Source organism: Coptis chinensis, chromosome 2 (assembly GCF_015680905.1).
Source record: "Coptis chinensis isolate HL-2020 chromosome 2, ASM1568090v1, whole genome shotgun sequence".
In the NCBI taxonomy this organism is placed as follows: Eukaryota; Viridiplantae; Streptophyta; class Magnoliopsida; order Ranunculales; family Ranunculaceae; genus Coptis; species Coptis chinensis.
This window is the reverse complement of record NC_141457.1, coordinates 102,129,566-102,241,471: the sequence shown is the minus strand read 5'-3', so window position 1 is coordinate 102,241,471 and position 111,906 is coordinate 102,129,566. Positions and strand designations below refer to the sequence as shown.

At 35.6% G+C, this 111,906-nt stretch overlaps 8 protein-coding genes, 5 long non-coding RNA genes, 2 other non-coding genes and 1 pseudogene across 18 annotated transcripts; 5 read left to right on the top strand and 11 right to left on the bottom strand.

Annotated features, from left to right (window-relative positions):
• Window positions 1–3,226: 3,226 nt before the first annotated feature.
• LOC147519777 (uncharacterized) lies at window positions 3,227–3,940 on the bottom strand. Its single transcript, XM_086591325.1, has one exon. The coding sequence runs from the start codon at window positions 3,794–3,796 to the stop codon at window positions 3,404–3,406; it is 393 nt and encodes a 130-aa protein (XP_086447451.1). The 5' UTR covers window positions 3,797–3,940; the 3' UTR covers window positions 3,227–3,403.
• A 14,129-nt stretch (window positions 3,941–18,069) lies between these two features.
• On the bottom strand, window positions 18,070–18,570 carry LOC147519776 (E2F-associated phosphoprotein). The gene has a single exon (XM_086591324.1). The coding sequence runs from the start codon at window positions 18,568–18,570 to the stop codon at window positions 18,133–18,135; it is 438 nt and encodes a 145-aa protein (XP_086447450.1). The 3' UTR covers window positions 18,070–18,132.
• Window positions 18,571–18,643: 73 nt separating this feature from the next.
• Window positions 18,644–18,718, bottom strand: LOC147519775 (small nucleolar RNA SNORD18). The gene has a single exon (XR_015214547.1). It is a non-coding gene; the product is annotated as a small nucleolar RNA SNORD18 (small nucleolar RNA).
• A 60-nt stretch (window positions 18,719–18,778) lies between these two features.
• Window positions 18,779–18,858, bottom strand: LOC147519774 (small nucleolar RNA Z199). Its single transcript, XR_015214646.1, has one exon. It is a non-coding gene; the product is annotated as a small nucleolar RNA Z199 (small nucleolar RNA).
• Window positions 18,859–19,637: 779 nt separating this feature from the next.
• LOC147519773 (naringenin,2-oxoglutarate 3-dioxygenase-like) lies at window positions 19,638–21,996 on the bottom strand. Its single transcript, XM_086594884.1, has 3 exons — window positions 21,590–21,996; window positions 20,317–20,745; window positions 19,638–20,196 (listed from the first exon to the last, which is right to left on the bottom strand). The coding sequence occupies exons 1-3, from the start codon at window positions 21,959–21,961 to the stop codon at window positions 19,852–19,854; spliced, it is 1,146 nt and encodes a 381-aa protein (XP_086451010.1). The 5' UTR covers window positions 21,962–21,996; the 3' UTR covers window positions 19,638–19,851.
• Window positions 21,997–32,946: 10,950 nt separating this feature from the next.
• On the top strand, window positions 32,947–34,640 carry LOC147519772 (uncharacterized). The gene is made up of 3 exons (XR_015214291.1): window positions 32,947–33,460; window positions 33,575–33,694; window positions 34,465–34,640. It is a non-coding gene; the product is annotated as an uncharacterized LOC147519772 (long non-coding RNA).
• Window positions 34,641–44,232: 9,592 nt separating this feature from the next.
• Window positions 44,233–45,355, bottom strand: LOC147519771 (uncharacterized). Of its 2 annotated transcripts, none has more exons than XR_015214290.1 (4): window positions 45,257–45,355; window positions 44,934–45,003; window positions 44,691–44,820; window positions 44,233–44,480 (listed from the first exon to the last, which is right to left on the bottom strand). It is a non-coding gene; the product is annotated as an uncharacterized LOC147519771 (long non-coding RNA). The 2 variants fall into 2 exon arrangements; XR_015214289.1 differs by having other exon boundaries at window positions 44,934–44,982; window positions 45,257–45,348.
• Window positions 45,356–46,193: 838 nt separating this feature from the next.
• LOC147519770 (uncharacterized) lies at window positions 46,194–47,359 on the top strand. Its single transcript, XR_015214288.1, has 3 exons — window positions 46,194–46,320; window positions 46,554–46,590; window positions 47,224–47,359. It is a non-coding gene; the product is annotated as an uncharacterized LOC147519770 (long non-coding RNA).
• Window positions 47,360–56,488: 9,129 nt separating this feature from the next.
• LOC147519769 (naringenin,2-oxoglutarate 3-dioxygenase-like) lies at window positions 56,489–59,494 on the bottom strand. Its single transcript, XM_086591323.1, has 3 exons — window positions 58,929–59,494; window positions 57,160–57,588; window positions 56,489–57,028 (listed from the first exon to the last, which is right to left on the bottom strand). The coding sequence occupies exons 1-3, from the start codon at window positions 59,304–59,306 to the stop codon at window positions 56,684–56,686; spliced, it is 1,152 nt and encodes a 383-aa protein (XP_086447449.1). The 5' UTR covers window positions 59,307–59,494; the 3' UTR covers window positions 56,489–56,683.
• Window positions 59,495–61,403: 1,909 nt separating this feature from the next.
• Window positions 61,404–62,565, bottom strand: LOC147519768 (uncharacterized). The gene is made up of 4 exons (XR_015214285.1): window positions 62,499–62,565; window positions 62,320–62,396; window positions 61,908–62,023; window positions 61,404–61,818 (listed from the first exon to the last, which is right to left on the bottom strand). It is a non-coding gene; the product is annotated as an uncharacterized LOC147519768 (long non-coding RNA).
• A 1,414-nt stretch (window positions 62,566–63,979) lies between these two features.
• Window positions 63,980–64,754, bottom strand: LOC147519767 (uncharacterized). Its single transcript, XR_015214286.1, has 2 exons — window positions 64,052–64,754; window positions 63,980–64,021 (listed from the first exon to the last, which is right to left on the bottom strand). It is a non-coding gene; the product is annotated as an uncharacterized LOC147519767 (long non-coding RNA).
• Window positions 64,755–65,191: 437 nt separating this feature from the next.
• On the bottom strand, window positions 65,192–65,897 carry LOC147519766 (luminal-binding protein 3 pseudogene; annotated as a pseudogene).
• A 4,895-nt stretch (window positions 65,898–70,792) lies between these two features.
• LOC147519765 (Urb2/Npa2 family protein) lies at window positions 70,793–85,136 on the bottom strand. Its single transcript, XM_086591322.1, is given in 14 exon segments — window positions 70,793–71,288; window positions 71,382–71,791; window positions 71,877–72,029; window positions 72,115–72,206; window positions 72,334–72,431; window positions 73,106–73,268; window positions 74,265–74,685; window positions 76,106–77,871; window positions 80,000–80,346; window positions 80,534–81,988; window positions 83,114–83,486; window positions 83,488–84,337; window positions 84,340–84,731; window positions 84,808–85,136. Coding segments are annotated over 12 exon segments (6,270 nt in total). The 5' UTR covers window positions 85,044–85,136; the 3' UTR covers window positions 70,793–71,288; window positions 71,382–71,791; window positions 71,877–71,952.
• An 11,265-nt stretch (window positions 85,137–96,401) lies between these two features.
• A/N-INVB (Plant neutral invertase family protein) lies at window positions 96,402–101,193 on the top strand. 3 transcript variants are annotated; one of them, XM_086591315.1, is made up of 5 exons: window positions 96,402–96,582; window positions 96,923–97,417; window positions 98,778–99,209; window positions 99,876–100,434; window positions 100,721–101,193. In XM_086591315.1, exons 2-5 carry the CDS (start codon window positions 96,983–96,985, stop codon window positions 101,014–101,016), a joined length of 1,722 nt encoding a protein of 573 aa, XP_086447441.1. In that variant the 5' UTR covers window positions 96,402–96,582; window positions 96,923–96,982; the 3' UTR covers window positions 101,017–101,193. The 3 variants fall into 3 exon arrangements, with proteins under 3 accessions (XP_086447441.1, XP_086447442.1, XP_086447443.1); XM_086591316.1 differs by having other exon boundaries at window positions 96,440–96,576; XM_086591317.1 differs by lacking the exon at window positions 96,402–96,582 and having other exon boundaries at window positions 96,645–97,417.
• A 1,649-nt stretch (window positions 101,194–102,842) lies between these two features.
• Window positions 102,843–105,652, top strand: LOC147519763 (uncharacterized). Its single transcript, XM_086591320.1, has 6 exons — window positions 102,843–103,390; window positions 103,454–103,653; window positions 104,279–104,419; window positions 104,499–104,579; window positions 104,982–105,106; window positions 105,362–105,652. The coding sequence occupies exons 1-6, from the start codon at window positions 103,162–103,164 to the stop codon at window positions 105,408–105,410; spliced, it is 825 nt and encodes a 274-aa protein (XP_086447446.1). The 5' UTR covers window positions 102,843–103,161; the 3' UTR covers window positions 105,411–105,652.
• Window positions 105,653–109,212: 3,560 nt separating this feature from the next.
• Window positions 109,213–110,210, top strand: GASA1 (GAST1 protein homolog 1). The gene is made up of 3 exons (XM_086591321.1): window positions 109,213–109,375; window positions 109,619–109,661; window positions 109,778–110,210. Exons 1-3 carry the CDS (start codon window positions 109,280–109,282, stop codon window positions 109,957–109,959), a joined length of 321 nt encoding a protein of 106 aa, XP_086447447.1. The 5' UTR covers window positions 109,213–109,279; the 3' UTR covers window positions 109,960–110,210.
• The last annotated feature ends 1,696 nt before the right edge of the window (window positions 110,211–111,906 follow it).

Below are 111,906 nucleotides of genomic sequence, written 5' to 3'. Positions count from 1 at the left end.
CCCGATTGATGTTATAAATGCAGCACCTTATGCTAGGCAGGTTGGAGCCACTTCGCCTGGAGCAATCTACAGTTTCATATGATTAACCAGTCCCAACATAAGTGGTAGCTAGTTCTTTGTTCTCAAGTTGCGAAATAGATCGTCATTGGGCATTATTACATTACATAACGCCAGGAGTAGAAGATTTAAACTCAAGACTTATTGGTGATTTGGAATACCATTTGCATTTTGCACCTCTTTTAAGTGGGCATGTCGATCTTTGTTTTCAAGTTGAGAAAAAGATAGTGATCGACTGATTGGGCACCTTATTACACTGCATAACTCCAGGATTAGAAGATTTAAACTGAAGACTTATTGGAATACCATTTGCCACCTTAGACCTCTTTTAAGTGGATATGTCGATCGCCACATAAGTCCAAAAAAAAAAGGCTTGGCGGTGGCCTAGGATAGCAACCATGCTCAGATATAGACTTTCGGACCATATCAATTCAATTCACAAATATCACTTCAATTCTTTGGTGCATATATAAACCATTCTTGTACTAACAAGTTCACACACAGACATGGGATGGTTCTTGAGAGACAGAAGAGGTCCAGAATGGAAACAAAGCTGGACATCTCAAACACTTACATCCCTTTCTCTACTACCACTACCCCTTGTCACCGTGTTTGCTATCGTTATATTATTCATGTGGCTTCCCAAGTACATGGATTACAGGACTGAGATGGAGAAGACAGAAAACAACTTCCATATTTTCCTGCTACTACTACCAGTTATAGTGGTCTTAATTGTGAGATGTTTGTCTGACAATTGGAGGCTCCTACGTCTAGACCAAGGTGATTCAAGCCATCAAGATGGGTGTTCGCCCTGGGGTGTCGCCATTTTGCTGGTGCTGCTTTTGGTCATGATCTCTTACCAATCATCCTTTCATTCACGGTGGTTTAAACCCCTTTGGAGGTCATATTAATTATCCAACTCTGGTATGACATGAACTAGAGTAGTATATATAAACCCTACTCATGCATGGAAATTAATGGTAGACAAGTCTGTAGAACAGTGTACAAATGTGCTTTTGTTTTTTGCAGGTTCTATTAATATCAAACTTGTATAGTTGTGCTTTGCTTATATGCAATAAGGTCTACATCAATACATAGCAGTCATCACTCATCACACGGGTACAATAATACTTATACAATAGTTTTCTATTAATTGCCAAATGAGATGTTTCTTAGCCTACTTGTGCTCTTGCTTGTTCACCATCCAATCACTGTAATGTTTTATAATAAAAATATTTAGTGTTCGGTCAGTCTGTTGATGCTATTGTGACTTGTGATTATAGAGCCAGAGGTAGTTTTTCACTTTTTTGTGTCTCATAAAATGTCCCCGCAATAAACACATAAAACAAAGGTGAAACTATGGTAGGTAGGCATGAAAAAACACATGATTATATACGATGTAATACGAATTCAAGTTATCCAGACAACATAATGATGATATCCCCAACTTATTCTAGCTGCAAAGGTTATTCTGCAAAGTTTATATATCTTATGTTCTTAGGATAATACGGGGATTTCGAAAATATTTGGGTTTGCACATTCTTGGACGACAACCTTCATTACTGCGTTGATCTGTATAATACTATAATGTTCCTTCACCCGCTTGCTTTGCAACGTTAATTATTTGAAAGCAATCTGTAGCTATAGCCAAAGGATGAAAAAAAAATGAGTTAACGAGTATTACCCCACCCCCACCCGATGAGCCAATTAGGATTTCTTCCTATTAGATGGGAAATTAGGGGTCTCCCTAAAAAAAAAAAAAAATCAAGAATCCGTGTTTTAATTGGCTCATCTAATAGGGGTAATACGACCCTAGCCCAAAAGAAATTCTGGAAAGGCCCCTTTCATAATGAAAATAAGTAGATATACAATCAAGCCCATTGATCTTATTGAGTGATTCTTCCTGACCACCATAATCCTATCAAAGTTCAAGTAACAAGGAAGTTTTTTGCAGACTGACATGCATTGCGGCAGTCAAATATTTTTGCCCCCTGCCGTTCGGTTTGTGCACTTCATGAGATTTCGTTCATTAAACCAGCAACGGGTGCAGAACACAAACGTCCAAGGTTAAAGCCTTCAATTTGTGCAAATTATTCCGTATTACTAGTGAGATATACTCCCTAACTACAAATGTATTACTCCCACATAAGTTTGTCTCCATATCCGGTGCTTATATTGAGTTTTTCCATATACTTGCAATTTATACCTATCTCCTTGATACATGGATGTAATCCGAAGATTTTATTGGTCCTATGGCCAACGATTTCAACTCCCTCCAGGACTGGACTGCCTTTGAGAATCCTATTGTTGTGCTGTTCGTCCGAAGGATAAAGATATTCAGGATAATCAATATGTGTGACAGATTCAAACTTGTCTTCCAAATCATCTAGTTATAATCTTCAACAACTTCAGCAATTCAGAGCTTTCACCAGTACCTACTGGTTTTAATCTTGCCAATTCCAGAATTCCATGTCCTTTCCAAAACAATTTAAGCCTAGAAATTGATAGCCACCATCGACAAACAGAATAAGCGTGTTTCAAGCAAGCACTTGCCGTCTAGTTTACTAAATATCTTCGGGGAGTCCTCCCATAGTCCCATACATCTTTTGAGTGCTTCTTGAAACTTCTTCCTCGTGCTCACCATTATTTACTTGGGTTTTCGCCTAGACACACTCTATTTCAGAAAGTGTGCTGCCATGATTGATCCGATTGTGCCGTCTCTAATACATTGTGTTTCCTATAATTTATTCCTACAATTCAGGGAGCTCGAGAAAGAAAAGAGAACAGTAGTTATTAGTTTCTTAAAACACACGAGGAATATTTTTAGGTTAAAAAGAGGAAAACAAATACAGTTCAATCAGCACTTTTGTCAAGATAAAGATTATGAGAAATAATTTTGTTTTAAATGTCTATGTATCAATTTTCCCTAAATTTATATATGTGCCAATTCATCTGTGAAACTTGCACAGTATAGTTGTAAGCCTTAACGTTAGTTTTTCAGCTCGGACTGAACAGAGGCTACCCTGAGTTGAAATATGACATTGAAACATGTAAAAGTTAGTACTACTATGGTGGTAAACTATCTTTAACTAACAACCATTCGGCTGTGGATCAACTCATCAAATGAACTTAGTTGGACTAAACAATATATTAGTAATGATGAACTAGATAGATCAAGCCAAACCTTCACGTTAAACTATTTCTATTACAAGCACCTCTGTTAATTACACTTCTCATACATACATGATTATTTTAAGAAATGCATACAACAAAAATTTCAAACCACAATTGAAACACATATACTTTTTACCTTTCTAGTATAATCAAGAAACAACATACTAGTCCTTCAAGCAAACCAGCTATCAAGGAAAGAAGACTGGTATGACACCATGACTAACAAAACAATAATCAACAGCATCACACCCCAAGGAGAAGTACCTTCAGGTGGATGATGATGAGTGGCTCTTTGACGATCATATGGTGATCGGGCAAATAACCAACCTGGGCTATCCATAGAAGACAACCAACGCACCAAGATCAGCAAGACAACTGGAGTAACTTTAAGTACCAAACTGAAATTCTCTTCTGTAGCTTCAACAACAGACTCATAATTGAAGTAATAAGATGTGCCAAGGAATATGAAGATTAGAGCTAAAATTAGAATAACTGGATATGGAAGAGGATTTAGACTAAACACATCAAAGATAGATGAGCTTTGAGTTCTGCTTCCATAGGCCATTAAAGGAGGACTTCTTCTAAAAACGCTTTTAGTACAAGCGACCCAGCAAGTCTGATATCAGTTATGGTCTGATTTGGTAGGTTTAGGTACAAAAATTAACTATTTTGAAGCGCTGGATCTCACTTTCATCCTGTAATTGTTGGTGTCTTGGCGTCCATCAGGATAGCTTACAATCTGTATGGTGAAGCTGACTTGCCTGAAAATTGAGACCACTTAGTTTTTGTTTTACTGGGAACTAAGGACTTTATGCTCTTTATTTGAATTTTGTGCTGCCACCTAGCAATCTAGCATGTTAATTATAGGGCACGATTGCATCCTATTGGGTTTAAAATAATCCCATGGTTTCGGGAGACTAGCATTATCGACCCAAATTGAAGGGTTGTGGTCATAGACTTGCTTGATTTGATGGTCCTTATATAATATTTTTCATTGTCACCTGGAAGTTTATCCTCTACAAGCACTACTAAAATTATTGAATCTTATTTAGCAAATCTGTTGTTTTCGTGCAGGAAATGATTTCACTATGAAAATGTTGAAACTTGAAATGTGATATTTATGAACTTGTCGCATTAGCCTTACAAGTCAGTGGAATGATAACGTGGGGAATTCATGTTTAACCACTTTAGATATGATTTTGTATTGATCGAGTCCACCCCATAAAACTTTATGTTTAATTATACTTAGACTTGGCAATTTTAAGTACCTTTCAATCCCGTTCACTTCAGAACGATTGAAATCAGACACCATTTCATCGATTTTATACAATCTTACATTGTGAGGCTGTGAGCAAAGCACAATGTCATGCTTCTTGTTAAAATGGTGAAAATATTCAAAATGATTAAGATGGACAACAATAAAATTAGAAGCAGACAGGTGCGCCAGACGTGGGCGGTGTAAAAAAGGCCAAGTTAGGCCCAACGCACTGTACTAATTTTTCGTGGAATAGGAAATGAATTTTTATTACCATGAACTGAACTACTACACTAGTCACTAGGCGAACCATACTCTCAAATGGCCTCTCCTGCGGGCGATAGCAGTCTTGTTCTTACTCTTCCCTCTTAATCTCTCTCTCAACTATTTCTCACTGGGTATCTCGTCTCCCTCCATACCCGTTTTTTTAAAGTGATTTTCATACCAATCATTCAAACTATTCTTTAGTAAAAAAACTTTGTGGTCTGCCTACACACATCACCCCCAAATAATGTGAGGCCTGAGGGGGAATCATCTAGTTTAAGGGCCATTTTGACATACCATGGATGCAAAGGTGGAGCGATCTTGCTTAATTCAACTATTTTTGGTAGAAAATGAAGAGTTTGTTTACACAAAAAAAACAAGTGAGATTAGAAAGTCTTAAAACAGACGACCATGGGAATGTGCAGCTCATGGTGATAGGGAAGTGGTATGGTGGCAATCCAATCAACCTAGATGATTTGGGTACAGAACTCCATCAAATATGGCAAACAAGAGGGCAAATCACTATGGAACTCATTACCAGAGAGCACGTCAAGCTTATCTTTGAGAAGCATGAGGGAATCAATCATGTTCTCCAGAATGGTCCCTGGATCATTCATGGACACATTTTGTCTATCATGAAGTGGGTGAGCTTACAAAGCTTGGACTAATACAATTTTGACAAGGTAAATTACTGGGTTCAGATATGGGGATTGCCAAGGGAGCGTATAAATAAAGAGAATGTCAGAATAATTGGAAAGGAACTGGGGAAGTCTCTGAGGAAGATACATCTTGTCCTCTTGAGTTCAACCAACCAATGGCTAGGGTCCGAGTCTTGCTGGATATCAAGGAGAGACTTACTAAGGATTTAACAGTTATGCTTGAAACAGGAACATCTTGCCATATTAAGTTTAAATATGAAAAGTTAGAACTCTTCTGCTATTTCTGTGGGATTATAGGGCATGACCACCATGCTTGCAGGCTGAGAGCCCAACATCGATATGATCTGGTCAAATGTGGAGGGTCAGGTAAGGATGTGAAACCCAACTTCACCAGCATGATGAAGGCAAACAAGTTCTTCCATGGGATAGCATGCACAGAGAAACATATTGTGACTATCTCTGGGCATCCAAGGCATCCTCGGTATAATGAGATCCCAACTCCGGAATTGGCAAGATTTTCAGGTCATGGGAGATCACCGGGGACACGTGGACGACCAGAGAAGGACAAAACAAACATGGCTCCAAGTTTGAGTAGGAATATAGCCGTTGTGACCATTGCAACTGAGATACAATCTGGGGGGCCATCTGTCTCCACAACGGCTAGAAGCACAGAGGGGCACATGGAGATGGGTGAAAAGCTCGGTATCCCTAAGCCCAATGGGTCACAGCACAGAGAGCAACTTGGGCTCAGCCCATCCACATTGGATATAGTTTGGATATCGGGGTCTAGATCTTGTTCTGGAGGAGGCTGTTTAGTTCTGGCCCAAGCCCAGGAGATTTAGGCTGGAGTTTATAATGGATCAGACATTTAGATGGATCGGGTCTCAGAGCTGTCGGGTTCTTGCTTTGGAGGAGGAAGTTCATGTCTGGCCCAAGCCCAGGAAGGTCAGGGTGGAATTCAATTTGGGGTTGATCGACTTTGAGATGGATCGGGTCTCAGAGCCCACATCCTCAGTGATTAGGTTAGGAGAGCTGGAATCCCCAGACATAAACCACCTTGCTCCAACACCTAATCAGATCTATAGGAGAGTCTTGGAAACCCAAACTGAGCTAAGGCTATCTAGGGCAGATGGGAGAATTCAAGATCTGGGAAATGATTCTTTTGACCACACCACCCAATTTCAACATACCAGGCTGGTTAGAAAAGATGGTAAGGCTTACAAGTAGCTGGCAATACGAAACCCCAGACTAGCTAGGAAACACTATAACGGATCTTTTTGTAGATCTACCTCATATACACAAGAACCAGGGGTTTATCATCCCAACCTAAACCAAAAAAACAAAAGAAAGTTTCTTCAACTGAGTATAAACATGACGGGTAAAATCAAAGAAGCAAAAGGAGTTGCTAGGGAGAGGAGTGAGGAACGTGGTCAACAGATCAAAAAAGGCTAAGCTTGATGTAGAAGAAATGAGGAGGAAAGGCAAAGGAGGAACCCTCATCCCAAGGAATGCAAAAATCATTTCAATATCTAGTGAGTCAACTGAGACAGATGGTGGTAGGGAGACAAGAATGATCCCATACAATGGTGAAGGGGTGGACTATGACTTAGATGAGACGGTCTCACAGCCAATGCCTCTGGCTGTAGACGATTCAACTATGAGGCATAATAGGGCTGGAAGAAAGCAATATCAAGGTCAGGGTTCTGGTCCAGCCCCACCTCCAGAAGACAGTGATGATGAAAGTATCTGGGAACACTATGCTCGGTCAGTAGAAAAGAAGATAGATATGGCTTGGTCAAGTGGTTCAGTCAGCACTAACAAAGAAAATGCTCCGTATGCAGAAGCTTCACAAGGGTTCACGGTGACTGTCCTAACACAGTCACCTTCACCCCAATGACGATCTATGTCTGGAATTGTCGGGGTATTGGTTCCACCACAGCGATTCAACATATAAAAGACCAAATGGGGGAGTTGGGCTTTGATATTTTGTGTTTGTCTGAAACAAAGGTGGATGTGAAACGTGTCGAAGTGGTAAGGAAGATGCTTAAGATGGGGGGTTGTTTCTATGTACTGGCTGATGGGTTGAGTGGTGGGTTAGCGATCATGTGGAAAGAAGGAGTGGACCTGAAGTTCTGGGAGCTACCATGAACCAGATAACAGGTAAAATTTCAAATTACTATAATAAAGTTATGTTTTACTTTTCTTTTGTTTATGGTGACCATGTGCGTTATCGTAGAGGTAGGGTTTGGGTTGAGTTAAGGGACATAGCTTGGTGCCTTTTGGGGACTTTAATATTACTCTTGCCCGAAAGTGAAAAGTAGCTTAGCTAAGCTTACTAAGTATATGTTGGAGTTTAACAATCTCATTAATGATCTGGGGTTGGTCGATTTGGGCTTCAAGGGGCCCAAATTCACCTGGAATCAAGGCCCAAAATATCGCCGATATATCTCGGTAAATTGGTACACCGATATCGATATTTCCGACATATATCCACCGAATATTGAACCCTTTTTTTATATATATCTGAATTTCCGATATGAAACTTTATATCACCGATATAATTGATATTTCAGATATAATCGATATATATCGATTGACTTTTTGACCATTTTTTAATATAAATTTGATATTTCCAATATATTTCGATATTATATTTCCGATATTTTAAATAGTTTGGACTGGTCACCAAAAAAATGGATATATCCGATATATATCGGTTTTTGGGTACACCGATATATTCATCGATATCGATATTTTGGGCCTTGCCTGGAATAACCATAGAAACCCTGGAGCTCATGTACTAGAAAGACTTGACCGTGCTATGGCCACCCCCCAATGGCTGACCTGTTTTCCAAATGCTCATGTGAGAACTGTTGCCAATGCTTATTCTGATCACCTGGCTCTACATATTTCTCTAACTAATCCTGAAGATAGATGCCTCAAACCTTTTAGATTCTTTAGCATGTGGTTATCTGATATATCCTGTAAGCCTTGTATTAATGAAGCTTGGAAGTCTGTGTTGCATGATATGCCTGATGAAAATGTTATTAACAAGATGCATGTCACAAAAGATAACCTTAAGTTTTGGAATAAGAATGTCTTTGGGAACATTTTCTAGGATATTAAGAAGACTTAACGTAAGCTGGAAAATGTTCTATCAAAGTCTTTTACCAATGAGAATCATAATAAAGCTAAGGCTCTAAAAGCCACCTTGTTAGAGTGGTATGTGAAGGAAGAATCATATTGGAAACAAAAGTCCACCAACCACTGGATTAAAGAAGGAGCAAAGAATACTAGATATTTCCATCTTTCCACTATCTATAGGAGAAGAAAAACAGGATTGAGAGCATAAAAGACAATGATGGTAACTGGCAGTTGGGGAGAACCAATGTGGGTAAGGCTGTAAATGAGTATTTTGAGCACATTTTTATCTCTGATTGCCCTGATAAAAATAATAATATTTTGGATCTGTTTAAGTCTGTTATTACTGATAGAAAGAATGATGTGCTCATTGTTGTTCCCTCTGCTGATGATATCTGACAAGTGATGAGGAAGATGGGGAAGCTTAAGACTCTTGGGCCTGATGGGTTCCAAGGTATCTTCTATCATGACTGCTGAGATATCATTGGTGAAAGTATTACTGCTTTTGTCCAAGACTTCTTTATATCTAGTAGTCTGAATCCTAGTGTTAATGAAACTTTTATTGCCTTGGTTCCAAAAGTGTCCAACCCTGATCACATGGCCAAGTTCAGACCTATTAGCCTGTGCAATTTCAATTATAAGATCATTGCTAAGATTATGGCTAATAGGCTGAAATGTCACATCAACAAGATTGTTTCCCCTTTCCAAGGAGCCTTTATTAAGGGGAGGAGTATGGAGGATAACATTGGGCTGGCCTGTGACGCTTTTCATAACATGAATCATATGAAATCTAAGTCAAGTGGTTGGATGGCTCTTAAAATGGACATGGAAAAAGCATATGATAGAGTAGAGTGGTCTTTTCTTGATGACATTTTTAAAAACCTAGGGGTTTAGTGCTCCTTGGAGGAATCTGGTTTTGCAATGTCTTACTACTCTATCCTTCAAGGTTCTGCTAAATAGATCCCCTCTCAAGAAAATTATTCCTGAAAGAGGCCTGAGGCAGGGGGATCCTTTGTCACCATACCTTTTTATTATGGTGTCTGAGGCCTTATCTAGATTGCTTGTACAAGCTGAAAATAGGGGAGAGATTCAAGGCATAAATATCATAAGGAACTCTCATACTATTTCTCATTTGTTGTATGCAGATGACCTGATAATTTTTTCAAAAGCTACTCTTGGAGATAGTAGACATCTTAAGACTATCTTACAGGAGTACTGCGAGGCCTCTGGTTAGTTGATTAACTATGACAAATCTAGCATTTTTTTCAGCAGAAATGTTAGATTTAGAGTTAAGTTAAAACAGAAAAAGTTATGGAGAATGAAGTTATTTGATCCTAAGGATAAGTATTTGGGGTGTCCCCATCATGCTATCCAGGAAAAAAACATATGACTTTGATTATCTTGTGGATAGGATCTATGACAAGGTGAAGGGGTGGAAAGCTAAGGTGCTTTCCCAGGCTGGGAGAGCTACCCTCATACAAGCTGTGGCTCAGGCCACCCCCTTATATGTCATGTCTACCTACCTCCTCCCTATATCTACCGGTGACAAGATTGATAAAGCCTGTAGGGATTTCTTTTGGAATGGATCTCAGAAGTCCAATAGTGTCCACACCATTGGGTGGGGGCAGTTGTGTAAACCAAAATAAGTGGGAGGCTTAGGGTTCCGCAAAGCCAGGAATATGAATATTGCTATGCTTGCTAAGCTGCCTTGGAAAGCTGCTACTGACCTAGAGTCTCTATGGACTAAAGTTTTTACCAATATTTACAACAAAAATTGGATTGGGGATGTGCTTAAACCCTCTGGATCTACTTCTTACTTTTGGAAAGGAATACATAAAGTGTTTAACCTTATAAGTGAGGGGCTCATTTGGAACATTGGAAATGGGCTAATCACCTCTGTTCTCCTGGACCCCTTGCTCTGCAAAGATAGCCGACCCATTACCCTACAAGATCTGGGAATTGAGCACCCAGATCTTAAGCTTGCTCATGTAGCTGACTTGTTCCTACCTAGTGGTAATGGGTGGGATGTCCGGGTGGGATGTCCAAATCAGCTGTTTCCATCTCTTGTCAGCAAGCACATACAAGAGGTAGTGGTGAGGCCTATGGGTGCTCAAAAAGATAAGATGGTTTGGTCTGGGGATAAAAAAGGGGTTTTTACTGTGAAGATTGCCTATCACTTCCTAACCCACACAAGTTGGGAGGGGCAGTCCTCTAGTTTCAGCCAAAAAACCATCTCTAGAATTTGGAGGTCAAGTCTTCCAGCTAATATCCAAATGTTCCTATGGAAGGTCTATAAAAGAGGCCTACCCATAGGGGATTTACTCAGGGAAAGAAAGCTACATGGGGACTTTGCATGTCCCTTCTGCTGGAGTACTATGGAATCAGATACACATATCTTCTTTGGTTGTGAGTGGATCAGGAGTGTCTGGTTTGGCTCGGACATTGGCATTTGAATGAAAAATGATAGAAATAACAATATCAGAGATTGGGTGGATCAGTTTATGCTGTGGTGCTTGAGTAAAGAGGAGCATACCAACCAAGCTGGAGTGTACTGCTGTGTGATGCTTTACCAGATATAGGAAGCTCGGAATGAGGCAAAGTTTGAACATAAGATCCCAGCAGAGCAAGCTAGGCTTCTTAGGAAGTGCTCACCCGTCACAGCAAGCTGCTGCAAAGCTTTCAGAGAAGCTCGTCCTAATCCCTTTAACCTTCCTGTTCCAATTAATACGTTAAATACCTTGTTTCCAGTTATCCCCAAAGAAATGTTAGATTTAGAGTTAAGTTAAAACAGAAAAAGTTATGGAGAATGAAGTTATTTGATCCTAAGGATAAGTATTTGGGGTGTCCCCATCATGCTATCCAGGAAAAAAACAGATGACTTTGATTATCTTGTAGATAGGATCTATGACAAGGTGAAGGGGTGGAAAGCTAAGGTGTTTTCCCAGGATGGGAGAGCTACCCTCATACAAGCTGTGGCTCATGCCACCCCCTTATATGCCATGTCTACCTACCTCCTCCCTATATCTACCTGTGACAAGATTGATAAAGCCTGTAGGGATTTCTTCTGGAATGGATCTTAGAAGTCCAATAGTGTCCACACCATTGGGTGGGGGCAGTTGTGTAAACCAAAATAAGTGGGAGGCTTAGGGTTCCGCAAAGCCAGGAATATGAATATTGCTATGCTTGTTAAGCTGCCTTGGAAAGCTGCTACTGACCTAGAGTCTCTATGGACTAAAGTTTTTACCAGTATTTACAACAAAAATTGGATTGGGGATGTGCTTAAACCCTCTGGATCTACTTCTTACTATTGGAAAGGAGTACATAAAGTGTTTAACCTTATAAGTGAGGGGCTCATTTGGAACATTGGAAATGGGCTAATCACCTCTGTTCTCTTAGACCCCTGGATCTGCAAAGATAGCCGACCCATTACCCTACAAGATCTGGGAATTGAGCACCCAGATCTTAAGCTTGCTCATGTAGCTGACTTGTTCATACCTAGTGGTAATGGGTGGGATGTCCGGGTGGGATGTCCAAAGATTAAATCAGCTGTTTCCATCTCTTGTCAGCAAGCACATACAAGAGGTAGTGGTGAGGCCTATGGGTGCTCAAAAAGATAAGATGGTTTGTCTGGGGATAAAAAAGGGGTTTTTACTGTGAAGATTGCCTATCACTTCCTAACCCACACAAGTTGGGAGGGGCAGTCATCTAGTTTCAGCCAAAAAACCATCTCTAGAATTTGGAGGTCAAGTCTTCCAGCTAATATCCAAATGTTCCTATGGAAGGTCTATAAAAGAGGCCTACCCATAGGGGATTTACTCAGGGAAAGAAAGCTACATGGGGACTTTGCATGCCCTTTCTACTGGAGTACCATGGAATCAAATACACATATCTTCTTTGGTTGTGAGTGGATCAGGAGTGTCTGGTTTGGCTCGGACATTGGCATTCGAATGAAAAATGATAGAAATAACAATATCAGAGATTGGGTGGATCAGTTTATGCTGTGGTGCTTGAGTAAAGAGGAGCATACCAACCAAGCTGGAGTGTACTGCTGTGTGATGCTTTACCAGATTTAGGAAGCTCGGAATGAGGCAAAGTTTGAACATAAGATCCCCAGCAGAGCAAGGCTTCTTAGGAAGTGCTCACCCGTCACCCGTCACAGCAAGCTGCTGCAAAGCTTTCAGAGAAGCTCCTCCTAATCCCCTTAACCTTCCTGTTCCAATTAATACGTTAAATATCTTGTTTCCAGTTATCCCCAATAACAGTATTCTGATACACTTTGATGCTGCTTTTCACAGGACCACTAGAGCTGCGAGTGCTGGGTATATGGCATGGAATGATGTTGGTGTCATGGTGAGAGCAGCTGCTAGAAAGTTTTGTGCAACAAGTCCTGAGGAGGCTAAGATGGTAGCTAGTGAAGTGGCAGTTCTGCTGGCGTGTCATCTGGGCAGAGAAAGCTGTGTGATACAAGGAGATTGTGACGAGATAATCCAATCCTATAATGGTGGAGGCTGCAAGTGGAGTTTGAAGGCCATTCATTTTGTTGTAACAAGACTTTGTAGTATTTTAGACTCGGTTAGCTTTAACTGTATTAGTAGGAATGTTAATAGTGATGCTCACCAACTTGCTCAGTGGGCAATGCATCAGGTATCTGTAACAGACCTGCCAAAATGTGTGGTGGAGGAAAACATTGTTCTAATTTGGCTGTAAGTTTCAAACTAATATATGATATGCAAAAAAAAAAAAAAAAACTAGGCGAACCAGGTCGACCAACTCCAAAAAGAAAACTAGGAGGAACAATTACTCTTTGGTTTCAGCCCACCATCACTCTAGTCACCAAATCGTTGAACGAAAGCGGAAGCATGAAAGCGTTTAACTTGGGAAGCTCCCTGTTTTAAACTGTCTTCGGAGCGGCTAAAATATGTACACATAAAAATTATATATATTTGCCAAAAATGAGCTCAAAGTGGATTAGTTAAATAAAACTTAACTACAAAAAGAAGGAAAATGAGTTCTACATATAATGAAAACTAAGTAACTAACACTCATTTTTAAACTTGTGAATGTCGCACATCAATTATGATGGCACTTGCTTATTAGTTGTTACCAAACAAAACTTTATATTTGGGGTAAGGCAATAACCAAAGGGAGCGAGAGCAATAGGGGTACAGGTAGGGTAGGGGACTGTTTGTGTGACTAAGAGCCCACCTATCAAGGTCATTGGACTCCACATTCAGGTCAGTCTAAGACCTCTTCGAATCCCTTATTCAGGATCAGCAATAAAGAAACTCCCTGCCCATAACTTAATTTTATTTTACCATGCTCAAGTACAACATTTTCTTATTAAGGAAAATTGTGTAGTATCTATTATAATAAAACAAAATAGAAAGACAAAGGATAATAGAGATTTTGTGGGGATCTGTGTTCAATCGGAATAGATGTACGCTCTGAATTGTTTTGAAATATTTTTTAGAAAACTTTTAAAGCACATTAATGTGTATAAATACCAATTAAAAGTGGAATAAAAACACAAAATAATTCATAACTATTTAGTTTAATTTGTGAAATGTAAATGTTGTGATAAAAGGTCAAAAATAAAAAATAGCATATGTAAACATTATTAAAGGTTTTGTGGGCTTGGGCCTCTACAAAAATGTTTCAGGCTGTTAATTGATACTTCAAATAATTTTTTTTCAGTTACGTACGTTATTACGTTATTAAACCTGTTGTTCTCAACCCTTCAACTTCTTCTTCTCCGCAAAATAAGCACCCTTGAATAAAGAGAATTAGGTGATGTATTCAATACAATTAAATTTATCCATGTGTCATTTTAAATATTGGGTCTTAATGAAAAAAGGAAAAAATAAGAAAAACAATAAAAGAGCTGCCGATGGTTTTATCTTAATAATCCCCCCTCCCCCGTTTCACACGACCTCCAATAACACCAATGCATAACCATGGCTACGAAACTGAAAAGACTGCTTCATTCATTTCATCATAGATAAAGAGAGGGCCATGATATTCCGTCCAGGCACCAGGTATCAATCATCTTTCTAATTTTTATAGTAACCCTTTAGTTCAAGTCCAATTACTGACGGGGGATTTTATTTATTTTTTGTTTTACTCAACAGGTTACCGTTCTCTACTAATAAATCCCCTCAAGAAGGATTTGGAAAATAAATTTAGTGATTCTTGAGTGAAAGGATTCTGTAAAGGTTAGTTAATGCTTCATTTGTGTCAGGTGATTCTTTTTACAATTCAGTATTATTTTTTTTCACTCAGTTATTTTTGTGTATAAAACGATTTTATTGAGCTCAATTCGTTTAGGAGATTACAACTTGTGTGTTATCTTGAACGATTTACATTTTTCGCACACATGTTGAGAAAACTTAAATCCAAGATTGATTTACACCAAACATGTAATGTAGTTGTTTTCTTACAATTCCATATCATCTAATCAGTTTATTACTCAAATTACTCCTTTTGAGCATTTTGCAGATAAACAAAGTAAAAATTCGCTTCTCAATATGATTTTATTGTTTTTTTATATATATATATATTTTATGTTTGTAATTAGAATATGCTTTATGCCTAATAAAAATTGCCTTTAAGAGGACACCACAACAAATTTAACTCTTAAGAATCAGTTTGCACATATAACTGCTGATCCATTAAGGTGCGTAATGTTGCTTAAACGACCATTGTTCTCTTTTATTTCTCTATTTTAATTTGTTCGTAACATTGTTGTTTTGAGCTATCAATTTGTGGTTTGTACAATACGGAATTGTATGCTCATTATTCGATTGCTAAAGGCCACCATCAACACTACCACATTTTTTTTTATTGGCAAGTATGTTTTTAAACGAGATCAATAATTCATTAATACGGTTGGTATCATCACCAAAATATCTTACCAACCAACTTTGTTACTGCCACATTCATGTAAAACTGTGTTATTACCATAGTTGAGTTGATGAATTCGACTATAACATATGAATTAAATTTCATGTATCGGAATTTACAAGGTGGCACCCCGAAAATTATTTGTGGCTTTTAGGAAATAATAGGGAATAACTCCAATCAAAATGTTCATGAAAACAAACCGGTTCATTTTTTTTTCCAATTGTCTTGATTCATCTTTAAAAAAGTTGAAAAACAAATGTTTTAAAAACAAATGGAAAAAATTAGTTCATCTTGATTTTAGTTTTTTTGATCTTGATGTGGATTGATCTTCTCAGAAGGAACAATTTAGATCTACATTTTTTTTCGGTGGCTACAAAAAGAATAGGAGTCATGGGTGCGTGGAGGCAAATTTGGAGAAGTTAGTATATTTTGTTTGTTAGAAAAATCATTGAAGATGTGATGTTTTTTTGTATATTTTAATCTTATTTCTTTCATTTATTTTTCAAAATTTCTTAGTTACAACCAATAAAATATAACTTAAATGTATCAACAACAACTTATCTTTTATCTTTGCAACTTATCTTTATGCAAAGGGCATTCTTTCATACACTACATGTGTTTGATTCCTTAACTATGGTTAAAAAGGTTATCATTTTAATGGTATGAGATAAATTTTAGCATTCATCTATATTTCTACTTATTCATCTATTGGTTCATGTTTTACTTTCAGGTAATAATAATATTCAATCAAAATAAAATTATTGGTTCATGTATCAGGTATGGTAATAGTTGGGTGTGTGTGTACGTTTTCAAATTTTCATTTTCATTTTTTTTAATCAATAATTATAGCACAATATACATTTTAAAACCAAATGAGGGTTCTTGAGGTTTGTTGCAATTTATAATTCGGATCGGATTGATTTTGAATTTTTCCAAAAAATTTCTTATGGATAAAACTCCCAACCGATTTTATTTTTTTTGATTTTAGGTTTTTCCAGGTTTTTCCGAATAATCATGTGGATGGAATCTTTGTGAATTTTCAAAGAAGGAACTATCAATTATTTTGCTATATTTTTGGAATCAGAAAAACCATGTTGCAAATTTGGTGTAGTTAGTATATTTTCATGTTAGAAAAACACATTGAAGATTCAATGCATATAAGCATAAAATTTTAACTAAAAATCTTTACTTTTATTTTTTCAGATTTTTAATTTTACAACCAATCTTTATACTTAAATGTTGCATAAACAACAACTTATCTTTTATCTTCTTTTTAACTTATTTTATGCAAAGGGCATTTTTGATCTTTACAAAGGGCATTCTTTCATACACTACATGTGTTTGATTCCCAACTGCATAACAAAAAAATATCATTTTTAATATGGTCCTTTGAGTTTTAATTTCTTTTATTCATCTAAAACTAGAAAATCAAATATTAGTTCAAAGATATCAGGTATGGATAATAGTTGGGTGTATATATTTACGCAATTTTCAAATTTTCGGATTTTTAAAATTTTCAAAATCAATCCAATTTTTATAGCAAAATCGGAAAACATTTTAAAACCAAATGAGGACCAATTCGGGAGGTTTTTGAAAAACGAAAAATTGCAAAAAGAGACACCCCTAGTTGTAACAAATTGATCTGTGAAGCTTTGTACATGTAATGTACTAAATCTCTTTTATATTTCATTTTATGACCTCTTAATTGAATTTCATTATTTAAATGTGATATACTCTTTATATATTTTGGGCTCAAAGGGTTTACTCATGGTTGTGTTAATTAAATTGTTTGCTTCTCATTTCCGCATAACATAATGATAATATAATATGAATACCAATTGTTGCAAAGTGCATAGAAAATAATAACGTGATTAAGTTTGCTTCTCAATAGTACCACAATGCCTTTGTGGTTTAGGGCTTTTGGCAAACTTGAGTCTTCTACCAATTCAATATGCATAGAGAACATCAATTAAGTACTATTTGAAATTAAAAATATTAGTGAGACAATAATAAAATGTGTCATCGACAATTTCTCAGCTTGATGTTTCTCGGTTTTTGCATGGGTTACAACATACCGAACTTACAAAATAGACAACAAAAGAAAAGTGACATCCAAACATGTAATTCCAATTCAAAATAATATCACTACAACACAAAAGAAAATAATAGGGGTGCACTACAATTAATCCCACAAACAACATGATAAGCACCTAACAACAAACAAAGCGAATACTTAGTTCCATGGAAAATCTAAGTGTTAATGTGTCATACTGTGAATTTAGCAGCTTACTTAATATCTTGCTACCTACTTTCAATATATATAATTTTTACATTTTAAGGGTTTTCATTAGTGTAGAAATATTGCTGGATTTGAAATAGATTCAGAATGCTTATACAAAATTCGCACTTGACAATGCTCATCCTTAAAACCAAACAATAGAAACAAAATTATTGAAAAAACTTACAAATCTGAGGAAGATCAGAGATTTCAGCATATGATTATCAGTCATGATTTTCAGAACCACAGCACAAGATTGTTATACTCATCATCTCAACCTCAAATTCCATCAGTATAAACACACAAAAAAAACAACATAAAGCTATAAAACTACTAAACAATTGTCCAACAAAAAGTTTCTAGACAAAATATAAACAGAGTTTTACAAAACAGAGGAAATTAATTCACGCCTCACTTGGTAAAACATTAAAAAAATGATAAACCTCATCTCCATCAACAACACCAACTTCAGTAGCACAAACCAAACAACAAAAAGGCTTAAACACTTCACCCATAGAACTCCCACCCAAATCACTCTTCCCTTTCTTTCTCTTTCGACTATTTTCACGCAAAATTTGATTAATCTTAATTTCACAGTTTTCAACAAACACAGCCCTATATTGAGTAACAAATTTTTCATGCCTTTGTGACTCATAACAAAGAGTCGTAAAACAACACGGACAACTTAAAACCACGTCCGAAACATTACGACCTTTTCGTTTCTTATGAACAAATTTTTCATCCTTAGTATCTAGTTCTTCATCATAAAATTCTGGTTTTATGGAATAATCAATTTCATCGTCTGAGGAAATTGTTTTCTGGGAACCAGTTGGTGAATCCATGTAAAATTTTCCTGGAAAAAATATTGTACAGAAAAATATTAATTACTGAAACTAGACTTTTAGATTTAAGAGGAAGATCAGAGGTTGGTTAGGTTTATCAAGTCACGGTTATCAGAAACACGGACCAAATTGTTACTCATCATCTCTTTCCTCATATCCAACTAAAACAAACAATAATAAATAAATAAGTAAATAAAAGAAAATAAAAGATCATCAGAGACTTAAATACATAGTAATCATGAAATAAATCTATCATATTGTTGCAGTTTTTTTTCTCATCACTTGATCTTGTAGTCTAATTTAAGAACTAAAACACATGAGAGATGTAGTGAGACTTACGATTAGGGATTGAATACGACGTTACACGGTTGTTGTGGTTTTTATAGACACATCGAATGGAGAAAGAAAAAAACCCTAGCAAATATTATTGAGGATAAAATAGCGGCCAAGTAAAATCTAGGGTTTTTCCTGCTTTACATCAACAGGCCCAATAACCTCTGGGCCTAAAAGTTAGTTGAAAAATATTCGTGAAATTTTTTGCCTATTCTTTGAGCCGAGCGGTTCGGGCTCGGCTCGAGTTTGTTTGTTTAACTATATGAGACTATATGAGCCGAGTTCGAGCTCAAATTAAAACTCGTGTAATAAATAAGCTTAATGAAGCTCGGTTCGTTTAACTCAAATAGTATATTTACAGTGTAAAATGACCGAGCCACTCGAGTTCGGCTCGAACTCATTTGTTTAACAGCTCGAGCTCAAATTAAAGCTCGTGTAACAAATGAGCTTGATGAAACTCGACTCGTTTAACTAAAATAGTATATTTATAGTGTAAAATGACCGAGCCACTCGAACTCGCTTGTTTAATTATATGAGCCGAGACGCCGAGCTAGAGCTCAATTGAAAACTCATGTAATTAAAACTCAGTTTGGTTAGCTCGAATTCCACTCTATATTCAGGATCGTAATTTCACTTCAGATTCACAATTTCCATGAAAAAGCTTCGGGAAGGGAATATTGCACGTGATAGTAAGCAAGTAATCTTGTATATATGCCATGCACTGGAATATTGGATACAATATAAAAGTTATTTATAAAAAAGATAAGAGATACAAGGTTCTGTGGCATTTATACCCATTTGCCGGATCAACTCTGTCGCAACATTTTTGCTTTAGAGACCAGAAACTGGGAAATTATTAAAGTTTTATTTTAGTAGTGCATCAGCCTTCTTCTTTCTCTTCAATTAATATAAGTAGTAATTTTTATGATTTTAGCTCAAAGCAAATACCTAAGCAAAAATCTCGTTTAAGTCTTTGGCTTCAATTTTCCCCAGTTCTTTCAACTTACCGCTCTCCAGTTTTTCCAACTTAGCTGTCTCCAAATCATCTAACTTTTTCTCCTTGGCCAGTTTTTTAAGCTTGGACAATTCTATGTCTTCACTCATCTTTCTCTTGTACATTTCAACAAAAGTTATGGGCTCTTCTAATATGGACTTTTCACCGTCTCGGATTTTAAGTGGATAGACAATCGCACCAGGAGCTGGGTGCTGGAATGTTGCAATGGATAACCGGCTGTGGTTTGAATTTACCACGGCTTGGTGCTCCGCATTCTTGAACCTCCCATTGCTTAGAAACTGCATCCACAAGTACAGTACGTTGCATAAAAGGTGAACTTTTAAAATGGGTTTGAAACTTTGAATTAAGGTTTCGATCCTGGACTAGAAAATTTGGGCTGGGAGTTAGATCGAACTCACATGACCATGATCGCCTACGTTGACAACAAAGGCTCCTTCAATAGGTTGAACAGTGATCCATGTCTTTCCACCATCTTTAGTTGCTTGAAGCCCACCAACTTGGTCTTGGAGCAAAAGGGTAATCGTTCCTGCATCCGTGTGTCGCTTGAGTCCGAGTGTCAAATCCGGCTGTGGGCATTTGGGGTAAAAGTTAACCACAAGTTTCTGATCCATTTCCGCACAGGCTTTCGTCAAGGCTTCTTTATCAAGACCCATTGCCTCAGACAACACTTCCAATAGTTTGCAGGCCAAGTCCATTAGCTTTTCACTGTACATCTCAGTCACTGCTCTCCATCCCTCTGGCTTATCAGGCCACCTCGAGTAGTCTCGGGTTTGGATCGGGTATGAGAGGTAGATCAACATTTCACGCCAATCCTGTATTGACTCTCCCTATAAAAAATTCATTTGAAACAATTACTCAACTGAAAAACCCTTGCCCAGTATTCACTATCAATACTCAATCTATTATCACTGTTTTTCAAATACGAAGATCGAAACAAATTTGAGCATCATCAACGCATTTCTAAATTTTGTTGTGACACCTCAGTATTTTTTGTGAATCAAAATTGTTAAAAACGAGTCAAGCACCAACACAAAATTTTCAAATTTCTAGTTTTGATTTCGCACGGCAAAAGTTGTCCCGTCTAGACAAAAAGTTTTTATACATGGCAAAAGTTGTCCCATCCAGACAAAAAGTTTTTTATACATGGCAAAAGTTGTCCCGTCCATCATTTCCCTCCATTTATGTGGCGCCAAACCATTCCAACGGTACAAAATCAAGCCATTTGAATTTTTTATTAAAACAAAAAAAAATACTGGACGGCAAAACTTGTCCCGTCCCACTCTTGGACGGGACAACTTATCCCGTGCGAGTCATTTCTACATTTCTAACCAATTTGGTTTCAGATTTGACAATTGTTAAAATAAAAACGATGTTTTGACAATGTGTTGGTGACGAAAATTGTCAAATAAATTGTCAATTGTCACATTAGAAATCGATTATAGCAGCGCGTTAATGATGCTCTTAGTAATCAAATAACTTTGAGGGGTAGCACAATTGGTCCGGCCTTGGGTTTGCTCTCCAATGGTCGCGGGTTTGATTCCCCTCAAGGCCACTGCGCGCCCGACACCCGAATTGTTCCACAAGTTGGCTTTGCAGCTACATACCTAAGAGGGGTTTTATATATTTGAACAATGATTTGAATTGCAAGACTGCAATAAAGAAAAAGCATACCCGAAGATGGCTAGAAACAATAAAACCGCCTTTCTTGCCACCAGACATATCAAATCGAAGCTTCTCTTCTGGTGACAAAGTAAAAAACTGTCTTGCAAGACGAGTCATATCTGATATCAAACTCAAGTCAACACCATGATCAACAACTTGAAAAATTCCCCAGTCTTCACATGCCTCAACAATTTGCTTATATATCTCAGTTCTACAACCTTCGACAGTATCAATGCCAGCTAGTGAAATAACCGGTATTTCGTTACTGAAATCATTATAAGCAACTTTAGGTCGCTCATCTTCACCACGAACAAAACTTGCTCGTAGCGTTTTCTCCGCTGCTAAAGCCGTCAAGGTTGATGGAAAGGTGGAATGAGCCATCACGTATTACGTATGTTGTTCTTTCTTTTGTAGCAATTTTGTTAGAAAGTATGCATGCATAGGGATTGGTTATATAGTATATATATATATATATGTGTGTGTGTGTTTAATGTGAAGGTGTGGACCTGTGGTTGTTGTATCCACTTCGAACTTGACCATATATACAGGTTTATTAAAACTGTTATATTTCATATTGTGTCGAGTTTAATGTCCAATTATCATTATGAGTTTAGCCATTTTTTCTAGATGGTCTATTTTAGTTTGAATTTGAAGATACAGAATAAAAGCACCGGTCACCATTTGGATTAATACCGAGTACAAAATTTCAAATATTTAAGATAGAATAAAATTGTTCTCAATAGCTATCTTAATTTCAAATTTTATTCAAATTTTTTACAAATATTTGAAATTTTGTACAAATCAAAGACCGTACTATTAATACTGAGTAGTTGAGAATGCTCCATGGAAGCCACATCAGCTCCTTTTTTCCTCTAAAGTGGACACCTCAGATTTAAGAAAAGTTCGGCATGAAAAAAAGGAATTATACGCCCTCTTTTTACAATTCTATGCCCTCGCATAAAAAAATAAAAAAACCTTCCCGACTTTTACCAAAAAAAAAAGAAAAACCTAGCTTCTCAATTCATTATCTCCCTCTCTCAACAACAAAACAGAAAGCTCTGACTTTTGCCCCAACCAAAAGAAAAATGGCTTCGTTGATACTCCTTTTCAATTCTCTAGCTTTTTCCAAAAAAAAAAAAAAAAAATGGCAGCGCCTAATCTGAAAGCGGAAACGATGTGTTTGATAGAAAAGAGGGAAACTATAGAGACGGAGATGAATGCCATCATTTCTACTCTCACCCAACCTAGCGGTCCTGGCCTTACTGTAAATCTTCTTGATTTCGAGGTTCATTATTTATTTATTTATTTATTAACCAATCCCACTTCTCCTCAATTAATTAATTAATTACTAATTTTTCTTTTTCTTTCAGGGATTCCCTCGCTCTGATATTGACGTCCATGCAGTTCGTGCTCAGGGTCATCATCTTGTTGGTAATTATTTATTTACTATTTTTTTCTTATGATTTTACCTAAACATCCAAATGGAGAATTGAAACACGCTTACCATAAAGTTTGGCCTTTTGGGTGTGGGATGTGCCAAGTAACCTTAACATAGTTTAAAGTAAATGCTTAGGCACATCACTAGGGGACATACAAGAGGTGAATGCAAATCAATGTGAGAATTTTGTAAAAAATAAGACACTGACTAATTTAGTATGGACATACACTACAACAAACTTTAACAAGTATGATGCCTGTTGGTATTGTGTGGTATAGTAGTTGGAGATAATAGATGATATGTGCTAAACTGAAATTAAGAAAGTGTCTAGAATTTACAAGTCATGGCATTCTTGCGCTATATGGATTGGATTTAAGGTCAGCAAAACTCAACAATCCCAAAGTTGTTTTGCCCTTTCTTCAAATGTCATCTCTTTCAGTTTCTCTTCTCATTCGATATCCAAGCTTTGTTTCTCACCAAAGGTAACTTCATCACAAGTCTGTTTTACTTATTTGTTGAGAATTCGAGTTTAGGATTAATAGCTTCATTGATGTTTGATTAGATAAGTTAGGAAGATTGTAGGAATTGTTGAACAAGTGTAGTGTGTTTTGTATGTTTGGTTAAGTTAATTTGATGGCAACTTCGAAAGTGGAAAACCTTAGAATCTACTCGGGGTTTTGGAAGATTTATGTTGACTGTGTTGGTCTATTTAAGACCAGTTTGATTGCTTTTATTGGTTTGAGATGAGAGATTTCTTTCGTAGTGCTCACTGTGTTGTTGTGAGCAATTGGAGTTTTGATTGAGTTGTATATTGGATTAGCTATTGATATCCAAACTATGTAAGTTTGTTAACTCTGTGTAGTCATTGTTTGCTATCGACTTATAATCAATAGTTGATTTCTTCAATTGCTATCCATTGCCGATTTCTTCAATTGAAACAATGCCATAACATACAATAGCCCTTTCTTCATTCACAATTCCCAATCTATTTTATATATTTGTTAATTGGGTGCTTCAAAAAATGCACTATTTGAATTCAGTCACTTAGATTGATAATTTGGTTAACAGACATATCGATATACACCTTAATGACAATCGAGAGGGTTGTAATGCACTATGTGAATTCAGTCACTCAGATTGATAATTCGGTTAACAGGTATATATCGATATACACCTTAATGACAATTGAGAGGGTTGTATAGTGGGTTTTCCTATAATTTGAGTAAACAAGATATTAATTTATCATTCATTCAGTGGTATTATTAAGATATGTAGTTCAAAAGGTTATTAGTTCAATAGTATCATGTAAGAGGCACCAATTGGATGTAGAGCTTCATTGGGCTAGCATAGTGTGCGACAGAATTACGGTGTATTTCCAATAATTAATAAAAAGGCTTTGGTAGGGGGCATATTGAGAGGTGGGTTGGTGGCACTTCACTAACATAAGAATATGGAGTGGAATGTCCATGCTAGGAACACCATTACATCTCAAATTTTCTATGGTACATTAGACATATACATCCATCATTACTTCAACAGTAGATGCTTTATTTCACTGAAAATTCAGGCAATAATATTATCTTGATTTTGAGTGGATATGAGATATTAAGACGCCTGAATAAAGTGAATTTTTAAATAAACAAGAAGTTTGAATGTTTTAAAATGTTAGATTTCATACATCCTATAGTGCTGCTTTTTCTATCACCATTCTTTTGTCAACAAAGATAACTTCTTCTTTTTGTTTGTCGACAAAGGAAATTCTAATTTTTAATTTTTCGTTAAATTTTGATTTTGTCAACAAGAATACCCAGGTGGACTGGCAACACAAGTAATAAAGTCAATGCTCAATGATGTCAACTGTCTTCACTGCAAACATCGGTGCTTAGTTGGATATGGTGGTGGCTCTGTTGGGTTAGTTTTTCTTTTTCATTAATTAGTATCATTGTATAAAAATTTATTGATGTCTAAAAAGCATTGCATTCTTTACAAGTGATTCAAAGAATTCATCGAGAATGGTCTAGATGCTTCTTCAACTTCCGTCATTGTTATCATCAAAGATAGTAGTAGTCTTAAACTCATTCAAGTATATTCTTTCATTTTGTTTTTGAATATTTTACATTATTTGGAATTGTTTTTGAATGAGGATTTATTTTCTTTTTTGTTTCAAGCTGCATAAAAAAAAAACTTAATTTCGATAATATTCATTGGATTAGTCAATGTATTCTACTATGAAACAACAATTCTATTGTTGATTTGTCTTATTTCTATTTGTGAACATACACCACTTAATATATTGATTTTCTGAACATTTATAAAACATCAAGCTAAGCCAAAATTTATTGTCATCAAGTGAAGGCTACACCTTCCAATTATGGATCATCTTTATCGGTTATTTCTAAAGCAAAAAATAGGTTTACTTATTCTTTGCTTTTATATTTCCTCGATCTTCTCCCACCTTAAGCCTGCAAGGTGATACTTGGCACCAAGGTAAAATTCAAAATTGAAAAATTTCAGTCCATTCTCTATTACTGTTAATGGCTATAGTGATTCCATAACAAATGAATAAATGTAATGATTTTTTCGAATGTTAAATCTCAATTGAGTTGCCTTGCTTATGAATGTTTTTGTTTTTCACTGCTTGGTGTGGGTCAATGATATGCCTTAAAGAAAATTTCAAAAGAGTTTGGTTGAATGGTGCAGCTTGAGTGTAAACTTGCAACAGGCAATGCGATGAAACTATTAGTTAGGAATGCCACAAAAAAAAAAGGGTAGTTTGAATAATACAACATTTCACCACCAAAAACATTATTAGTTAACATTTCTACTAGCAGCCCCCCCTTGATTCAAAATCCTGGATCCACCCCTGAACCTCATTGAATTTCAATCTCCTTTACATGTAATTATTTCCTAAGTTTATGGCCTATTATTTGTGCTTAAATATAAAATGGGTGGTATTACTATGTGTAGGTTGTTAAGGAAGTTCAATGTTTAGGAAATAGATTCACAGTTAAGATGGAGAATCAGTGCTTCTATCAGTTAGTAATGGTGTTCTCCAAAAAAGCCTCATTGAACTTCAATCTCCTTTACCTGTAAGTTATCTTTGAACTCAATTTGTAAGACTTCAATCTCCTTTACTTCAAACTCTAAGGTGAATGATTAATTTAAATAGCTCGCCATTTTTTATAAGTGGATTGATTTGATTGGTAGTACATAGTGTAACTTGGTTAGTTGTACATCTTACTAATTCTAATTGGCTATTTTCAAATTTGAATGGAAAAGAGTTGCTTGAGGTGCAAGAGCATGCCTAATGTCAAGATGCTCCATGATTCACTCAATAATTTTAAAATCATGTATTATTGTGAAAATCTTGAATCAATTACCCAATGATGGTTATGACGGAGAGGAAGCCACCTATTTGAGGAATGATTCTTTGCCACACATTTTTAAGCTTCTACTTTAGGATTTGAACTGTTCGGAATCTTCATCTTTCTAATGCGGTTTCTATAATAGCCCATTGTAGCGATCAAGTTTAGACATTCTATGGTAAAAAAATTATACCATTTCATCAAATTGTTATTTTGTTGGCTCATTTACTTATTGTGTGGACTTGAGATATCACATAAAACTATATAAGCATAATGTTGTGTGAATAGAGTATTAGAATATTTAGTAGAGGCCTAATTATTTTTTTACTAGTAGAATGAGCTTTAATTGACCGTAAGGTTAGGACTGCCCATTGTTTTAATTTCATGGAATTGGGGCAAGGGACGATAACTTCATTACTGTCGATACCAATACTTTGTATGATATCCTTATGGTAAAATTTTCTTTCTTCAAGAATTTATTGTATATCAAGGTTGTGTTAGAGCTTTTGATTCAACGGATGAAATTGATAAAATATAGTAGGCATTATTGTGGACAAATTTGTAGCATTAGGCAAATAATATGTGATACACTTATTGGAACTCAAAGGCACAACTTGATTATCAGTTCCTTTTTTTCCTTTGAAATTAGGGAATGTCCTCCGTAGTGTTGTTTTTTAGATGTAGACTTTCCCACCCGATATTAAATACCAAGTTTGGAAAAACCAATAAACAGTGACATGGAAAATGTAGTTATTTATAGACGTTGCTGGGGATAGAATTCCTCTGGAGCAAGAGCAGTCTCATATTCATCACAATTGTAGAGAACTTGCTGATTGACTTCTTGGGACTTGCCACACACAAAAACTACACTTTAATTTGTATATTTTTTTTTATCATCTAATGACTGATTGACAATTAGGTGAGGTAATTTCATAAAAATAAAAAGCAATCAGGTGAGGCACAAATTATTAGCACTTATATGTGCAACAATTATCAATAGCTATTTGCATCTCATATTCTTTTGGTTCTATTTCATTCCTTGCAAAGATATCAGCTGATGGGACTGATCGGTTTTCACATCTTCTCGATATTCTGCAATTCTAAGGTTTATTTGGAATCTGTGTTGGTGAATTTTGCTTTAGATATTGGTACGGTAGATAGTCATATCTGAAACTTGCATAAATAGTTGGATAAGCTGTAGTTCTTCTGAATAGTAAGCTGTGAATTTATGTGCCTGATCAAAGGACACTTGCTGAATGCTCCTTATATATAATGCTCTTCTTCCCTTAGTTTTGGTAGTAATATGGTAGCTTGGGTTGATCGTTTTACTCTATTTTATGAAGGATGCAGATTATCTGAACATCAAGAGCATGCTTGATATAGGAATCTAGAGGGTGCCTGACATAATCACGGGAAGGTAACCCGAATATGTGTTAATAGTTTTCAGAATTAGCTATAATGGTCGTCGACAAGTACATTCAGCTCATCTTTAAGGGATTTAAAGCCCCTAATGTGAATAAATATCACGGCCATCCTTGCTTTGGACCCAAAATAAGGGGTTTTCATTAATATCGCTGGATATCATTGGAAGGAAAAGATCAGTGTCAAGGTTGGGATCCAAGAGAATGAAGGTGTAGTTGGGTTAGCTGGAGCAACCTCATGTCACCATGAGTCATGAAAGTTAAGCACGAGAAAGGTTTTGTGGATTGGAAATTTCACTCCTTGGTGATCAAAAAAGCTCTTGATCCTCTTGAACTTCAAAACCAAAATTGCAAAACAGGTGTATTAATGGTTGATGCCTAACAATCTTTTTATTCTTCTTTTATCAAATATGGACTTGATTTATTTTATAGAAATAACTGTCTAACTATATTTTTTTTTGTGTGCAAGTCTTCATCAATGTTCCATAGTGGTGCCTTGCATCAAGTAGGACAGTTAGTCCCTTCTTGACTATTAGGACCAAGAACAAGTTTTCTAAGGAGGGCCCTCAATACCCTTTTCAAGTTAGTCCCGAATTGATTTTGCTTCATGTTCTTTGTTTATTTGATTTTAATATGGTGGTTTCTAGATTTTTTAATGTTTTGATTGATGACGTCTTTATGTTATGTATTTGGCTATAGATACATTACTCTTTAGCACGACTTTAGTATGGTGGTTTGAACAAAGAGGGTGATCAAGAACTTAGTAAAGGTGATGCAGTTAGTGAGGTTAGTACTTTCCTTGGCCCTTTTTTCTTCTTTGCCAATCCAGCCCAACTATTTTATTTATGAAAATTATTTGTTGGGTTTAGGAAAAGTTGTCTCATATATTCCGACACTTTTTTGAAAACTCATACTCTCATCTAGAGATTATGTAGGTTGTAGTGTGGTACTACTTTAGAAAACGATTCGAGAGTATTACATAGTAGAGCTGGGAAGCGGATTGCATGTTCAGTGTGCACTATGGCAAGTCCAGTACCAGAAGGAGTTAAGAGCATATATGGAGCCATCACCCATTGATGAGATCCTAGGATTTTTGTTTGCCAATTGCAATGTGGGTGGGACTGGAAGGGTATGGCTTGGTCGAGCATGGATTTGTGTATCACAACTCATTTAGAAAACCAATGGATTTAAAGCTTTTAATATGATCAACTATTAAGTAGCTATCCACCCTATCCTCACCCAATGTAATAATGCCTAAGAGGAGATGATACAAAAAATACGGTGAAAACATAAGCATTTCACAAAATTGCTCGCGGATATGATGCACAAAGAGCAAACGGTAGACATATACAATAATGTCAAAAGGGTGATAGGTTCGGTAGCCTTTTCATATCATGTAGTCTTTGATGAAATAGAAGAATATACTTCCTTTTTTATGCATTCCTTTCTAAGTCTTCATTGAATACCTACTGCTCATATTAGTTGTTTGTTTATGTATCTTGCTTGATAATTTAGCCCCCATTTGGTGCTATATATTTTAGTAGAACTACTATGTTAATTTTTATTTCTTAAAACTTAATCCTTTATTCTTTTCATTGGGTGTCCTTCTTGACATCATTCATTTTTTTGTATAATTAGGATACACTTAACCCTAATGTTTCCTTGATAATTTATTCAAAAGAAATTTGATTTTTGATGGGAGCAGAGAAACAATAACAATTTATTTCCGAGTTTCATGAAACCTCAACTTCTTTGACAAAGAATGTTGTTACATAGAGCTCTTCTTTAATAGTGGTTGGATTTCAATTTGAACATTTTAATTTCTACTATAGTACTTGGTTGTGCCATACTATATAGATATTGTATGTTCACATCATCACATGTGGCAACGACTCGATTTCTTTACTAGGCACAAAAAGGCCTTGCAAGATCTTACATGTAATACATTATAGGGTTAGCTAGACTTACCCCCATTAATAGTTGCAATTAGTGTTACCCCCATTTTCAAAAAATATTAGTTTTTTTTTCCAATTGCAAGATCCAACGGCTACGAGATGATTTTTTTTTTCAGATGAAGAAATCTGACCGTTGGTTCTTACAAATGGGGGGGGAGGGGTAAGTCTATCTAACCCTACATTATATTGGTTAGGCGTGCTGTAGCTTATTTTTCAGCATAGAATTTTTTTCTTCTCTTTGAATACATGATAGAAAGAATACATAATTCTTGGATGCTTGGCCCAGTTTGAACTATATGAAACCTCCAATATATTACCCGTTTATATCGATTTGCAGGCACATAAACATTCAATATGTACAGGACTATCAATAACTTGATCCAACATGGTTACATTTTCACAAGTCTAACATGTTTATTACTCTTGGAATTTGATTAAAGTAAATTCTTGGTCATATACTGCTTTAATATGTTGCAACATAAGTTATGGGGATTTTTTGCTATGGTTAGAGCTACAACACTTGATATTGCATTCTTTGAGGAGAAAGAAGTTAATGTCCACACTAACTACTCTCTTGGAGTTCAAATTGAGTGGTTCAAACAACTCTTGCTTTCTCTTTGTGCTTGACCTTCCTGTAAGTCAAACAACTTAGAACTTTTTTTTTCCATCATTCCTTAACAAGTAAACAGGCCGGTTGATAGAGTTGTTAACTGAATTCGTTATGCCGTTAAGCATATGTCCAATAGAGATAACGAAGAAGATGATGCTAAAATGTTCTTATCATGAATTAGTCTTTATGATCTATATGACAACTTGAATAGTCATATATAGAATGGTTGAATGGGGTTGAATCTTATTTGTATAATGAAACCAGTAAGCACAAACGATATATTACACAATGAACAACTTCAATTGGTCTTGATGTCCCTATATTTTGTATGTCTACTTGATAGAAAGAATTTTCCACTGTAGCGTATATATGAAATGGTGTACAATAGGCCTTATGAATCCAACATTATAACTAGAACCTTAGTAAAGAGGCTTATTGCAGATTTAAGATGCTGATCATAGTGAAAATCATTTAAAGAGGCACATTGCCCATCAATCAATGAGCTTGAAGTTCAGGGCTTTTTTTTTGTATGAATTTGACTATCCCAGTAACGTCAACTTTTGTAGTGTATGGTGTAATACTTGTTGTAACTTAGAATGCCTGTTTAGATGTTTGGTGAAGACTTGAATTGCTTAATATCTTTGTAACTACACTTGCATTTATAAAGAATTATTTTACTTTTTTGGGTGATTGTCTCAAATCATACATACCTTGGTCTGACAATAGCACATGTGAAGAGTCACTTATAGGTGAAATTATTGGAAGGAACCTTCTTTGATTTCAAATGGATATATCATTTTTTGTTGGGTTGTCTTAATTATTTGATAAGTGGTTTTCTAGGAAAATTCTTATCAGCTCAATGTAATTCATCCCTGTGTTGAAGCAATCACATGGAAAAAAACATCACCTTAGTGTACATGCAAAGGTCAACAACATAACACCTATAGTAAGGTGTAAACTTTTACATTATCAGAACTATGGATGTCATGGCCGATCTTCAACTGGCCTAGATTGTATATTGTATTAGAGGAACATCTTCACTCATTTGATTTGACAGGTTCCAATTAGTAGCATCGTTCTGTAGACCTAATAGGTTCTTTCCCCATAGATGACGACGATCAGAAAGTGATCCAAAGGTGTGTCGATACCTTCTCCATTCCCTTGACAAGCTCTTGGGCTCAGACACAGGCGAAATGGTTGCATCATCTGATACAAGATAAATGAAGTCAATAATTCAGGCTGTTGCACTACACCATAATAGGATATTTGCAATGCGAACCTTTTTTGTTTTGCAACGGTTATTTACCGTTAGAAAGTTACCAACGCTATATAAGCGTTAACAATGTTATAAAGAGTTGCTTTATTTCGGTGAATTTAAGGAATTAATTGCCAACGCTTAAAAATCGTGTGAGAAGTGTTGCAAATTAAAAACTTGAAATATAAAACATAACTTTACTCTCTCTCCTCTCTCTCTCTCTCACCGCCGCTACGCTCTCTCTCTCTCTCACCGCCGCTACGCTCTCTCTGCCCTAACTCTATTTGCTCGGTCTGACTCTATGTGCTCGGTCGATATTTTAGTGATAAAGGAAATGAATTTGGCTTGTTTTCATCATTTTTGAGGTTTTCTTCATATATAAGTTGTAGATTTGAAAAAAAAAAATAGTACTAATCTGATTTTTCACTTCGAATTTTACTAGATCTAACAATTAACATCTCTCTGTTTGTTGAAACAGACTCGAAACTTGCTTCGTATATCAATATAGTCTCCTCCTTGCGTCGAACTGCTTTTAACTGAGGTTTTATTATTTTAACTTTTCATTTAATTTTCTCATGTTTTGAGTATTATATAACAAATCACTAGTGCCTGTCTTTATTTACTACTAGAGATTGGTGTAAGGATCTGGCCTGATGTTGTTTGTTGCATTAATAAGCCCAACTTAGGAGAAACCCATCTCTTTGGGGAAGAAAATAGGGTATTGTGTTCATCATGGCTTCATTCAGCTGGATTCTTTAACTCCACAAAGACCTCGTTTTTACTCGCAAGGATTGGATTTCAACATTAATGTATGCCCGAACTTCACATTTATTAATTCAATAGTCATTAATAAATTCTCGTTGCTTTGAGAATTTGATAGTCCAACCTTTCTTGGTTGGCTTGCAGGTTGCAGCAGTAAGGTGCATGATGAGACCAAAAGACTTTGCGCCAATAAGTAGAAGACCCATGTTGGGCTAGAATACATCACATAAGGCAACTTTAATTTTGGACTGACGAGGTGAGAGCTTCTATTGTGACATCTCAAACTTCTTTCAAACAGGAAACACATGAGAAACTGCTCCATTCTGTGGGTTCCCCTGAAAAATGGATATTGTTTGTTTGTCCAAATCAATCACCGTTGTACACAGTGTGTAGAGTGTTGGACCTAAAATTTTTTGGCATTTATAAGAGTTTGTAAGAAGCTTACTCTTAAGTGCTTATGTGGAGAAAGGGTCTTTAGAAAATGATAATCTATGATTAGAGTTAGATTAGAAAGGTAATTTGTTTCAGAAATGCACCCATAGCTAGTGGGAAACATTTTACCAGCCATTGTGAGAGTAAAATGTTACCTTCCATGTAGATGGGATATTGCTTGTCGTTTGTATCTCCAAGTAATGAAAGAAAATTGGCCTCAGATTTTTTAGGTAGCTGGGCTGCTCTTCTTTGCCTGTTCATAGAGTTCTCGTCTTGTATCTTTCAGGAAACAATACCCGTGGTTAAAATAAAAATTCAATTCTATGTTTGTCCATGATTAATTTTCTACTTATACATGAAAAATATTGCTTACCTGTTGCACTTGAAGGTGGAGATACATGTTTGCATGGTAGTAAGGCCAGATCCTTACTACTAGAGATTGAACTAACTTTACTGTAGAGTCCATTCATTTCGATGGAGGGTTTACTTTGCTTAAGATATTTCTCTCTGTCCATCCAAACACATTTGTACCTTGTGATTATCTTGGGGAATCTAGTAGTGCGTTTGTTTTGTAGGGTCAAGTAAGTACACAAGACGTTTTTTCTTTTTCTAATTCAGACTTAGTTCCTGGAAAATATGAAGGTGCTTCTCAGTTTCCATTCTATTTGTTTGTTACCTTAGATTCTTTTTGGATTTGTTAGGTTTCGATGGATTGGATGATTGACTGTGGAATCTTATTTTGTGTGTATTGAGTAGGAGGATTGAAACTATGGGAAGGTTCACTTGATCTGGTCAAGCAACTCCGCTTGCAGATTCGGCAGGGACAATTATCTCTTCGTGGAAAGCGTGTTTTAGAGGTGGGATGTCTATGCTCAGGTGAAAATCAACAATTTTGCCAATATGCAACCATGATTATCTTAACTATTTTTGTGTTTGTGTCTAGTTATATGCTTGAGTTAGTTTTTGTAAAATGTACACAAGATGCTTAGCAATTGAGATATTATTGAGCTAGTATATTTTTGCCACTTCCATTTCCAATCACTTTTCTTGGTGAACACATTTTTTTTTCCTTTTACAAAAAGTGATGTGGTACAGAAACAAATTTCTTGTTTGCTTTTAATCTTCATCCGATCCTATTGACAACACTTATTCTGTTGATGCCTAAGTAGTGTACAATATTTAGTTATAGATTTGCTGATAATACTTCATTGATAAATCAGTTCCTGCACTAGGTATAACTTCCTTTCACTCAGATTTACTTATGGATCATGTTGCTTAGATTAAATACGTATGTATTCCTTGTGCATGGAAAAGAGATAAATCCTCATTTACACTCCCCACATTAAGAAAAAAAAAAACTTCCTTTTCATCTTTCCATTCACACTTCTCCTCATTATCCTCTACATTTTCTTCATTCCATCTTCAAACACTAATAATAATATATATAAAAACTCTCCAACAATTTTATTTTTCACTCCATGCATTAAATATCCAACCATTTGATTGTTTAAATTGTCCACAGTCACATCCTATAATAGCTAACCTCATCGAAGGGGGTAAAGTATCCTTTTTTATATTCATTATCCTATAAGGTAGCTAAGTGTCCTTTCAAGTTAATAAGCAGTATTTTGACATTGAATTTTCAGGAAATAAATGGAATTATGGAGTTGCACTAAGGAGTGTATGGTCGACTTGTTTTTTATCATTTGTAATGAGTGAAGCCATCACCTATGCCTGTGCCTGGTAGCTGGAAATTGAAGGAGATATTTGCACTTGGTATTGCAATTGGAAGGTACTTGGAATTGGAATTTATGACAGTGGATGTGTGGATTTTTGTACCTTTCGATCAATCCACGAGTGATTTTCTCTTGTTTAAGACTATTGTACAAAAGTATAACCACTAAAAAATCTTTCAATGTTGTTAAGTTATATGGTTCAATGAGTATCATTTTTTTTCCAGCATTATGCTCGTCTATGCTATCGATTTACTTGTAAAATGTGTGAATGTGGTTCATGGATCAGTAGCTAAAATCGAATGTCAAATTTTTATATTTGTATGTATATAGAGTCAGGAAGGACAAGCTTTTGCAAATTCACGAAGCCCCAAAATAAATGAGGTGCGGAAGAAAAAATTGTTATGGTGAACTGATCAGCAACGGTTTATAAATGTTACAAACAATTTTTAAATTAATTTTTTTTTAAAATTAACTAATAACTTTGCAACGGTTAAGAACCGTTGCAAAAGTTTTAAATTTGTGTACGCAGTTGTTATAAAAAGCGTTACAAATCATTATTGCAACGGTTAATAACCGTTTAGAATTTCTGTTTGCAACGCTTATTAACCGTTGCAAACATTTCCAACACTTTACCCACGCTATATTTGCAGCGCTGAAAAAGCATTGCGAAAATTATTAGCAACGGTTTTTGCCATTGCAAATAGCTTGTTATGGTATAGTGTTGCTTTCACCAAAAGTGTTATCCCTATTGGCAAAGAAGCCATCACCAGTTTGTTGCCTAGACTAGAAATTGCATTGTGTGATATGCAGAACTACTATAAAGTTTATTACAAGATCTATAATTTTGTATGAATATTGATGAAGAATGTTAAGAGACATGATACTTGCTGATCTCCAGAATTTAAGCATCTACGAAATCAAATTTTATTTACATTATCAGTATTTTAATTTATATATGATGGCAGGGAGTGTTGTGCAAGTGTGAAATGTCGATATAGGTAAGAAATCGGTTAGCCGACGTTACAAAATTTGTTTTGATGGGATTGTATATATTTGGTTCGCGTGGTGTATAGATATGTTTTGGTTTTCAAGCTAGGTAAAGTTATATATAACTTGGAAGGGTTGATATATGGATATTAGGTTATTTTGATTTTCCTGTTATGACAGGTTTGGTATATTAAATGTTGATAATACAAAGGAAACTATGCCGGATTTTTTTTTTTTGTTGTAGAAAAAAAAATATATGATGGCATATCGTTAATTTTAAATTATTATATTGAACATAGTTTTATCAACGTCTCGAAATCTTTATTTGATTTTGGGGTGTTACACATGCCATGATCCTTGTATTTTTTTAGTTGTCTTTTCATGTATAAGAAGATATATTATGTTGACTACCTTTTTACATCTGTGAAGCACACATTTACAATCTTAGATTTCTTGCATTTAGTCTGTGCTTTAATCATGTTAGAATTCAAACCTTCTTTTAATTTAAGAGGATAAATAAGGGACATGGGGTTCGGTTGGGTCATGGTCTAAATGTATCAGGGGTGACCAACTACGGGTCAGAAGTTAAAGCAATCCTTGAGTCTTTGTTATTAAAAACATGATATTCTAAAAGTAGACGTTTATAGCAGCATGTTACATGTTATTGGTAACATCATGCATTATGGTTGCTGAGAGTGCTTAATGTGCATAAGTTGAACCTTTGATATATCATGTATCTCATGTATATCCAAGTCATAACTTAAATGATTAATTGTAGCATTAACTTCTTATATATAGTATGAGGTGGCTACCAAGGTCTTCATTCTGAGATGTGTGTGTCACAGTTCATGAGAGTCACACTATCACAATTCACAAGCATGTATGTTTCCTCTCTACAGAGAATCCATTGGGAAGGGGAACTTAAAAATAGAGGAGAGGGAAAACTTTAGTGAGATGAGAAGGCATATATCTCAAGATGCTAAGGATTTATTGTTAGAGAGAAGCTCTTAATAAACATATATTAATTGCTGCAACATAGTTTTTTTTTGTAAAGGTTTTTGAAACTTGACTATTAGACTATGGTTCTTAGTAGTTGAAATATTTTTGAAGGCATGCATCTCTTTTTGAAGCTGCACCAAATAAACACCAAATAAACTGCATAATCACTAAGAGATGCATGCCTTACTTGACCAAATAAGTATGCAATAAGACAATATGGTGCAAATAAGAGATGCATGCCTTCAAAAATATTTCAACTACTAAGGCTGAGTCCAATGGTGCATCCACCCTCTATCTCCATTCCACCAAAAAATAGTGTTTTGAGGGTGGGGAGTCAATTTTGGTGTCCAATGATTCGGACCATTCTACGCCATTTCAAGTGGCACCGTTTGGGTTGGTGGGGACACAAAATAATTTTGGTCATAATTAGTTTCTGACTTGGTGGGGACGCAAAACAATTGACTCCATTCCACGCCACTTCAAGTGCCGCCGTTTAGGTTTTTACAAACCACGTCATTTCAAGTGGCGTGGAATGCACTCTCTATTCCTCAATAACGTTCTCTATATATGAAGAGTTATATTGAGATAGGGAGAAAAACCACCACCACTCCCTCCGTTTTTGAGGGAATAATGGGGAGTCATTGCACCCAACCTAAGAACTTATTTCTGAATTGTATTTGCATAATCACTTCTGAAATAAGATATGCATGCCTTTTGAAATATTTCTGAAGTGATTATGCAAATATTTCTAAAATAAGTATTATGCAATAAGTATGTGCAAATATTAAATCTCTAAAATTTGTCTGAACTGGATGATCTTTGAAGTACTTGACAACCAATAGAAAAAAAAATATATACCAAGTTGACAATGTTTTTTTTGTGTGTATTTGGGAGGGAGAGACCCTAATTTCCCATCTTTGTGTGTGTGTGTGTGTGTGTGTGTGTGTGTGTGTGTGTGTAATTAGCTCATCTAGGGGGAGGGGGTACTAGTAATGAGAGAACTTATGTGAACATTGGCGCCCCTTGTGAATTTTCACAAACATGTAAGAGATAACCTGAGGTGAAACTATTAGTGTTAACCTTACTACTATATATATAACTAGGTATTGCCCATGTCGAAGACACGGATGATATTACCAACTTTCTCTACACTATATATACCTCATCCGTATATTAGAATCACCTCCCAGCTGAAATACTTTCTATAATTTTTAGATATTGTTTTATAATTTGTTTGGGGGCTAAAGTCTGAAAAAAGAAGAACTGGTGTAGACAAATTTGTTTCTATAATAAGAACTGTGAAATATAATATTAATACCACCAATTCCAATCATTTGTACACATTTACATACACAATTAGAAAGTGCTATTATCAATTATATTAAACTAAAATCAGTAGAAAGAACATATGTTATTCTTGATCAATGTAATAAATCTATTCCAAAGATGTAAGAATGAGGCTACATCCAAGATTCCACTCCCTTAAAACAATTAGGCGAGTACATAGTCATTATGAGTATATAACTTTTATACAAATTTAGCCTAAGATTGTAACAATAAGTTGTCATTCCGAAAAGCAGGCAACAAAAGATGTTTCATGGTATCTATGTAAAAGTGTAATATTCCTACTTGCAATGTCTTTCTATCTGGCCCTCCCCCTCAATTGTAGCACCCATGAAGCTATATATATGCAGTGACTAAGTTTGAACACACTTTTTCATACCACCTATTCTTCAACACTGGTAAAGTTTCAAATTGAGAACTTTGGTTTACATATTCTTCTGCTAAAGAAAAGATATTTCATTCCATTCAATCAATTTACACCACTGGAAAAGGAATGAAGAAAGACCTTTAACACTTGATGTTTGCCATACAATCAATACTTTTTCTTTTTTCTTTTACTTTTGGCAAAACTCAAGCTGTGGTGAAATGAAAATCCCTACTATAAGGGCATCTCCAATGGGGGTGTAAACCGTATAAAGTGGAAATTTTACACCCCAAATATAAAAAAACTCTCTCCAATGGGGGTGCTATACCGTAGGTAATAGTGTCTTAGCTAATAGAGAGGGTGGGGAATTCCCCCTCTCGCTATTAGTTAATAAAAAGCCCGGGCGACACTCGAACTGACGTCTGAGTGAAATAATTTTCGGATGTTACTTGGAGTAACGTCCCTTTCTAATTCTAAAGTAATTTTTTAACTCGGACGTCATTAAACTGGGACGTCACTTAAAGTGACGTCCGAGTTTAAAATCTATTTTTTTTTTACACTTCTCCATTGGAGAGTATAGAGTGTGGATATTTATAAGCTATACAATAGTATACAATTAGAGGTGTAAAATCCTAATGGCACCTACGTGGAGCCTAGGTGGAGGTGTAATTTTACACCCCCCATTGGAGATGCCCTAAGAAAACACAATGAATAAGTTTGTTTTATCAAATATCATGTCTTGAGTATCATTTCTAAATTGAGTTGCAATTTTATCCGAGAAAAGGATATGCAAACACCATCGGTTTGTCTCAACTCCGGCAAGTAGATGCTAACCGCTAAGGTATCAACCACCTTGTTAGCTTCTCTGTGAAAACGTGGCTAGAAAAACCGCCCGTGTATTGTTCACATGTTCATTTGTTAAATTATACCTTTAAACGGCCTATCAAAGAATTTACATCTAAAGTTGCGTAAATTTTTCGAATACTTGTCTATGCTTAGTACCACTAATAAGGAAAACAAAGTACTACCATTTGTACATTCCCATGATCCACCATTCGAAACCCTCTATGTCCCTCTGTGTTTTAGTAGCTTGACCACGCGATTTAACTCCATTTTTGAACCTGCAAAAAGTAAACCCAAAAAATAAATAATTAAGTTAATATCAATCAGCAAGGACTTTGCTTCATTTTCTTACTCAGAGACATAAAAATGTTTCGGGTATTTTCTCATACCTGGTTGTAAGAGATAACAACAATATCTTAGATGCTTGAAAAAAAAATAGTCTCAATTGGTTGTTCGCCATTAGTTTAAAGGACTGAGGATACCTTACAAACGTTAGTAATAATAGATTAAACAAACAATACCAATTGACCATTTAAATAAGGGATTGATCCTATGAGAAATTACATCGACTATCGCGAATAAAAAATTCAATTAAAGTATAATCTGGCTTTTCAAATTATGAAAGGAAAAATAAAATTAAGATTTCTTTGAACCAAGTAAAATAAGTTGTTCGAACAAATTTTTGAATTGAGTATGTAATTAAAATGGGTAAGCAAATTTAAAAGAAACTGCAGTTGATGGTAAACTATGTTAGTGTCTATTTGAAAGGAGATTTTCCATTTGATAAGTGCTTCGCATAATAATGAAAGACAAAGTAACCGATTTAGAATCACGATTACAGAGAAAATCATACTCTTGCTTGTGTTAAAATGAGCTAACCCTTTCCTGAGAACAAAAAACATAAAGATTTCAAAAAAGTCATTTGTACCTAAACTACCAGTCCATTTAGAAGCAACATTTTGAGTGATAAGACACCAATAACCACAAATTGATTAGTACAAAGTACAAACTACAAAATTATGAAAGATCTGCAAAGCAATCTTATAACCAAAACTGAAATTAAATCCTATATTATAAAACAAATCCGGCATTCCACGTAATGAGAAACATGAGCAAGCATAAGTTGCTGACAGGTAACCTTTCAAGTTGTTGTCGTTGCCACGACAACAGGTTCTAATAAAAATATCACCTTAAACGAACTTTAAAGTATAGATTGAGTAGTCCACAAAATTATTAGTGTAATGGTGCATGAAACCAAACAAGAGACATCTACCTTCACCTGCAAATTGGAGATAAGAAGTCAAGCATAAAGTGCCACAAATTTCCTAGCAAGTTAAATCAGAAAAATAAGTAGCATAAAAATTTGAGGGAATAAGGATACTCAGTGCTGTTGTGGTGGTGGATGAAGTGAATTCCTCGTGTCAATTAGTGAGGGGTTCTGAGGGAGGAAAGGGGTGTAATCCGGGAAATCATCTGAATTCATCACCAGTTGACAATTTCTCAGTCATTACATGTGTATCCCAAGTTTACTGGAAATCATTCTCTGCTCCAAATCCCCTTCCAAAAATAAAGCCCTGGAAAATTGTCGAAAGAAACATACAGAAAATTAGAGAGCATGATAGAAGAGAGAGAGATTACATGATAACAAATATGAAGAGAGTAAAGATTAGAGTTGGAGTTGAGGAGATGAGGAGATGAGGAGCTGAGACTTTAGAGGGGCAAGCAAGAGTGCGACATTTATTTGAAAGTTATATTAAAAAGTGTTTAGAAGCCCATGCCCATGCAAGGTTAAGTTGCCTCACATCTCCGCCGCCGATTCTTGTATGATGAGTATGAGTATATGGAAACAAATAATTAATGGAAACATTTCTGATTAAATTCAGATAAATTAGATGTAAAGCTCAAAAGAGCTAAATATGAAAGATAAACAGTTTAGCAAAATATTTAGATGAGCGAGTTCAGCGGTTTCCTTCTCTTTATGATAAAGAAGAGTTATGGTATTAAAACCTCTATGGTAGGGATCTGTATTTTGATTTCCATTATAGCAAGTTCATTCCCTTTAAACACTCTTGGATGGCCTTCCGACAAAACCATGAAGTTGATCTGCTCTGCCTACTCGGCCACCCTTAAATGTTTAGAAACCAACTGAATTAGGTAACATACTTTGCCCACTGTGAAAGCTCGCTCTCACTCACGAAATATTGGGCAAGTAACCAATATGCTTATTGGGAGTCCTCTTCACATCCCCAAAGTTCAAGGAGGAAATCATTAAATAAAGCCATCAATTACCACGTGCAAGAGCCAATGAGCATTTGGAAAGATGACCGGTTTACTAATTTACTTACATAGAGGGCGGGCTAAAAAAAGAAGCTACCTCCCTTTCTTTGTTAAACACATAGTTGCACCGTTATAGTACAAAGCTTTATACTCAAGTTAATTAATAATGGCAAAACAAAGCAGAAAATACAGGTCCTAGTTTAAAATACCTACTCTCATGAAATACATACACCATAAACGTACATTACAAAGAAATTTATTAAACATGGGTTGCACTTATAATAGTCACAAAGTAAAATTATAACATGAAGCCTTGGGAGTAATAAGTTGTTTATTAGCCCAAGAGTCAGAAAGTCAAAAATGGAACACCACCATTATTGTGGTTTTAATTTTCGACTTCGTCAATTAAAGGTGTTTCATACTCACTAAACACTTGTCTCCTCTCTAATAAAATCTCAACCTAATCCGGGTTTTCTTTTATCAGTCCAAATTCTCAACAAATTCCAATTTACAACCCAATATCATTTGAAAGCTAGCATAGGAAATGTATATGAAGTTTACATTGGTTTTTCCCTAACTTTTTTCTTAACAATGACATCCTTAGTGGACATGTATATACCATTATTTCCACTTCAATTGATTTCTAAATTCTTGGGAAATGAATACGGACCTTCAAGACACTAAGCATATGCCTATCGACTTTCTAAAACCAAGTACTCCTCGGTATTTAGCTAACAATACCTCCTTTTAATGACTACTACCCTACCACCCTACATAACACACATACAAAACCCCAAATAATCATTTTTTTCTTTTTTTTTTTTAAAAAAGCACTTGCAGTCTACAAAGACAAAACCCCATGAAAAAGTAAACATGCCTTGTTTATCTCAGCAAGGCATGGAAACACCTATTCCTACAATACTCTCCTTCCAATATTCGGTTCCTTTTGTGGTCCCTATTCAACTCAAAAGTTCATATATAATCAAGTTTTGAATCTCAAACACAGTTTACAAAAACATAATTTTGAAAATGAAAAAGAAAATAGGGAAGCATGCCATTTCCATGGAAATCACCATAAGAGCAATAATGCAGTTGCTTTGCTTAGTAAAATCACATAAGTTTAAGATAACTACTAACACTATTACTACCATGCAAATCTCTTGAAAGAAAAAAAACATACTATAAACACACACGAAATCCAATGTCTCTTCACCCTCTGTTTCAATCATTATTTGGTTTCTACATTTCAACCAACACCCCCATGTGCCTTCGAAGTTCACTTATTGTCGTCTTTCACTTCAACTCTGCAGTCGGGACACATTTTTTAAAAACAACTTTCCTCTTACATTTTCCCTTGTTTTATGATAGTAAGGTCAACCAATTGATAAATTATTTAAAATGTCCAAATAAAGTTTTACCATGTAAGACCCGTCTCTTCCCATTTCTTTCAATTTTTCTATTTTAACCCTTCCATTTGTACGTAGTTCTTATTTAGAAAGGCTCACAGCAGGAGCTGGATTTTCCATTCCTAAATGTTGGATCACACCTTCGAATCTGAAAGGTAACAATGCAAAGTGTTGGTAATATGGTTCTCAATATTAATAGGATGCGTAACCAATAACAAACTCTTGCCAAAACCAAAAACCAAACTATTAGCCTAAAATGATTTATTTGTAACCGACTATTCATGGCAGAGAATGGACCTTTGAATCAATACATTGACTAAGTTGTCTAAAAAAACTCAAAATTAGTAACGTCAATGTTTTCCAAATTGATGTAAAGCAAAATATATATTGTATGGATTATTTGTAACCACACATTCATGGCAGAGGTAATTCACATTGGATGAATATGAAGAGAGCTTAAGTAATTATCTAGTTTAGGTGAAATGACAACTTAGGTGTATGGTTGGAAGAGCTTTTCTTGAAAAAATAAAAGAAAGGAAGAATTATAAATAAAATAATGAATCTAACCTGTCAAAGCTCTAGGAAAACAGATAACATGATTAGAGTTGTGCTTCTTGATTAGAGTTTATACCCTTTTTCCAATTATGGTCAAGTTGAGTTTTGATCGGCTGCAAGTTCGTCATTGGACCTGAGTTAAGAAAAAAAAAGTTACTTCATTGAGGCACTCTAACAAACAATAGTTCTTTCTGTATTACTGATTAGAATATAACAAACACTTCGGGAAGTATAATTCGAATTCCATATTCAGTCAACAAAACAACAAATTAGAAAAGAAAAACTAAACCAAAATATATAAAAAAAAATTGCTTAGCCAAGAACATAGAAAATTTACAAATTGTAACATATGTGATTCAAGCTAGTGAATAATCAACACTCAGAAGGAACATTTAGTGAAGTCGAGAGTTAAACCGTATGCATTTTAGACATGCACGAGACAATTGTACGAAAGGCCATCTTCATGTGATAAGTGTTCCGCAAGACAATGCAAACAAAGAACCTAGCTGATAAAACATAATCATATCGTATGATGAAAAGGAGGAAGCCACCGAGAGAAGAAGGAATATGAGTGATCATCGCTCTAAAATAGAGTAATTTATTTTCAGGATAGAAGAGTCGGTATTCCGGGATTTTTGGAATGGTTTCTGATTTTTTTTTCTTTGGATTCGACGTTACTCAAAAAGAATCCTTTAATGTCTTTTTAGCTGGGAAACGCTAGTTTTAAACTTCCTAGATTCATTAAATAAAATTCCAATGTGTCATACCTTTGGGAAAGACTGCATTTCAAGCTACACCGTTTATCTCACTTTCTCTTATCATGATTACTCAACTCAAAATCATTCATTGAGAGAGATTGGCCATAAATATGATACAAAAAGAAATTAAAGATTACTGTTAGAAAGTAAAAATTACGCAGAAGTGTTCTTAAATGTTTGTTGAATTTTTTATTTGGAACTGTAATATTGATGATGCTAAAAATAAATAAGAGAAGAATAGTTATACATAGAATTATACAAATGGATGCACCTAATTCAATGGAGCCATGAACCATTATCAAAGAAAAGGAGAAATTCGAAAATGTTTGTGTACCTTCAATGTTGCACAAAAGACATGTTTCACAGAGTCTTACCCATGCCTTCATTTATTATCTAGCAAACCAAATGAGATGGTTTTGAAGAAGAGTGAGATAACAACACCATTCCATACAATGTGAACACCTAGGACAAGAATAAACTTGAAACGAAATTGTTTCACTTTTTGAATGAGGGAGATAGAAGGTTTAGAAGATGACGGCTCTCATAATGTACCTTTCTGATTACAATTGTTAACATTCATCGAGAATTAATTAGGGGATTTACCTTGTGAATCCATTTAACCATGAACCATTAACGTCCGAAGCCCATCGCTTTTTTTCTAGTTTGTTTCTGTGTGCGCAAACCAACCATTCAGTCAACAACATTTGAGCTTGTGTGGAACAGTCAAGTGGCACTATTAGTTCAAAATTGAGTAACAAAAAAATGTAAACCAATAAAATTAGCAATAGAATTCATTTTGCAAAAGAAAAAAGGGGGAGAAAAAAAATAGATTGCTAGCAACCTAACCTTAAAAATGAAGAGAATGGAGTCGTGGAGACAAATGGTTGTTATTTCACTGTGTATTGAAAAGAAGAGTCTGTATTCAATTCAATAAATGAGAAAAGCATTTAATCATTCAGTTTGTGCATTTTAGTATTTATTATTTAAACCATGTAGAAATAACTTTTTGGATTCCATAGAATGTCATCTTATGCTTGAAACTGACAATCCAAGGGCAATGAAAATGCCCATATTTGAATTCGTTCAAAGTTTCAAAAAAAAAAAATGTTCAATGAATGAAAGGAGAAGTTTGTGGGGGGAAAAAATCGAACAATCGAAAGAGAACCTACCTGAGAAAATAGGAGTGGTGCATCATGGCAGTCGCAATCCATCTCAAGGATCAGAAATTGTTGGGAGAGGATGAGAGACACTGGAGCCAGAGACACAGTAACCTTACATCTTGGGTTTTAATATATTTCAAAATCATCTATTATAATAAAACACAATGGCAGGACAAAGAGAGAGCCGGGATCGTCTTGGGATCTGAGTTTGATGTGCATGGGGATCTGAAGAGAGACACGTGTATGACTTAGAACATTTTGAAACCGTTTCTAATTCTCAAAGGCATTTAAAAAGATTTATTTAATGAATTAAATGTTGTAAATTCAATGCATACATGAGAATTCTTTTAATGCAAATTCAATGCAATGCATGCATTGGTTATTGCAATGCAAATTCAATGCAATGCATTCATTTCTTCACTTTTCAGATATACATACACCTATATATATATATATATATATAATTCTATTACAATAAAACAAAATGGCAAGACAAAGAGTGATGGGGATTTCATGGGGATCTAAGTTAGATATGCGTGGGGATTTGTATAGAGAGAGTTTTTAAATACAAATTCAATGCATACATTGGATGCCTAACATAATCAATATTTTAATTAATTAAAAAGAATTTGTGTTCAATGCATACATTGGTTATACATTGGATGCCTAAGTAATTAATATTTTAATTAATCAAAATTTAGTAGGCTAAAAATAAAAAAACGTAATTAATTTGTGTTCATTGCATACATACATTGGACGTTTTTGTGTTCTAATTAATTTGTTTTATGTCCATGCAAATCCAGAGATCACAAAATAGCTCATAAATAGCATTTAATATATAAAATTAAAACAAAGTAAAACGGAAAGGGCTTTTTTTTTGTAAGTCACGTCAATTAAAAGCCCATTAAACCATTTGATTTTCAACGCCTATCAGAAAAGAAGAAATCACGGCACATAACGCTTGCTTCAAAAGTTTACATTTACTTCTCGACCGTTTCAATTTGTTTTTCCTCGTAAGACTTCTCGAGCCTATTTATCTACAAACTAATCTCCTCTTCCTTCTTCCTCTTCAGGTATCTCTAGACCCTTTTGATTTCTTTTGGATTTTCTATGAAGCTTTTGTAGCTATTGTATGAAGGTCTGATTATATTTTTGTTATGGACGGGTTCATATTTGTTTTGACCTCTCTTAGGAAATAATATATTAAGATGCTAGCTTCTTTGTTTTATAATTTTTGAAATATTTTTCTCCGGTGCATCTATTCATCTCAATCTAGAACTCTCATTTTTTTTCTCTCTTTTTGCAGGTGTCTCACCTATCCTTTCCGCACTCACGTTTACAGGGTAAGTTTATTCTTTTCTTTTTCCCCTTTGTGTTAGTTCCTTTATTTTTCCAATTTAATTTTAAGTTTCCTCTCTAATTTAATTTTACACTCCCTTTTGTATTTGGATTGGTACAATCGTTTAGAGAGGAAGCAAAAAAATTACCCAGTCTTTTCTTTTTTGGTCACAATAACCAAAGAAAACCAGTAACTTTCCTGTCAAAACATTATGTGGTCTCCATAAAGTTCAAGTTTCTAATTGTTTTCTGATATACAATCTGGAATTCTCTTTTTCCTCAACTAACATTTATGTTAGTTTTTCACTGTGCACCACAAATAAATGTTGATTAAGCGCGTTGCCTATAATATCGTTCAAGTGATCGAAGTGTACCTATATCTGTAATTGGTTTAAAGTAGACAATGATTCCAATGATTACTATATTTAGTATAGGTTGCTTCGTGTTTTCCATTCCATCTATTCTTTGAGGCGCAAGGCTTGGGGCTGATTTTGGACTAATTTCCCTCTTTAAGTTATGAATTTCAATGTTGTTATGCTATTTTTTTGTTGTTATAATCTGCAATGCACTATTGACACCATTTCTTGCACCCTTCTCTTATATAATTACGTAGTTCCATTTTCTTTTTATCTGTTTAGGTTTGTGACTACAAGAAAGGATGGAAATAGAATGACTCCTTTATATTCAAAAGGTCTTTGTGACAGAGGGCTTTGGAACTCATTGCTTCCAAAGCACGACATGCATTCAAGGTATCATTTTGAAGCTTAATATGGATCACTAATTGCGAGACAAACAAAATTTGGTTACCTAAATTTGTTAGATTTTTTCGCAAATCATTTTGGAATTAAAAGCTTACTACATATGTAGTGGATCAACATGGATTTTGTCAGGATTATAGTTTGAGAATGTACTTTTATTTTAATTGATGAAATTCTTTTTTATTAATTTCAAATGAGAACAATTGTTGCTCTGAAGAAATTCAATCTAAGGTTGAGCTATATAATAATTTCAGGCATGTTGTACAGTTGTTAAACGATCACAGTTCCATATCTCATCTGATCAGTTTACACCGATTTTGTAGATTCCATATGATTATGAGTGTTATTTGTTTGGGCATTTTTCAGAGCAACAAGGTAAAATCTCTTATGGATATTTTTCAGAGCAACACTTTATGTCAATTAGGATTTATTGCTACTTTGAAGAAAAAAAATAGAACAATTGGTTGTATACATTTATGAAATATTTTAAAGCAATGAGTTCCTATAACACATCCTTAATTCATACTATATCAATACCTCGACTTATACCATATTATCTTCAATGGTATATAGAATATGTTTATTGTCTTTAGCACATTTGGATTTCTACCACTGATACAAGTCACATAACCCCATGCGGACATTAGCAAGATGATCGTTTTTGAAGAACAATAATTTAAGATCAAACCGCATTGGATCAAACTTGATCTTAAGAATCATTTTAGACTAACATAGACCAAACATAAACCAATATATCTTAAGGATCATTTGTGGAGATTTATGATACTATAGATCAGTATAGATATGTGATACTAAGACTCTTTTTAGACCAACATCATAATGACTCATTTTAGATTTTACATGTGTAGTCGTCACTAACATGGTTTACATGGTATTTGAACACATGGAATGGTTGTACAAATCTATGGATTGGTAATGTCCTATACATGAAACCTTTTGGGAATGTTTTTATTTCTCGCAACGATTATTACAAGTCAATGGTTGAATTCCAAGTTGTATTCCCTTGACCTTCCTTCCTTGCATTTTCTCAAGGTTTAATTTGTGTAAGTTCCCGGAGATTGCATTGTAGGCGAGATTCCTATTATAGTTATTATATTTTTTTTCTTACTTCTACCTAACAGGCTTTGGTCTCGGGTTTAACATGCATCACTTTAGTCGCCTACGTACTGTAACTCATTCTCTTCCTTTGATATAAAAGTGTGTACTATGCGTATTGTGTTTTTCCATTTTCTTTGTCGTTGTGTTTTGCTATTTATACGAATGTTGCATTGTGTAGAAACTATTGATAAGCTTAAGAGGTCATCCAATTTTTGTCGTACCTTTTATTTTGTGGCAAAACCATGTGTGGAATGGATCTTAACACAATTGAGATTGATTACAAGCTCCAAGTTAGCTAACCACTAGGTAAGCTGCTACAAACTCCATTTGTTGATTCTTCATATTACTCAATTTAAAGTTGGCAATGCATTGTAGGATTTAATATCCATTTACTCAAAATGGTGTATAAAAAGGAGGAAAAAAAAATCAAACAAGACAATCTAACGTCAAGGTTTTCATTTATTGTTTTTGTTTCTTTCGACTTATTGTGTTCATAGTCTCCCCATTTAGGCATTTACCATTGTAAGTTTGTAACTATGGCATCTGCAAGGAAGAAGCAAAAAAGTTCAAAGGAAAAAGCACTAACATGTGATGTTTTACCATATAATTTCACTAACGTTTAGTTTTTTAGTTCAATTTATTTTATTTTATTTGCTCAGCATCTAATTTACAACTTTGTAAAACTAAACAAAATGAAGAGGCCTGAGCTACAAAGCATGCAATCAATTGGGGTGTGATCTGCAACATATGTAACTTGGAGGTATGAACCCCAACAATTTATTTTTAACCATTTTTTTTAAAAAATTATTTTTTCGTTTGATTCTTGACTACATAATAAGAACTAAGTTATCAAATATGACATTTTGGCATGTATTTTCTTTTTATTCATCTTAGTGGTTCCATATCATGTTGAGAATTTACACTAAGGTGTCATTCAAAATCTGATTTACATAGGATTTGTTTTGAAATGCATTCCTTCTTTGTTTTTATTGAGTTGAAAGGCATTCTTGTTCAGTTAATGATAGTTCATATTGCCTTTGCATATTTTAAAGATTTTCTCCTTCAAAATGTGAATTTGTACTAGAATGGTATCGTGGCTACGTTCTAATAATCCATTCTTATTGTATGTTTTTTATCAACATTTCTTATGCAGTAGCAGTGGAACAAATTGAATGCGTAAAACTTTCATGTTTCAATTTTTTTATTATACACAAACTTGCTAATAAGAAGAACTTGAATCTGTCCATTGATCTAGCGAGTGGTGAATAAAACATGAACTTCATTCTAATGCCATTTTTTTTTATGGTTATTTGAGATTTGGAATCCATGTTGGCATCAATTTAATTGTAGATTATTTAGCAGTGATGCACTAATGTGTGGTTTTCTTAGTTAGAATATCGGTGGCAATAATAACTTAGAGGAATAAGCAACTTTGGCAATGTTGTCAAGGTCATTCTATTTGTTACGGTTAGATTATCATTCTTAGTGTATAGTGTCTTTGTACTTGATGTAGAACCCCGACATGATAACACAGACTGCAGATAACAACCACCACACCAATTAATATTTAGGAACTCAAAAGAGGAGTATGCTGACTTGCCATAGTTGGTTGCCTTTGTATTAGCAACCCAAGTAACAAACTATATATATAACCCGAGTAACCCCAAACTAACCATAGTTGGGTTATTCAGATAATGCAACGCAGAAAGTCCAATCTAGGTGCGATCTTAATCTTTAGCATGTTTAGTTAGTTTGGGGTATACACAAAGTAGGGGCTCCACCTTAGGTAAACATTTGAGTATAAATTTCGCATGAGATGAAACATTGAGGCAAGACTGCCACCTTTGGATTCAAGTCTAGGCGTTTAGATTTCTTAATCTTTTCCCAACTCTCTTGATCTATGTTAATCAGTTTGTGCTTTTGGAAAAGTTATCCTTTTATCGCTTTAATTCAACATTTTATATATTTGCAACTAGGATGGGAGCTGCTACTATTTTTGGAGGTGTTAGAGTTATTGACTTTTGCAATGCTCACTAGATTGAAAAGGAAAAGCTTTATGTCCAAATGTGTGATAGAATAGTAGACCTGGTTGATACCAAGCTTCCCCGATGTCCACAATGAGATTTTGTTTTAATGTACTAATAAAGTGTATCAAAGGACCTCACTATGACTAACACTAACAGGTCATTGGGAGTAGTTTACCTTTGTAATCCTCTAAGTGTTTTTAATAGAATAATTTGATTCTCGCCATATCAAAGGTAAAAATGTCATTTATTTTTTCAAGAATCAGAGTAAACATGTCCTATAGCGAAAGGGCATCGTGTCGATAGAATATTTTGATTCACCATATCAATAGTAAATATGTCATTTTTTTTTTTTAGAATCAGAGTAAATATGTCCTATAGCTTGCTAAGGGCTTCGTGGTCGAAGGCACGCTTATATCTAGGAGTTGGATTTTTCTGCTTTGTATTGCCATTTTAACTTGAGTATAAAACTTTGTGTTGCAACGTGGTATATCGTTTAATAGAGAAAAGGAGGTTGCTGACTATTTTTGGGTACGTCCTTGGTGTAAATAAGTTGATCATCTTTTAGCTGCTCATTGACTCTTGCAAGTAATAATTCATGGGATAAGTGATTTTCCCCTTGAGCTTTGGAGACTTGAATAGGGTTCCCATTGCCCATGGCTCTCAATAAGCAAAATTAATTATTGGCCTAGCATCTCAATGAGTGAAGCTTTTCAGGTGGGACGAGTAACTTAAATCAGTCGTCTTTTATAGCGTATTGGGTGGTTCTGTGCATGCAGAGGAGATCAACTCCATGGTTTTGCCGACAAAAGGCCTAAAGGGAGTGAACTTGCTATTGTGGAAATCAAGATACAAGTCCCTTTCCTACAAAATGTTCACAAACTGATGTCCATTGTGGCTATTGATTTCCCTGTCATACAAAATGTCCACTCTGAGCCATGCATGTTGTTACAGTGGTTAATTATCTGCAAAACGCTCTTAATCTTATTTGACTATCTTAATGTGCAAAGGTTGAAAGTGTTCAATGGAGAAACATGGAGTGGTTAAGATTATATTTTATGTTATCATCATTTCATTTGCCTTAGGCGTTTCACGTTGTTGTTTGTGTTATTTGTCTCTTTTAGTTAATATTTCTCTTGGATGGTATGTAATTTGAAGTAGAGAGATGTTTTCGAAATATTGTAAAGAGATGTCCACTTAGTATTCACAATTTTTAAATGCAAATAAATAAGCACAACCAAATTTATTCACTTTTTTACTCTCCTTTTGATATTGAATTTGTCTAAGAACTCTTATCTTGCTAAGAAAGAAAAAGCTCCCACCTCCCTAAAGATTTTTTTTTTTAATTGTAAAGTTTGCGTCCTTTCTCTCATTTCTTCAAGTTTTCCTCACATTTCATCAAGTTTTTGTTTATAACTCTTGGATTTTATTGGAGTAGAACTGGCGCAACTTTAAATGTATTTACAAGGGTGTATGAATTGTCAATATTTTTTATTAATTTTAAAGGAGTGGATTTAGTACGTAAAGTTGATTTTCTTTTTGCTTGTGAACAAACTACTAATTAGTTGTTGTATTTTAGAATGATAATTGTTCTTTTCTCTCGCATTCAAAGAGGCTCTCGAGTCACTTGAAATTTTGTTACATCTCAAGCAGTATGTCTGTTTAGCAAATAGTTGCATTTTCTTAAAAAAAAAAATTATTTACATACGTGTTTTAATATGATGGATATAAATCTTGACATGCCACAAGTGTTATGGGTTGATTGATAAAGTTGGTTTGTTTGTTGTTGGTTGTATGGATTGGATTTTTCACGTCTTTGTTTAGTAGACACCCCATGATAAGAGTTTGTTTGGGTGAGAATTTGAGAGTTAATGCGCTATGTTGTCTGTCTTGGGTTGATTTGGGTTGTTGAAGTACTAACATGAAATAAATTAATTATAATGTCAATCCCACTACTCAGTTTTATGTTTCTTATAAAATAATAATAATAAGATACAACCATCCATCCTCAACTCAATTATATCCAGTAATTGCTTATTGAAAAAGTTATATTCATAAATTCAAGCATAATAATTGTTTTTTATGTTTTTTTTCCATCCTTAGTCATAGTTTGTTTGTCTCAATTGAATGTGTTTTTTTTTCTCTAATTGGCATATAATAGTTTATTTGCAGAATGAATAATCTTTCCAAAGTGCCGGATGAGACATGCAATAAAGTTCTTACTTCCAGTGAAGACAAATTCCCGGTTTATAAACCTATATGCACCCTCGGCACTTCAGGTCATCAAACATTCTTAACAATATACGACTACATTTGCAAAGCTTAGCGACCTAAAAACCGATTAGGGGAAAACGATTAAAAAAAAAAAAAAAAAAAAAAATAATAATAATAATAATAATAATAATAATAATAAATGAAGAAAATATTTCAACAGAACTAGAATGCTTGTGTGGTTTTGGCCAATCGAACCGGTGTGACTTTTCTAACAATTCACAATGCATTGAGAGCATAGTTGAGTGCTCTTTGAAATTTAGAAGATTAGTAAGACAATAATAAAAGGTGATGTCGACAATTTCTGGTATGATGTTATACAATAATAATTGACATTAATTTTATCGTCTTTATATTGTTTGTTAAAAAAATATATATTAAATGTGAACAACTATCCATTGGTGAGAGTACGGTGGATGAAATTGTGTTTAATTCATGATTTCAAATTGGGTTTTATAAATAAAGCTTAATCTATACTATTTCAAAAAATATATTCATTACCACATATTGGCATCCACAAAATAAACAACGACAGAGAAGTATGTCATCCAACGTGTAGTACCACTTCAAAATAAAATGTCTACAAATTCTCACATAGGCTACACATTTGAAAATATTAGGTGTACCAAGATTAACGTCATAAACAACATAATAATAAACACCTCATAACAAATCGTGTCGTAGGCACGGGTAATACCTAGTATATAATATAGATGAAGACTTGTCAAAGTTGTATTTAATGTGTTAAGTAAACACTTTAAATGTTATCTAGGAGACCTTTCAAATGTCCACATTACCCCATAGGTGTCAAAAACGTCCAATGTATATATTGGACACAAAATATTTTTTTCCTATTAAATTTTTATTAATTAAAATATTAATTACGATTATGCATCCAATATATAACCAATGTATACATTGAACACAAATTATTTTTAATTAATTGAAATATTGATTACATTAGGCATCTAATGTATGCATTGAATTTGTATTTAAAAATCCTCTTTATGCAAATCCCCGCACACATCTAACTCAGATCCCCATGCGATCCCAACTACTCTTTGTCTACCCATTTTGTTGGTGAAGACAAAACATTATTTTCCTACTAAATTTTTATTAATTAGAATATTAATTACGGTTAGGCATCTAATGTATAACCAATGTATGCATTGAACACAAATTATTTTTAATTAATTGAAATATTGATTACATTAGGTAACTAATGTATGCATTGAATTTGTATATAAAAACCTTCTCTGTGCAAATCCCCACACACATCTAACTCAGATCCCCACGTGATCCTTTGTCTACCCATTTTGTTTTATTATAATAGCGGTGGAAATATTCACCCAAAGATAACTTTTGGTATTCAAAACGCATTAATATATTTTCAAATAACCATTAACTATCTTTAAGCCCAAAAGTCTTCAAGTAGACCTTACACACTACGGTTACAAACTGACAATCTTAAATTGGTTGATACTCGAGTGTATTTCAAGCTTACATCTTGGGGTTTAATATATTTCAAAATCATACATAATATCGATGAAGACTTGTCAAAGGCGTATTTAATGTGTTAAGTAAACACTTTAAATGTTATTAAGGAGATCTTTCAAATGTCCACATTACCCCATATGTGTCAAAAACGTCCAATGTATGTATTGAACACAAAATATTTTTTCCCTATTAAATTTTTATTAATTAAAATATTAATTACGATTAGGCATCCAATGTATAACCAATGTATGCATTGAACACAAATTATTTTTAATTAATTGAAACATTGATTACATTAGGCATCTAATGTATGCATTGAATTTGTATTTAAAACCCCTCTTTATACAAATCCCCACACACATCTAACTTAGATCCCCACGCAATCCTGACCACTCTTTGTCTACCCATTTTGTTTTATTATAATAGATGAGAGAAGGCCCATTTACAGTAGCAATTTCCTGTTTTACCCTGCCTACCTATTATTGGGATTGTTATTTCAGCAACAAATTATAATAGTTTATATAATGAGAGGGTAAAATTGTCCACCAACATAATTTTTTGACTCCATAGACATTTTTTTTCCGCTTTTGCCCTATCCAGTTCTTGATAGAGTATTCCCGCCTGTCACGCGGGTGACCCGGATTCGATCCCCGACAGCGGCGCCATTGACACTCACTCTTTTTTGTGTATATATGGTGTATGGGTGATGTAGATAGATGATGGTCATTGAACAAAATAGAAGCGTATCAAAACCTAATTATCCCTCAATAAGTAAAGGATGAGTAGGGTATCGTTCCACTTTTAAGTGTATGTTTATATGAAGGACTTGAACCAAAAAAAGGGGTTTGAGGGATTAAAAACTATAATTGTAGAGATTTTAGATTCTAATGCTAAATTAAACTAAACTAACTAAACTTATACTAAAGCTAAGAATTGGAAATAAGGAGAGAATATGGAAATACCAGAGATAGATTCAAAGAGATTCAAATCCACCAATGGTTTTGATTCAATGACTTTTGCTTCATGTTGTTTGAGAGACTTTTCAGCTGCTCAATCGTCCCACATTCTCCAAACTAACTACAATCGTTATAAATATTGAGGGCCCGAGTCAAGACTTTCTTTTGGGTGAAACATCGTTAAACAATTTAACTCTACTTAAGATTGTTCCTATATTCATGTTTTACTTAGTATAAGATCTTCTTTCCTTTTATGTGAGATTTGGAGCCTATTTAATGAATCACCATCTAAGGCAAACACCGTGGAATACTTCCCTTTACTCTAAAACACTACACAATTAGTAAGAAAAGTAGAGAATAATAAGTATAATATTCAATTACAATAAATAAAACTCTATTCTAAAGCATTATATTCAATTCAATAAAATAAAAGCATTACTAAAAGAAATATTCAATTAAAATAAATAAAACCCTAAACCAAGCATTTGATATTCAATTGTAATAAATAAAAACATTAATCTATACTTCCATCCCCTGGTGTGTGAAATGGAACTAATAACTAAAAATATAAAGAACTAACTCGACAAGAAAAGTAGAGAATAATAGTATAATATTCAATTACAATAAATAAAACTCTATTCTAAAGATTATATTCAATTGTAATAAAATAAAAGATATTCTTAAGAAATATTCATTCAGTAATAAATAAAACCCTAAACTAGCATTGATATTCAATTGTAATAAATAAAAACATTAATCTATACTTCCATCCCCGGTGTCAAATGGAACTAATAACTAAAAACATGTTAACTAACCCGATTGAAGAACACCATAAACCAGAAGAATCATTAAACCTTAAGCACCGACTTCATCTCCTCCCTTGAAGGAGAAGATTAGCCTTCCATAAAGAAGGAAGAACACGAAGAACGAGAAGAAGAAGAGTCGAAGAACATAAAACTAGAAAGACTAATTTATTAAGACTCAGCTAGTTAAAACCGATCTTTTATTATTAATCTCTCTCTGCCTCAAGTTCTTGAGACACATTAGATCTGAAAATAAAGGTACAAATGTAATTTAAAATTAACTAATATATTTCATATCTAATATCTCATCTCACATCTCATATCTCATCTTAATTCAAAATAACTATTATATCTCACATCTCATCTCACGAGCTCGTTATATGAACTCCATTTTATATAAACTCTAAATTAACTCCACCACCAAAAGTGGATTTATAATAGAAACTACATTATGACCAAATCTTACAATTCTAGCGACATTAAACCACCGTCTATGTATCTATTAGAACTTGCTTATTACAAACTAATTAGCTTATATTTCAACAAATGGGAGCTAGTTTGTAATAGCTTCCTCATGTGCTTCAATTATTAAGCTCACAATAGATCGAGTCCCAATGGTCCAACACATCATGGGAACTCTAGATATCGCTGCATTTCGCTATTTAGCTCACTAAGCCATAATCTCGTTCAAGGGTTTGTCTAAGACTATTGGCTTATTTTCAATCTTAGTCTTCTCCAGTCCTTCCAACCTAGCTTTATCGAATTCTTCCAACTTCTTCTCCTGGGCTAATTTTTTCAGCTTGGATAGCTCAATGTCTAGGCTCATCTTTCTCTTGTACAAATCAACATATGTCATGGGCTCCTCTAAGATGGAGTTCTCACCCTCTCGGATCTTAAGCGGGTACACGATCGCATTTGGAGCTGGATTCTGAAACGTCGCAATGGATAACCGGCTGTGGTTGGAATTTACCACGGCTTGGTGGTCTGCATTCTTGAACCTTCCATTGCTAAGAAACTGCGTTCACAATTAGAAAATTAGAAACACTGTGTTACAAAATACAAATGCCAAATGACTGGAAGAAACATTTCAACATGGGTTGGACTAGAATCTGGGTTTCGTATTTTTGTTAACCAAATATCACTCACATGACCATGATCGCCTAAGTTGACAACAAAGGCGTCTTCAATGGGTTGAACCGTGATCCATGTCTTCCCACCATCTTTAGTCGCTTGAAGCCCACCGACTTGGTCTTGGAGCAAGAGGGTAATGGTTCCTGGATCTGTGTGTCGCTTGAGTCCGAGTGTCAAATCAGGTTGTGGGCATTTGGGGTAATAATTAATCACCACTTTCTGATCCATTTCCACACAGGCTTTTGTCAAGGCTTCTTTATCAAGGCCCATTGCCTCGGACAACACTTCTAACAATTTACAAGCTAAGTCCATTAGCTTCTCACTGTAATTTTCAGTCACAGATCTCCATCCTTCTGGCTTGTCGGGCCACCTTGAGTAGTCTCGAGTTTGGATTGGGTATGAAAAGTAGGTAACTATCTCGCGCCAGTCCTGTACCGACTCACCCTGCAAAAGTTCATCTTACTTATAACTAATTAATTAACTACAAAAATATGGTCATCATTGCACTATGCGTCTTTCCAGTTCAAACTGAAAAATTGAAAATTTCTACATATAATAATATTCGAAATGTCACTTGCTAGATGTACTACGAGGCTGAGCCCACATTTGTATCATTGTATATTTGTATGTGGTCTTTCAGGGCATAGGACTAGGAAGAGGACCAAAAACATAGTCCGGGGCTCCGGGGACAAGAAACTGGCTCTATACCATAAAAGTTGCTGATAGAATGATAGCATACACACACTCTTTCCAAGTTTGAAATCGACATTTTCTTTGAAAAAGCAGAAATAGAAATCTCGAGAAGTGCACACGTAAGTACGTAACATTAAGAAAAGCACGGACTAGGGAGGGGGGGGGCGCCCTAGTTTTTAGACGCCACACGTCTACACCAACACCGACTACCAACTTCCCATGTGGGATGCTCAAGTCTGCAAGACCATTGGCAGTAGACGTATAAATATGGGAACCTATATATATATAGTCGATGAATTTTGCGTTCTCCATTTCTACTGAAAGAACGCATATACTAAAATTTCTATAAATGTCAAGTAAAACAACAGTTTGCCGGATATCCTGATTATCTCAACAGGCTACGCCACTATAAACGATTGTGAGACCAAGGTCTCATCATCCGCTATGTGTGAGTAGAGAAAAGGAACCCCCTCTAGGCCTTTCCGTCGTGCTGATTCACTTTGGGATAGGATATTAACGGATTTTGCTGTTACCACAAGGATGAAGTGTTTTTGTAACTTACCAAATATGTGATACTTTTCAACTTTTTGGACTAATACCCAAGATGAAACTTTCGTTTGTGATCTCGATGTAACGCTGGCTTATGGATCAGACATTAAATGTTTTGAGCAAGGGAAAAATAAGCAGTCCCCAGCCACTCGTATTGCTATTTAGAAAGGACTACCAACACTGTTTGTATGGAGCTTGTCCTCGACCTCTGTGTATGATTCATTGTGGAGTACAAAAAATCAAGAAAAAACCCAGAAAAAAGTGGTAAAAAAAGAACAAATAAAAAATAAAAAAACGTTCAAGCTAGTACTTTGATTTTTTTTTTAATATATGTTCAAGCTAAAAGAACCTAGATAATTAAATAAATAAATAATTATCCTTTTGATAGACTTAATTATAAAACGTTGTAAAAACAAAAGAACAAGTACCATAGTACCTATAATCTAAACTTTTAATAGTCAGTAGTGATTTGTAATTTCAAGTTTGCAACGAAACATTTATTTGTTAAATTGAATTGCAAACTACATGAGACAGAAGTATACCTGAAGGTGGCTAGAAACAATGAAACCACCTTTCTTGCCCCCAGACATATCGAAACGAACCTTTTCTTCTGGTGGCAAAGCAAAGAACTCTTTAGCAAGACGGGTCATGTCCGAAATCAAGTTTAAATCAACACCATGATCAACAACTTGAAAAATTCCCCAGTTTTCACATGCCTCAACAATTTTCTTACATATCTCGACTCTACGACCTTCAGTTTCATCAATTCCAGCTAGTGAAAGGACCGGTATTTCATTACTAAAGTCATTGTAAGCAACCTTAGGTCGTTCGTCCTCACAACGTACAAAACTAGCTCGTAGCGTTTTCTCGTCTGCTATTGCCGTCAAGGTTGATGGGGGCGGTATAGGAGATGGAGCCATTAGGTTGTTCTTTCTTTTCTAGTGAACCCTGTATGGTTGTTACAACTCAAAAAGTTAGGAAGTGTGCATGCAAAAGGGTGCGTTATATAGTGTACGCATAGGCGTAAGGTGAAGGTGTGGAAGATGTACCCACCTCTCGTGCAAACTACCACACTAGTATGCTTACTTAGACTCACTCACTCACCTTTGTTTTTTGTGAGTCGTAGCTGGCGTTTGAAAGTTGAAACTATACTCTACAGTAATTATATCACGTGGAGCCACTCTGCTGTTTTAAATCTGGACCGCGCAAGAAAAACTAAGTCGGTCTTCCAGTTTAATGTCAAATTATCATTAAGAATATTTGCCTTCTAGAAGATGCCTTTGTCGATAGTATAAGAATAATCTGAAATTTGGTTAGTTGGTTAGCACCATTTGCATGCTCAATTTTTGCTATTTTGCCAACTTTTATCCAGATATTTTAATAATTTAATGTACTTTTTCCTAAGAGAGGCGCATTTGGCGAAATCAACTAAAAAAAACTTGAGGCGCATGTATTAGGGAAGGGGAAATTGATAAATTGATAAAGGGCATATAGATCTGATAAGGTTTAGGAATTAGGAGGAAAAGAGAAGAAAATTTGTAAAATACTATTTTCAAGCATGGACCAAAATATCACCGATATATATCGGTATTTTAGTACACCAACATCGATATTTTCGATATATATCTACCGAATATAAAATTCTTTTTTTATTATATATATCGGAATTTCCGATATAAAATTTTATATCGCCGATATAATCGATATATCCGATATTTATGAGATATATCGGTTGATTTTTTAACCATTTTTTAATATAAATCCGATATTTCCAATATATTTCCGATATATCCGATATTTTGATATTTTAAATAGTTTGGACTGGTCACCAAAAAAATAGATATATCCAAAATATTCAATATATATCGGTTTTTAGGTACACCGATATATTCATCGATATCGATATTTTAGGCCTTGTTTTCAAGTACCAAGCATTGAACGCAATACTCAATATGATTTTGTTTTTAAGTAGAAGACGAAAAGTCAAAAAGTACTAAAAGTAGTACAGATTTCATTGCATATACGAACTACTTCCAAAAAAGCCGACGTGGTGAAACACGTCCCACGCACCGAATCCTGCTGACGGTTGAAACAAGTTGAGAAAACATCTCACGTGAATTTTTATCGAAAAAAAAAATCTCACGTGAATTTCGTCTAACTAACTGTCCGCGTTGGCATATTTCCTCTTTAGTTGATGCAGCAGAACTTCTACGTTTTCACGTCCGAATATTTCAGTTTTTATATATCGTGATGTTTGCATACATGATACATCAGTGTAAAAATCCACAAAGAAATAGATATATCCATGCAGATTTTAGGGGTCAAATATATCCCTATATAGTGGTGTTTTATAATATGCACTCCGAGTCATGGTCATGTCTCTGCCGAGGCATAGCACTTGTCTCATTTTTAAAGACGAGTCTGAGAAGTGCTCAAAAAGCTCAGTTGTTTTACTTGTAGCGATTCAGAATGATGATAAACGGCTTGTTTTACTAACAACTTCAAAAATTTGTTCTGGCTCAACTTATATCATAGACCAAAAGGCCTGAGAGCCAAAACGAGTACCTTTGGTAACTCATTTCGCGCTGTAAATTAGCAATCCTAACTTTGAAAACAGTTACTTATAATAGTTCTGCTTAGTTGGAAACCTCTAACCTAATTAAAAAAATTTCACAACTTTAAACATTTTCCTACCAGCCCAGTTGCCAAAATTCTTTGATTTTGCCCAATCATTTTTTAGTACTAGCCATTTGGCCCGGCCTATGGCCGGACTTGCTACATAGATAGCTAAAGACTCAAAAGCCTAAAATCCACTTGAATAAATAATATATTTATATTGATAGAACGGGGTGATGTGGCTTCTTGGGAGCATTCTCACCAAACTTGAGAATTATTGGTTTTTCAAAATCATCAAATACCTGATAAAAATGGAAATACTAATCATCAACACATTTGTCCATTAACACAAATACCATAAATAGTTATTAATTGACTTAAATCCGAAATTCCTACGCAATATCATTTGAATCTTGTTTCAAACTACTAAGTAGTGTACCACTACTCATTTACTCTCATTAGTCATTAGACACGCATGCAAAACATAACAGAAGCAAAGGACACTAAATCAGAAGTTGAAGCTCCCCAAAACTCCAAATCAAGACATATACAATACCATTTCAATGAAACAAAATTTACTTACAAATATGTATTATGGCATCTCGATTGCGATAATGTCAACAATGGTAACAAATTATGTTTTTTTTTTTTTTTGATAATGATAACAAATTATGTAACACATAGGAGAGACAGGAATATACACGTACGATATACTTCTTGATCTGATGATCCTCATCAAACTCGTAAGTCCAATCAGGAACATACAGTGAGAATGTTGTGATCATGTAAATGGGAAAGACGATAAACCCTCCAAGCCTGAAACATTGATAATAAGCCATTAAAGTTTTGCATTCTTACGATGAAGACTTCTTATATTTTATCTTTTTGCATCTTATATTGCTCACCATTGCCAACGATATGCACTGAAAATGGAGAAATGTCCTGATTTAAGTACTATAGGTCTGACCTTTGTAGTGAAAGTCTCTATTAGAGCAACAATCAAGTATACCAAAGCAATTCTCTGTAGGTAAAATAACGAATTCTTGAGAAATTATTTGAATCGGGCAATCGGCTAAGAAATTAGATAGCTCTTGTTATGATCAATTGGCGTAGAAAGACCCAAGCCTAGTTACCAGTCTCTAGATCAAATCATGCATTTAGAATCGTAGGATGAAGTAGGATTGCTAACTCAACCCAAACTTGTGTCGTTGCATGTTATGGGTCTAATACAACCCAAGTTGAAATTTACCCATAGTTCCCTGGGCTTTCACAGTTTTGTTTTTCTAAAATATGAACAAAAAAAAAGGGTTAGCAAACCTGAAGAATGCCACGCCAATGGATTTGCTTCATGTCAATTCCATAAGAGAGGTCGTCAGGAGCATGAGAGTAGCCACCTTCAATCATATAGAAAGTTGTATTAGAAAAAAGCCAGAAAAGTTAACAATAAGAAATATTTCGTGCATAACTTTTATTTCTAAATTTCTTCCATAGATTACCTTGCAAAATAATTCCCCATAAGAGAAGCTTTATCAGATCATGTATAGTTTAATCAAAAAGAGTTTTTTGGATCACTCTATTCCAATTCTAGTTCATGGTGCAGAAGCGGGACAGTTGAAAAGCAAAACTCCTCTCAGTTTCCTTAAGTTCCACATTTTACCCTTAAAATCTTAGCTATTACTACTCGTGATTTTTTCCTAACATTATGGTATTTCCCTTTATATAGGCAATATTATGATACTAATTTGTGTGACTACAAACAGGTCCATGATCTTTGGTCACATGGTCCAAAAATGGGCCAGCCAAGGCTGCCTTGGAGATTTGGAAAAGGTGGACTTCATGAAAACTCACTACAGATGCTTTTGACTCAAAATATTGTGTTGGATATGTATAGAGATTCAAGTACATCGCACTGTTTCATCATCTGTTTCGTCACCTTAATATACGGTTTGAAACTCCATATTTTTCCTTTTCTTGCATCGGTTGGGAAATGGTAAGTCACATTCTTCTTACAATTAAGAAAGCTAGTTTACCTTCACTTAAAAAAAAAAATATATATATATATATATATATATATATATATATATATATATATATATATATATATATATATATATATATCAAAAATGCTTAACTGAACAGAGTAAAATTTACTGAAGGATCTTTTTCAGAATGACAACCCCACGGGACATTCTCTTGTGGACATATCGTCACCATTTTGAAATCATTATCGTGAATTAAAGCATGAAGTTCAGAGATTAGTGAATAGTGAATAGTTAGGCACTAAGAGAAACAAATTTCCGTTGTAAACACACACACATACAAACAAATGAAAAGGAACATCTAGCAGCAAACAATCAAGAATAAAATGGGTGAACTGTGATTCTTCCTAGGGCCTTGCGAAGTTTAGCTAAGGTTTAGGCAAAAAATGTCAGCTAAATGCAACTCTGTAATCTTCACCACCATCATATTTTTTTCGCTCAGAAAATATATTAAAAAGGAGCGTGCAAAAATCAATCCAAATGTGGACTCTAGGTAGGTCAACAAACACACTGACACACTCCCAAGGTGTGTGCACCAAACAACCAAACTCTTTCTTATGACAGAATTTTTAGTTTTTAAAAAATGGCATTTCCATATTTATATTTAGAAATAATATTTCCGTACTTAATATATTCAAATTGGTCACTCTTCAGGTAACCTGCCAAGAACTCTTTGTACGGACCAATTTAGACATGTTTCCCACCTATTTAATCACGTTAATGCATATTAAGTATATCAAGTAATTGCAAGCAAGGCAACCCGAATTCAACATCACAATTAAAATCTCGAGTACAGGAGGAGATACCTTGTAACAAAATAGACTATATACTGATCTCAAGCCTCAGGGCGAACCATCGTGCTTGTTTTATATATATGGTATAGTCCCATAAATATAACAGTGTATGCTTTCACTTGAAAACAAAACAGAGTCATGACATATGAAACAGAGCTTTATACTTGCCATTAAACTTTTAAGTACCTCGAAGAGGAGACAGTGCTAAAGAAGTACCTCGAAGAGGAGACAGTGCTAAAGAATTGTTAAGAAATGATTTAGATAGTAATATTATTCAACACTTCACCAGTAAGGGCATCACTATTTTGAGGTTCTTAATTGAGCTCAAAGTGAGATGTCGACTCATAAACATAACATATAAAGTTTAAGATAATGGAGCCACAACGGACCATTTTGCAAACTTCTTTGTAAGTGAGTCATAAGAGAAGATTAATCCGGTTGATAACACTTGAAAAGTTGAAAGTTCAAGATGAACTAACACATACACAATAATGTTCCCAATTCAAACCCAGAAAGCAGATAAAATTTGTTTTGCATCATACTAATAGCTTGAATGTGTGAAAATGGCTTGGTTTACCAGTCATCTTTGACGTGGTAGATTTTGACATAAAAAATAACAGACAATGTAAACTTCAAAATCCATTTACAGATAGTGATCAACATTGGGTTTCGAGTGTGCTACAAACTGAAAATTGCAGGCAATTTCATTCCCATTTAAATATGAAGGCAAGTGTGATGAAGATTTTAGGGTAACATAGGTAAAAAAGGAGTACTATTTAAGTATGGCCTTTTTTAGGGAATAAATAAAGACTACTAAATCACGATCAAGTAAACTAAACTAATGTGCTCACCATGAAATGGATATCCAGATAAAAGTAACTCACACATGACCAATCCGACTACTATTCTCTAATACATAAAGAAAACTAAACTAATGTGCTCACCATGAAATGGATATCCAGATAAAAGTAACTCACACATGACCAATCCGACTACTATTCTCTAATACATAAAGAAAGGTAATCATGTATTTTCAAAAGAAATTCCAGAGTCCAGATGGATGCTCAGTGGAGGATAATTAGTATCCAAAAAGTAAATGTAAGGCACGTACACAGTTAGTGACCAGCCCTTGATTGGCATCCACTTTGGAACATTGATATTTCCTCATAGATGATGTAGCAGAGCCAATCATACTTTGCCGCCAATGCTCTCAACTTGAACATGTTATAGCTATAAGCATCAGGTTCGCAACCTCTACCCACCATCGAGTTGAACTTTTAGCGCGTCTTCAACTTGACCCTCATAAAGCAATAATCCATCGGTAGTATATATATGATGTTTCGAGGTACCACATTTTTATGTACCATCAGCTTGAATAAGTCAATGGCGATGCATCAGTACATCCGAACATGGGGAGCTTCTCTTCTTTCAGTCTCTTTTTGACATTTAAAGAAATTGAAATTATCGTCTATAGCTCGTCGTGAGAATCCTCATCTTCTCCTTCTCCTGATCCAGCACCTACAGCCCCACCAGATCTCTGGTAAACAGCAGTGATGATTGGGTTGCATACAGCTTCTACCTCCTTGAGCTTCTCATCATAATCATCCTTTTCAGCAGACTGGTTTTCATCGAGCCACTCGAGAGCCTCCTTGACAGCAGTCTCAATCTTTTCCTTCTCCAGATTCAAGCTTGTCTGCAACCTTGTCCTTGTCGTTGATTTGGTTCTTCATGTTGTAGATATAAGTCTCCAAACTGTTTCGGGCATCAATCTTTTCCTTGACTTTCTTATCTTCCTCCGCAAATTCCTCTGCTTCTTGAACCATACGGTCAATCTCCTCCTGACTCAGACGACCCTTGTCGTTGGTGATGGTAATTTTCTCTGATTTGCCACCGGCCTTGTGCACTACTATTGATCAATTGATCAATTGATAATTGTTCTTGGATGAGAATATTGGTGTCCCTCATGCACTACTATTCAAGGGTTATCACCTTTGTGCTGGGGTTGCAGGTCCCTATGACTGTCCAAAGGAGACAGCACCAATACCGTCTCTATATACTTCATGAATACCTCTACTTCATATCTTATTGCACTCACATTTTCTTAGAAAAACATTAACGCAAAAAATGTTTTGACATGTTACTTTGGAATCTTTTATCCACTGGTGTCCTAGATTTTAGGAATGAGTATTTTCAGCCCTGTTTTAAGTATCATTCCCTGACTGGGTTGTAATACAGTTTCAAATGTGCCCATCCAGGAAGAAATCGTATTGCATTTAACAAATAATAGTAGGTTGTTGTAGACTTGTGACCATTGCTCATTTTTAAGTGAGAATTTTGAAAAGGCTTATCAAATGCTTGCTACCCCGCTACAAACATATCAGTTAATGCAACTAATCAGAGTCCGAGTCCACAGAAAAATAAAGTCTTGGTCTAACAGTTCGCAACTGGGAAGGACTGGAGTCAGAGCTTTGCCTTTTCACCATTTCCTTTTCGGACTTATTATCATTCAATTTTAGAAGCAAAGAATCTGCAAGAATCAAACAATGGCTACCATGTCAGTAAAAACCTTTTTCAATGCATAAAATGTAATATATTGATATAATGAATAAAATCATCAACATCTAGAAGATTACAGCCAGAATCTAATTTCCTCGGACATGACCCAGACGCCCATCGACGGGAGAGAGAGAGAGAAAGAGAGGACAAAAGTCACAGTTCCACCAACAGGCTGAAACCAAAGCCAAGGCTGCCTATCAGGCTAGCACGTCAATATAATAGGACGGAATTAGTACCTCCTCCAACCAATCTATGTTGGTAGTCCTGTTCAAATGAAAGGAAACTATTATTAGGTCATCATAGTACCTTGGTGTGTTACTGTACTCACGGGACACAAATCCTTTCTACAAACAGACAAAATTAAACAAATTTGTAAAAAGCTATCAAAGTTAATTAGCCTCATCCAGCTTACTGCAAAGACAAAAAAAAATTATAAATAAGTATATACCAAGTCGAATTCCAAACAGGGAACCCAATTGTTTTTAAGAAGGTATTCAACTTCCTTGGCCAAAGACTCGGCTGAAAGTGGGGGCCTTTGGCAAATAAATCGAAGTCGCATCTCTAAGATAAGGTAGACATAGGGAGAGTTTTTGGTTTTCTCTTCCTATTGGTCAGAGTTTATTTTTTGAAAGGTATAAAGGGAGAATTAACAGGTATCATTCAATCGGGATCTGTAATCCATCAGGTGGTCTATTACCCATTCTCTCATAGATCCAATTTTTTTCTCATTTATTATGATTATCCCTCCCCCCTCTTTATTCGTTTGATACATTATTTTATATTTGGGTTTTTATTGGTTCTGGGTTTGATACATTATTTTATATTTGGGTTTTTATTGGTTCTGTGAAGACTGTTCTAATAATTCCAGGCAGTTAACCGAAAAGCTGATATTCAAATGGCTAGAAACCTCATACCTTCTTGAGCCTTGCGTTCCCTTCTTCCAGACGTGATACCTTGTTCTCCAGCTCATTTGTGTAAGCCTGTCAACAGAATTCAGCACGGTGACAATATTATCAAGCAACAATACAAAACAAAAGATCAACCTATATTCATTGCCATACTTTAAACAGGTTAAGTGCATCATCAACTCTATTCTCCTTACAAAGACGGTCAAGAATCATATTATAAATTTTCAAATCAGGCTTAATATAATCCTCCTTTTCCATTGTACTCATAACCTTAAGTGCAGCATCAGCATTCATAGTTTTACAAATCCCATTTATCATAACACCATAACCATACCCAAAGATTTTCTGAAACAAACTCACAGCTTCTTCTACTTTACCTTGTAAAAAAAACCCGTGAAGTAAAGTACTAAAAGTAACACCATCTAGCTCTAGCCCAAGTTTTAAAACAACACCAAGTATCGAAAAACCGTAATCTACTCTCCCAACATGACAATAAACATTAATCAAGATACTATACGTAACAAATACTTTAATCAATGAAAGAACAGTATAATAACGTTTCATTTTAATCACAGTTCCTAATAACTTATTAAATGGATAAATTGTAGGCAGCACTGCAGCAGTAGTGTCTTTTCTGCAAAAACCCACTACTTGGTGAAATGGAAACACAAAAGATCACTCGCAATGATCCATGTCTGTGAGAGTGCGTGTGTGAAAGATGCCGTTCAATGGCGATTTTGATGTAGAGAATCTTCATATAAAACAAACTTGTAGAACAAAATGTAAATATACTTCAAAGTTCAAACTGATGGCATGTAAATATATAATATCAGTACTGGTACTTTACAAAATTTAGTCCTCAACAGAAGAGATTTCATTATGAGAAAAAAGTAATTCTCAGGCAAACCGAAATCAAATAGGCAATGAAGGTGGTGTACCAGTTCCCATATGAAGACAAATGGCCGGGTTAACTAATGCTGGCTTGTGCTCTCTCTCTTCTATCAACATATCTCTCTAGATCTCATCTCATAACCCGGCCTCTCATGAATCCATGTGCATCCATGCATTTCCACCAGTAGCACACATGTTCCTGAAAACAGAAGTAAAAATCCATCAAACTTATTATGTTGTATATATTTGCATGTGTAACATAACAACTAACTACACTGTGAACACATAATGCGTGTGTATATCCAAATGGCTCGAGCCGGGGAGCGGCCAGGGAGTGCAAATTTGAGGGAAAAAAATCGCAGTAACTCGATCTATAATCAAACTTAAGCTGGTATGAATATTTGAAACTACTGTATAAGGACAATTCCAAGATTTCAAGAAAATTTGACTTGCTGCATCCACAGTCTAACTTATATTCCTAGATCCATCAATCTATGCCTATATGAGTGTAAATTAATGCACGATCCAAATGGTTTGAAACCTCTTAGCAGTATATGCCTGTAGGCATGCCCATATCATCATCCAAATGATTGAGCTATTTTGGTCCACAATATGTATTGGGTATATTTAATAAACAAAATTTTAAAAAGCTGAAAAGTAAAAAAGTTTGATCAATGATGGAAGTGGTAAGTTGTACTGGTGTAGTCGTGTAGAGTGCTTAGATTCTATATACACTATAGACATATGCATACATTCCACGTGCAGCACATGAACCCATTTAGCATTACCTAATGAGCAAAGCCAGAGTTCTGATAACCAGTCTTCATGAGTTGTCCCCAAACCTTGTGAAACTGAAAAGGCAAAGTAGAAATTGTAAATCCGAGTATGAGTGAGACATATTCAGGGGAGCCTAATAATTATCTATTTATGCATACATTATTGAAATTATCGTCTATAGCTCGTCATGAGAATCCTCATCTTGCTCGCACTTTCGTTCTTGTATGCTATTCTCAGATATTCGTACTTTGTCGCAGACAAACCGCAGTCCCTCCCAGCTGTTTTTTCCACTGAATTTACCAAACATTAGATGTGTACAGAGGAGGATACCAAAGCCTTCTGGGACAACATCCAAAAGGAGGTTTCTTGCCTCTGAACTATACCTCGCACCGCCAAATAAGGCATTTGCCCAATGTTCGCCTGATGCTTTCGAGGCTCCTTTCAAACTCCTTCTCTCTGGGTGCATAAGCAGCAGAATAAAAATCCCCAACTAACATACGTTTCACCTCTTGAGAAAACTGTGTCGGTAGATCTCTCCTGAAGCTCTCTGAAAGGTACCTCAGACAATAAGCATGGAAACCATTTTCAAATACCTGAGATATTGATTCTCTCAAGCCCTTGTCGACATCTGCCACAAATGTTATGGGTTGAGAAGTTGAAACTGCAGTTTTCAGTTACATTAAAAACCAATGCCAGTTATCGACAGTCTCCGAATCTACAACAGCAAAGGCAACTGGAAAAACACCATCATCCCCATCGACTCCTGTCGCAGCTAATAAAGTCGCCTGATATTTAGACTTTAGAGATACGCTATCAAGGAAAAGGAGGGGATGACAACCTAGCTCGAAGCCGTGCAAGGAGGCATGGAATGAAATAAAAAGACGATGAAAGGTTGAGTCATCTTTAGTGGTGAAGTCAGCAAAACTACCCGGATTAGTCTCCAATATCTTCTCACATAAAAAGGGCACTGACTCAATGGATCAACTTTTCCTCTCGTTGTTGTTGGACATATTCTTGAACCAATCAATAAATCAGAATTCGTTCAAGTCAGTCCCCCGTAAAACCCATAGCCAGATAATTGATGGGTTATTTTTGTTTTTTTATTTTTGTGTTCACTGCGAATCCCAACAACAATCAAGTTTCTCAAGCCATTGGGAACGCAGTTCCTAACTCGGCAAGGAAGATTGAGCCAATAGTCAAAAAGGTATTTAGTAGAAAGATTTTGGTTCATTTTGGAATACAGGTGAATTGGAAGAAGAGAATGGAGATAAGATTTAAGAATGGAGGTTTTTATCTACTTATCCATTTTGGGTTTTTATGTATTTTGGGCTACGAACAATTGAAATCACCAAAAGAAGGCGTATAATTCATTTTTTTAGGTAAAATCTGATGTGTCAGTTTGAGAGAAAAAAGGGGGCTGACGTAGGTCACTGGGAGCATTCTCAACTACTCAGTATTAATGGTCTTTGATTATTAAACACCATCAAATGAGCTAAAATCTTATGGAAATGATCTTTATGGTTTGTTGTACACATAGTTCGGGATTTCAAAATTATCATAATTCCAACAAATTCAAAAACTGAAATTTATAATATTTCAACCCATGTATTTGAAATTTCAACAAATTTTGAAATTATCAATATTTCAACTATATACTGTTTTTTCCAATTTTAAAAACCAAAATATTAGGCGGAATTCTGATATTCCATTCGGAATAATAAACACTGGTTGTACACTTGTACACATCCACAAAAAAACAAGATTCTAGTTCATCTTATAGGTGAAGTTGTGGAGCATGGTATGAACCATCCCTCCCCTTTATGTATACTTGGAAATTATATTTATTCGCATTAACAACATTACAATCCCTGTTCAAAACAAGATGCTACTACATTAGAAAATACGTACGGGGACTAAACACAATAGAAAGGTGATTATTCTGATGTCCGGGGGAATACTTTAGGCCAAAATGAGTCTGTTTCCCGTAATATTTTGGGACATTCGTCACAAGAGAAACAAGTAGATTCATTAGGCAAACATAAGGAAAGATGGTGACCACATCATACGTCCATGACCAAAAAATGAGCAATGTTTTAGTAACCAACCATGAATGTGTAACGCCGGGGCAAATCCATACCTTCAGGTGGCTGCTCAATTATGCTAATGCAACCAAAGTCACTATAAACTCTAGAGAGCGTTACCAGAGAATTATGATACTCACAATAAACATAATTACAGGCAAGGCTTACTACAGTTACTTTCAGTGGTAGACGGGAGACTGGTGCTCTGTGTCGTCCGGCCTCAGCATTTGGTGTTGCAGCCTAAGTACAGTAAGAATATGAAAGAAACTTACCACAATGGTCAATCAAACAAGAAGCACAATTTAAATAGAAAATACTAGCATGTGGTCTTACCTTCATGTCCACGTGTTTACGCCAGGGATCATGTGAGCAATAACTGTGAGGTTAAACGCTAGACTTGTATTCGTGACCAAGGTAGTTGGTGGGCTGTGTAAGATTGGACTCTGGTGTCGTGTCAAATCACTTTCTAAGACATACACATGACACTACACACAAAGTGTCCGGCTCACGCACCTCATTCTGGTGGTATCTCAACACTGAGCGTTTTCCAGTAACGGTGTCCCAGCTGCATCTCGCCAGTCGCTATTTACGTTTTATAGCCACATCTTTGGCAAAACTTAGCGTCTTGATCTCCAAAAGTTCTTTTTAAAAGAAAATAATATTAAATCACACTTTCCCTTCATATTGGAAGTTTTGCTTGTAATCACGCTGCAGATCTGCAAGAGTGCTTCTACAACGGCCCTCTACAACCAAGACCAATAAAAGATTAAGCATCATGAATTGTATCCTTTTCAATTCACCAATCCTCTAATGAGTACGGATACAAACCTCCAAAACCAGTGTGAAGCTGCTGAAGTTCGTCTGCTGAACATGCATCTATAAGAGCATAAGCACCAATATTAAATCACACTTTCCCTTCATATTGGAAGTTTTGCTTGTAATCACGCTGCAGATCTGCAAGAGTGCTTCTACAACGGCCCTCTACAACCAAGACCAATAAAAGATTAAGCATCATGAATTGTATCCTTTTCAATTCACCAATCCTCTAATGAGTACGGATACAAACCTCCAAAACCAGTGTGAAGCTGCTGAAGTTCGTCTGCTGAACATGCATCTATAAGAGCATAAACACCAGGTCGTAGAGCATCATCTATTTCTCTGCCATTTAAAAACGACTAAAGTTTAGAGATTACTAGATTAGGGACCAGGCAAAAGATGGGAAATAGATCAGAAACAAGTGCTTTCCAATAGACATTCAAGTTGAAGAGAAAATGATAAACACCACCTTCTGATGCCTGTTTTAGAAGGGCCATCTCCAGAATATATTGCTATGTAATTAGAGAGGAAAAAATGAGGCTTGAGGACTTCCTTTTGCTCCCTTACCTGCAAAAGACGAAAAAAGATGACTATCTAATACCAGATGGGCCATGATTAACATAAAGTTTGAACTACAGGAATGTTTGGGACAATTGAAGGTAAAAATAATAATAATCTTAAATGATGCAAGTCATGTATAACTAAGTATATTACATACTTCGCATGCTTCACGACAACCTGACTGGTCAGTTTCCCAGAATTCACGAAACAATAAAGCGAAATGAAGTGTATTGCATTGTATTGTGTCTAGAGGCTTGAGCTATGAAAATAAAGACAGTAGGTTATACTATCAGAGGAGAATATAAAACGTGAGGTCCATTTTTAACTAAAATTATATTTATGTAATTACAAAAATTGAGATAAAATTTACCGGTTCAAAAGTTATGTAAAACAAGGCCAACAAGGGGGGAAATTTGTAGCATCTTCCCTGAAGCTGATGCGACAAAATAATCCCAGGATTTAACAGCTCTGCCTCTTTTGAAGTGCAAATACGAGACGCATCCCTCGCTTCAGTTAATACAGTATTCAATGTCTCTTTCTTCAATATTTTTGTTGTGCATACGACTTATATTTACATAACATAACATTTTACTCTAACTAAAGTAATCAAGCAAGAAAAACACACACGAAAGCTTAAAGTATACAAAATTTTCATCACAAATGGGCATTATTGAACTCACCTCTTCATAAATCCTTCGAAGAAAACTAGCACATTTTAATTCTTCCTGTAAACACCATGTAAAACAGCCTTTCCTACCACTTGACCCTGGATCAACAGTCTCCAAGCATTGAAGCAGAACACAGACTGAATCTTCGAGCAGAAAGATGCACCTTTCAGATTCACTACAGTACACAACAAATTGGAAGTACATATATATTATTGCCGTATTTTTATTTTATTTTTATATTTTTATAAGTATATAAAAACATGGAGAGATGGTCTATCTAACATTACTAAGATGAAACAATAAATAATCACAAGATAGCTAATAATGAGAACAATATATAACTAGTCTGCCAACAACTTGGCAATCAACATAATAGACATCGTGAGACTGTGAGAGTATATGTATTATTAAAACATTGGGAAATCTTGTATGAGTTGGCACGAGAGAAAAAACAAAAGAGATCCAGAAGACAGTTCATCCGAACTTTTGACAAATATTTGGATTATATACTGCACTTCAATCATGACGTTCTCACAGAATAATAATATGTGGTTACTGAAAAAGGTAAAAGAATTCGAATTCGAAGTAAAATCTGTGCCCCGTAAAAAAAAAACCCTAGTATACATTATAAATCTTACGGAAAAGGGAACTAATACAGAAATGTAATAATTGACAGCATTCAGCTAATCCGACATCCGAAGTACAACGAAGCAGAACAGAAGGAACTTGCACATTGCATCAGTACCAAAAATGGCAAAGGTGCTACGGCTGAAAATTAAAACTGCCAGAAACATCAAGGGGTAAAGTTTTTAGGTAACCCTTTCGCAAGTCCGTAACACTAAAACACACATACACCAAAAGGTTGACATCTCCCTTGGGAAGATATCCATGTCAGCCTTTAGGTTGATGGGGTATGTGGCTTCAACTAAGACAGTGTAAGGGACTGTCCCAGGAGCAGCTGATCTATTTTCAATATATTAAATGGACATCAGAATAAATAGAAAACAGAGCGACACCAAATTGGCAGAAAATATTTACAATAAAGGCAACCAAGTTTTACTCTCCTTTTCTTGAGCATAATACGCACCCTACCTAATTGAAGAATTATCATCTCAAGAAATTGAATGTTTTCATAACTTCCATATAAATGAGAGAATATATGTATACACACCTTGTATGATGCCTAAGAACAGTACATAACAATCTGCAACATGCGGAATACAAGTCTACCGAGAACTGTTGATCTACAGCACAGTGTTCTGACCCAGCTAGGTCATCTGAGAACATCAAGAAATTAAACGGGGACTTGGAAAATTTTAGCCTATGTATATCTTGGAAAAGTGCTGCAGGAACACGGAAAGATTGCCCAACATGGCATTCGCCCATTCGAAACATAGAAGGTTTTCCAGCAACTTTTGTAAGTACCTCAACACACATAAGAATGACTGATCCTGGATCCGGACCAGTTTCAATTTTAAAACAGGTTAATGTCACATGGAATATATGTGGACCATTCAAGTGAAGAATTATGTTGAACAAAGAACCAAGTAACTTTTCGGTGTATCCTTTAACAACATTTGAACGTTTGTCTCCTGCCAAAACAAGTTGGGTGTCAGAAGCACGATCAGTAAGATAATTACAGATGATTTGAGAAAATCATGTACATTCCCACTCCAGGAGTGGGAAAACTCTTGCAATAATCACTCACGAATTGAATCCAAACTGTAATTCTGAATATACAAAACATTATATTCATGAAGGAGATGGAGAAAAACATACCAAAAGCAGCGCATATAGAATGTAGTGTTAACAAAGAGTTCCAAGGGAACATAATATTCCGAAATAAGATATGTTAGAGTTCTAAGGGACATCTCCCGAGCTATAGGGTGCTTGCCCACCCCCCCCCCGGAGATGTCCCCCACACATGGCTTTTTTTGTTATGTGCGGCCGTGCAGGTGGATCCATTGGGGGGGGCAGCACCCCCGACCCAAAATTTTTAGAAAGTTTCTACAATTGTAAACTCTTCTCTTCATATATATACTGAAGTGATACAAGGCCGCATCCTCTTTTTCCCTCCTTTCTCTCCAAACTTCTTCTCCATTAAAAACAATACAATTTTACTAGATAAATAAAGTACTTCAAGTGTTGAAAGTCATACCAATACAATATATATATAGGGGAGGGATCAATATACCATGGTTTATGGTTTATACTATGCCCCACAACTTCACCTACAAGATGAACTATAACCTAGTTTTTTGTGGATATATATATACCATGATTTTTTAAATATGGGGAGGGATCCGTTTACCATGATTTTTTATACCATGGTTTATATCACACCCCTTAACAAGATTCGTAAAAATCTATTATTTTGTGGATATGATCTACTTATGGATAGATACTCCACAAAAATTCAGCTCATTTGAAAACTTCTAACCTATTTAAAAATTGTTGACAACTTTGATTTTTTTTTTAATGGCCCAGATTTTTCGATTTTGACATTGTTAAACACCATCAAATGAGCTGAAATTTGTAGAGGCGATCTTCATGATTTGTTGGACATATCCACAAAAAATTAGGTTCTAGTTCGTCTTGTGGGTGAAGTTGTGGGGCATGGTATAAACCATGGTATATTGATCCCTCCCCTATATATATATAAACATAACTAAACAAAACTAAACAGAACAAAACAAAGAACCAACATCTAACAGCTCATCATTATATATCATGGTGCGAAAGTGAACATGTCATTCTAGTATGCGGAATTAGATACATTCCAAGATTTTGTAAATATCCAAAACAGACTACTCAAATTCTAGTCATTGAGAAAGCCAACTCAAATGCTATTATCTCTATATAGTTAGAGCCTTCAAGGTATGAAACAAAGTGGTACAATTGCTGATATAACATCTTAACCAGATTATCAATATCGTTCCAATTAAATGCAACTAATGTTAAACACAAGCACTTAATTAAAAAGGAGAATAATGACTCAATCTACAAAATTACCTGAGACAGACTCCAGAACCAAATAAAAGCACTCAACCCCAGCAGCAACAATTGAGGACACTTTTCCCCCACATGAACTTCCAGTATTTATATCATAAACCATACTGCAACCCTCTTGTACCCCAACCAGTGCTCTATCTAACGCTGTCAATAGATCCAACTCCAAAGGTTTCTTGATCAAACCTTTGAATGACATCCTAAGTCTAGCCTTAAACTCATCCAGACTATGTGGTCCATGGCCAAGAGTAACTTTAAGAGATCCACTCTGACTTCCAAGAGTCTTCGTACTGGATTCTGACTCATGGGATGCTAGTGTGGCTCTTTTTCCCTGTAAAGAAATGATTCTCCCTATAGCCCTTAAGTGAATGTCAATCAACTTGACATAGAGATCTCTTGATGAAGTGTTATTAATTAAAGAACCTAAAACTTCAATATATTTTAGAACACCGTCTAACCAAACAAAAGAAAATGGATCTGGCGCCTTGTCCATATCTGCAAACTTTGATAACAAGAACCGTGAAGTCGAAATAATGATGGCGATTGATCTTGGTGACAAATTACTATAGCCAGTCTGCAATTTTAACCTCAGTATAGCTGCAGATGCGAGATAAAGTTCTCTAATTAGAAATGCTAATTCAGGATGCTCGCCTTCTAACAAGCTTTGCAGCACAGTTGTCTTTAGCTTTTGCCACTCAAATGAATCAACCTCTGTCAAAATATCAGCGGTTAACTGCAGCTTCTTTTTCCGTCTTGTAACACAATTAACACCATTAGTGTCGGAACGTTTTGTGTTATCATGGTCATCACCAGCATAAGAGGCCAAGATGTCCTTTCTCTGTGAATTATTTTTCAGCTTCTGCACAGAGGAAATTTCAGTCCCATCTCCAGATAAAACTGGGGACCTATAGTTCAAGATAAGTGAGTCTTTCTTCAAAAGTGGCAAAGGAAGACTTTGATCACTACAAAAGTCATCGGACTGTCTCTGTTCTTCAACGACAATCGCATGCAAGGAAAAATTTATAAAATCCTCAAACAAGATCATACAGTCTTTTAGTTTAGAATTGCGAGCAAATTTCCATCTCATTGGTTTCTTCTCCTCAGTGTGCTTCAAGTATGTGTTGTTAAGAACAGATGCTAAACCCCACAAAAACCCTTGAAAGCAAGAAATCATAGATGACAATCTGTTGAGATCATCAATACTGAAACAATTTTCTGTACCACTAGGAAACATGGTCTTCAGAGAGACGCATAAACTTTGGGTCTGCTCTTTTAAAGTCTCTGCCATAAGAATCACAACCTTCCAGATGTCACAAGTATCAGAACCTTCAAATTTTGTATCAGGGTCATTTGAATTATCCCATGTATTGGGCATACCACAACAGAGTAACTCTGTTCGACAAATCTTGTTTTCAAACAGAGAATTAACTGCAATTCTACATTGAGCTTTGCTTAATGTTAAAAACAAGTATGAAGTATGATCCATCAATGAAAAGAACACATGTTTCACTTGCCAAACATGCTCATCAGAATATGCATGCAGGAGCGGAGCCACCACCGTGACAGACTTTAATAACCATAAAGTAGAAAATGAACTCTCAGAGAGTATTGGAGCAGTTGAAGACAGCCCTATTTCAATCTTTGCTTCACAATATGCCATTACTAGACATTTCAAAGCTCTCCGAGAATATACGAACAGTCTGAAAAGCTCACTGTGATTTAGCAGACATGTTTCACTATGGTAACTTAATAGGCTGAGAACCACAAGCCTGAAAGACAAAAAAGATGAAATTACTACATAAACCAGAGACGCAAAAGCTTTAATAATATGCACTTTAAGTGGTTTAATAAACGCATCAAATGTTAAACACAGAATACAGCTAACCACCCTTTACTAAAGTACCATGCAAACCTTAAGAACAATATGGTGTCAGATATAACTTCCATTTATAATATATATCTAACAAATTTGTTTAACAGAGTTAAGTAGCGTTATACTGTGAAATACCATACCGAGGAGCATAATAAGCCCGACTAACAAAGTGGCAAAATTAAGTAATAGTAATACTTGTTATAAACCAAAACGTGAAAAGAGAAGTCGAGCAGTACCCCAAGTCTATCCTAGAGATTGAGATCATACCAAAATGATTGTCTAATGTCTAGAAAAATGGAAAGTTTAGTTACAATTGTTGGGCTATCCTATGCGACTGAAGAACAAGAAGCTTGAGACCTTAGATTAAAGCTTCCGCAGGGGCTGGTATTGTTCTCCGATGGTGATGAGGTAGGAATAGGGGGAAGAGTGCCAGGAGGATTTCACAGCAAGAAGAATTTGCTAGTAAGGTTTCCCAGGAGTTGGTTATCTCAACCCATCAACTACTGAGATGAGGTAGTAGAGGGTACCAGTAGGAGAGGGAGGAATCCCCTATATCCTAATCCTAATGAATCATAAAATAAGGGACTATGAGAGAAGAAATGCCAAGGACTGAAGAGTTTTTAAAAAAGTTTCAAGTTGAAAAGCTAGAGACATGTGGATTGTCCAGTGTATCAACTCATACGAGCTTTTTTCATTAAGCTCTTCGGGCGTGGTGATCTCTGGTGTAGTGATAAGGTGGAGGTGTCTGATCATATTGTCAATATTACCCTTCTCTGTTAATAAGGTGGAAACATCAGTATCTCTCCCCAAGGCTTTCTAGACGATTGATGATATGACCATATGGGAAGAGTGGGTGGACATTCACTTGGAGCTTTTTTCCAGAATGGATTCCTTGTTGGGTAGAGCGTAGTGTTGTTTTTTGTTTTCCTGGTTGTTTCCAGAATGTACTTTTGCTTTTCCTTTAGTTGTTTTTTGTTTTCCTGGTTGTTTTGTTGGATTCCCATGTAACATAGGATACCTCATCGTACAACTCTCTGTTTAGGTTATCAGGTTTGTAGGATGAGATATCCTACATATGATATGAATGAAATGAGAGAAAAGTTTGTGGGAAGAGATATCCTGCATATTACAGAAGCAAACAACCAAAAACAAGAGGACAGAATCAACAAAACAAATAGCTCAACTGCTAAACTACAAGTCATAGCCCATCATATAGTCAATTAGTATTTACTATTTAGAAGGCAAAGCTCCCACACAAATAATGAAATAACCTTTATCAGGTATTCCATCCGACCATCCCACACAAAACGTGTCAAAGAGCTGACCATTATAGGAGTTGCAGCTTCTAAACATGATCGAGAAGTATCCCAAAACTGCTTTGGTAAGAACAGTGCCTGAAGGGATGTTAAACACTCTCGCCCACACATGATGCACCTATTTGTCATAACCCTTCCTTCATTTTATCAAATTATCAGCAGAAAGTATTCTGCCACCTATCAATGAGCCATGAAGAGCACACCTTAGATTGAATCTTCTATCAGCAGAATAAGGACTGCGAGCTCTCTGTTTTATGGCAGAGATCTCTCCACAACAAGGAACCGATTCACAATGGATCAGAGCCCTCTCATTCCTTCCAATTTGTGAAATTCCCCGGTGTGGCTGGCCTTCGACTACATGGGAACAGATCCTTGTTCCTTGGAATCGAAACTTTTTACCATTTCCACAGACAAGTTTCCTGGCGAGCTCTTTCTTCTGGGAACATCTCAAAATTGTGCAGGCAGCAAAAATAAGAAGAAACCTATTATCCACTGTTTCCATGTAGTCGGCATTCTAGAAGCAAGGCTTCCAAGCCGCCAGCCGTGTTTCCTGGCTCAGTTATGAAGAAAGCGGCAGCTAAAGCAAATCTAAAGCTTAGATGCTTCTGATTCTTAACTAACCAACCACTTAATATATAACACTAATAAAAATAACATGATCATCCAAAATTAGGACATAAAAAGTGGAAAGAGAAGATCCAAACTCACCTTTCAAGATTGAGAATGTATGTTGCATAAAGTATAAATGATTTTGAACTCATATGACCTTTTGGCATCCAACTCAAGAGACTAAGGAGATTCTGCAAAATTCTAAGCTGCTTCCTGCCTTTCACTGAGGGTAGCTTGGATGGAATGCCTTCTGCTTCCCTTGATGGATGATAACCAACAAGTCCTTTGTTCATAAGCACATGCACCTCCTCGAGTTTACTTAAAACCTCTGACCAATTTGGTACTAAATCGAAACTAGCATCCTTTGTAAAAGAATCACTAAAGAGTGGTAATGCTGATTCCTTCAGGAAATGGCAAAACCTTGATGTCCAATGCCTGCAAAGAAACTAGGACAGAGATCCTAAAAACATGAGCACGGGTAGAACATCATACTAATATCATACGGAAAAATGCAAGTAATTAGCAATCTAAAACTCTGATAATGACAAGTGATCAGAAGGAAGGAGACAGGAAAGAAGTATAAGAAGTTGATGATGTAAGAAGAACAATGAAATTGTGTCAGTTTATTCTTACTGATTCTTCATAGAATACAGTGTCATTGAGAAGAGCCAATGAGATCTGATGCAGAGTGACCTTCCGAAGATTGTCAAGTCCATCCATCTTCTGTTCCCCAACATCCTCAGAAATGCTTACATAGGATGAAAAACTTTGTAATAAACATGATAGGAACTTTCTCAACTTCTTCTTAGCAGCATGACTGCACCAAATATCAGTGTTTTGGCAAAGGATCCACCAAATTGCAGTAGGTAACGACTTTTCATTAATGGAGCAAACACTGAGATCCCATTCATTACAGTTCCTTTGTGTTTCGTTGCCATCAGAAGTAGCAGTATCGTCAGTAGGAATAGGCCGCACCTTTTTCACTATGTTTGGTAGTCGGCTCACAAGAAAGCTGGCAATATCCGCCGCTTCTTGCCTTAAAACTGAGATGCGTTTTTCATATTTCTTACTTTCTTTATGACATAGACGTGAGCCAGAATTGTCGGCCACTTTCATTTCAACCAGACGGACCACCTTTTCATGTAAGAACTCAAAACCTTTTATCTGTTTATTCAAATCCACAAGCCTTTGGAGAGCCATAGCATGCAATACATAAATAAGTGGTGCACACTCTGTTATGCTGTATCTAATACAACTCTCTGAAACAGATTGTAATATCATCAGCACAGGAACTGAAGATTCGTTAATCCAAGAAAAATAACCTTCAGCTTTCCAATCAATCTCATTCAACCAATCACTCCCACAGTTTCCCGTCAAAAAATCCCCCATTGATCTTGCTGACTTTTTAGACAAATTCGGAGGCATGAGGCTAATTGATTGCCTGAATAAGCTTCGGCAGGAAATGTACACACGGAAAAAGAACAAGGAAATCCACGGAAAGGTACATCCTGGAGCTGGGATATCATTCTTGTCTTCACACATCTCATCGATAGCAAACTTTTTTACTACGGTTGAAAATACAGACTCATTTACACTATCTGGATTCTTACCAACCAGACTACTCAAGTTTGGGTTTACCACTGTCATCAAGTCCTTTATAGAGTTCCCAACAAGAATACAGTTACCTGCAGTGAGAACTGAACAATCTAGCATAATTGTGTAGATTTCAGACAAAAGTCTTCCAAGAAACTCAGGTTGCAAACGTAACTCAGACATGCTGGTAGTTTGCACATGTGATTTTCCAAATTGATTTACACAATCAACTTTAATCCATTCTAAGGTTTCTGAAATATCCATCTTTAGCTCTCGGATGCATCCACTGACTTGACCTTCTGGTATTAATGTAATAGCACTGGAAATTGCAAGCCTGAAATCTTTTGAACATAACAACATCGTCACCGACTCTACACATGTTTCAGAAGATGAAAGCTTGTTGGACGTGAATCTTGAATAATTTTTTTCATCATCCTTCTCACATAATCCAAAGATTCTTATGGCTTTACAAAGGGAAAAGATGGGGTTATTAACCTGCATTAATAGAAAATTATAAGAGAAGTGAGGGGCAAACAACAACATTTGAAACAAGAATACATTGTCAATCAACACAATAATTAATGGAAAGAATTAACGACACCCAGTTATCCAGATGATTGTACCCTCGAACCATAAAATGTTTACGCTTTCAATTTATTCAAACAACAAAAGCAGCAGTTAGTTGAGATGTCTCGTCTGAGAAACCAATGTGAAAAATATCCCTCTCCAAATCATTCACTTCTATCCGCCACAATGCATTCCATGTAAACATTTCTCACTTCTACTTCTTTTTGTACTTATTTTATATTTATTGATGGATAAAAGGTGTGTCTTACTATTAAATGAAAGACAATATGGTAATTCACCCGACGAACTAAGAACTTTCTTAATTAATCCATGTTTTACACCTTGACCTTCTTGGATACAATTAATGGATAATATTTTAAGAAAGCAGGATAGAAAGCTATTGAAGAAAAATTTGCCATAAATGATAGAATAACTTTTCTTACATAATTTGCAATAATATCCCTCTAATTATTCAGCTCTTTTACTTATGGAAGAATAAAATAGATACAATTTTACATCTAAATCTTTAAAAAATATATTTTAGTTACTTAACAGCCAAAAATTAAAAACTTTATCAGCAAGTGCTTGCTCAACACTCACAATCTACTTTTGTTACCAACCAACTCATGGATAAATTGATATAGAAATTGGGAAGAGGAGACCATTAGGTCTTCTTGTCTTTTGTATATAATCCAGATTATAATATATTTTTTTAAAGTGTATGTACTCCGTCATCTGCACAAATGTTTAATCTGGTGGATATTGTCAAAGTGTTAGGACTTGGGGAAGTGCAACAAGTGCATTACAAACAAAGAATGCTTTCACTATCTCTAGCGGAGAAACTCAAAATCAATGTCAGTTTTCAACCAAATCACAAATATAAGAAGACTATAAGAGTTGGTAGCTAAAATATGGTAAAGATGCAAGCCTAAAGTATCGAAAATTCAGCAATCAGAAGATAGTAGCTAATCTACCCTGTAATGCTTGCAACAACTCGTGTAAAGGTCAAATAAGTTATCGCAGTGAAAGCACTAAAACAATTGTTCTACTCACCTGGCGAAGCTCACTATATATATTAACCAATTGACACCCAAGGTGCAGAATGTCTGAAGTCAAAGAACATTTCTGCACTGTACCCATAAGAGATAGATCAATTTCTGAAAATGCAAATATTATCAGCCATAAGATTACCAAATCATTCTCAACGACCTCATATTCAATTTCCAAAAAGTAACCAAGAGAATTTATAATCTCCTTTGCCACTAAAAGTAGCAGGTCCTTAGACCTATAATTATCTGTCTTCAACAAAGAGGGCCAGATTGAACGTAATTTGGAGCAAAAAGATATGACAGACTGGAATACGGTCTTCATAAATACAATAAATGCTCCTTCAGAACTGTCCTCCATTCGTGAAAATATTTTTTCGCATAAAGCTAGAAAGTATTCTGTTGACAGATTTGAGATTGTAATGAGCATCCAGCAACATCTGTTCCTCGTCCAGTGCAGTTTCTGAGTACTTTTTGAAATTGAGCATCAAAGGATCCAGAAAGTGTACGAAGAGATCAAATACTAACTTACTCGTTTCTACATCCAACCTACTTGCAGAAGCAGTAGTTCCAGAAACAGTGTTATTAGTCCCAGCCAACAGTTGTGCCACGGTTCCAGTAGTATCTTCTGCCCATATGCTTGAAAACCCTGTTTCCCCTGTCATCTCAGTTACATCAGAAGGCATGTCAGACAGCACTTGAACTCCCTTCTGCTTCTTCAGTCTGACAACAAACAAGTGAAACAACTCCCCAACCGCACCCAATGTCGATGTTTTTGAGAAGATAATTTTATCTAACTTTTGGAAGAAATGTCTGTGATAACTTTTAATAACTGTTTTTGAGTTTTTAACTTTTCCAGCGTTTGACTCAACATACTTCTCTATAGAACGAGTAATTAGATAGCCATCAACATGTGCTGGATGGAACAATCCATTAGACAAAATTTCTTCAACCAACTTCACCAAGTTCCATATCGATTTATTCCGACCCGTTTGCGAATACAACTCTGTCAACAAACTCAAAAATGGCTCAAGAAGTTTATCTACAAATACAGGAAAAACATTTTTCGGGCTCGGATGAACCTTCAAAAAATTCGCAAACGGCTCAAACACCACACATGACAACCTCAACAAAAGTGAACTCAAGTTTCCACCCACAATATTCACAACACAAATATACCGAACAAGATCAACCACCGCCGTAATCAAAGAAACCCACAGATCAACATTTCGTTAACCACCCTACCACGTTGAGAAAACATGAAAACAACACAATCACAAACAACCTCGTAATAACAATAACACACACAATCTTCCTCCACGAAAACCACGTCTTTCCTCACCAACACATTCCTCACAACACACAAAAGCGCACGCAATATATTCGGAGAAAAACTCAAAAGAATCTTCAAACTCAAACACTCATTCAAACAAAACTTAAAAACCTCCCAACTTCTAATATCCAAAAAAGCTTCCACGTCATCAATTTTCTTCTCAGATGAAATTAACAAAGACTGTATCCATTCATTAAGAAATAAAATCACCCGCGAATAACTTACTGTTTCTCGACTTTCGTCACAGTCATCACCTTCTTTCTTAACGAAATTAAATGCCAGCTCAAGTTTCCTAGACGAAATAAAACACTAATTTAGTTTAAAATGAAGATTAGGTGAAATAAATAAAATGTGTGAGTGTTGCAAACCTTTGAAGATCGAGGTCTTTGTTTTGAAGTGATAGAATTAAGTCTAGATTGTCCCAAATGCCACCTGGCTTCTTCTGATTATAAAAAGGTTTTTTATCTTTGTCGTTTTGTTGAGTAATGATTCTTCGAGGTGTTTTTGAAACTCTTTCGTTTTGGTTGTCTTCAGTTGTGGTTATGTGTTTTCTCTTGCTCTTTTTTCTTCGTTTCTCTTCTGATTTTGTTTCGATATCCGCCATTTTGTGGAAACAACTTTTGCAGCGGAGTCAAGTGAAGTGAAGAGAGAGAGAGAGAGAAACCTTTGGGGTAGGGTTTTAGTTTTTAGAGACTTTTTGTGTTTTGTTATTGGGCTTTTAGGTCCAATCATAATTTTAATTGCAGCTTGGATGTTCAGTATTGAAGGTAGAGCCGTTTTCTTAAGGGTCCTGTGGGGCAGACCCCGGCCCTATTTGGAGTCTGTATTTATGTTGTGCGCAACAAAGAGTTTTGAGCAGACCCCGTGACCAAACCCGAACAAAAAAAAACCCGAGATAACCAATTACCCTTCGTCTCCGCAAATTCATATCCAAATACTGTAAAAGTTTGCTTGGTTCTCCATCTTCCATTAATTGTTTCATGCTTTAATTGCTTTCAAAACTTAAAACTTGGTGATCTAATCTTTGAACTCTATAAAGAGATAAGGCTGAAAGAGTTGTGGAAAAAGAAAAAGAGGTGGAAGAAGAAATCTTGGGCTGTGACCATGGAGGAAGTGAAACTACTGTTTGGACTCATAGACATTAAAGTCATATCAAGAACTCTAAAGATGGCAAGGATCAGTTAGTTTGGTGTGAAGAGAAGCTAAGCAAACTATAATTATCATAAAACAAGTTTAAGAGAGACGGGACCCCAAGTCTGTTCCCTTCTCAATTATTGGAATCGTTTCTGTCACACTCCAAATTTTCAGAAAAATAAAAATAGAAAATTATTCAAGATATAATTATCTCAATCGTCTACCTATTCCATCTTTTGAAAACCCATAATGAAACAAAACCCTAATAACCCATTACTAAACACGATATAGAAAATGAGATCAAATTAAAACCAAAATAACAACTCTTAATGTACGACTTCATAATTTACTAAACAACTCTATTACATCTATTTCAAATCAAGACTTTATACTTCATAAAACTTATACCAGTAAAACTCCAAAAGTGAATCCAATCAAGCATTTTCATCCACTGCATTCTACCATCTATGTTTCCAATAATACACCCACGTTGCAAAAGAAATCAAATATAGATCAGCAAATTTAATTTGCTAGTATGAGTAGACCAACAACATAAAAACAATTCCATACTTTAATTATCCAAACAAACACTTTATATATACCCATAACTTAACCATTCTTAGCTTGGAAAACAGATAGTTCCGTCATTTCAACCGGCATAGTTTCTTCCCAATCAAGACATCCATTCTATTAACTCATTATAATAAATCGTTTTAATAACCTAGTAATTAAATTAAATCTTACCGATATCCACTTATGTATAAGGGTGGGATAGCGTCGCTACACAAAATATCATTAAGTCCTACCCTCCTGCAAAACAAAGTTAGGTTTCTCAAACCTAAACATTTAATTCATACATTTACTTCTCTCACAATAACCATGAGATACAATCTAACATAATATATCATCAATATTAACATTCATGTTACCCCACCGCATCAATTATATCACGTTAACAACATTTACATTCCTTCGTAAGAAATCATATGTATCATATCATTGTACACAACCAATCATATCCAATAACTCGCTCATACATAAAATAAAGCCAATATTTTTCTTTAAAACCACTCGTCTTCTTATGATAACGAGAATAATCACAACCAGGGAATACATTCATCCCTCGTGAGTATCAACTCACACAAACCACATAAATATTTTTTATAAGAAATCATATACATCATAATATATACATATTCATATACAATAACTTCATCACACATAAAATAAATATTTTACTTTGCTTATTAATTATCTCGTTGACTCATTTATTAAAAGACACAACCCAACCTTTAGTTCCTACTCCACGATTTACACTTCACATATTTGCCAAATCACACATATCCGTGTGCCTCACTCACACCGAGTACCACTACAAGACATATATCCCAAACGGGGATATCGCCTCCAGAAAACATATTTCATCTTGTAAACTCATAACTTGTGAGTCACAACCATCTCTAGGCTTTCCATACACATAATCACAAAGCTTCTTTTGGGCATAACAAAATATCAGGTCATTCATGGCACATACAATTACTATCTCGGGTCATTCCCGCCACATTCAATGAATACCTATCATAATATTAACAGATCATTCATAACACGTTCAATGAATACATTGTGTCATTCCCGCCACATTCAAGGAATACCCATCATAACACTAACATGTTATTCATGACACATTTAATGAATACCTTATGTTATTCCCACCATATTCAAGGAATTCATACCTACATTCCCGTACACTCAAGGAATACAACTCACCCACAATGTGAATGCCTTAGTTCCTCTCTAAGGCGGCTTTTCACATTACATCATTAGTCATAAATATTTATTTTCATCAAAGAGACGTGGAGAGATCTAAATATGTGGGCGACACATTAAATTTTCACCAGACACTTTTACACCGGATTTTAACACTCAAAAGTTCTCATTTATTATAATATTTTTATTATAAAATAAACATCGTCTCAAGCAATAAAACCATTAATAAATATTATAAACACAATAACCAATCAACTCACCTCATTATCCATTATATAAATCATAAATATCATGATTATCAATTATGATTAACACATTAATTAAATATCTCGTGAATACCTTTTAAACTACCTAAGCACGTACACAATTAAGTATTAATATTGTACATATATAATTATCACAACAACTACTATATAATATATAATATAGTATAGTGGCTGCACTTTTGCTCAAAACTGCCTACATATCAAAATATTTCAAGATTAGAATCAAGCCTTCGTAGTTCTTATCAGCCACATAGTCAAAATCAAAGTCCAACAAAGCCAAATATATATTATTGCATAATATCACGCCAAATATTTATTAGATAATGACAAACATGTTTATACAAGTTTCGACAAATCCTATTATTGGAGTTGTCCATAAAGTTTAATATGTCAAAAGTTCGAAAAGTCAACATTCAAAAAGTCATCGGTCAACAGTCAAAGGGCCAAACCCAACAGTCACCAATTCGGTATTCATCCAAACAGGTCCTAACACAAACCCGTATGTTTTAAACAGTTCAACCCATGGTCCTAACCCAATTAAACAAAACAAAGGCCCAAAAGTCTAAACAACTAAATACTCAATCGGACCCATTTTAAATCATATGGACCTAGCCCAAACAAAAGAAATTAAACTGGCCCAAAACACTAATTGGTTCGCCCAACCAAACAACTCAAATTTCGGCCCAAGGCCCGACTAAGAGAACAGAGTCGTTGTTCTATTCTTCTTTCTCACCAGCGCTCTCCTCCACCACCATCTCGAGTTCCGACCACCAACTCTCCTCTTCCTCCACTCTCATCCCCGCGGTTTGATTCCTGGACAAAACCACTACTACTTTAGTAAACACAAAACTCGATTTCATTAACTTTTGAAATCACTCCCCAACATATCTCGACTGCCATTAACGCCCTGTCCGGAGCTTCAACAACACCCATCCCACTAAACAATCAAATCTCCATTCACCAAACACAGTTCAATCAACAAACACTTCACCCATACACCCCGACAGTTAAACCACCGATTTTAAACCCGACATCACCTATAAACCAACAACCCACAATCAATTCAACATACCCAACACTTCACGACAACAACCAAACGTCCTTCAACCATAACCACAATAATAGGAGTTCAAAACCACAACAAAAATAGTTCAGAATCAAATTATATACAGGATGATTTTTTTTGGGCTTGCGCCACCATTAACGGGCCCATAAAGCTTCAACAGTTCACTTTCATAGTTTCAATAATTAAGCAAATCAATAGGGTAACCTTTAACCGGTTTTAGCAATTTGACATAATAACTACAGAATAATAAGCAGAAAAATGGACGGAAACATTGGACAGAAAAAAATATGTCTGTACACGTAAAATTATAGGTTCAATGAAATAGCAAAATAACTACTCACCCGTGATATGCTCCTGCTATCTGCTGATATCAGTTATCAGTAAATCTCTAGCAAAAAACCTCTATTCTCCTCTATGTGAAAAAACTCTTTATATTTTTTCTTATGTGTAAAAAATAAACTCTACGTGTGAACTACTTTTTGTTTTAAAACCTCCCGAAAAATAAGGATGAAAGTTTATCTTTTTACCTACGGGGTTTCCTATTCATAACTAATATCTATCATATTTTTATTTTATTTATTATTATTATGATAAATATGATAATTATACAAACAAAAAATTATTATATGATAATTCTTAACTAATATCTATTATATTATTATTATACAAACAAAAAAATGATTTTATTACATGGGATAATTATTACATTGGCCCTTAATTTCATTACTTCAGCCAACATTTTTTTAAATATACATATGGTGTAGTGGAGGTTGCAATCCGTGTTATATATATGGTGTAGTGGAAGTGGGGTCTTTTAGGGTAAGAGCAATAGGAGGTTGTAACAAGTTACCTTTGATATAGGTGGTGGGTGCCCAACACAAATTACAATTTTTATTGTCGATGACAAATTTGTAAAATATATATATATTTTTTTTGGGTCCGCCCAACACAAAATGGGTTGTGCCCATAGCAAGTACCTTTCTTAATCCCAAAAATTAAATATTACGATAAATGTGCGCATGTGGAACACACTATTAAGGAAACAATTATGAAAATTTTGCTTTTTAGGTAAGATAACCACCTCTATTCTCAACTCTCAACAACTGGAGTATTAGAATATGTCATATATGTAAAGTCACACGTTTCTATAAGTGTGGACATCCATATATAGTAGTTTCTATTATCATGTTTTAGGTGAGTATAAATATATAACTCTGGGTAGAGAACAATAACCAATAACTCTCTAACCTTCATTATTCTCTCTCTCAATTAATCAATCTTTATTATTATCCATTGTTATTATTTATGGTTTTTCTCAATATATTAATGTCACAACTTTCCTAGTATCATCACTAACATATAATTTAACATAGTATCAAAGCGTCAAGTTCAAATCAAAGTTTAGTGGTATGTTAGGAGAGAAATCTCTCAAAATTAATATCCAAAAAAATCAAAATCAAAATCAATTCTTTTTCAATTTTTAGTATTCAATTCAATTCAAGTTTCAATCTTTCTCTGTTCATCGTTCCTGTTCACCGGTATTGTTCACAGACACTGTTCATGTTCATGGTATTGTTCATGGTTATTATTCACCGATACTGTTCAAGTATTTAAAGTTATGCAGTCTCTCGTCTCATTATTCTCTATGGTTCGAAGTAAGTATTAAAGGTTTCGCAATCTCTCTATCTAATTATTATATTCTCTATGTTCGAAGTCAGCATTCAAGTCCGCAATATCTCTGTCTCCGTAATCTCTCTGTTTCGAAATCAATATATAAGGCGTGCACGCCCTATAGAGTGTCTTCGTCAAGGTGTGCACGCGCTCGTCTCTATATCTCTTTATCTTGTAGTTATCACAATCTCGCAGTTTCTAGTGGAAGGCACACACGCGCTCAATCTAAGCCTTATGCTAGGCGCACACGCGCTGTTGGCTATTCGTTTATGTATCTCAAGTCCAATTTTCCGTATTATTTAGTAGGTTCTCCTCGCCTAAACTAATATGATTTGGTAAAATTTATGATTATTGGTTTGTTGATAAGTTTTTTCCTTTATAAGGGTTTGACTCCCTTTCATGTCATGGTTATGAGTTTTATGATGTTTCACCGGCTTTCTGTTTTAACCTTCTTATTGAGGAGCTTCTCATATGCTGATGTCGTTGATGGTTCAACTTTTCAGGTTTTGATTCCTTTTATGCTGCAATGGTGCCCGAATACTCAAGTGTTTCATTGACTTTTACTATCTCCTGTTGAGCTATTCGGCTGAAAAGCACGAGCTTTCTATTTGTCTCTTAGGTTGCAATCACATTATCATTGCACTATTCAATATTAATCTATCAGGTTACAGTCACATCATCACTGCACTATTCAGATACATCTCTCAGGTTGCAGTCACATCATCACTGACTATTCATATTCATCTATCAGGTTGCAGTCATCTCATAGGTGTTTTGTTTCCAATTTGTGCTTGTGGTACAACTTCAGTATTTAGGTTAGGCCATTGTACGTCTATACCGACAGTTTCATTTTCTATAACGTATTGTCTCAACAGTTGTTTGAGTTATTCAATTAAAGGCCTATGCGAAAGGGGAGTTGTATTTTTATATTTTATTTTTGCCATCCAAACTGTAATTTGCAAGTTTGTGGCATTACAGATTTAAGAGGGAGTATTAGAATATGTCAGTATTAGAATATGTCATATATGTAAAGTTACACGTTTCTATAAGTGCATCTAATAGTTTTTATTGTCATGTTTTAGGCTAGTATAAATATGTAACTCTGGGTAGAGAATAATAACAAATAACTCTCTAACCCTAATCAATCTCTATTATTTTCCATTGTTATTTTTATTGGTTTCTCTCAATATATCAATATCACAATTCTCATAGTATCACCATTAACAAATAATTTAATATGGAGCAATGGACGTACATAAACAAACTAAAACATAAAATCATTGTTAATGATAAAACAAAAATCTATTGAGAAAGAAACGGATATTTCATCAAACAATTTGTCCATGTGCCAATATTGAAATAGTAGGTACAAATTAGTGGCGGAGCCACATGGTGGTTACATGGGGCAACGTGCCTCAGGTGAACTTGAGGGTAGAAATCAGTTTGCAGTTACAATGTGTGTTAGTGACGTCATAGACTACTTCCACCCTTTAAGTCAAAACACAATCAATCAATTACTGAAGGACTCCATGTAAATTATCTAGTATAATTACCTAAAACACATTTTTAACCATATTGTTATACATAAGCAACTTTGCACTACTGTCGATTAACAAGTTAGGATTTCAAGTGAAACATGTGTACAAACTCAAAGGTTCTTGGTATATATTATCCCCAATATAATTTTATCATATTTTTCAATGAAAACGTAATACTTATGGTTAGGCCATTAAAAAAAAATCTTTACTCAGCTGTTTTGTGGCTTAATAATAAGCTTTTATTGCTAATATATTAAGGCTTTTTTTCAGGTAAGGAATCCAAGTGCCCCATGTTCCCGAGATTCCGGGCTCCGCCACTGGGTCCAAATCATGTACTGACTTCTACTCTCTCAGTGAGTACAGTAATTAATCATTCTATTAAACCGTATGCACTGTCTAAGGGTGTGTTTGTTTAGTGGCAAATAGGGGTGGCAAATTTTATTTTCCCACTAGATGCACCATTTGCCAGTGTTTGGGTGCATTTAAGGACACTGGCAAACACTATTCTCAATTTGCCGGCAAATGAAATTTTCCCACTAGAAGTGGGAAAATAGAATCCACCTCTCCCCCTAAACTCTTTTGCCACTCGTTATTTTCCCACTATGCCAAAAAAAATTTGCCGGTCTCTCTCTCTCTCTCATCATCTCCCTCCAGGCCTCTCACCCTCACTCCCTCGAAGCTCTTGTAAAACCCTTCTCATCTCTCTCTCTCTCGGTTGCGGGGTTTACTCTCTCTCTCTCGGTTGCTTTTAAATAGTTTGAGAGAGAGAGGTAGAGAATCAGTTCTAGAGATATGTCATCTTGTCCCTCTCTTTGATTGTCCCCAAGTTGAATTTGGATTTGGGATTTCAAGTGGGTTGAAAGAGAGAAATGCTTGAGATAATTTTCGCTTGTTTTTCGGTGACTCAGCGGGCTTCTCTGTTTTGTGTCAGTCAACACGTAATGCCATGTTATTTTCATTAGATTTATTCATTTCTCTTGATTTCTTATTAGTAAAATTTAATTAGGTAGTTTCGTTTTGATATCAATCGACTAGTCTTCAAATACATTTCCTCATCATGGAATCCTATGTATACCAAATACTTTGGGCATTATCGAATGGGCATTGCAACAAGTCATCGATGCACGCTTACCATACCATGCGCATTTGTCATGGCCAATTTATCAATGTCATCGGATTGACCGAGACTGGCGGGCTACTTAACTTTCTTTCTCTAAACCCTTCTCATCTCTCTCATCTCTCTCTCTCAAACTATTTCCCACTAGTGTATGTGGAGTGTATTAGTATCGCGGTTCCATGGAGAGTGATGGGAGGGGTGTGTGTGTGTATGTGAGTGTGTCTTTGTGGTGGTGGTGGTAGTGTGTGTGTGTGTGTTGGATTGGTGGTGTGTGTATTGAGTGTATTAGACTAGTGGTGTGGTGGTGGCCTGACGTTGTTGCCGCCGGGTGTTGTTGCGCCGATGCCGATGTTGCCGTTGGCCGATGTCTTTACCGATGCCGATGATGTGCCGATGTCGATGTTGCGGCTTTATGTCGATGTCTTCTTCTTGCCAGCTGGATGATGATGTTGTTGTTGTTGTTGATCTTTGATGTTATCATTTGTCGCTTGTTGTCGCCGCTTTTGTGTAGTGAAATGGTCAAATGGTTTATTTAACTTATTATTTGAGATATTTGAGATATTTAACTATTTTTTATGTGTTTTAGAAAGGGGATACAAATTGCTTGTGGACTCTGTGGAATGATGGTGTGTGTGTGTGTGTGTGTTGTTGTTGGGTAGGTGTGTGATGTGTCTTTGGCAGGTGGTGGATGATATGTATGGTGTGTGCCGGCCGGTAGTGTTAGTGTTAGTGTGTGTGTGTATGTGAGTGTGTCTTTGGGTGGTGGTGGTAGTGTGGTGAGTGTGTGGTGGTGGTGGTGGTGTGGCGGTGTGGTGTGGTAGTGTGGACTGGTGTTGGCCCGTGCTGCAGGTAGTACCGCTACTGCTGGTGTGTTGCGTGAGTGTGTATGTGTGGTGCATGAGTGGTGTGATTGTGTGTGATGCATAAGTGTGTGTGCTGCATGAGTGTGTGATTGTGTGGTGTGTGCATGTTGTCTAAATCCATATTATTTGGCCTTCAAATGTAATTGAATGGAGGATCATGGTTTATTTTTATTATTGTTTTTGTCTCGATCCTTTAGGAGTTACTACAAATGCACAAGTGCGAGATGCTCTGTGAGGGGAAACACAACCATGAGGTGCCTGCAGCTAGGAGCAGTAGTCACATGAACTCAGTTGGTGGTAGTGTACCTCTACCCAACTCAAATACTCAAGCCTCGCTGACGCTTCAGAGAAGCACCGATAATTACTTGTTCGCATCTCAAGTTGAGTCCAAAGAGATGAGGATGCTTTTGAGTGCCTAATAAGATTAATGCATGCCTGCCTATTGCGTTAGATTTTTTGGTTATTCATGTTTGTTATTGTACAAAGCAACTTTATCAACCAGACTCGCATGCGTTAAAGCGTACGTAATTACTCTTTGTTTTTTGGTTCGGCTAAAATGACTATTGGAAAACTTATATTCATACTAGTCTGCAATATTATCTTGTATTTTTATTTTATTTTTGCTTTTGTTATACTTCATTGAGTTTGAAAACCAAAAAAAAAAAAATATTTCCAAAAATTGAAATATCATTTGCCACTAGAGAAAAACTATGTAAACAAACACCCACAAAATTGGCAAATCTCATATTTTCCCACTAGAAATTTTTGCAAACAAACACAAAAATTGAATTTTTTCCCACTATAAATTTGCCCCCAAGAAATTCTAAAAAAAAAAGCAAAATCTCATATTTTCCCACTAGAGGTTTGCCACTAAACAAACACAGCCTAAGTGTCTAATATAAGTACAATATTTATAGTTAACTTTGCAACTGACAATAGTATTTTAGGTCCACGGAATTTATAGAAGTTTTGGGTGATCACCATTTTCGAAATTGGTATGTCTAAGTTCTAGGATATATATTTTAACGTTTCATCATAAATACCTACTGATCCACGTGGTAGTATTCTATACGAGTTATCTATTTATGGGGTGTTTGTTCATGTTCTGTGATTGTAATCAACAACAAATAGGTCAATCAAACAATCAATCAAAGCATACTTCGATTCTTAAAGACGCTTAATGTCGTTTGGTGCATATTCACTTGGCGAGGAAATAAATGAAATGGAACTCCTCAGTTCCGTACTTCCATCACATCCATATATCTTCGGCGAACACTTTTATTTGGTTATTATACTGTCCAATATTACACATTTTGTTTTTTTTGCGGCGCAATCGATATTACTGTTATTCACGTGTTTAAGAAAATTATCGGAAACAGAAATTGGAAAACCTATATTTGCACAGATTTGGCAATTTTTATTTTTTTGATTTTTTTTTCCTTTCAATTGATAAGATGATACGGCTCCCAAGCTATTCCTGTAGTTAATGCACTGAAACCGTGTATTTTCACATGAAAATGACACCAACAAGACAACAGACACTACATTCTCTTATTATTTTGGCGTACGTTAATGATAGTGGAAATCCGAAAGCATCCAACAAGGAAGACCGCACTACCGGCGTATGTACAACATTACAACCATAGGGAAATTTGTAGCCGTGAAGCAAGACGTGTTTGGAACTTTCTTTGAGGTAAGCAAACAAAGCTGTACTCGTTGAAAACATAAGATCACGAGAACGGTCAGAACTGAATTGTATGTTAGTGAAAAAAATCCAGGCTGTGGGACCATTTTTCTACCATGAGATTGGGATGGTTTCATGGATAACAAATTAACAATTGTAACAAGTCTGTAATCTGTTGCCATGCTTCTCCAGCCAGCTGTTCTGTTTTCAAAGAGTGAGAACTGGACCGTGGACGATTTGTTAGAGCTTCGACGCCAAACAGAGCACACAGATGGCATGAAGCATCATTATGCTAATCCTGTTGACTTGTTAATTGCTACGGTCTTTGGCAAAATGTTAGGAAAGTCAGGGATCTACATGGATTATACATGAATCATCCGTTTTTGAGAATCAATTGTAGATTGTAATCATGAAAATGAAACTCGTCGATCTTTACACCGTATAACGTTAGTAGTAGAGACTAGAGAACACGTACAAAACATAGGGAAATAGAAAGAAAAGAAAAACAAATCAGTAATTTTTTCTCAATCATAGATAGACGAACTCATGTGTCACGTAGTCTATTACTCTATTATACAAGCATGAAGAGTTGCGTAAGTGTGGACGCACTGCCGTATTAAATTAATCGGAGACGGTAATAAAGTGACCAAAAATATGGTCATCATCCATCACACATTCCAAATTAAGCTGTCAACTTGTCAAACTAATTAGACAATACTAATTCAGATTAATGCCAAGCGAACACACATAATTTCCTCTCCTTGGTTCCACCGATGAGTCAAGGCTACGACGGTCACTCTTCTCTAACTTCATTCCAAAACTTCACTTATCCACCCAGTCACCATACTTAATCACCGACAATAATCGGTTACTATTCACCTGATGCCTGCGTCTTTCCACCTAACACAACAAACACTCCACTGTCACTATAACATAGAAATTTCCATCTCCTACAAACTTCAAAAAAATAAAACAAAAAAACAAACACTTGTTCTGTTGATGCATTCGCTAGTCTCATTTTACTTTCTACAGTAAGGGTATAAAAAATTTAATTAATTGAGCTGTTTATTTAAGATTTGTTTTCTTGAATCTTGAAAATGATGTTTGGTTTCTTAATATAGTAAAAACGAGTAAAGTCTTATTTTCCTTTTTTTCTTGCATGATGTTTGACTGAGTAGATTATGAATGTGAAAGTGGGGTTTTATATAAAAGATGTTTTAAGTCGTAAAGGAAATGAATTCTTGAATAATTTTTAGTGGGTTTATTGGTTGTTGTTGATAGAGCATTTATTGTTATATTTCTTGCACCACTTGATCACTTACAAGTTATATAAAACCCTAAGTTATACTTCATTTTGTGTTTGCATGATACATGCAGGTATTTTGAAATCTTGGATATCAATACCTGATCGAAAAGTTTGATATATTTGGTGTGGAAATGTCGACGGTGGCCACGGATGTATTGCAGAATGGTAGTGTTAGGAGTCACGAGTTAGTAAGTAGTAATGCAGTTGATGAGGATGATTTTGATTTTTCGAGGTTAGAAGATAGGCCAAGACCTTTGAATATGGAAAGAAAGAGATCTATGGATGAAAGGTCTATTAATGAATTGTCCATGGGTTATTCTCCTAAATATTCCGCTAGACATATAGACAATTCTCGTTTTGCAGACCACCTGGACAATTTCTTTTCGCCTGGTGGTAGAAGGTCTGGTTTGAATACTCCAACATCAAACTTCCATGTTTTTGAGCCACACCCTATGGTTGTTGAAGCTTGGGATGCTTTGAGGCGTTCGTTGGTGTTCTTCCGAGGTCAACCAGTTGGGACTATTGCTGCATTGGACAATTCTGAATCAAGCCTTAACTATGATCAGGTTTAATTTCCTATCCCCCTCCTTTATATTGGATAAAATTATGTGATTTTGTTCGTATGATGAAGAAACCGTAGTTAACTGGAACATAGCTTACATGCTTAAGAGGATGAGTTAACAGTTTTGAGAATCCAAGGTTCTTAGTTTGCTGAATATCTGTTGCTTTGTTTTTATACCGTTTATAGTTAGCATAAATTCGATGCAAGCATGCATACATTTATTGTGCCCATTTGTACAAATCAAGACATGAATCCACTTTTTGTTGCATTTATGATTTGGATCATCTTATTGATCAAGTTACATGCCACAGTTGGAGCAGCAATATCATTGTCGCTTCCTGTATTTTTTACTGACATTATCTGTTCATATTTATTGACTTGTATTGCTAGTTATGGAATTTTGGATCTGATTGTTCACCTTCAATCCGATCTGAATCTGTTATTCTCATCCAATGTGGCAGTTTATTGCCATATTATTTGTTTGACAATTTGGACTTTTGTTGTTAAACAGAAATAAAGACAGAGGAGTAATAGCCAGCCAAAGAAAAAGGGTAAATCAATACAAAAAACAGAGAAGAAAAAGAAAGAAAAAAAATTTCCAAACACAGAGGATTAGCCTTTGGTAACGGTTCCCAGATCGTAGAATAACTAGCACTAAATAAGATAAACTATGTGGTTCAGGCTGTTTCTGTCGCTATTTGGTTATATTTATTTTCCTACAAACGATAAACTCATGTGGATGCGTTTGTCTTTGTCTATTTATTGTCTTTTGATTGGCAGACTCCGCTCGGCTCTGCTTAGCGTATAATAACCTCCATATGGGAGAATACTGTGACATTTACATCCGTTCCAGTTGACCGATTACATTGGCCTGTTTTGCAAGTCTTTTAACGTTTTACCCTTTTTACAGAAGCAACCGACTCAAATTGAGTTCTGGCATTATGTAGGACAAGAACTATAGAATTACGTGTCCTAGCTTTGTTCCGCATCATTATCTGTCCTCAAACCAGGCTTAAAATTTATCAGTATGTATTTGTATTTACGTATCCCTTGGATCTTGAATCTATTGGCCTTTCTTCATTGTTTTGACCAATTTGTCAAATAATAATTGTTGCAGCTCATATCAATAAAGATTAGGTTGTTGCAGCTCATATTAATAAAGATTAGGTTGTTGCATTATCATAATCTGAAGTTGATTTTGATTCTTGATTAGAAGATTGAATGGTATAACTGTGTTCATCTTTGATACTGATACTTATGTCATTGCTGTTTTCCCAAGGTTACGTTTATTACTTTTTCTTGAGAATTGAGTGACTCACTTTCAGGACCAATGTACATGCTCCTAACTTGATTCACTTGGCTAGGTTTTTGTGAGAGATTTTGTCCCTAGTGCCTTGGCTTTTCTGATGAATGGAGAGCCTGAAATTGTCAAGAACTTTATTTTGAAGACTCTTCGCCTTCAATCATGGGAGAAAAAGGTTGATCGATTCAAATTAGGGGAAGGAGTGATGCCAGCCAGTTTCAAGGTGCTCCATGATCCTGTCAGGAATTATGAAACCTTAATTGCAGATTTTGGTGAGAGTGCAATTGGAAGGGTTGCACCTGTCGATTCTGGATTTTGGTGGATCATATTGCTTCGGGCTTACACAAAGTCCACTGGGGACTCTTCGTTGGCTGATCTTCCCGAATGCCAAAGAGGCATGCGCCTGATTTTGAGCTTATGTCTTTCTGAAGGGTTTGATACGTTTCCAACTCTACTCTGTGCAGATGGATGTTGTATGGTTGATCGAAGAATGGTAAGTGTGTCATGTTTCATTAGTTGCATACTTGCATGTCTATGTATAACAATTAAAATGATGGTTCATACCTTTATAGAACTTGGTTAAATAACCTATGATACCTAGATACGGGGTATTGCTGCTTGATACAGCATGATGCACCCTTATATACTGCAAAATGAGAATCCAACACATGTTAATGTATCTAAGGTATATTAGCTGGCTGCTAGCGTCAGGCAGACATGTAGAACTGTGGATACCACCATGCAAATTTTCGAAAAATACTACGTCAAATAAAGGATGTGAAATACTCACATACGGACATACCTTTGGCTGGTTTGCTAATTGAACACAGCTCTAACTAAATCTCAACCTGGTACCAGACTACCGTAGTTTGGTTTTTACCACGTAAAGAAACCTTTCTGATGGTTTGGCCTTGTATGTGTGTCCCTTCTATAGATGCTGTTTTGGCATGTCCTTGTTTGTGAGTCTCTCGATGGTTTGTAGTACGATTTGACTGTCCTCTTTATTGTGATACATGTGTTGACTTGAGCATCAGTTTGCACTACTGTGATAGACGAAACTGCATCAAGAGCGGTTTTTCACCTTCGCCATTATGATTTTTTCTGTATCTTAATCAGATTAAATTGTGTCTAATTGCATTATTCCCATCTATGTTTCCAGGGTGTTTACGGTTATCCTATTGAAATACAAGCACTCTTTTTCATGGCTTTGAGGTGCGCATCTCTTTTACTCAAGCCAGATGACGAGGGCAAGGAGTTCGTCGAGAGAATAGCTAAACGTCTACATGCATTGAGCTTTCACATGAGAAGTTACTTCTGGCTTGACTTAAAGCAGCTTAATGACATATATCGGTACAAAACTGAGGAGTACTCTCACACTGCTGTGAATAAATTTAATGTCATTCCTGATTCTCTTCCAGAATGGGTATTTGATTTTATTCCAAGTCGCGGTGGTTACTTTATTGGAAATGTCAGCCCTGCCAGAATGGATTTCCGTTGGTTTTGTCTGGGTAATTGCATGGCAATTTTGTCATCTTTGGCAACACCTGAGCAATCTGCAGCCATTATGGATCTTATCGAATCACGCTGGGAAGAATTGGTTGGAGAAATGCCTTTAAAGGTTTGCTATCCTGCCATAGAAAATCATGAGTGGCGAATTGAAACAGGCTGTGACCCAAAAAATACTAGATGGAGTTATCACAATGGAGGATCTTGGCCAGGTAAGCTTTGCATTGCTGGACCCAGGAACTTTCTTATTCACAAAAGGAAAAACGTAACTGTAATAAATTACAAAAAACATAAAAAACTATAAAGGAATAAACTTAGGTCTTACGTTAATAGAAATTTACAATGACTGCAAAGAGAATTTATATTTCTGTTTTTTTTCCCGCATTTGTACATGTGTGTATGCTTAAATCACAGGCACATGCTTGTTCTATTCACACAAAAATGTACACTTATAATTCAATGTCTCGAAACTTACTTCTACTATTGTTGTGGTTCCAGTTCTTTTGTGGCTCCTCACAGCTGCATGCGTCAAGACCGGGCGCCCCCAGATTGCAAGACGGGCTCTTGATCTCGCTGAGAGCAGGTTGTCAAAAGACAGTTGGCCTGAATACTATGATGGGAAGCTTGGAAGGTTCATAGGGAAGCAGGCTCGCAAGAATCAGACATGGTCAATTGCTGGCTACTTGGTGGCAAAGATGATGCTGGAAGATCCGTCTCATCTGGGGATGGTATCACTGGAGGAGGACAAACAGATGAAGCCTGCCATGAGAAGATCTTCCTCTTGGACTTGTTAATACTCATCAGCCCCTCTCTGTATCTCTTCCTCTCTTCAGCTCTTGGGGTATTAGCTGAAATGGAAGTTTCATGTTTGCTCTTTTAGTCAGGTCATCATTACTGTAATAAACAGGTGGTTATAGATGTTCGTTTATTTGTTTTTTTACTGTTATAAAATATGTTAGTCCTTTGTCCAAGTTGTGCTTGTTTCTCTAAATCTTTTACTTGCAGTAGATCATGCATTTCTGAAGAAGTTTGCAGACGATGTGGGTTTCTTTTGGTCCTTGATCGCTGCAATGTAGTGAATGATCTTTTAGAGATTTGGTTTATTTTGGTCCTTTAAATCCTGTAATGAAGCGATCAACGACCATTCACTGTCAAGGATCTAGTGAGTGATAGTTTAGATGGTTGAGTTTGATAAGCGCACACATGCTTTAATTGAGCCATCGTCCTTGTCACTGGGATACTTGCATTCTTCGAATCTTAGCAGACGCTATGGGAGATGATTAGTTTGCTAGGTTTTTTCTTAAGGTGAATATTTAGTATGCGTTCTGTGGAGCATTGACCCTTGGAAGTTAGTTTATTGATTCTGGTTGCATATCGTTCACCCACTCTACTTGAGTGACTATAGGTAACTTCTAGAGGGGATGTGCGCAACGCAGCATAGGGGCTTATTAGGGTCTGAACTCGAGTTTATAACTTTTATTTTTTTATCCTACGTCAAATTTGGGAGGCAAATCTATAAGTGATACTACCACCATTTAGAAATGCTCTAATTAGCTTTTGTGAAATTAGACAAATCTTAAGAGAAGCAAAGTCCAAGCCCAAAATGTCTATAAATAAATTAAACGGTCGATAGCCCAGTCTATTACCACCATGGACCAAAATATTGCCGATATATCTGATATATTGCCGATATATATTGGTATTTTGGTACACCGATATTGATATTTCCGATATCTATCCACCAAATATAGAATCTTTTTTTTCCAAAATATATTGGCATTTTCGATATAAAACTTTATATCCCGAGATAATCGATATATATATGATATTTATGATATATATCGTTTGACTTTTTGACCATTTTTTAATATAAATCCGATATTTCCAATATATTTCCAATATTTCTAATATTTTAAATAGTTTGGACTGGTCACAAAAAAATAAATAAATATTAGATATATCCGATATATATCGATTTTTAGATACACCGATATATTAACCGATATCGATATTTTGGTCCTTGCTTGAGTCAGAGATGTAACAGTTATTGGGCTGTGTGGTACCGCTATCACGCCACGGACGTGAATGAATGAAGGATGGATTTAACCTTATTTGTTAGTTGGTTCCTTCCATATAGTGTCTCGTAAACTCGAACAAAGGATTCAAGTTTCAAAGATGTTGATCGAGTGTAAAACGAGTTATTACAACTAAACTTAATTGGTAGCCTCAACTCAACGACTACCTACTAACCGAACAAGTCAAAAAATATAAACACTGCTCTCCATGGGAGATTTGGAGGACCATATGTAGCTGACCTTTCCCAACCACTTATCCAAATATGTCAAGACGATTAATTTGATGTTTTCTCATTAACTAACTACACTTTTTTCGAAGCTTATTTTATATTTTATATCCATCAATAGTTGACGCATTTTATATCCCTCTACTTCTTAGTCTGAGAGTACCCTACCATCGATGATTCGATGCTGACTTTTACGATATTCTAAGCATATAGCTATAATATGGGTAAATTAATATCGAAAAAAAAAGAAAAAGAAAAAGATGCTGACTTTTACGAAGGAGATGATATTAAAAAATTGAACGCCATTTCGAGTGGTGCAACAGTGTCGAGCACATTTAAGAGTGTATGTAAAATTTCTTAAATGTTCCATCACCCCATCTGATCCCTCCAACAAGAGTGAACTATATCAGTAATCTAGCAGCCGGGTCCATTGAAAAGCAGGTCCTAGTGCCACAAGAGATGGGGAACCACGACATTGTGATTATCGTATTACTTGAATTCCCAGTGCGACTAGTACAAAGTATTATTATTGTAGACCATCGACTACGCAACCCACTCCTATTTTTATAATAAAAAAAACAAAATCTGAATTTGCTATTGATAAACTTGAACAAAACAGAAGAGAAGAGAGAGAAAGATGAGGGGATCAGCGTCGAGGAGACCAGTGTACGCGGTAGCAACATGGGTGAAAAGACAACCGCCAAAAGTGAAGGCTTTTCTAGCCGTTGTGTCTGGGATGGCAGCTTTGGCATTTCTCAGATTCATCGTACACGATCACGATAATTTGTTTGTTGCTGCTGAAGCTGTTCATGCTATTGGGATCTGTGTTCTTATTTATAAACTCACCAAAGAAAGAACTTGTGCTGGTGAGTTTTGATGATTTTTCTTTCTCAGAAAAAAGATTGGATTTTTAATTTTTTTTATGGCAGGACTTTCACTGAAATCTCAGACTCTGACGGCTATATTTCTAGCTGTAAGACTCTACTGTAGTTTTGTGATGGAATATGACATACATACACTACTTGATACGGCAACATTGATGACAACCTTGTGGGTTATGTATACGATTCATTTTCAATTGAAGTCTAGTTACATGGAGGATAAAGACAATTTTCCTTTATATTATGTGGTGAGTTTCATCTAAATCTCTCTTCATATATATAAATACTACTTGGTTTATGCCGATATATCAGCCTTGTAAATTATCTATTGATCTACTTCAGATTTTAGGTTTAAGCAATGCTCTGTATCCCATAGAGTTTATTTGGTCAACGACATGATCTTGATTTTCTCATAGAGTTTAATTGCATTTTATTTTTAATTTCTTTGCCTTGAAATTGTACCGACATTCAGTATCTTGTCGACCTGTTTTATTGCTCAATAAGGAAAAAAAATGATATACACATCTGATATATCCACCATGACCTGGACATTATTTATAACAGTGATGCATATGCTGAAAGGCAGTCTTTATTCTGGTAACATTTAGCTGGTTGTTATGAAGGTGGATTACTGGAAGCCTTTACTTTGCGAACTGTGGTGCATATGTTATTAGATGCTGCTGCACTTGTTTAGTATTTATTTAGTGGGCATGTCATGTCTTTTGAACGCGCTCTTTTGCAATTGTGAATCAGAATCACAAGTAGTTATTATCAGTTCTTCCTTTATCCTAAAGACCCTCGTCGTACTCTTTAAATTCCTGCAATGTTTTTTCAGTGAAACATTAATAAATATGATCTCCTATTTGAGTATAGATCATACCTTGTGCTGTTTTAGCTCTAGTCATTCATCCATCAACATCACATCATATCTTCAACCGGATATGCTGGGCCTTTTGTGTCTACCTGGAAGCAGTCTCAGTACTGCCCCAGCTGCGTGTGATGCAGAATACAAAGGTACATTTTGGGAGAAAAGTAGAAAACTAATTAATTACTGGATATTTTCTTTGGGAGTCTAATCCTTAAATATTTTCAGATTGTCGAACCATTTACAGCTCATTATGTATTTGCTTTGGGCGTTGCAAGGTTCTTAAGCTGTGCCCATTGGGTTCTCCAGGTTTGATTATACACTCTTTAGATTTACGAGTCTTGCGAAATTAAATTGTTACTTCAGTCCAAATGTTAGTAACTTGACATTATGTTGGGGAAGAAACCAGAAATGGTTGATTACATTGAGCTAAAATACCGTACTCTCTGTTAGAGCTTCAATTCAGCACATTATTGATGTCAAATATGCAACACTTGTTTGAAATTTAAAGTATCTCAGTATGCAGACAACTAGGATATCTAGTTTGTCCCATTGTTTGTACTGAGTTTTTCTAGTGCTTATATTATCCACCACAACTCCACAAGTGATAGGAGATGTGTAAATGTGTAATGGATATCCGATCTGATTTGTGGTGCTATGGTAACTATAGCCATTGTTCATTGCTGACTTTGTTTTTTCGGGCTCAAATAGGTGCTTGACACACGGGGCCGCTTGCTGACTGCTTTGGGTTATGGGTTGTGGCCTTCCATGGTTCTTTTGTCTGAAATTGTCCAAACGTTTATTCTTGCAGACTTCTGTTACTATTACATGAAAAGGTTGGTAGTGAGCTTTCTTTATCATCCTATCTATTCTTATCAGTTCAAATATAGAAAATTAAAAATTAGAAGATAATTATACTCTAAACATTCTGTTGCTATTTAAAGATTCTTTAATTTAAACTAATATAAGAACCTATGAATAAAAAGAGATTGATGCATCTTAAACGATGAATAATGTTATCAATAACGACAATAGTTATGTAATTATGTATCTCCATTCATTTCTTTAATATCCCTTCCTTCTCCGTGCAGCCTTTTTGGTGGACAGCTTGTTTTACGTCTCCCCTCGGGTGTAGTGTAAATTTGGAGCATTCTAGCCCACTGTTTGGGCTGATCGAACCCACGTATAACTTAAATTAGGGAACGTGGGTTGCTGCTAAATTATGTCTTTTTTTGTTTTTTGTTTTTTTTTTTTTTTTCCTTTTTGGGCACTTCACATGTGGTTTGCACTCTCTTTCGAGTTGCAGTGTTTGTTAGAGTAGTTGTAAATTTGAATATGGATAAGGACCAAGTGAATACAACTTAAAGCGGGATTTCATCCAAGTCTTGAGTCATCTATTAGAATGTGTAAGCCTGCACATTTCGTGGGTTCAAGAACTGTGTTTCTTGCTTTAGTACTTGAATTATGTGCTGATGAATTTGATTATCATGGGAGTTGCACGAGTCCATAGTATTTACTTCCCCTGACCCAGTGTAAGCACTACTCTTTTTCTCACTACTGCACTACATTTTCCCTACTGGCACAAGTTAAACTACTCTTCATATAACTGTACTGTTTGTCAAAATATTCCTCTTGTAAAAAAGTATGCTTTTTTGTCCTGCTAAGCAGCTTGAAATGAGCAAATTGGGTTAGATTCTCGTCTTTAGCTGAAAGCTTTCCAGATTTAGCAGCGGCATCAGTAAATTTTTTTGGCCTTGTTCGTCGTGGGACAAAAAGTTAGTTTCTTCCTACAATTAATCCGCATAAATCATCATTGCTCAAGGTAGTATGCGTCTATAAACCTTAGTATTGCCCAGCAAATTCAATCTCTAGTTTTCTACCCATATGAAGTCCAGCTCTTACTAATAGCAATTTCTGCCTCCGAGGATTCTATAGACCTGCATATGTGCAATGTTGACGTCTGCAATACGGTCCTAAATCTAAATCCTAATCTTTCAAGCTGTTAAGGATCCTAATCTTTCAAGCTGTTAAGGACGTTAGGGGATAACAATTTCGCCAATAATCTATTGATTCTATTCCGAAGTTGCCATGCCAGCATGCCTAGATTTCCATCAATTTCCATCAAGGGGCGGATGAGTTAAGAGCAAACTAATTTCCTTCTCAAAGCCCAGGAAAACGGCCCATAGGACCGTTCAACGCCTCAACCACAGTGCTTTAGTTCGTTGACATTTGTTCTGTCAATAATTGTCCCAGACCCCATGCCATACGGATCCATTTTGACTAGCTTTATTTGGACAAGTGTTTGGCTGAAGGTGGAGCTCACACGCTAATGGTGCACACTGCTGCTCTATCAAATACTAAATGACTTACATTAATACATTGTACCGACTGCGCGCCGAATCAAACCCCCACCACTTAGTTCTGAAATCTAATCTCATACACGACTCTCACCTCACTCACAACAAAATAGAAGAACTGTAATGGGGTAGGTTTCACTTTTGTTTTGTCACCTGTGCTTAAAATAGAATAAATTGATACGATGTTGACCATAGTCGACTGAACTCTTTAGACAGGAGGAGTGCGAAGTGCGAACAAGCAACGTTAGACTTGCATTATGCAGTATATTTTAGTTGCGACTTTGGTGTCTAACCTGGAGTTACACTGGTTCAGCTCTTTTAACGAGTTCTTTGTTAACATTGCTAGCAAGTAAAATACAGAGAATGAACGTCAAAACTTCAGTTGCAGGACTTCATGGCTGTGAAGTTTGTTTTGGGTGGCAAGTTCCTGGTAGCAAACCTCCTAGTGGTTTGGATAATGAGACTCTATTTTCATGCTTTAGATATAATGAGACTCTATTAAGAGCACTCAGAACTCAGAAGTCACTCATACAAAAGGCTACATCGTATTCATTAAGTTAACCTAGAAAATATTACAATTATACACATATGTACACACTACATTACTAATAGAGTACTCTTAATAATATACCCTTAAATAACACCAAATTACGTATCTAATCCTTCACACTCACAACTCGGAAGAACCATTGACAGACTTACAGGAGGCAAGGAAGGATGAAAGTTTGAAAATACCCAGCTGTAGAGCACCAACTTTAGGATGGGTCTAAATTTGGAACAGCTGTTCTTATGCTGTGGGCCTTTCCTTACCTTCCTCAGTTCTAATCACTTATCTGAACTTTCTCTTTCCTCACCTAAAAAACCCGTGTGGGCCAATAGACTACAAAGCCCACGTAAACCACAATATCAATCCTCGCGTGTAGCTAATGGGCTTGGCTCAGCTTGCTACCACTCTTTAACGGCTTCTAGCGAATGAATTACTGGTGCAATTTTATTGTTTTTTTGTCAAGATGGAAGAAGAAAGCTGAATGCGTAAGTGCCCTGGTGACAGTGTGAGTTTGTGACACAACAATCATAATAAAGTACCTCGCTCTAGCCTTTTGATGTAATTAGGAAAAGAAAAAATTTGTGATATGCTAAAACAATTGCACCTAACCCTTTAAAACAAACTTTTTAGGTTACCAAAAACAAAAAAAACCGTTTTTATGTATGCTTGGGACATTATAAAGATTAAATACTTCTAGCTTTTACAGTTTGCAATACTAAAAGTCAAAAAGCTTGTTTGTACAGGGTAGCTTGGTGCCTTGGTGAACAACTTTCCAAGAGCCCTACTCATCAAGTAAAATAGGTATATAAGAACATATAGAAATTTGGAAGTACATATTTTTCAGGCAAGTATACAACGATTTTCTTCGCTTTTGAATCACCAATCGAGTAGGCCGGCAAGTATTCTTTGCGGTAACAGCTCACCAACTAAGCTAGCTAGGCGATACAGTGTACCTATAGCAAATTTGTCATAGTTAATTCATTCGCTTTATATTTACCATAATAACCTTATTTAATTTGTATATTTTGAATGCAATGCCTGTTAACAATGAATGTGCTTAACTTTCTAAGATAACAATAATAACATACAGTTTCGTAATTCAACAATTATCTCATTCATCACCATACTCAAGTATCGTGTTCCTGTCAATTCCCTTGCGATCGTTGTAGTCCGAAATATTAAAATGATTGTTGCATGAATAAGACTCAAATTCTCATTTGTTTTGATTTTTTGCTAGAGAATTTTCATTTATTCGTATGCATTCTATCTATATATATATATATATATATATATGCTGTTTTTAGAACCTTGAGTAATCATCAACTGCATCAATAATTGAGGTTATATTAGTGCTGCAAGAAATTATAGCTGGCTAAAGTTAAAGTGTAAAAGAAGAATTAGTATTCAATTATGTAGTTTTTAACAGTGTTAAGTAAACTGAATGGACCGTAAATTTTGGGTTCAGGTTGGTGAAAACTAGAGTTTTCAGTTGGACTCTCGGTCTAAGTTAAACTGTGGTTGAACCGGTTCAATTCTAAAAAAAAAAAAAACGGATTAGGAGAGTTGAACTTAACACATAAACAAAATAGTTCAAACTCCAAATTAACATATTATTATATGTTTTTTATACAAAAAATTTATTTTGATATATAATATCAATTAATATTGAATAAAAAAAAATATATATTTATTTTATTATTATAATTATTAAATTTTTTGATAAATAAGCATCAGGACCGAGTCGAACTATAATCATCAGTTCGGTTTTCAAAACATTGGTTTGTAGAAAAATAATATACATGAATCTTATTGATGATTGGATAATTGACGGCTTGAGGCATATATAATGAGTAAGCTGAGCCGTTTGTCCTAGCTTTGTAGTAGTTGTCTGATTACTGAACCTCTTTACCCTTGCAGTTTGCTTTTTTGTTTTCGTCACAATGTTCTCGTCATTACTAGCATGCACTCGCCTTGAATTAAACACGAGTCACATCCATTCCTCTCCTTTCCACTATAAATAGAGCGTTTGCTGTCTTATTTTCTTCATTCACATAACAAAGTTGGCCACTCTTCTCTCCATTACTCTGTTCTTCTCTTTACACTCAATGGCTATTTCTAAAGCTTTTTTTGCTTCACTCATACTCTCTTTCCTCTTTGTGCAAATTATCCAAGCACGCCTTCAAGTCGACTCTGATCAAGTGGTATGTATTACAGAGATTGTACTTAATTGATTGTTTGTAGAAGTACGTCATTTAACAGTCATATCTTTGTTGAAAGACATTGCTTGAAACTAGATATGGTTCTTCACTAGCTAGAGTACAGAGATATGTTTCAATGATTATCACAAACTTAAGATTTCAGCACCTAAACTTTTCGTTCACTTCTCTTGAACAAACTTGTGTTTAATGTTTATTTACGTGGTAATTTAATTTCATGAGTTTCAGGTAAGCAGCAGTGGTGGACACAGGTCTCTCCTTCAAACCATCGGTACGTATATATCATTCAGATTATTATGATCACTTTAATCTTGTTCTGAATTGTACGAAAAAAAAGGAATTTACTTGAAATTGACAAAATCTAAGAAGTTTTGTTGTTTTCATTAGATTGTAAGGCAGCATGTACTGCAAGGTGCCGGTTATCTTCGAGGCCTAATTTATGCCATAGGGCTTGTGGAACCTGTTGTTTTAGGTGTAGCTGTGTTCCTCCTGGTACTTCAGGCAACCAAGAGGTCTGCCCCTGCTATGCCAACATGACCACCCATGGAGGAAGACGTAAATGCCCTTGAATTAAACGACATCATATACTGCCAGAGGATCCTTAGAGCCTTGTGAATAATTAAACAAGTTCCTGTTCTGTTGTATGCTTGTATGTAAAAAATAAAAAGCTCACTCTGGTGTAAATTGAGACAACGTTAAGTGTTTATAATGTAAGTATGTTGAGATTGTAATAAGTTGTAAGACAAAAGATAAGTGTTGCCAAGTTTACTATTTGGGTGGGAAGGTGTTTTCAATCATTTATAAAAACGTTACTTTTCAATCTACTGTTACCTGGAAACAGTTGAGACTAAGACATGAGTACGTGCAACAATTTTAGGGTCACTTCAGGGAAACAAAAAGGTAAAATAAGATTTTGAGTCATGGAAAAAACGTGAGGGGTGGTGGGGGCATTGTGCAGGTAGGGAGGGGGGGTATAGAACTATAGATATTTGTTTGATGATTATTGTGAGGGAAAAATCGTGAATATTTATTTGTTCAATATCATCTCTCATGCAGCCATGTAAAAAAACAGTGCTTTCTAAGCAATACCAATTACCAAGTTTACCTGAATGAACTCATGATTTAGGCCAAGAGATACGAAGAAGAGCAGCTCCTCCAAATGAGGGCTCATCATACTATAGGACCACCGTCACAAAAAATGAACTTTTAATACAAGGTTCACCATGCGCACAGACTTGATAGTGGCTACTACTCCTAGTCTCCTACTAGCTAGAATAGTAGAATAATAATTGAAGTAAGAGCAAGGCTATCACCTTTCTCTAGCTAGCTGCACATTCGATAGCAATTTAGTTATATGCCTAAGCTTTTGCACAATGTGATAAAGCACCCAACGTACTATTCCTCTTGCCTCTTGGCAGTTACTTTTGCCTGCCTTTAGTTTTGCTTCAGCTGTAACAGGCCTATATATAAAAGAAACCGGCCGCCGGATCATTAAGCCTTTGAGAAGTACACGGAAAATGGAAAAAGTTGACGTTTGGCGAATTTGGGAGGGTTCATTCCGAAAGTTGAATATATAGTCTACAGAGCTCCAAGTCCAACTAACTCCTCCAAGCAATGTAATAGAACGCCAGCAACAGCATAATTTGGGGTTCTCGATTGATATATTAACAGCGCACACAAACTTCTGACCAGATTCCGGACAAGGTCTCAACTTGAAATTTCACGCAGACGTCCACACCCTCTTTATTTCTATTAGATTCATATGAAAAAGAACAGAAAAGGCACAATGTTTTCTCCCCAATTGGAGCAGATGAGAAAATCACAACGATATTCGAGCTACCGTGCCACAAGTAGCGTCCCAAGAAAGTGAGAAACAGAAACCACGTATGACTGCTGCTCTAACTTTTAGGCCATTACACATTTTTTTTAAGACAGAGAGAGAAACTGCTGAGTTATTTCCAGGGAAGTAGTACATATTAACCAAGTTGCTTGGAAGAAATTTGGGAGGCTCTCATGTTTCGGTCTCCAAATTAAAATCAAATACATGAAAAGGAACATTATGTAAATAATTCAAAATGCCAACTCGCTTGGGAAGTGTAGCCAAAGAAGTCCATTGAGGCGTGGACGCCAACGGATCAAAGACCTCTGGGTGCATTTGTGGTTTGTTCTTTCTTCCATTAATTGATGAAGAACATCTTGCCATTTGGATTGGTTGTTTGCGTCGATGGCATGGGGTTGGTTGTTTATGAAAAAAGTTGTCAGGTGAGATCAATAAAAAACAATAACAAAATTAAAACGAAAAAATGTTCCATGTCCAATGTATGGCGTGCCTACATTATATTGTGATATTTTACGATAAATATTTATATTTCAACAAAAATATATAAATATCACGATATGTTTAGAGATATATAAGACTGTAAATATCTATGATATTTCGACAATATTTTGAAATATTTAGCGATATTTTGTGTATATAACAATTTTATTTAATATTTATTATTATATTTCAAATA

What these genes read in the sequence shown, in the direction of transcription:
- LOC147519769 (XM_086591323.1), bottom strand. Translation starts at nt 59,306, where the DNA reads ATGGCTCCATCTCCTATACCGCCCCCATCAACCTTGACGGCAATAGCA. An exon ending in TTGTTTCTAGCCACCTTCAG is followed by an intron (nt 57,589 to 58,928) that starts GTATACTTCTGT and finishes GAACTTTTGCAG; the next exon opens with GGTGAGTCGGTACAGGACTG. An exon ending in ACTTAGGCGATCATGGTCAT is followed by an intron (nt 57,029 to 57,159) that starts GTGAGTGATATT and finishes TTGTGAACGCAG; the next exon opens with TTTCTTAGCAATGGAAGGTT.
- A/N-INVB (XM_086591315.1), top strand. Translation starts at nt 96,983, where the DNA reads ATGTCGACGGTGGCCACGGATGTATTGCAGAATGGTAGTGTTAGGAGT. An exon ending in GTATGGTTGATCGAAGAATG is followed by an intron (nt 99,210 to 99,875) that starts GTAAGTGTGTCA and finishes CTATGTTTCCAG; the next exon opens with GGTGTTTACGGTTATCCTAT. An exon ending in CAATGGAGGATCTTGGCCAG is followed by an intron (nt 100,435 to 100,720) that starts GTAAGCTTTGCA and finishes TTGTGGTTCCAG; the next exon opens with TTCTTTTGTGGCTCCTCACA.
- LOC147519777 (XM_086591325.1), bottom strand. Translation starts at nt 3,796, where the DNA reads ATGGCCTATGGAAGCAGAACTCAAAGCTCATCTATCTTTGATGTGTTT.
- LOC147519776 (XM_086591324.1), bottom strand. Translation starts at nt 18,570, where the DNA reads ATGGATTCACCAACTGGTTCCCAGAAAACAATTTCCTCAGACGATGAA.
- LOC147519763 (XM_086591320.1), top strand. Translation starts at nt 103,162, where the DNA reads ATGAGGGGATCAGCGTCGAGGAGACCAGTGTACGCGGTAGCAACATGG. An exon ending in GTGCCCATTGGGTTCTCCAG is followed by an intron (nt 104,580 to 104,981) that starts GTTTGATTATAC and finishes GGGCTCAAATAG; the next exon opens with GTGCTTGACACACGGGGCCG. An exon ending in TGTTACTATTACATGAAAAG is followed by an intron (nt 105,107 to 105,361) that starts GTTGGTAGTGAG and finishes TTCTCCGTGCAG; the next exon opens with CCTTTTTGGTGGACAGCTTG.
- LOC147519773 (XM_086594884.1), bottom strand. Translation starts at nt 21,961, where the DNA reads ATGGCTCATTCCACCTTTCCATCAACCTTGACGGCTTTAGCAGCGGAG. An exon ending in TTGTTTCTAGCCATCTTCGG is followed by an intron (nt 20,746 to 21,589) that starts GTATGCTTTTTC and finishes AATTTTTTATAG; the next exon opens with GGAGAGTCAATACAGGATTG. An exon ending in ACGTAGGCGATCATGGTCAT is followed by an intron (nt 20,197 to 20,316) that starts GTGAGTTCGATC and finishes TTGTGGATGCAG; the next exon opens with TTTCTAAGCAATGGGAGGTT.
- GASA1 (XM_086591321.1), top strand. Translation starts at nt 109,280, where the DNA reads ATGGCTATTTCTAAAGCTTTTTTTGCTTCACTCATACTCTCTTTCCTC. An exon ending in AAGTCGACTCTGATCAAGTG is followed by an intron (nt 109,376 to 109,618) that starts GTATGTATTACA and finishes CATGAGTTTCAG; the next exon opens with GTAAGCAGCAGTGGTGGACA. An exon ending in GTCTCTCCTTCAAACCATCG is followed by an intron (nt 109,662 to 109,777) that starts GTACGTATATAT and finishes TGTTTTCATTAG; the next exon opens with ATTGTAAGGCAGCATGTACT.